We start from the raw sequence: 144179 nt of genomic DNA on the forward strand, positions 1-144179 counted from the left end.
TTTGGAGAGCAATTTGAAACTATGCCAAAGGACTACAAATCTGTGCATACCCTTTGATCCATACATTAGTAAGTCTGTATCCCAAAGATATTTTTTTTTAAAGAAAAAGGACATATATGGACTAAATATAGCATCTCTTTTTGTGATGGCAACAAGTGAAAAATTGAGGGGATACCCATCAACCGGGAAATGGCTGAACAAGCTGTGATTGTGAGGGAATACTGTTGTGCTATAAAAAATGATGACCAGGATGCTTTGAAAAAACCTAGAAAGACATGAACCGATGCAGAGTGAAGTGAACAGAACCAGAATATCATAGATAGTAACAGCAATATTGTATGATGATCAGCTGTGAATGAATTATTCTCAGCAATACAAAGATCCAAGACAATTCCAAAGGACCTATAATGAAAAATGCTATCCACCAACAGAGAAAGAACTAATAAAGTCTGAATGAAGATCAAAGCATACTATATTTTACTTTTTGGGGGGCTGTTTTTTTTGTCTGTTTTCTTTTACAACATGATTAGTATAGATACATGTTTTGCATGACTGCACATGTATAAGCTATATCAAATTGCTTGTCATCTCAGGGAATGGGGAGGGGAGGGAGGAAGACAGAGAGAGAGAACTTGGGACTCAAAATAAAAAAAATGTTAATTGTTTTTACATGGAATTGGAAAAATATTTTTAAATTTTTTTTCAAATGCTTTATTCACTTCTTATTTATATCATTAATTTCCACCAGATTTTGAGTTACAAATTTTCTCCCTGTTTTTCCCCTACCCACCACCCCCAGAATAGGAGACCTACAAGCTATCCCCTCCTCCAATCTGTTATCTCCCATATCTTCTCCCATACCCCCTTAGACTTTTCCAGTAGGGCATGGTGGATCTCTATGCCCCAGTGCCTGTATATCTTCTTTCCCAATTACATGTAAGATAGTATTGCTAATAGTATATATATATATATATATGTGTGTGTGTGTGTGTGTGTGTGTGTGTGTGTGTGTGTGTGTGTGTGTTTGTATCTCTAATTTTAAACATTTGATTTTAAATCTTTGAATTCCAGATTCATTCCCTTCCTTGTCACCCACCCTTACTGGGAAGATAAGCAGTTCAGTATAGGTTGTACATGTATAGCTAATGCAAAACATTAACATAGTAGATATATTGTAAAAGATTGACTATATCTCCCTCTCTCTCTCCTATCCCACCTCCCACTTGTTCTATTCTCTACTTTGATCAAGTCCCTTTTCAAAAGTGAGTGCTTCCAACTTCTCTCCCCCTCAGCCTGCCCTCCCTTCTATCATCCCCCCTCTTATCCCCTTCCCCCTACAATTGGAAAAATATTAAAAATAAAATTTAAAAATGGGATAGGTAATTCCTGCCCCCCCCCCCCAAAGCCAAGGGGAGCTAGGTAGTACAGTGGATAGAGTGCTGGGCCTGTAGTCAAAAAGACCTGAGTTCAAATTTGGCCACAAACACTATGTGACCCTGGCCAAGTCACTTAACCTTGTTTGCCTCAATTTCCTCTTCTCTAAAATAAGCTGGAGAAGGAAATGGCAAACCACTCCAGTATCTTTAGCAAGAAAAACCCCAAATTGGGTCACATAGGAGTCTGATATGTCTGAAAATGACTGAACAAAATGATTTGATATTTGATCCTGGAAGTAATATGGAGCCATCTGTGTTTATTGACTAGAGAGATAATATCGTCAGAGACGTTTTTAGGGAGAGCACTTTTTAAAAATTATTTTTATTTATTTCATAAGATATTTCCCAATAACATAAAGATTAACATTTTAAAAAAAATTTTGAGTTTTAAATTCTTTTCTTCCCTCTCTCCCCTCCTTGAGAAGGCAAACAATTTCATTCTGATTATACACGTGAGGTCACGTAAAACATATTTTCATATTAGCCATGTTGCAAAAGAAAAAACAAACAAAACAATAAAAAATAAAGATAGCAAAAAAGAGGTATGTTTCGATTTGTATTGAGAGTGCACAGATTCTCTTTATGGAGCTGAAGGAACATCACTTTGGCGGCTGAATAAAGACGGTCTGAAGTTCTGATAAGGCAACTAACTAGTAGATCGGGAGAGTGCTGTCAGCGCGATATACTTGGATTTCAGCAGAGCCCATGACAAAATCTCATCCTATCATTGGTGATGAGATGAAGGGATACAGGTTTTGTGACAGTAAAGTTGGATGGATTCAGAGCCAGCTGAATGGCCTTGGAGGAAGGTCTTTAGAGGGCATAAATAGGGGATGTATTTTTATTCCTGTGTAGTTCACATTAAAAAAAAAAAGCTAAAGGTTTTAGTAGTTTTCAAGCTCAATACAAACATTATGACAGAGCACAAAAAATATGTACTATGATCTTAGGCTACTATAATAGAAGCACCAAAGGTTAAGGAGGCAGTGTGGTAGAGTGGATTTATCACTGGACTTGAGCTGGTTTCAAATTCTGCCTCAAACACTTACGTGGGCAAGTTTGATCTTGAACAAGTCATTTAACCTCTCTAAGCCTCAGTTTCATTTCATCCACAAATCTGTAATACAATGTTTAGTGCAGCAACAAAGTTGATGAGGGGACTTGAAAATAAAAGATTTTTATGTGAAAGAAAGATGAGCCTTATGTTTTTCTTTTTTCCTTGGTTCAGAAAGCAAAATTAGGGGAAATGAGTTGAAGTTACAGAGAGGAAAATTTTGGCTTGATCTAAAATTTTTTTTTTACAATTCCTAAAAGTTGTTCAGCTGTTTTTCAGTTCTGTTCAAATCTTCGTGATCCTATTTTGGGGTTTTCTTGGCAAAGATTCTGTGGTTTGGCAATTTCTTCTCCAGTTCATTTTACAGATGAGGAAACCGAGGTCAACAGGATGAAGTGACTTGCCCAGGATCACACAGCTAGGAAGTGTCTGAGGCAGGATTTGAACTGGAGATCAGTCTTCCTGACTCCAGGCCCAGCACCCTTTCCACTGTGTCACCTGGCAATGGGTTCCCTATTGCCTTAGAATCTAAGACAAATTCTTCTCTTTGGTTTTTAAAGCCTCTCACATCCTGGCCCCATCCTTCTTTTCCAGCATCAATGGACATTACTCTTCTCCTTGTGTGTTTTGTTCCATATAGTGATATAAAGCTCCATCTCTGGACCTTTGCACTGACTCCCCGTGCCTGGAATGCCTTCCTTTCACAACTCTGCCTTACAGAATCACTCCCTTCCTGTAAGATGCAGCTGAAATATCACCTTGTTTTTAAAAAAAAACAAAAACATTTACTTATTTTAAGGATTGCTTTTTAAAAACTTTTTTGAGTTTTGAATTCTTTTTCCTTGTTACCCCTCCCCTCCACTGAAAAGGAAAGCAATAAAATGTCCCCTTGTGCACGAAGAAGACGTAGCTGATTCTGCCCAACTGCTTAGTACCTTCTATCTGCTTATATTTAACTGTTTATGTAACTGCTCGTATGCACTTATACTGACTGTTGTATTAAATCTATCTGTACTTACTGATATCTAGCTACCATATGAAATTGAACTATTTGTATCTACTTATATTTAACTATTACATTAAGTTTGACTATTTGTATTTATATTCATTATTACATTAACTTTATTTGTATTTACTCATAATTATTCTCTTTATTCTGTATACACTTACATACACGTATGTATATGTATATGTATATGTATGTGTACATATATTTATTTCCTTCATGTCCCCCCATTAGAATGCATGCTTCTCGTGAGTACATATATCATGCTCCCATTGCTTGTATTTGTGTTCCCAGCCCCAACCACAGCTCCTGGCACTTAGTCAAGATTTACTGACTATCTGCTGGTTGACTGATTGATTGACTGGATCTCAGAGTCAGGGAAAATTGATAGAAAAGGATGAGAAGGTACACATGAGGGTGACCAGTAGGCTGACAATGCCCTCAACAGAAACAGGGAGTTTGGAGAGGGATTTGTGGGGACAACAGCATGAGATGGGGATGGTGCATCCAGGTGGCAATGTCTTGCTCACAGATGGAGATGTAAGGCTTGTCTGGGAGACGGATTAGGGTCTCATATTTCAATTTGTGAGTCATTTGCATAGAAATAAAATTGAACCCATAGGATCGGATGAAGTCACCAAAGTTAAAAGTATGGAAAGTGATGAGAAGAGGATACGTTCAGAATGTCAGGAAACAGCCACCCTTAGGCAGTGGGTGCCTGGAAGCTGATCAGCAAAAGAAATGGAGACGATGTAGTCAGAGAGAGAGGCTATGAATCAGGAGAGAGAGCCAAGGGAGGAGAAAGTAAACAGTATGAGATCACATGTGTAAAGGACTCTGCAAACCTTAAAGTGTTCTATAAATTCTACTATTCACATAGCTGCAGTGGACATGGTCAACATTATAACATAACTTCCTCTTGTACTCCCGCTGCTCAGGAGTAGGGTGGGCGTGGTAGAATTAGGTGGTGGGGATAACTAATGGTTGTGGGGTGGCAGGGAGTTTGGCAGGAAGATAAAGGAACAAGGGATTAAGTGGATAGAGGATGGTGAATAGTTTAGCACATCTTGGTAGGGCCAAATCAGTGAAGGAAGAAAATGAGTCAGGAATAGACTATAGAACTAAGAAAACCAGTAGGGATGGAGGGGTTGAAGGTCCTAGTTAAGGATAAAGAATGGGTTTCGGAGTAGCAAGGCAAAGGGAGACAAATGCACCTGAACTTCAGGAAATTGCCCTAGCCTAGTGGCAAAAATCCTGAACTGGAAATCCAGGGGGATCACGTCTGAGTCCCGTCTCAGCCACCAATTTTCTGTGAAACCTTGAGAAAGTCTCATCTCCCTGAGCCTGAGTTTCTTCATCTGTTAAAAAGAAACTTTGAAAGCCTGAAGAACTCAGATCGAGTCAATAACAAGCCACTATTCTAGAGGACTGATGATGAAGCATGTTACACCCCATCTCTTGACAGAGATGATGGACAGAGGTACAGTACTACATGAGATAAGAGTTTTGGGACATGGTCAGTGCAGGAATTTGTTTTGTTTGTGCATGATTGCTATGAGGGTTTTGTTTTTCTTCTCTTTTTCAGTGGTGGGGTGGCAGGGAGAGAAAATTGATTTCTGTTCATTGAAAAACATTTAACTTAAAAATATTTTATAAATTAACTTAAATTCTAAATTGGTGTTGCCCTTGGCTTCCATAACTAACTGTTTGTCAAAGAGATTAGGCTGAAGTAGTTTCCAGGTTCTTTGTCCTCATTGACACAGTTGATTGACAATGGAAAAACTTCCTTAGAAAATTCTAAGTGTCATCATATGTTCTTAATCTATTTCTCATTTTTCAGTGTTAACAACTTGTTTAACTAGGCCAGGTTTAAAAATGCGATTATCTTCTCATAATTTTTCTTTCATTTTAATACTGATATTAGTTTTTATTCTAATAACTCAGTGGTCTGATTTTACAAAAAATTGCTTTTCTGAAATGATTCCCACATCAGTAACAAGTCAATACTTTCTGCTTCTGCTAAAATATACTGTTTCACATTTTTTTTTTGGTGAAGTTACTTGGTATTTGTCATTCTAGATACTTTATAGTTCTCTTCTTGAAGGAAGTATTCACAGGAGTCTGTAGGTATTTGATCTCTTTTGTTTCTTAATCCTGAACGATGTTTTCCAACATATTTTGTCATCCTCCCTGTGCCTACATTTTCATTAAAGTCTTTGAGTATTAATGTTAATTGGCTTTGGAGAATCTTTTAGAGCTCATTGCATAATTTCTCTATTTCTTCATCCCCTGCAACAAACGTTGGCATAAAGCTGCTATTATTTTCATGTTGGTCTTTTGGCAAATGCTTATCATGAGCTTTTCTGCAATCCAAGATAACTAAATGTCCTATGGAATGAGGTTTCATGTTGCCCTTGAACACACTAGCAAACCAATTTCCTTGTTTGCCTTTCCAAAGAGCACCAGGGAGCCATTTTTCCATTTAGCCTTTTTTCAGGATGGCTGAATACAGAGTTTATTGAGTAAGGGAATCACGTGGTCAGATATTCACTTAAAGAAGATAGCATTGACAACAGCGTGTAGAATGGATTGGAGCGGTGGGAGACAAAGCAGGGGAACCAATTAGGAGGCTGTAATAACATAGGCAGGAGGTGATGAGGGGACGCAACTAAGGTGGGAGTTATATAAGTAGGGAGGAAGGGTCAGATGTTGGAGCAATGAAATATAGCAAGATTTGGCAAACACCCAGGTTACCAACCTGGGAGACTAGAAGAGTGGTGTCTTGGACAGAAACAGGGAAGTTTGGAATAGGGGAATGAGCTTGGTTCTGGATGTGTTGAGTTATGAGGATATTGGATCCAGTTTGGAATGTCCAATAGACAACTGGTGATACAGGACTGGAATCTGGAGGAGAACAGATGCTAGATAAAAAGATCTGTAAATCACCTTTACTATTTGATTCAATGGACATTTATTAAGTACTTACTATTGCCAGACACTGTGCTGAGTGCTTTACAAATATCTTCTCTGATCTTCACAACAACCCTCTCAGCCTCAGTCTGCTCAACTGTAAAATGGGGATGATATTAGCAACTACCTCCCAGGATTGTTGTGAGGATCACATAAGATAACATATGTAAAGTAAACATATGTAAAGCTCTGCAAACCTTACAACTATATGTAAATGTTAGTTGCTATTTATTTATTTATTTTTTGCTTTTTGGAGAGGTGAAGGTAGGGCAATTGGGGTTAAGTGACTTACCCAAGGTCACACAGCTAGTTTTTTTTTTTGTTTGTTTTTTATGGTGTTAAGTGTCTGAGGCCGGATTTGAACTCAGGTCCTCCTGACTCCAGGGCCAGTGCTCTATTCACTGTGCCACCTAACTGCCCCTACTTACTATTATTATTAAGGGCAGGCCTGACCCATCACCTCCCTTTTATTTAATAAACATAACCTCCAGAATCAAATATAAAATCTCCTGTAATGGCTTTTAAAGTCCTTATAACTGGTCTCTCCACACCTTTCCAGTTTTCTTATACCTTACCCTCTTCTCCCGTCTCCACCGTCCTCCTATTCTGTCTCCTTGCTGTTCCTTGCACAAGAAAACATTATTACTCAGGGCTTTTCTTTTCTTTTTTTTTAAGCAATCGGGGTTAAGTAACTTGCTCAAGGTTACACGGCCAGGTGTTTCTGGGTGGGTGCTAAGTGTCTGAGCCCGGGATTCGATCTCCAGGTCTTCTCAACACTGGAGCTGGTGCTCTTACTCGCTGTGCTACCTGGCCGCCCCACTCAGGGAGTTTTCACGATCTCCCTTTGCCTGCCAGGCCAGTGCCAGGTGGTTTGACTTATGTCTTGCCTCTAGACTCCGTTGGCTCTGGAGGAGAAAGTGAAGCCTAAGACTTGGCACATCTCTGCCTCACTTCATCCCAATTCACCTGCAAGTCGACATCAGGCTCCTGACGTGATAGATCCTCTCTGAGAACGAAAACAATCCCTTTGCCTGGAACTCTCACCCTCTGTCTCTGCCTCCTGGCATCCCTCAAATCCCACATTGTACAAGGCAGCCTTTCCCAGTTCTCCTTGATGGTAGTGCCTTCCCTCTTAGCTCCCTAATTCACATATATGTGTACGTATATGTATGTATGTATTATTATTATCTATTATCTCCCTAATTCATAAGTGTATGCATGTATATATACATACATGTATTGCAGACACATATATACATATATAATTTGCACCAAGTTGGCTCCTCCCACTATTAGACTGAGTTCCTTGACAGCAAGGGTTGTCTTTGCCTTTCTTTGCTCCTGGGACCCTGCTTCTGGTCATTCTTGTTTTTATTGTTAATCCAGCGATGGGTTGTTATTGTATCACTGTTGTAGTTGTTCAGACAGGGATGGGCTGTTATTGTATCACTGTTGTAGTTGTTCAGACAGGGATGGGTTGTTATTGTATCACTGTTGTAGTTGTTCAGACAGGGATGGGCTGTTATTGTATCACTGTCGTTGGTTGCTGTATCACTGTTGTAGTTGTTCAGACAGGGATGGGTTGTTGTTAATTGTTGCCATTGTTATTTATTGTCATTATCTGTTGTATTATTATCGATGCTATTGGTGGTTATATTAATTGTTGCGTGGTTAATCATATTGTTAGTTGCATTTATTGTTATTCGTTGTAGTAGTATTGCCATTATAAACTGATATTTTTTCTGTTACTCCCAGGTGCTGGAGCTCCCTCCTTTCTAAGGACAGCATATACCCCAGGATTCCCATTCGGCACGCGCGAGGAGGCCTTGGGGAGGTTAGGGCAGAGCCTCTCAGCGGGAGGCCCAGTAAACATGCCGTCACGTTACGTCACGTCACGTCACGTCATGGGGGCAGGAGGGGGAGCGCTCGGTGGGCCCCCACCCCCACTAGAGCGCTGGGGCCCTCGCCCTTTTAAGAGCGGAGGCGGCGAGGGTCACGTGGTACAGAGGGGTGGGGCCGAGGCACCAGGAAGCGGCCTCCTGCTCCGGAGCCGTAGCCGGGGCTGCCGCTGCCGCCGCCGCTGCCTCCCCTGCCGCCCCTCACGCACCGGCCCGAGTGTTCCGCTGCGCTCGAGGTCCGGCTCCGGGTCCCCCGGGGGCTCCGAGCGGAGCTGCCGCCCGCCGAGATGAGTGAGGAGGAGGACTATTACCTGGAGCTGTGCGAGCGGCCGGTACACTTCGAAAAGGCGAACCCCGTCAACTGCGTCTTTTTCGATGAGGCCAACAAGCAGGTCCGGGCGGGGCGAGGGGGGAGGGGTGCGGCGGGGCGGGGCGGGGGGCGGGAGGGGGCGGAGCCGGGCGGCGGGGCGTCCGGGCACGGGGGGGGGGAGGGGGGGGGGGGAGAGGGGGGGGGGGGGGGAGGCCGGGGGGGGGCCGGGGGGGGGGGGGGGGGGCGGGGAGCCCCGCGCCAGTGGTCATCACCAGCTGTGGACGGAATTGAATAATCCGGGGCTTTCCTTGCATGCTCTCCACCCGGACCCCTCGAGGGCAGGAGGGGGACTTCAGGTGGGGAAACTGAGGCTCAGAGAGGCTAGGCGATTGGCCCTGCCCACACAGCCGAGACAGACGGACCTCGGAGTCGCTCACGTCCCTCCGTGACCTGGACCGGAGCCCCCGAGGGAGCGTGAACTCTGTGCCGCATCTTCTTTGAAGACTCCGAGGGACGGGGAGCTCAGCACCTCCCGAGGCAGATAGCTCAAGTGTTTCCTCCCTGCAGCTTTCCACTTGTTTGGGGTCAAGAGGATCGAGTCTCGCCTGTTTTCCAAGCGGTCGCCCTTCAGAGACTTGAAACCTAAAGCAAAAGCGACGTTAGAAGAGATCGCATCCCGGCCACTGCCATTTTACAAATGAGCAAACTGAGGCTGAGGGCGGTTAAATGATTTGCCTAGGGTCACGCAACTACCAAGTGTCCAAGGCAGGATTTGAACCCAGTTCTTCTCCAGTTACTTCTGTCCACTCTGCTACCTGTCTTCCAAAATAAAGGCAATCTGGCCCCATCTCCACTAGGGCAAATATTCCGTTTTTTCATCTGGTCCATATAGGATATAAACTCTCTGCTAGACACTCTAGCTTCTCACCGCCCTTCCTAAAATGAGGTAACTGGAGCTGAACACACTACTTCAGATATTTTCTGACTAGGTGTGACTAAATGGGATGATTATCCCTTCCATAGATAGTCCTGTACACTGTGATGCTTCTAATGGAAGTTTCGAATTGCCTTGTCTGAATGCCGTATCAAAATGTTGATTCATTTTGGACTTAAAACTACAAAACTCTCATTTTTTCCCCCAAACTTTCCCAAAGTGTACTTGTAAGGTGGATTATTTGAATACAATCATAAGATTTTATCACTTTTAGATTTTTATCTTACTAGATTTATGGTTCAGTATTCTAACTGCTATTTTAGAATCTTGACTTTCTTTCCCTGTGTGAAACCCCATCCTTTCTAGTGCTATGGTGTCAGCAAAACTGATAGTATATAATTTTCTGCTTTGTCTAAGTCACTAATGAAAATATCAAACATTGAAGGAAGAAGCAGAGATTCTTAGAGTGCTTCGTTGGATTCTTCCTTTCAGGATGTCTACTACTACTACTCTTTGGTTTTGGCCATTTAGCCAGTTCTGAATCCACCTAAATATACTATTATCTTTCCCACATCTCCATTTTCCCCCACAAGAATAGCATGAAAGACTTTATTAAATGATTTGCCCAAATTTAGATGAACTCTATATTATTTTCCTTGTCTGTCAGATTGCTGGCCCTGTCAAAAGGAAATGAGTCTAAAGATGGACAGTGGCTTAACAATCCTATCTGCCAGTTCTCTTGATTCCACAGGACATAGTTGATCTAGGCCTGGGGTAGCTAAGTACTCTTACTATCTTCTTGCTTAGATTGGGCATCATTTCTCTATTGGCCATTTTGTGTATACTTTGTGCCCTACTTCACTCTGGAATCTTACATTCTTTGGGAGAAAACAATATGTACATAGAAAGTTAAATAATTTCGCTGGATTTGATTTTGTGTATTTGGAATTTTATTCTTGAGAGCTTCCCAACCCTGTAAGCTGACATCCCCTGTAGGGTTTCAGTCAGTGGGATCCTACCAATTTTTTTTGAGCCCTTGAAATCTGCTTTCCTGAAATCTAGGGTGCATATAAGACTATTCCTAATTTCATCTTATCTCTTACAAACTATTAAGATGGAGTACTTACCTCCTCTCAATGGTCCCATTCTTTTCATCCTTGCAATGAAATGCAGGTCTCTTGACGGGTTGTTTTTACTCTCAGATTTGCAGAGTAGTTGTATGGGTTGTGACTGTGGAGATCAGTGGCTTTATTCACCTGAATTTGGGAGTAGGTTGAGGAACCTGGGAAGCTGTGAAAATGTGTACCTGGATTGAGAAGGAAGACCAGGGATCTGGCCCATGCCAGCTCCATACTTTCCAGAGCCTAATATCAATTTGTTTCTTCTAATAAACAACTGGGGAAAATGGTTTTCTGTGCTAAGGGATCTAATTTCACCACTGTCCAAACTGAGCCAGTATCACAGACAACTCACTTTTCCTTTTTTGTGAAGGTGCTGCTTTTATAGAAGTTAGGGGATTCATCGGTCATTTTTAGTCGTGTTTTGTTAGTAATGATGATTTTTATTAGTTAAGTCCTGCTTTGGTGTCTCTAAATGATGTTGATGTGACCCTGGTCTCAGAGGATATCCCAACAGAGCAAATTCTGACAGATCCTTTCAGACTTGGAAGACTTTTGAGTACTGCTCCCATGATGGCCAAGGACAATAAAGCTAAAGTTCAGAAAGGCTCATCCCCAAGTTGATCCTGGAGCAATGAATTTTTTCAACCACAACAACTTTTGAAGACCAGCAATTGTAGCATCAGAGGGTTTCAACAAACATCCATATACCCATGGAACCATGGGCATCTGAAGTACAGAATGAATGGCTTTTGGTTAAACTTTCAATTCAGGGTTTTAAAATACAAACTTGTTCTACTATCTGTTTTACAAATGGAAACAAAAGTCTAGGGAAATGCTATGCTGTGTTCAGGTCCGCAGGAGAAACCAATGGTTTCATCTTGTGTCATATGAGAAATTAACATTATGGTTGTGATATTTTGAGCTGATGTACTCATTTCCAAAAACTCATTTGAAATCTCCCACCTATGAATATGTGCAGTTTGGTTAGAAGCATTTAAGATTATCTATGTCAGAAGTCTCAAACTGGGTAAAGATAGAGACCTAAGACTATGGAAATATGAAATAAAACAGAAATAGCACTTTTGACTATGGAATAGCCTTTGGAAGGTCAGATACTAAAATGAACTTCAAACCTTTTTCCAGGTTTTTGCTGTCCGATCTGGTGGGGCTACTGGAGTGGTTGTTAAAGGACCAGAGGATAGGAATCCCATCTCATTTAGGTAACAGTGCCAACTGCATTATGGGCCTTTTGAGATTAATTAATTTGAAATTAATTTTGAAATTGAATTTGAAATTTGAAAAACACTTAAGTAAAATGTGATCATTCTTCCCACCCCCCCATTCAGTAATATAGTTGAGAATTTCTGTCTCTATCTGCCTTTTCTTCCCCTCCTCGACTGGGATGACCTGTTAGGACTGCAGCAGTCATTGGGACAAGGGAGCAGGATGGGGAATTTGGGACCAATATACTACCATTCAGGTCATAATGCTGGAAGTTAGTGTCCATGGGGACACCCGTTGGTGGGTTTGTTGACCTGCAAAGACCTCTTATCTCTGCTTCCTTATCTGGCTTAGGTCTTCCCACAGTATTTGGTCTGTGAAGAATATTGGCTGACATTTATATAGCAATTTAAATTTCATAAAGGGCTTTACATACATTACCTTCTCTGATTCTCACAGCAGCCCTGTGAGGTAGGTATGACAATTGTTACTCCAGTTTTATGGATTAAACTGTGAAGGAGGTGTCTATGCCAGTGTTTCTCCTGTGATAGTATAGTAAGAGGAAAGTGTTTCTTCCCTACAACATGAAGAAAACATGACTGTGATTATTGTGGAAAAAAATTATTCTCACTCTACCCACTGTGGCGCCTCAGTCTGCCTCCTTGGGATGGAGATGGGAGGCTTGGATCTAGGAGGGTGTTGTGTAGATTAAAAACTTAAAGGCAGGAATCTTGTTTTATTCATCTGTTTGACATACTGTATTCTATAATATTGGTCAGGATATAGGACATCCTTGAATATGGGTTGTATCTCTTTCAGTGGAGACACTACCTTTTAGTTAGATATTCAAGCAACTATTCAGAAGCACTTATTAAGCACCTGTTGTGTACCAGGCACTGTGCTGACTGCTGAGGACACAGATAAAAAGAATGAAGCAATCCCTACTTGCAGGGGCTTATGTTTTAAGCATGATCTTGACCACAGGCTTGACTTGGTGTTTCTACAAATTAAAGCGGTTCCTTAAAAAGTCTTATGTTATGTATCTGTTAATAGTAGACAACTTTTGAATTAGAAAAGTTAACTTTCCTTTCTGTTACTTAGGTTCTGCTAATAATGGCACAAAGATGTTTGGCTAGCAGAAAAATACACTGTCAAATGTAATTTGGTAGAGTTAGTTTGAGTTATATTGATGCTTTTTGTTTTTCATAACTTAGTCTTTCTGATAATCACCTTCTACCTCAATAGAAGCTTCTCTTGTTAACCTCAGCAAGAATCAGTTTAGCAAAACCAACTAATGTAGCAGCCATATTTGACAGGATGTGGAACATTTCCTCCCCTTAATCCCTAATTTCTCAGGGGAGTATGTTCTGTTATCCACCCTCTAGAGCCAAGATTGGTTATTCCATTTTATCTGAGTGCATTTGCATTTTAGTGTTATTTTTATTTGAATTAGTAAAGTCATTGTGGGTATTGTTCTCATGACCCTTTTCCCCCTGTGTAATGACTTATTTAAGTTTTCCACCATTTCTCTGAGTTTCTCATTTCTTATGGTATGATAATAAGACATTACAATTATATGCTGCATGTGCTCAGCCATTCCCTAATTGATGGACATCCACCTTGTTATGGTTTTTTGAAAGTACTGCTACAAAAAAATTTAATGTATGTGCTACCCTTCTTTCTGTCTTTGCTTTCGATCCCTGGGCCACAAGGAGTCAACAGTTTGCTTTCTTTTCTTGCATAATTCCAAATTGTTTTCCAGAACAGTTAGACCAGTTCATAGGTCCATCAGTAGTGTGTTAGTATGCCAACCTTCCCATAATCTCTCTGATATTGACTATTTCCATTTTTGTCTCCTTGGTCAGTTTGAGGAACATGCAATAAAACCTCAAAGTCATTTTAATTTACATTTACTTGAAGCATTTCTTCTCATAGTTATTGATAATTTTCATTTATTTTGAAAATTCTGTATTCATATCCTTTGAGCACTTATCTATTGGGGAATTGCTTTTAACTTAATAGTCTTGTGACAGTTCCCTATATTTACATGGAATAGTAAATTTATATTAGAGATAGTTGTTGCAAAGATTTGCCTCCACTAAGCAGCTCCGTTTCCATCTTAGCTGCAGTAATTTTGTTAACACACAAGTTCTAATTTTATTTTTGCTTTTTTGGAGGGGCATTTGGGGTTAAGTGACTTGCCCAAGGTCACACTGCTAGTTTTTGTGTTAAGTGTCTGAGGCCGGATTTGAACTCAGGTCCTCTTGACTCCAGGGCTGGTGCTCTATTCACTGTTTTACCTAGCCATTTCTGATTTTATATAATCAAAATTGTTTTATTCTTTGTGATTTCTTCTGTCCTCTGCTTATGAATTCTCCACCTAACTGTAGTTTTGAAAAGTACCACATTAATTTCTCCTCTAATTTTTATAATGACACGACCTTATGTTTAGGTTGCTTATCAGTTTGGACCTTACTTATTGTGGATGTGTTGTAAAAGCTGGTTCAACCTTTATATCTTTGAAGTTGTTTTTCAGTTTTCTCATCAGTTTTTGTAGTATGCAAGTTTATATACAATTTTACAAGCTGCTAAGAGTTTGTATTTTGGGGTTTATTAAATACTGGGCTAAAGGGACCTTTTGCTTTTAGGTATTATTTGTCTGATCTATTGCATTGGTCTACTTTTCTATACCTTTATTTACTTGTATTCTATAATTGAATCTATTTTCACATTATTGCCAATTACTTTGTTTGAAAAATGATTCTACTGTGAATCTGGTGGTTATCCTAAATATAATTTTAATTTTAAATTAAAGCACTATTTTTCCTGAATATCTCTCATGTCTTCTGGAACAATGATAATCTCAAGAATTCTCTGCTTCTACTGAAGTCTTCCTGTACTGTTTCCTTCCAAAGGATGGAAGACAAAGGGGAAGTGAAATGTATCAAGTTTTCCTTGGGAAATAAGATATTGGCTGTTCAAAGAACCTCAAAGACTGTGGTAAGAATACTTCTTAAATCCTAAAATACATTAGTAAAATTTTGGAAGAGGATGAGTTGTAAAAAAGAGAATGTTGAGGGAACCTTTACCTTTTTGGTGAAAATATATGTTTTATGTTGCATGATTTTGGATCCTTTGAATCTTCTGGAGATAAGAGAGGCATTTGGTAAAACAAAAGTCTGTGGATTAAATAATTTGTCAGTTTGTGATTTCTAGGCATTATTTTTTATTAATCTAGACTCCCTGCATGTTATATTGCTAGCTAATGACCAGGACAAATGTCAGATGTTGGTTGGTTTACATGTGTGAGTTATTCGAACGTTCTCTCTCTGATCAGAAGTTGCCTTTAACCAAGACAGGAGATTAGAGTTAAGGGTACCTAATGGCACACCCTTAATGGGGTAAAAAATAATAAATTAGAATAATAAGAATAACTTTCCACTGATTCATAAATATCAGTTTTTTAACTTTGTTTCCAGTGGCCACATTACTATGGTAAAAATCAACTGGAAGAAACTACTTTTCAGAATTAGGTTATTCCAAGTTTCAATGAGATTATTGTATGAACACTATTTTCTTGAATTGGATATTTGGGGATGTAATTTTCCATAATTTTTTTTTTTTGACTTTTTGGAGTGGGGAAGGCAGGGCAATTGGGGTTAAGTGACGTGCCCAAAGTCACATGGCTAGGTTAAGTGTCTGAGGTCATATTTGAACTCAGGTCCCGCTGACTCCAGGGCTGGTGCTCTATTCACTGTGTCACCTAGCCTCCCCTCAGATTTTCTTTTTCATATATGAATCATCTGAATTGAATAGGGTCCATATAGTAATTAATAAATCTGTGTGGTAGTTTTTTCAAAGTGAAAATACAGGTAAATTCTAGCCCTAGAAGAGCTGAGGATAGTAATTTATTAAGCAATTTCCATTAATACAAGTGCTTTCAAATACTAAAGAGTAAATATGATTTAGAACTTATTTTCTCTTAAATTTTACCTGGAAAAAATGGATTTTTACTTTTTTCAAAATTGTATAGTAATCTTAAACCATAATTCACTTCAGCAGACATTTAAAAGCCAAACTGCACTGTACAGTGAGAAGATCACTCACCCTGTCAGACATCAGAGGGCTTGGGTTCATGTGCTTCGTCTGTCACTGCTTTTGTGACCTTGGGCATATCGCTTAATCGCTCCTGGCCTTAGTTTCCACATCTGTAAAATGAGAGGGTTGGCCTAGATGAGTTCTAGAGGTCCTTTTCAACCCTGTATCTGTGGTTCTCTGAAATGAACCCACTCTGAAAAGTCTAATAATGAGGGAAACCCAAACATAAATAAGACACCCTCCCCGTCATCACAGAGCTTTGCATACTTAGGGAAAGGAGACTGTTTATCTCTCAGATTTTTGTTTTGTTTGCATTTTCTTGAACATCATACTTGTTCAGTTGCCGAGTGAGTATTGTCAGATTTTTTATGAATCTGAATTTATCAGTGTTGTCATCGTGCCTTTTTTTGCAGTAATACAGTAAGAACACTTCTGACCTTGGTCTTACTGCTGCTATTCCCAGGACCTTGCTTTAGAGAATTAACTGTGCATTTTTTCTCTTTCAGGATTTTTTGAACTTTATTCCTGATTGTCCTCAGCTGGAATATACACAAGAATGCAAGGTACATGCATGTGTTTTCAATTTGGTAGCCTTGGGCATGACAGTTTCTTGAGTCTGCTTTTTTAGAGTGATCTGTGGTAAAATGTTCTTTGTAACATAATCAGCTATTTTTAGAAGTTATTTTTCATCTGTGTCTGTAGTCCTACATTCTAGTTAGAACCCCCTAAATTTGACTTTTACTTTGCTTTCTTCCTCTAGTTTTTGTTACCCGATTCAGTTTCACTACCTGGTCGTTGGTTTTAATGATAGAAGAATTGTAGGGTCTTTAGCCAGCAGGGGTAGTGTGGCATGTGCCTAGAATGTGGTTGTGTTTTTTTTTGAGGGGAGGGGATGAGTGGGGGTTACCTCTAGTAAAACTCAGAGGAGGATAGGAATTCCCCCTTCAGAGTCAGACAGAGTAGGCTTCCTCCTAAGCAGGGAGCATTTACTTAGTGAGTGAATCCCCTCCATCTAGATCCTCTATAGAGAACCAAGTGTTTTTTTTTAAAAGAATAGAACCATTTAACCATATTGTTCCTATGGCCGCTTTCTATACCCTGATCTGATTCTGACTGACTATTAACTTAATTTCCTTTTTTTTTTTAAATGAGTTGTTAAGACTAGTAGATTAAGGAAATGTCATTGAAAGAATGAATTTTTGCTTTAATAAAACATTTGACAAAATCTCAAGATCCTATTAACAAGACGGAGAAATGTGTTTAAATGGTCATACATTTAGGAAAAATTCATAACTGGTTGAGTACATTCCCAAGAAACATGGGTTATTATTTCTAATATTGTGTCACAGGGCTTTGTCATCAGCCCTGGCCTACTCAGCATTTTCTTTTGCTTTTTTTAAATCAGTTTGGATGAAGAATTAAGACAGTTTATCTAATTTATGGTTGATAACACAATTAGAAGGGATAGTTTCTGCATATATATGTATAATAAGGGTATAGAACAGGATTTCTTAACTTTATTTGTGTTGTGGACTTCTGTGACCTTCTGGGAAGTCCTATGACCCCCTTTTCAGAATAATGTTTTTTAAATGTATGAAGAAATACAAAGGAAAATAAAACTATGTTGAAATACAGTTATCAAAATATTTTTAAAAATAAAGATCCCTGGTTAAGAACCTTTATTTGGAAAGACCTTCAAAGAATAGACGAGAAGGCCCAATCTAACAAGATGAAATTTAATCAGAAAATGTGAAATCTTATACTTCAGAATTTTAGTTGTCCAGTCATTTGAAAAGCATTTATTAAGCACCTGCTGTCTGCTTCAGGGAGTGTGACATTTAATCTGCTGTAGAGAATATGAAGGGAAATGGTGCAATAAAAACTTAAGGAGGTAGGTTAAAGCAGGACCATAGAGTGACCCTATGTGTCATACTAAGGGCTTGGAATTTATTCTCTTGGCATCAAGGAGTCATGAAAATCTGTCAGCAGCAGATCTGGAGATTCTCATCCAGCGGAGGTGTGTAGGATAGGTTGTTTCGGAGAAAGAGTAGGGGTAGAGACATCATTGTGTGAGCACTTGGCCTAGCCTGGCAGCTGTGGGCATGGATGAGGGAAGAGGCAGTAGGAAGGAAAGAATCAGGGATGAAACCTAGGATTTGAGCTGGAGTAACTTGGACAGTAGTGGTGTAGTTAAGAGAAACAAGGAAGTCAGAAGAAGCTGCAGATTTTAAGGGAAAAGATTAGTTAAAATAGAAGCTTCTTGAGGGTAGAAACTTTTGTGTCTTTGTATTCCCAGTGTTTAGCAGAGTACCTTGTACATAGGAAGTTTTTAATAAGTGTTTGTTGAAATATTGAGTTCCATTATGACCACAAATAGGGTAAGAGGAGTCTTTTTTGTTGTGCTTTAGCAATGGACATATAAGGCAGAAGTGTCAAATACAGGGCCCTCCACACTTCTGAGTGTGGCCTGAACCAGATGAAAATGTAATTGGGAAATGTTTAACAAAATAAGTAAAAACCCAATAGAGCATAGATAATTTTATATTTTACAACTAAGATTATATGTGGCCTGTGGGGATCCCCATTTAGTGGTCCCCTTTTCTATTTCAGTTTGCCACCACTGCTCTGAAGCTTAGTAGATTTAGCAGCGGTGATATCTCTAGTAGAAGTCAGGGTTATTTCACTCTGCTCAGTCATATGAAGAGAAGCTTAGATCTGTCCATAGTTATCATCAAAGAATCCAAGATTCCTATTTTGGATGAGGTGTTTTGAATGAAAGAAAATATTTTATTACAAATAATGTAGTATGATAATTAGTAATTAAATTTAAGATATTTTCATGACATAGTTCTGCTTCACTAAAGGGTCAATGATAAACTATATAGTGTTTTGAGCTTTGATAAAAATTGTAAGTTAATTTCTAGGCTTAATAGCTGCATTTTATGGGAAGCTTTAAAGTAAAATGTATTTACATTTTTAAAATTGTTTTAATTATTTAAATTTTAAATATGTAATTTTATTAAGACGAAGAATGCCAACATACTAGGATTCTGCTGGACCAGTTCCACTGAAATAGTCTTCATAACAGATCAAGGAATTGAATTTTATCAGGTAATAATGACTATTTGGCAGCTTTGTAAAATGGATAATGCATATGTTAAAATTCAAAGGTTACAATATTAGCAGTAAGTCTGTTGCTTAATTTTCAATTCAGATTGAATATCTTAAACCTTCCTGATGCTGGGCATTCTAATCGTTTTTTAAAATGAGTTTTTATTGGTGTTTTTTGTTTTTTTTTACATCATATAATTCCCCCCAGTGTCCTTCCCCTTCTTTTTCCTAGAAAGCCATCCCATATAACAAATACTATTTTTTAATAACAAAAAAGGGGGGAAATAACAGCATAGCTAATCAGTACTTTGAAAAAAAATCTGCAGATGTGCATTGTATTTAGCACTTGTGGACCTTTTAGGCCTTCTCGTGTGTCTTCTTTGGAGACATACTTGTTCTTTATAATTTTGCTGGTTTTGATTTTTTTGCAGTTCTTTCTAATCCTTTTCAGAGTCTTATTTTGGATAGTACTGACTGTATCAAATGGAGAGGAGGGAATAACCATTTCCATAGCATCTGCTACGTGCCAGGCACCATGCTGAATTCTTTTCACAAATATTATCTCATTTGACCTCCACAGTAACCCTGAGAGGCAGGTACTGTAGCATTCCCATTTTACAGTTGAAGAAACTGAGACAGACAGCTGGTAAATGCGAGATCAGATTAAAACTCAGGTCTTCTTGACCCCACTGTACCACCAGCTGCTTCAGGAAGGAAGAGATGTGTGTATTGTGGTGTAGCTTTAGGAGGAATGGATTAGAAATCAGAAGCTCTAGGTTTGAATCCTCGCTTAACACTTTCTACTGACCATGAGGAAGTCATTTAACCTCCTAAATCAGAACTTCCCCCTATGTCTGTGTTGGGAATAATCAATTTATGTTATATGCCTCACAAATTGTCGTGAGGATACAGTAAGATATATGAAAATATGTATGTGTGTGTAAGCATTTTATAACTATATGGATAAGCTTCTATTATATAACCTATATATTTAACTTCCTGTTCTTTATCAATCTGTTAAACCAATCTTCTAATATTTAATGTTTCTTTAAAGACAACTTTAATCCTTGATTCTTGTTTCAGGTCTTACCAGAGAAACGAAGCTTGAAACTCCTGAAAAGTCAGAATATCAATGTAAATTGGTACATGTCTTGTCCTGAGAGTTCAGTCATTTTGCTGTCTACCACTGTCCTTGGAAATGTTCTCCAGCCATTTTATTTCCGAGTAAGCATGACACTGTGTTTTAGTTTGAAAAAAAAAAAAGGTTACGAATTCTTCCCATCTCCAAATCATGTTTTCATAATACTGAAGCACTTTGTTTCAAAGGGTGTTTGTAATCCAATAGCAGTATGACTTTTTGCCTCTAGGGGGCATTATTCCAGCTGTGGTTTCCAGGAAAGCTTTATTGAATAAGTTATTTACTTTCTTCTGTGAGCACACACAGTAGCAGATGCCATAGGGAGTTGCGAAGTAAGTGGAAGACACAATTAGTTATCTGTCCTTGAGAATCTTAAAATAAGAGTGTTAAGATATAGGAGGTTAAAAAAACTTTTCTAAAAATTATTTGTGTTTTTCTAAAATAGGCTGGAACTATGTCGAAGCTATCCAAGTTTGAAATTGAATTGCCAGCAGCACCTAAGTCAACTAAACTCAGCCTTTCTGAAAGAGATATTGCAATGGCTACAATGTATGTCTGTCTGATGAGAATTCCTTTTTATAATTGTTTCTGGTGATTTAAATTATGGAAGAAGTATACCAGGGTGCAGAGCACTCAAGTGATTTTCAGATTCCAGCCCTGCCACTTAGCTAGTTTCTGAGGGTAGCATGGTCAGGAAGACACTTGCCAGCTGTGTGATCTTAACTGTCACTTAACCTCTTGGAGTCTCAGCTTCCTTATCTCTAAAATGGGGATATTTTGCTGTCACTACCTACCTCACAGGGTTGTTGTGAGGAGCAGTTGAAAAGATGTCTACAAAGTGCTTTTCAGGCTTCAGAGTGCTATGTACAACGTCACCTGTGCTGTGACATTGTGTTGTAGTAGAAAGAGCACAGGACTTGAGAATTCACTGGGCTTGGAGTACATAAGTAATGGGCTTTAAAAAGATGTGAGCTCCTCCAAAGTCTGATTCTGTTGCCTTGTTGTGTCATGAAAGCAACCTGGTGTTCTTGAAGGCCATGACAGGGCCTGTCAAACTGGAAGAATTGAGTATGGACCCAGGGGCAGATGTCTGAGGATTGATCTCTAAATGCAGAATCTCCTCACCAGGTTAGCTGCAAGATGATCATTTTTGGGGCCGCACTCTTAAAGATAATCTTTTGAGTTGAAGAGGGGCACAGATGCTCCCACATTGAGGGAATCACAGGTCTTTGACATTTTATGATGATTAGCAATAATCATCTTAATCATCATAATCATCTTGTGATTCCCTTGTTCCCTTATAAATATCATTTGTTCTTTATAAATACGAAAAATGCTATTGTCTCTTCAAAACCACTTGCTAGTCTCAGAAATGTTTTTAAGATGTCTGAGGAGATAGGATAATTGTTCTTTTCATCATAAAAATAAGTGTATCCATTACTCTTTTGAGTCTAAATGCCATGCTTAATTTTCATAAATAAGAAAGTAAACTAAGTTCTGTAATCTGTCATGGAAGAAAACCATTCTCTATTTTTAAAAAGTCCCTACTTCCATTTGGAAAACCATGTATCACTTGATTTCTGGTTTTTCTCTAAGTCCTTATTGTACCAAACACTCAATAATCTCAAGAAAAGTTTGTGAAATGGTGGATTCCTAAATCGTGAGGTGTGACTGACAGTCGTCTCGTTCTTCCCTGACCAGCTACGGGCAGCTCCATGTGCTCTTCCTGAGGCATCACTCCCGGACCTCGAACAGTGCTGGGGCAGAGGTTGTGCTCTACCACCTGCCACGGTGAGGCCTGCCGCCTTCTCTGCTTTGGTCATCTAAACCGTGGGGTAGAAAGAGAGGGTCTGTTAATCTAATTAGTCATCGTTCTCTTCATTCCATAGAGAAGGTGTCTGTAAGAAGACCCACATATTGAAGCTGAACAGAACGGGGAAGTTTGCGTTGAATGTGGTGGATAACCTGGTGGTGGTTCATCATCAGGATACTGAGGTATGTGGGCACCTTGGAGACTCGAATTGAACTTGGGCTCCTCATAGCCAGTGGTGCATTTTTTTGTTCTGGAAAAGGCTTTGAACATCTGTGGTAGGGAAATAGCCCATTAAAAAAAAATGTTCTTTTGCTTAAGTGCTCTAAAACTATATTTGTGTTAAAAATGTTACCCTTACAAATGTGAATTTGGGATGAGTGTGGTTTGATTTCCCTCTCCATGGAGCAGAAAGAAATAATAATGATTTCATAAAATTATGTGCTTGAGCTTTAATATATAAGATATAATACAGCTATTCAGTTTGGGTTGCTAATCAGCATAGGTGGTCATATGAGTGGCCGAGGGGCATCGTGGATGGAGTTGCTGAACTTGGAATCAGGAAGACCTGAATTTAAATTCTGGCTCAGATGCTTGACCACTGTATGACTCTGGGCAAAGCACTTAACTGTTATGTGCCTCATTTTCCTTCTCTGAAAATCTTCATTTCACATAATCATAGTCCCTGTCTCCCTGAGGGTGGGGGGTTCTGGGGATCAAATAAGGTAATATTGGTAAAATGCCTTCCAAACTTAAAGTGCCACATAAATGCTAGCTACTGTTGGTGCTTGTCTTTCATTCTCAAAGAGGGCCATGACATCAGGAAGATGATGTCATGACTTGGAAGTGAATTGGATTTAAGTAAGAGAGGGCTGCGCAAAGTCACCAGTCTCATTTTCTCCTCTGGAGCCTTCTGGGTCCATTGGCAAAATATAGATCAGGACTGGAGAAGGCCCTGTAAATGTTAGCTACTGTTAAAATGATGAAGGCCATATAATCTCATGGTTGCACTATATTTCTAAAATGTTAAATTGTCATTATGAAGCAGCCTCTTCAGACTGAATACACATCTGTAGGTAATAATGATTTAGGAAGCAGTACTAAGCAGACTTAGCATGTTACTCATGAGTGCTAAGTCCTATTTGGTCATTGACTAATTTGGGGGCTTTAAGCAAACCTTTTATTCTTTATTCCCTGTTTTTCTCATTTTTATGATAATACTTCTTTCTTGCCAAGGATGCTGTAAATGATACACATGAGAATGCATTCAGGTCTTCAGAAGAGGATATGTATAAATGAAAGATAGATTATTTATGAGAACAGTGAATAATTAAAATGAAGACTTTGAATTCTAGAAAGACAATTATATTCCTGTATTGTAGCTAATTCTTAAATCAGAAAATGTCTGCTTAATTTGAGGGTATGGTTATTGTACTCATATCAGTAGTCTTTAAGCCTAATTGTAGTAGTATGCATTGAAGTGTGTGTAGGTGCTATATATACAGGCAGCTTTCAGCTACGTCTGTTTTGGTGTCAACAATCTTCTTTTTTTTCCCCTTCCCACTTTAGACATCTGTAATATTTGATATCAAGTTAAGAGGAGAATTTGATGGCACAATTACCCTCCATCACCCTGTACTTCCAGCTCGATCAATACAACCTTATCAGATTCCTATGGCAGGTAGAATTATTTAAATTCTATAGAGAAGCATTTTATATTTCATTTAAGGTTGTGTATAGTTGTTTTATAGCAGATGTTATATGTTTACCCTGACCCTTTGGGAAACTTATTCAAGGTAATAATGAATAGATATGTATATGATGTTACCCTTCTTGTTAGATTTATATAAAAGATTTTTTTTCCTTCTTTAAAAACAGTAATTCTGTATTTACCAAAGTATAGTGTCTAGAATGAAGCAGGTATCACAGCCCTATTGCAGGTATACTTTATACTCTAATATACTCTAATACCCAGGTGTCAGTCCTATGTAGGTATACTTTATACTCGAATACACTCTAATACTTTGTTCATTTCTTAGTGCTGTGTTTTAAGAGGAAGATTGTCAAAGCCTAGAGGGTGAGGGGACCTGAAACCATTTTACTTGAAGAACAATGTGGGGGAGAAAGTTGGGTTTTTTTATCTGGTGAAGAGAGGACTGAAGAAGCTTTCTTTTTTTCAAAAATATATTTTAATTTATTTCCTAATTACACATAAAAACTTTTTTAACATTCATTTTTAAACATTTTGAGTTCCAGATTCTCTCCCTCTCTCTCTCTTGACGCCTCCCCCATCCACTGAAAAAGCTAGCAATATAGTGATCATACATATGAAATCATGCAAAGATTCCATATTAACCTTGTTGAAAAAGAAAACATACCCACACCAAAGCCTAGCTCCGTAAGGAAAGTCAAAAAAAGCAACCTCAGTGTGCCTCAGAGTTCATCAGTTCTCCCCAGAGGTGGGTAGCATTTTTCATCCTGGTCCTTTTGAATTAGAAGCAGGAAAACTTTCTTCAGATATTCAAAGGACTGATGTGTAGAAGGATTAAGCTTATTATTCTTTTCTTTCTGTAAATGCTACCCTTTGGAGTTGTACATCTCCCTTCTGCGAGCAGATTAAATCTTAGGATGAGAAATAACTTCCTAGTAACTAGAGGTGTCCACAAGTTGAACAGAATACCTCACTGGACAGAGTCCTCATTGCTGGAGGTACGCATGCTGAGTTTGTTGTCAGAGATGCCTGAGTCCACAGGGGATTCCTGCATCAGGAAGGGCATTAGACCTGGTGGATCTTGAAGGTCCCTTTTCCTGTCTCTGAGATCTCACAGTTCTCCACTTGTGGAGTGGCCGACCTTCATGAGGCCTACCTCTCCTCTGTCTTCAGTGCAGCTGATTTGGCTCCACACCATTTACCCTGCTAGTTGATTGCGTCTTTGGGGAACACCAAAGAGCTTTAGTGTCTGCACAATTGGACCAGAAAAGGACAGGTGGGGGTGGGGGGAGAGGAGAATTCTACTTTCAGAAATTGTCTTTCCTGCTTCACAGAGATTTGTGTTAATACCGTATGAGCAGGAAAACTGGTGCTTTGGATTCTTTGGCACATGACTTGGCTGTGGACAAAGAGGGCATCATGAGTGAAGGCAGCCTAGCTTTTTGGCATAGTCCTCTTTAACTCAAAGTCGTGAGCATGTAATAGGGAGACAGCTCACTAAAGTGAAGAATGGGGCAGTTCTTCAGACAGTTCAGTCTTTAGAACTCTGCTTTTGATGTCCAGATCACTTAGAATATCGAAACTTGGTTTAGCTGGTTCATTTTCTCAGTCCGCTGTGTGTGTTTTGTGGGATATGGAAGAGCTGATTTCTGTATCTTCATTTTTGTAAACACACCACAGCAGGTTTGAGTTGTTTTTCTGATGGTAGGGATAGATGTGCCTTAATCCATACTCCTTCTGCTCTGTTTTGCTCATGTGCTTTAATTTTAAGTAGGTGGAATTGTGTATTAAAGAAGCATGTTTTCAGCTTTTCTGTACTTTTTGTTTCAAAAATACAGGTCCTGCTTCTGTGACCAGCCAATCTCCTGTTCCCTGTAAACTCTGTATCCTTTGAAAAGAACAGTTGGCAAAGTGACCATGGAAGTGAAGTATCTCTCTCTTTTCCTCTCTCTGCCTTATCTCCCTGCTTAAATTAGCCCACATGTAACCTCCCCACATGATATGAATCTTTGTAAAACACAATTTTAAAAAGTAGCATTTTCTGAAAGCTGTCATTAAGGAATCCTCTTAGCTCTCTCAGGCATTTGGGTGGGGGTCTCTTTTTAAATATACACAAGGCATAGATATTTGATAGCTGTTAAAAGACTAAAAAAGCATGGACATAGATAGAAAATCAGAACAGTCACTGTCCTCAAGGAGCTCCCATTCTAAATGGGAGAGAGAACATATATGGGAGGGTTCTCCTTCAGGACAGGTACCACTGGAGAGGGAGGGGGGTAAAAATAAGCATTTATTCCTTCACTTTCTGGAACTTCCCTTGACATTCAGATTCCTCATCCTGGATCGTCTTTCAGCCTGACATCATCATCAGTGCAAGTCAGGGTAGGTCAGAAGGCACCATCATCCTTATAATGTATGTAGATTTCAGAGGGTAGTAAGGCAATGTCGAATGAATTATGTCCAGATAAAATTTTCAGAAGTGTCTAGATCAATCTGTTTACTTTATTGTGAAATATTAATGAAGTTTTTATGGAGCTACAATTGTTATTTTGAGGATTTGTCACAAGAATTTAGTGAGATCTGGTCATGTGTTGTATGAGTTCTAGTTCAGATCAAATTGTTAAACTTACTGCTTCTTAAATCTAGGTTACCTCTGGACTCTTCAGGTAAAACTTCAGCCTGTAGTAAATCTCTTGCTAGATAAAGGAAGACTGATGGACTTTCTTCTCCAGAGAAAAGACTGCAAGATGGTCATTTTGTCTGTGTGTTCACAGAGTAAGTCTGTATTTACTGATTTCCTTAAAGGCTTTAAATTTAAGAACATATTACTTCCTACGGTGTGCAAGGAACTGTATTATATAACACAGCTGCTGTCCTCGAGAATTTCTAATTGTGTGCCTATGACATCGGTACAAATAATTATAATAGAAATTAATATTACTAAGAACATTGGGGACTAAGATAGGTTGGCATAAGATCTTTGATGATAGAAAAATAACTTGTCTTAGAGATCAGGGAAGACTTACCTGACTGGGACCTGGAATAGAAAGAGCTTCCGAAGCCAGGGATGAGGAGGGCAGACCGCTTTGTGCAGGGAGAAGAAACAGCGTGAGTGAATGCCAGGGGCGGGAGGCCGAGGTGAGGGTGGGGACAGTAGCAAAAAACCCAGCTTGCAGAGAGCGCTGAGGGGAGTCTTAACACAAAAAGACTTTCCAGGAAAGTTAGAGCCAGGATGTGGAAGGGCCTACAGGCAATGGAAAATCCTTATCGTGGAGTAGAAAATTTGGGAAAGAGGATGAATTGAGATTTGGATATGGACTATGTGAGATGATGGTAGGACATCCATAGGTATCCTCTTCCCAGTACTGAGATTGCCACCTGTATTTGGGGGCTGGGCACATTTTTGTGCCTTATCACAACTTGGCAGTAAAGGTACAGAAGAAGCTCCAAGAAGGCACTAACCAGGATGGTTCCAAACTCAGAAGAGTAAGGGAAACCTCAATCTGGTCACGTCTGCCTAAAGTGAATACTGTCTGCTGCTCAGCTCTAAAGCAGAGACTTTTTAAGATATTCTGGGTGAAGATGATTGCATGGATGTTACTGAGGAATCTTCTTTGGATTATATTTCAGCTGTTCACTCTATTTACCATGAGGGGATTAGAGAATTTTAAAATATATCATGAGTATGGCTAGTCTTTAAGATTAGATTTTTATTTGTTTAGTTTATAGTACTATAATATAGTACTACATATCTGAGTATGACTGTTGCATCTCTTCTAGTGTTAAGTGAATCAGACAGAGGAACATTGCCTGTGATTGCCACTGTTTTTGATAAACTCAATCATGAGTATAAAAAGTACTTAGAAGCTGAGCAGAGTTATACAATGGTAAGTTATTTATACCAAGGTGAAGAGATTTCCCCTTTTAAATATGGCCATGTCTAATTTAAATAAGATTCACATGAGTTAATACTTTTAAAATATAATAATAAAATTTAAATTAATGAAATGCATACATACATCTAATATTGACTTTTCTGATTCAAATCTTGCAGTTAAGGTGTTGGACTAGATGCCATCTTACTTTATATAAAAATATGTGATTCTGTAAAGTAATTCCTGTATCGAAACCAAAGGAGAAAGCTATCATTGATAATAATAGTCTGGGGAGACTGAAACACTCAAGTATTTAATTGATTCAATTTATTTTGTTTCAAATATATTCATGGTTTTATGCATATGATCTTCCACCAAATAAAAGTTGTAACAGGAAACTAAACTATTATCCTTGTCCACCCAACTGGAGAGCTATGAGCCTGACATATCATAGATCATTGCAATGTTGAAGTAGATGTCATTTTATTTCATATCCTCTCCATCTAGATCCAGATCTATCCACCAAAATCCAGAGATTTTTTTATATAGTCATATATTATTCTGATTTATAGATCATTAAGCTGAGATTTTGATTCTTTTATTATAGTATGCCTCTATCTTCCAAGGCCAAAATGGATCAACGTTTGATTAATTAGAAAATAAATTATCGTGTTTCCCCTTACTCCTATTTTCAGTTGATTGTCTACTAAAATAAAGGATCTGTGTCATAGAATTTAATATCCTGTTGTGATCAATAATAGCTAGAGGGCTGTCTCTTTCTCATTACTTGTTAATTTGAGAAAAGTGTCCTAACAAATTTACTTTAATAACACATTTATGTAGTGTATTTTTTTATACCAACTTTCAGTGACGCCTGCCCTCAAAACCCTGGTGTTCTTTCTTTTGTAGAAATTGTAGTGATGTGTATTCTCTTTTAAAAATGTTTTTATTTTTACCTAAGGCAAATATTTTCTTCTGATTATTTAACCCATTTTATAATTTTGAAGAAGTTTACCTTCTGTGTAGATGGAATTGTTCGCTACTACTCACTTATAAAGCGCTTCAAGGGTTACAAAGTGCTTTCCTCACAACAACCCTTTGGGATAAATAATCCAGGTGTAGCATCCGCATTTTACAGATGAGGTCCAGTGAGGTTACATAGCCTGCTTATGGGCCTTACTGTGAGCCTGCAGGTGGCGCCAGATGGCCACTACAGTGTCCCTTCCTCCCCACTCCCCAGTAGAACTATGACCCCAGTGCATGGTGAAGTCTCTGTGGCCCAGAGAAGGTAGCCAAGGGATTGAGGGGCGCCCTCCTGTATTGTGGCTTCACAGGATCGTCTTTGTTTGAGTTTCCTGGACATTAAAGACAGAAACACTTGATGTTAAAGAAATCCCTGTAAAGGAGAGACCAGGAAGAGTGTTCACAGTGAGGCTCCAGAGCGCCTTTCTCAGAGGTTTTCTTCCAGGCCTCACCATAAAGTAACCAGACAACTCTCCCTTTTCCCCCCGGGGAATTTGAATGCCCTCTCCCCACCTCCTCCTTCTGGGCTGTCTGGGCCATGCCTCAGCAACTTCTTTTCCTAAGACAGAGAGTTTTAAAGCTCTATTAGGGTATTAACACATGAATTGACCCTCATCTCTTTTTCTGGGCCTGCAAGCTAGTTCTAGATAAAATTGGTTTTTCTCTTAAGTGAAATTAGGCCTATTCTACATGATCTTAAATGGTTGCCCCAGTTTCTTCTTTTTAAAAAAAATTCAGTTTTTTTCTTTACAAAAAGATAATTTTCTTTCTCCCACCATCCTCATGTCCATTGAAAAAGAAAAAACCCTATAGTGGTAGTAGTCAAGCAAAGCAAATTCTTGTATTTGCCATGTCCAAAAAATATCTCTCTTCTGCACCAGGTCCATCACCTCTCTCAGGAGGGGGGTGGCTTGTTTCACCATGAATCCTCTGGAATTGTGGTTTGTTACTGCATTGATCAAAGTTCTTGAGTCTTATTTTCAAGTCCTGAGGTGTGTACCCTTTGGGGCAAGGACTGTCTTTTTTCTTTCTTTGAGCCCCATTGCTTAGCAGAGTGTCTAGCACATAATAGGTATGATAAATGTTTATTGACAGAACCTTTGTAATTAGTTATCTGTCTGGCCTCAGGGATAAGCTTTCTTTTCTGGTTTCAGAGTTAGCTTGTATCTTCTGACAACTTTCAGCTTCCTGTGGCCATTAAGACAAAGTCTACACAGCGAAAAAGACCCAGTGGGTCAAATTAACTGTTGGCGGGGAAAGAACAGTGGACTAGAGAATTGGGGTAGACCTTGGTACTCTTTTGTGATGTTGCTCAAATATCTCCCTGGCCTTTGTTTGCTTATCTGCAAGATAAGTGGATTGAAATAGATAATCTTAAGATCTCTTCTTTCTCTAGCAGTTTATGATGGCCCTTTTTATTATCCAGCTCCCAGGTCAACCCACTTCCTTCCATTGACAGACTGATGAGTCAGTTTACTCAAGGCAGCTGAATCTCCAAAGTCCCATCGTCTGTTACAGGCAGTCAGCAAACATTTAACTGAGCACCTACTGTGTGCCAGACACTGGTGCCTCAGAGACAAGAATGAGATGGAGCTGGCCCTCAAGGACCTTACCTTCCACTGGGGAAACATGCACAACCCGAGGGGGAAATCTGGGAAGATCTCACAGAGGTCATGCTGCAGGAGCTTGAAGGAAGTGAGAGGGACGGCCAGTGCTGAGGCAGGACATGGTGTCATGTGAGAAGCAGCCAGGCCAGTGTGACTAGACTAGAATAGAGGAAGGGGGTAGTGATGGGTATCATACGATTAAAAGTGTCAGTTGGGTAGAGATTGTGAAGAGCTCTAAAGGCCAAACAAATCTTAGGGGTGATTGGGAAACATTGGAATTTATTGTATAGGAAATTGACAGAGATGCATTTTCAGAAAATCACTTCGGCAGCTGTGTGGCTCGGACAGGGTGGGTGAGAGTCTGGGGGCTGGGAGGCCATGGAAGAGGGTGTTACATTAGACCATGTGAGAGGTGCTGAAGAAGTAGGGTCATGGCTGTGCAAGCAGAAGGGGACAGATGTGAGACCCATCATGGAGACAAATGACAAGGGGTGGCAGCGGATCAGGATATGTGGGTTGAAGGAGAGGGACAAGGTAATGCTAGGATTGCAAACCTGGACAGAAATAGGGGGATTTGGAATTGTGGTTGGGGGTGGGGTTGAGTTCTGTTTTGGACATGTATGTACCTATGGGGCATCCTTTCTGAAATCTCTAGTAGGTAGTGGGAGATGGACAATTGGAGCTCAGGATAGGTCTGAGAAATATATAGATGGAGATGATTGCACTCATGGGGAGCTGATGAGGTCACTGAGCAAGAGAAGAGGGCCCAAGGTAGGGTGGGCCCACAGCTTTAAGGGGCCTAGAGTGGAGGATGAACTAGCAAAGCAGTCGTGAGGGTGAGAGAAGAGAGCAGATGTTAGCACAGATCACTCCCCAATAAGGTTTTTTTTTCAATGGTTTCATTAGAATTCCTAGTCCCACAATCTTTTCAGGGAGAACATGTAATAGCAGAATGCACCAGATTTTCTAGTACTAGCTGAAAAAATAAGATGAGCATCAGAATCAGACGATGGCCACCTAAAAGAAGGGCCTCAGGTCAAATTGGGAAGTGGTTGGTCAGAACGTCACTGGTGACCACTGTGCTGGAGGAATGCTGTAGAGTCAGGGTCAGATCCAAGCTCGTAAGGCCACATGGCTTCGGTGAGGGGTCTGAGGCGGTTAGCGTAATCTGATCCTGGTTTTGGAAAGACCTGTGCCCCCCCGGACATGGGGTCGGTAGGAGGGAAGGAGACCACCGGAGACATGGTGAGGTAGCACCAGCATCCCGGACAGCGTCAGAATGGGAATGGTTTACTCCCCATTTATAATTAGAAGTGGAGCCCACAGTGAAGTCTTCAGGTTCATAGATGTCTGTCACTGAGGCAGTAATTCAGATTATGGAGTGTGGTTGTGAAACAACCCACACTTGAGAATCCACCTCCCTACTTAATGTCTTCACATTCTTCCTCTGCAGTTTCTCACATTCGTTCCCACCTATTCTCACTGCCTAGAACAAACACGCCCTCTTTACTTCTCACCTGACTCTCCTAGTAGCCCCCTAAAGTAGGTCTTCCCACACCCTGCCTCCTAATTATCCTTCCCACTTCCACCAAATTTACCTTTTTAATTTTACTGGTTCAGGGTACTCTCAGGACAAGGAGACTCCTACCAATGGAGGTTGGCACTTCTCTGCTCTGAGTTGCCTGGAGTAATGAGGGGTTAAAGTAATTAGGCGGGATCATTGAGCATCAAAAGCAAAGCCTGGAAGTCTGGTCTGCCTGGCTTCCAGGCCAGCTGTCTCCTGTCTTGCTACTTACATCTAAGGGTGTGCCTGGTATTCCAGGCCCTCCCTCCACTCCAGCTCTGACCTACATGTTCCCAGCCTTACCTCGTATCCTTACTGTGTGTTGTGTGTTCCAGCAAAGCTTGATGGCTGTCCTCCGCAAAACTTCCAATTACACAGTCAATAGTGAATGACCTTGCCCTCGGGACCTGCCACTTTTCCTAAGTATTTTTATGGTAGTTCTCTACCATACTATGAGTGACCTTATTGAGGGTAGGAAAGCTTACCTACACTTTGGGCCTAAGGCTTGATTTCAGGAGATGCAGCTAGTGTTGCTTTCTGAAATCTTTACCTGGCCACACAGATCTGGAGCTGGAAGGGCCCCGAGAGGTCATGTAGTTCAACTCTCATAATGAAGAAAGTGTCAGGAAAGCTCAGTGACTTAAGAGTCCCACAGCCTGGAAGGATGGAAGCTGGGCAGGCAGATCCTCCTGGGTCTGACTCTAGCCTTCTTCCCTTCCACCAGGTTGCCTGGTCACAGGCCTCCCAGCATATTCTCTTGTCTCTGCATCTTGAGTTTATTGTGGGTAGGGTCTCTTACTTTGAATTAGCAGACTGGTTATCAACTGTCCTTTTCTTTTATTTTAGGTAGTAGAAACAGGGCAGAGCCGCAGCAATCCCCCTCTAAAAAGACCTGTTCGGACTCAAGCTGTTATTGATCAGTCTGATATGTACACTCATGTTCTTTCAGTATTCACAGAAAAGAAGGTTGGTAAATAAATTCTTCATTTAGTTTATCCTTTGCTCAGGAAATAGTATTTCCAGAAATAAAAGAATTAAGGAAGCAGGTTAAGTTGGTAGTATAACTCACGTTTCCAGTACCTTGAGTTAATTTGAGAGAATCTGGAATGGTTACCTGTACAGGGTGATTTAGCAGAAGTGGTCCCTAACAAAATGGTCATGTGTTATCCACTCTTTGAGGAGTGAGGGGATTGGAGGCAGAGGGTCACAATCCAGATCCATGAACCAGATTTGAATTGATAGAGCCCAATGAACAAGAAGATACTATTAACTTCCTCCCTTACTTTACTGTGATCCAGACCTATGATGTTATAGCATTCCCTTAGTTCTGTTAACCTGAATTTCACTCTTGTAAAATTTTGTTCTTTTTTCTTTGCAGGAGATACCTCATAAGTTCGTGATAGCAGTTCTAATGGAATATATTCGCTCTCTTAACCAGTTTCAGATCCCCGTTCAGGTATTTTTTAAAGCAATATTTATTGCCAAATTAAAAAAAAATTATTAATTTGAAGTGCCACATTTATAGTCTCTTTCTCTTTTAATCTCTCTTCTGGATGCACTAAAGGAGCTTCAAACATGCCTCAAGAAAGCTAAGAGCATGTCCCTAGACAGAGCAGGGAGGGTCCGTCCCTGTCCCCCCCCCCCCGGCCTCAGGCCGCTCTTCTGTAGCCCTTGTCCCCAGCAAGGGCAGCCGCAGCAGCCCTACCCCCTTTCTCTCCCTCAGCATTACCTGCACGAACTGGTCATCAAGACACTGGTTCAGCACAACCTCTTTTACATGCTCCATCAGTTCCTGCAGTACCATGTCCTCAGTGACTCAAAGCCTTTGGTAGGTGGCATATGACCTAACGACTTTATTATTAACTTTGGATTTCAACCATTTCTTACTCATATTTGTGTTTTATCTGGAAAACTTTCTTTCAGGCCTGTCTGTTGTTGTCCCTGGAGAGTATTTATCCCCCTGCTCATCAGCTGTCCCTGGACATGCTGAAGGTAAGGGCGAGGGCTAGCCAGTGGTGTTGGAGCTTCTGGCCAGGAATACGATCTGCCTGCCTTTCTACCACCTCCTCTTTCTCCTTTCAGAGGCTTTCCACGGCCAACGATGAAATAGTAGAAGTTCTTCTTTCTAAGCACCAGGTGTTAGCCGCCCTGAGGTTTATCCGAGGCATTGGGGGGCATGACAACATCTCTGCTCGAAAGTTTCTGGATGCTGCAAAACAGACTGAAGATAACATGCTTTTCTATACCATATTTCGCTTTTTTGAACAACGAAATCAGCGTTTACGAGGGAGCCCCAATTTCACTCCAGGTAAGAATAATGAAGAGCAACAGAATCTGGTAACTGGGTTTTTTTTACTTGTTTCTAAATAGCTTTTGATAAGTTACATAGGGATGGCTAAGTGGTACCATGAGTAGAGTACCAGCCCTGAAGTCAGGAAGACCTGACCTCAGACACTTGATACTAGCTCTGTGACCTTGGGCAAGTCACTTAATTCCAATTGCCTTGCCTTTCCCCCTCCAAAAAAAAACAAACAAAAGAGAAGTTACATATACATCATACTTCTTAAAAGAAAAAAGGCCTCCTTGGAAATTAGTTTCTATCTAACAAATCTGTCTAAGGCCTAGCCAATGATTCATTAAAAAAAAAAAAGATTCTACTCTAATAAAGGAAGAGCTTATAAGGAGAATTGAATAATGGATTTTTTTTTAATGAGCCCAAGAAATTCAGCTAGACTGAGATTACCAGTCATGGCAATTGGAGCAAAACACCTAGATATAAAGACCTTCAAGAAGATAGAGTGTCTATTTCGTTAGCTATAATTTAATGCTCAAACTTCATCCCACTTCCTTTAGTTCCCTACTCGGTGGTGAACGGTTTCTCAGTGCACTTACACCAGACAGAAGCTTTCTTTTCTCTAGCTCCTTAATATTTCGAACTCTTAGCTTTTGCCTTAGTTCACAAGCCTGTGAACTTTTGATCGGCAACAGCATTCTAGGTTAACTTCTGAAAATTAACTGTGTAGGCCTTCACTGTTCTCTCATATGGAAAAAGCAGTTGAAGGCTTTACTCCACTTTTACTTTCAAGTCGAGGCAGAAAGTTATCCTTGTCCCTCTTTACCGGAAGGTTTTTATATTAAGTAACTGTGAAATTACATTAAACATATTCATGTCTTATAGAGAAAAGGAAGATCAGAGCCTAAGAAAAACATAGCATTTTATTAAGGAAAATAAGTTAAAACCCCGCAGACATGACATATATGCACCAACTTCCAAGTATCCATTCTAGGCTCATCCCCCATCTATTTTTAATCGGCAGTTCCTCTAAATAGTGACCTAACAGTTTTTATTTATTTTCCTTTACAGGAGAACACTGTGATGAACATGTCGCTTTTTTCAAACAGGTTTTTGGAGACCAGGCTCTAATGAAGCCTACAACTTTTTGAAGTTATTTGCTAGTTTTTACAAAAATTGTACAAAGTTAATTTATTGCATTAATAAAGCTCTTTGAACTACAAAATGTTATAAAGTATATATATATAATATATGTACAATATATATATATACAGTGTTCTGGAAGGCTACTAAAAATATGGTACAGAACTTGTATGAATGGCTTTTTCCCTAAAAGTAGAGGGAGAAAAAATTGCATTGATTTGTTTTTTCTTAAAAAAAAAAAAAGTGGCAGTGAGCAATCTATTCTCACCAATATTGGCCCTCACTTTTGGCTTGCTGAGAAGTTAGATATTTCTCCTGGCTTCTCCAAAGTGTCGCAGTGTTCTATTGATGCATTCAGATTTCATGATGCTGCCTCACATCCAGGTTGAGCATTCCTGAGTTTAAAAACCATATTTGAAGCTGTTGTTATTAAATAGTGGGGGTGTTCAGTGACACCCAGTGCACAAACTAGTAACACCAACACCACGGTTCCCAGAACATCATGACTGCCCCACGCTAAACCATGTGGCCTTTCAGCCACCCAGAGGACTAGAAGTTGAGGAGCCGTTCTCGTTCAGTGCCTCTGTTTCGCTCTTGTGCAGCATGACTTTTAGCTTTATTTACTGATGGCCCTAGAGGGGGAAGAAAAAAAGTTAAGTTACCATTTTTCCCCACAATACTGTCAACTGAGTATGTTTCTTCTTAGCAGAACCATTTTCATAATAGGAGATATGTTCTATTATTATCCCCATTTTACAGATGAGGGAAATGAAGCAAAAAGAGGTGAAGTGACTTGCTCAGGGTCACTAGTAACTGTCTTGAGGCCAAATTTTAACTTGGGTCTCCCTGACTCCAGGATGGGTGCTCTCTCTGCAATACTAACTACTGAATGCTAAAGCTGTAGGGCTCTGAGTTGACCAATTTCATCGCTTGTTCTCCCTGGTCCCTGGGCAGTTAAAAATAACCTCACCCAGAAGGTGAAGAATAACACATCAGTACAAGGAAATTTCCCAAAAGCCATTTTAGTCTTTGGGAAAATGCTATCAAGTAAAACTAGTCATCTTTCCTCTGATCCTCTTCACTCACGCTCTGCTCAGGCTGGTTCACAGAGGGCACTGGCACGAACTCACAGCTGACTCTCACTAAACATACTCATGTCATCCGGAAACTGACTCAGTTTAAGCCCCGACACCTGAAAACAGTTAAAAGGTAGAGAGGCCTCTACTTCAGTGTTCTTATTCTCATCCTAGGGGAAAAACGGCTACCATTTCAGCATTTGTTAATACCACAAAGGATGTCGCTGCATAGTCTTCACTAGTCATTTACTCAGTAACATTAAATGCTAGTAGAGACCAACTAGTATTGAGTCACGTTTAACCAGAATCTGGGGTGCCTTCCACTTTTCAGAGGACCAGCCAGAGTAGGGGAATTAATAGAAATTTTTGCTTTAAGATCATGTATAATTACCGGGATTGGCATTGTTAACAAGTAACCATTGTGGCAACAAATCCTTCATGTAAAAATGGAGAATTCCTTAAAGTGAATACTGAAAATCAAAAGCCAATGGTAAAAACTTTGAATGTATTTTTAAATGCTTCTGCAGCACCAAGTTCTTCCCATTTTATACCCATAAAAACAATTTAAGAACCCTTACCTATGTAACTAAGTAAGACTGGAAGGAATATTAAGCCATGGGTAGCTCCCAACAAGACCATAGCTAAATACATCCGAAAGTAAAATATCTGGAAAATTTGAGATTTGGCAAAGGCCAACACCACAATCCCTCCAAATTTTGTTAGTGTAATTCCACTGAACACCTAAGAGGAAATATGGAAACATTAGAAGCAATTTATATTATGTATCAGTGTAAACAACTCAGTACCCCTTCTCCAGCCCCAAATTCACATCCCTTAGGAGTAATAATTTAAGGGTGAGAGTTCAATTTAATATATCCTACTCAGTGATCAAAGGCAATGGGACAAGAATGGCATGGTCAGTTACAAGTCACTGATAATCCTAACTAATGTGTTACCCCCCCCCGCCCCGTTAAAACTACCAAAGTAATGTCATAGATTGATTTCTTATTTATTATGCGTCTGGCTTTGGTACATAATGAACCCTTGAATAGATAAACTGTGACAGAGCTGAAAATCAGGAGAAACATGAAGCATCAATGATGCACAGCTGCATAAGCAATCTTCGTAAACAGTCCTTAGTAACTAGAATCTGATGCTGTGTACTCAGGGGTGTAGGAGAGGAGACTAGCAAGCGATAGAAACAATCCAAGTCATCATAAAGTAAGTGCCTTAGGAGGGTTAGAAACAGTGGTACCAAAGAATCATGAAGCGGAAGGTCACTTAGAGCTGGAAGAGTTTAGGGACTCCTGGGAAGTGTTACAAATGTCACTGTGTTCAATGACTTTTTTTTCTGTCCTTACCCTCTTTGTACTCTGTTGCATTTGACCTCGTAGACGTTACTTTGCTTACTTTTGAGACACAGGAGCCTTATACTTTGACCACACCTCCTCTTTCCTCCTCTTTTCCACTTTCTTAAACGTGGACATTCCAAGGTTCTGACTAGGCCCCTCTTTGCTCTACATTTTCCCCTTGGTGATCACATGATCCCATGGTTTCAATGATCACTTTTATGTGATTGACTTCCAAATCAAAGGGAGTAATGACCTTTTTCCTGTTTGAAAATTTCCACTTTATCCCCAAATCAATTATGTTCCCATTTTATCCAGACCCTAGATAGAAAAGAATTGATCTATCAACCAAGCATCTATTGGGCACTTAAAAGGCTTAGTCCCATCACCTGAAAATAACTTGTAACTTATGTTTTCTAGTCATAGGATGAATTCCAAAGTTCTGTTTGAATATCAAATTACAAATCATGTTCTTTCGGCCAAGCTGTGGTGTTCTGTTAGACAAAATGAAGCATGTACTGTTGAGTTTGCACTGAAATTTTTTTCAATCAACAACTACTTATTAAATATATAGTAAAGTATAAGGTGTCAGGACTTGTGCTATGTGTTGTGGATATAAACCTCAAGGAGCTCAATTCTAACATGGAACACAACATGAAACAGCTACAGAAGGTGATCTGGGAAGGGAAGGCACTAGCAGGTGCTGTAGTCAGCAGCAGATACACAGAGAAGGGCACTGCATCCCCTGCCCTGCTCTGTGGGCGTTTCAGCCAGCTGTCCTAAGGGCCGGTCAGAATACTTACACAACTGCCCATGTGAGACAGTGCCTCCTCGGCACGGGCTACCCGACTCCTTTTCCTGCTCACAGTAAAGGCTCTGGTTATATGACTACAGAACTCCACGGAGATACCACAACTCTGAAATGAAAAACAGGTTCAATGAGGAGTAGCCTGAAAATGGCTGCTCTCACGCACACACTACTCTGTTCCTTAATGCGGAGCTTGAATGAGGTTTCCAGAGCACTGAGGGGGCAAATTTGCCCTAAGTGTCCCACTTAGCGCTTCTTTTCTATCTTCATCATCTTCATCATCATCATCATCATCATCTGTCACACATACACCACCACAACCAAAAATCACATCATTATTCTGAGAAAATCACAAAGCCCAGTTTGGCTGGTCTGCCTTTGCTAAGAGGCCAGTGCAAACCCTATAAGAAAACCACTGAGAGCCAGCACAGAAGTGGCCTTAAGAAAAGGTGCAAGCCTGTTTCTATATGCTTTATTACCAACTTCTGGAAGCAGCAAAGATATCTAAGTGCTTTCACGTTCTTCATTCGATCCATTTACGAATGATGATGTATTCACAATATCTCAATCTTATTCTGAGATGGGCCAAACAAGTGTGGGATGAGTCCTTTCCTAAGTTTTATGTTCGGATGTGGGATCTCAAATCTCTCCCCTAGAGTGCAGCCTCTTTTTCTAAAGAGCTGGAACAAGCAAGAACGACTACATTTATGCTGTATGCTGAAAGGTTTGACAATGTTAAGAATGATTTACAAACGTAGCTAAATAACAGACTGGATGGGTATATGTATTCATCCATTTACTATGGCTACACATTAATACTTCACCAGCATCTTTACAGGGAGGAATAAATAGGGAAAAGAAAATAAAAAGAAGTCACACTTCCAGCTCTTTTCAATGATTTCTCTGTTGCTCTACTCCAATGTCCTAATTAATTTTCTCTACAGTTACCAAGACCATGTAGCAGTTTTCTTCTCTTACCTATTTTAAGACTTATAAGGCATCCTTAAACTATGTACCTTAAACTGTAGCAAGCTACAGGAGGTCACAAAACTCACCATTACCAAGTTGACCAAGGAAACAGCATTCAGACTGATGCCCCAAAGCCACATAACTCCAAACATGTTGATCAAAATCATAGCAATTGTAACACACATGATCACTGCAGACCAGAGATCACAGCCTAGGAGGACTGTAGTCACCAGGAATATTGCCCCTAGGGATACTCCAAGGTTAAAGATGGTGTCTTCCACGATGGTCAGATATTGCTCATAGAAGACGTAAAATACACTGTGTGGAGAAGACATGGAACTGTAATGGAGTCATTGCTAAATTTACTTTCTTCAGTCATTCCTGATTGGCTATCTTGAACACTACAAAAGAAGTATAATGGGGGTAACAAGGTGGCTCAGTGGATAGAGCACTGGTCCTGGAATCAGAAAAACCTGAGTTCAAATCTGGCCTCAGACACATGACACTAGCTGTGTGACCCTGGGCAAGTCACTTAACCCCCAACTGCCTTGCAAAAAAAAAGTATAAGAAAGAAAAACTAATCATTTATATTTTTTGGCTTATTTTGATTTACTGTTTTGACATAACTTCCTAATTCCTCTACAAAGTACATTTCAGAGGAAGTAAGCAAAACAGGTAATGACAGATAAGCCAGGGCATTTTCCAATTTTGTAGTTTACTGACTGTTACCAGAAAGACAGACTATTCTTATTTCATTTTTTTTTTTTTTGCTTTTTGGAGGGGGGAAGGTAGGGTAATTTGGGCTAGGTGACTTGTGAAAGGTCACACAGCTAGTTTTTGTGTTAAGCCGGATTTGAACTCAGTTCCTCCAGACTCCAGGGCTGGTACTCTATTCACTGCACTACCTAGCCGCCCCTATTCTTACTTCAAATAAAAAGGTTTGAAGTGTTTCTCTAAGGCAGTTAAGTTGAAACTGTAATCTTTAGGAGTTATCTAGAATGTGTTTGTTTTAAAGTGGCACAGCAGCAGGAAGTCAGCTGGCCTTGGGATCAGCAAGGTCTGGAATGGATCCTGCCACTGACTCAATCATTATGTGATCCCGGGCAGCCCCTCTGCACCCTAGATAGCTCTAAAAAGTTACCCATTTGTACGGGGGGAGGGATTTTCACTCTGGGGGTTCTCCTTGTTAATAAAATTACAGGTTTGGAAATTCCCCCACACCTCTAAAAAAAAAGCCCCAAATTAACCCACACTATTCTTGAAAAAGGGTATCCCTAAGGTGATTCTCCTGATATGTTACAGTCTATTTTGTAGGACACCTAAAGTGTTCTGGTCAGTAATGAGTTGTAGCAACCAAAGTTGCCAAGAATACTACCTTTTCTTCCGAGTCACCTGCCAGCAATGAATAATTTTAAGGACCAGCCAAAGAAGGCTAGTCTGTTGCTCAGAAAGCAACCCAAGCCAATAAACATGAGCTTAATGTGGCATATGTGTCACCGAAGGGGGGAAGGTCTATGGCCCATGGGCCGATGAACTGAGGACCTGAAGAGAGAGGCCAGGGTTTTAGTTATTTCTCTGCTATGAACTCCCTGGGTGTCTCACTTCCTCAGGCCTTAGTGTCTTTGGTTAATTTGCGACTTCATGGGGCTGTTGTAACAAAAATACTTTGTCAATCTTCGAGCACCTTCCATATACACGTGAACTACTTGGGCTGGTGTGTGAGGGGTTTGGGTCACTCCTAATACCACCTCTCAGGGCTATAAGATCACAGAGGGACTTAAGGGACCATCCATTCTAGGCCAGTCCCCTTTATCTGCACAGGAGGCAAATGAGGCTCCGAGGGGCTCCGCGATTTGCCCGTGGTCACGCAGCATGAGATCTGAACACAGGCCCTCTCACGCTGAGAAGCTTGGCCAGAGAAATGCAGTCTGTTTTCCTCACTCAGAAAGGCCAGGATGCCCTACCCCCTCGAAGGAGGTTATAAACAAATCAAAACTGAACAAAACCCAGCCCCTCACATCTGTATAACACTTCATACTTTTTCAAATATGCACATATCATTTAATTAGATTCTTGCAATAACCTAAGCCAGGTGGATAAGGTGAATATTAATATACACTCTCCATTTGCCAAGAAACTCGCCTATCACCCAAAAGCTGCTGAGTGGCAGAACTCCTCCCATTCATTTGCACTTCGCGGGCCTGTCATTCAAACCAAGCAAAACAGCAATAGTCCAAAGGTAGGATACCCTGCATTTAGATCTGGAAGAAGCTTTGGAGACCAACAAGCCCAACCCGGCTCCTTCCTCCTTTACAAAAGGGAAAACCGAGGCCCAGAGAGGTGGAAGGACTTGACAGTCAAGGCCTAAGGGCAGCAGAACTAGGAATCAAAGCCAGGTCCTGGGATGAGCTCCTTCCACACCATACTGTCTCCTGACACCCCAAGACACAGCACCCATCTCTGACAGAATATGATTTAAGAAATGCATAGACTGTGGCTTGTGGAGTGACAGACGGCCAGCCTTACCTGTATGGGTACACCCGGTAGTTTCTGTCCTGGAGGCCCATAGTTTCAGTGATATTAGCAGCCACTATCCTTGCTTTTCTCATGGCATCGATATAGTCAGAGGACGTATGAAGCACAGTATGATAAGTCATGAAGTACGTGGCTCCAACCTCTGTGTAATTGTTTTTGATGTGAACGGCAGAACTGTAAGATGCATGCCCCCTGGGAGGGAAAGAGCACAGACGACCATCACTCACTGCATCCGGCATGGAGAATTATTCTCAGTGCTGAACAAGCCACTAAGCGTCAACAGGCCATGCTGGGGTTCTAAGGGTTGGAAATCCTACTGATAGAGAAGCAAATGAATGTTTGAGCACATATTCCTTCTGCTACCTAGCTCTACTCTGTTGTTTTGGGGTTTCAGACAAGTATGTAGGCAAACAGATAAGAGTATTAAAATACTGCCTTGGAAACTGGGGCAGCTCATGACAATGCTTTCTTTACCTCCAAAAACATGGGAGAGCAAGGCTGGTCCCATAAGAGGCCTGTCTTTCCTAATGATAGCTTATAACATGCAAATATATGCTGCTGGGATATAGAATGTGTTTGTGCACACACACACACATATGTATACACATATACATACACACACATATACTTCAAAGACCATCATGTAAAAATGGTTTTAGCAAGGGCTCTCAAACCAAGCCCTTGTTAAACTTCCAATATGAATAATAATAATAATAGTATTATTATGCTATTATTATTCCAAGAGGCAGCTCTGTGCAGCAGATAAGAATACCAAGCCTAGAACCAGCAAGACTTGAGTTCAAATCCAGCATCAGCCACATACTAGCTAGGTGGCCCTGAACAAGTCACTTAAGCTCTGTCTGCCTGTTTTCTCCTCTATAAAATGGGATAATAATAGCACAGCCTTCCCTGGGTTGTTGTGAGGATAAAATGTGACAATATTTATGATGCCCTTTGCAAACCTTAAAGCAATAAATAATAAATGTTGGTGATTATTATGTTTTTTCCCAGACAAGCGGCTTTACTTTTGCTTTTCCACCCCTTACCTACACTCATTTTCATAGGGAACAGGCACAGGAGAGTCTGAGGGTGAGAAGGAAGACGACTGCCACAAAGCTGTCCAGATGGAAACCCTAATATTCCAAGTTTTCTATTAAAACTGGAGCAGGGACAGGCCAGTAGGGGTTCCCAAGACCCTTTTCCAAGGGATCCATGAGGTCAAGCCTATTTTTATCGTCATACTTAGACATTTAAATTTCTGAGATGGTAAATAATGGTAGCTACAGCCCACAAAAACAAAAAAAGATCTATAGTTTTTAAGTGCAAAGGAATTCTGAAACCAAACAATTTAAGACTCACTGAAAGAGACCAACGGCACTCACCCTTTGCCACATTTGGGATTAGGGTTATCAGAAAGAAACATGGGCAGGAATTTCATGAAGTCTTCGCCCTGAGGCCTCCTTCTGCCCTCTGGAGTCAAAGGCCGACAACGGACACAGGAAGGGTCAACGACTAGAAGCAACATTTAATAAAGCGAGGTTAAGGAGCAAAGTCTGGAAGCTTTTATAGTGAAGCAAATTCATAAACCACAGAATGCTGATTTCACACACACACGTATGTTTGTACACATGTAGAACACACACACAGCATTTTGTGGTCGTTCTTTAGTCACTTACAGTTGTATCTGGCTCTTCACGACCCACCTGGGATTTTCTTGGCACAGATACTGGAGTGGTTGGCCACTGCCTTCTCCAGCTCATTTTACACATAAGGAAACTGAGGCAAACAAGGTTAAGTGACTTGCCCAGGGTCACACAGGTAGTGTTTCATTTGAACTCAAGTCTTCCTTACTCCAGGTCAGTAACTCTACCCACTGTGCCACCTAGTTGCCCTATGTACACAGCATACACATATATTCATGTACACACAAGATACATGTGTGTGTGTATATATATATATATACACACATATACACACACACATATACATATATATATATATATGTATATGTATAGCAGGGCCAATAAAGAAGCTCAAAGAAAATTCTTTCTTCCTCCATCTATGACGTGTGATATTTTTCACTCCTATGTTCTAAATTAATTTGAGGGGAGTCATTAGTAACAGCCAGTGAAACCGTTTGTTGGGAGAACACCAAAACAAGCAGACAAGAGAACTGCCTTCTACTCCTGCACACAAGCTAGATGCTGCAGCAGGTAAAGCACTGGACTTCCTGCCTGAGACACTCACTAGTTGTGTGACCCTGGACAAGTCACTTGACTTCTCTCAATCCATTTCTTCATCAAAAAAATGTAGGTCATAATACTACCTCCCAGGGTTGTTGTGGGGATCAAAAGAGATAACACACAAAGTGCTTTGCAAACCTTAAGGCACTATATAAATGCTTATTAATTTTCTCATCAATCCTTTAGCCTGTTTAAGTTTCAATGGCCTCGTCTATGACATTGAGAGGATGGGGTAAACGAGCTCTTTCTATCTCTAACATGTGCGTGGACTTCTCTCCTTCAAAGTATGCCTTTCTACCCTGCTACTGGAAAGGACCTCAAATGCCAGTTATCTGAAACTAATCTCTAGGTGTATTTTAAAATTATGGGTGCCTACAGTAACGGCTCAATTAATTCTTAAAACAAACATAAAGGAAACAGTGAAAAGAGAGCTGGAAAGCAACCCAAAGAGGGACTCACCTGGGCCCTCAGCCCTGCCACTCACTATTCCTCTGGACCGGACACTACCCCATAAAGCTTGCCCATTTCAGTTCTGGAACTGGCTGGTAACTGTGTGCTTCGGTGGCTCCCATCACGGTCTGTGTTACTCCCTGCTCATGCTCTTGCCACCTGTGCTGGTGCCACAGGCAGCCCTTTACCCCCGCCTCCTTCCCCTTCCCTGCCCATTCCAGCTCTAAACAGCAACAGGAACTGGGCCTGTGATCCCCACGGGCGATGCAGGTCAGTGCCGGGCCACTACTGGAGAGGTTAAGTTACTTGCCAAGGGTCATAAAAGCTCCATCTCTGAAACAATCCTCCACTCTGATTAGTGCCATCCCATCCTGGAGAGAGCGTGCCAATTTACTCACAGCTTTACTCGCTAGGCCCGTGACTTTCCAAACCAAAATACCTCTCCTCTGGCCACCATTTCCCTCCATGTGCTGTGTCTTCCATTAGAATGCAAGCTCCTTCATGTCCAGCCCCAAGGGATTCACTAAGCACTTATCATAGTGTACATAGTGGCACTTCATAAATGCTTTTTCAATCATTCATTCATTCATAGGGTCAAAGATTTAGAGCTAAAAGGATCTTCAAAGTATTTTAGACTACATACAGCTAAGGAAACCGAGGTCGAGAAGTTAAATGACTTACCCAAAAATCACACAAAGAGTAAAAGTGGCAGAGCAGGCCCTGAATCCACACTATGGAACCTCTTATTACCATAACATAATGTCTCCCAGTAAACTAAGCTATGCTCTAAGGAATAAGGAATTTACTCTTCTTATTTCAAAACAATGCGATCAATCAGTAGTTTTGTTTGTTTGGTTTTTTTTTTGGGGGGGGGCTTTTTTTGCTTTTTTGGAGGGGGGAAGGCAGGGCAATTGGGGTTTAGTGACTTGCCCAAGGTCACATGGCTAATGAGTGTTAAGTGTCTGAAGCCGCCTTTGAACTCAGCTCCTTCTGACTCTAGGGCCAGTGCTCTATTCACTGAGCCACCTAGCCACCCCGAGAATCAGTAGTTTTTAAAGGGTCTATCTGGACTATGATCCACTGAAGACAGATTTTTGGGATGGCAGTTGAGAAATAAGCCATAACTGTCTGATTTTAGCCTATTAAATATTTATATGGAAATATTAATATAATGGAAATATTAAAATGTTTCCAAAGAAATGATATAGAAAATTATAAACTAGTTGAAAGCTGTCACTCTAAGCCAGTTCAATTTCAACAGGTTAAACAAAACTTCTCATTTAATAAAAATAGTAAAATTTACAAGTCTTAAAATGCTCAAAGAAAAGGGAATACTTTGAGACGTTCTTACCTGAAGCATTACAAAACTTGTGTGTCATATTATAAATCCGGCAGCAGGAAGACTGGGGTTTAATCCAATCAAAATAATCATCAATCCAGGAAGAGGGGGCAAAGCCTATCTTTGTACTATGGGACACAAGACAAAGCCAAATTAACATGGCTAGGCTGACTAAACATCAACTCTTCCACAATACTCTATAACTTACTTAAAATAAAAATCAATTTAGGGTTAAATTAACTTGTGAAAGTTCTGGTCCATGACAAGTGAAACTGAGCACACATTTTGCCTTCTAATTCCCCAGGCAAATGCAGAAAGTTTCAAGTTTACTCTACTGCAGTGATGGAGAAGAATGTAGTACTTACTAATTCTCTATTTCTGCAGCATTAAAAATTTGCTGCACAAGTGAGTTGTTGTTACATCCCATTCCACCACACACCATGTTCTGCCCTTCTAGAGAGGTATAGTCATGTCCTTCTTCTAACACAAAATACACAGGGGGACCTGCATGCAGGTACTGCTTTATGGAATTGAAATAATCCAGTACATATGAGTCCTTAAAAAAACCAAAAAAACAAAACCACACAACAGATTAAAGTAGAGAAACAGCAAGGTAAAACTCAGGTAAGAAAAACTATTAAGAGATCATACAAATGCTGCAAAACCACAGTGATCAAACTTGGTGCCAAAGAAGAGATGAGAAGTAACCAGACTCTTCTGCAGGGGTGGCAGACTATGGACGTAGGGAACACTGCATATATTATACTTTTTTTAATATGTTGGTTAGTTTTGCTGAACTGTTTTCCTATTTTTTATTCTGTATGACAAAGAATGACTGAGAAGGGAACGGGGAAGGATACACTGAGAAATGTAGGTGACGTGAAATCATCTAGAAACTTTTTGATACCAAGAAGCATTAATAAAAATGCATATTTACAAAAAGAAAATTTTTTACTTAAAAAAAGTTATCAGGAAGTTGTTGAATGAAGACTCCTCTGGCAAAGATGCTTGAGAAAGAACATCTTATCTACATTCAAGTTATCGCTTCCTCCTTTAAACCCTGCTACAACCCAACAATCTGGTTGTTCATACTATGGCTCTGGGTCTAAAGGAGATGGCATAGTGAACAATGGGAGTACCCCAGGTTTGCTGGTCTTTAGAGTGACACCCTTCCCATCAATGAAGGCTGCCTGTAATTGTATTTATCAGTTGACATTTTCCCTGAACACCTCTATATAAATGTTCGTGGTTAACCAATCAAATCAAGTCAAAATAAAACAAATCTTACATCTGGCATTGAAAGAGATTGATCCAAGCCAATTTCCACTTTGTTGAGAACTGCTATACTGAATGACAGAATACCCACAAACACAGAGATCTGCAAGAGAGAAAAGGAGTGCATGAGGTTTCTGCACAGCATCTCCACAATTACAAAAACAAACATTTGTAGAAGGCCGCATACCACAATGGGCCGCATCCAGTCCTTCAGCAGAAATGGAGAGAAGGCATTTTTGAAAAACTGAAACAAATAGCTGTCGGATGGCTGGGGGCCAGTTCTGTCTTCGGCAATTCTGACGCAACAAAGAACGTCCAATTTATTTTTCTGATTGGTGAAAAGAAAAATGTCATCTTAAGAACATTATCTGTCCACTGTCATTTAAAGAGACACAGATGGGGATCATTCACCACTATTAGATACCTCACCTCTTGACGCTTCATGTCTAGTCCCAAGAGACTCACAAAACACGTAATTTGAAGGAGGAAGTCAATGAAAACAGCCATTCCAGCAAACAGAGAAAAAGTTCGAACAGCGGGCATGGTTGACAAAGCCCCTAGGGGACAACAGGAAAGGAGACTGGTCATTCTTATCCCACGTGTTACTTGACATTTCTGACACGTGTGTGGCAAAGGAAGCTAACATGTCAACAAGAATGTTCCCCCAAGAAGTGAACAAAGATGGCAAGATTAAGAAAGGGGTGTTTGGAGGCATGAGGTGCACACATTTTAATCTCTCACTGTGCCTATATTTCAATTAAAAAAGAGGGCAACTCTTTACCATCTTGTACTAGGTTCAATTGTACTCCAGTATAGTCACAGCAAGAAGTACTTTTCAAATCTCGGATTCTATTTGGGCGTTCCTGCACTAAGAATCTTGACTGGGGAAGTTTCACTTGCGCTCAGGGAGTCAGATAGAAAGCTGGAGACCAAACACAGATAAAGCTCTCCTATTGCTAGAGAGTCAGGAAACGTTACGACACAAGTTTGTCCTGCTTGTTTTTTCTTAAACACCCTCAGTAGCAATGGACTGAGAAAAGTGTTTTTTCCAATGGGGAAAAAAGTGTAGCATAAATACAAGCATGTGATCACCGGACTACTTCCCCTATTTAACTCAGTCCAATAGGTAGCTGAATGACCTTGAGCAAGTCACTCCCAAAGGCCCTGAAATGTCTGCATAATGAGGCTCAGTGGGGAACACATTTTGTAAATATCAAAATGCCACAGAAATAAAAGACATGTATTACAAGTGGGAGAAGGGCATGCCTTATATATGGCAGCCCTCTAGTCCCAAAACTGATGCTCATGTGTTGATTAACTGTAAGGAAAAGTAGACAAGTAGTTTTTTTTGTTGTTGCTTTTTGGAGGGAAGAAGGCAGGGCAGTTGGGGTTAAGTGACTTGCCCAAGGTCACACGGCTAGTAAGTGTTAAGTGTCTGAGGCAGGATTTGAACTCACGTCCTCCTAACTCCAGGGCTAGTGCTCCATTCACTATGCCACCTAGCCGCCCCTGACAAGTAGTTCTTTTGAACCCCCTACCTCACTCCCCAAAAATATTCTGATCACACGATGAATTGTTAAAAGGAGGCAAAAAGAAGGGCATACAGATGCCCCTTGAAACCTCTTGTTCCATACCACCCAGGCTCAATGAAAGTAAGGGAAGAGCTGTATGAGGAGTAATTACCTAAGAAAAAGGCGACAGTCTCTGAAAATGATGACAAGAACATGCTCGGAGCCACTTCCCCCAGGACCCTGCCCAGCTGTTTATCCAGTGTTTCCCCTTGAAGGCGGTCACCTCTCTGAAAGATGAAAGAAGATCTTTTCCACCCAAATGCCAATTTCTCTCTCCACAACCCCCTAAAGAGACATGGACAACTTTTAAAAGTATGAAAAAAATCCTTAATTTTAATTTACAATGAGGATTTAAAAATCTAAATTTCCTATTCCCCCCTCCAAAGTAGAACATTAATAGTAATTCAACCCAAGAGATTCCTGGTGACCCTTCCCCTTTACTACACAGATGAGAAATACAAGAAGGAGGTGACAGGCTTACCAAAGTAAAACAGAAAGGCCCTCACAAGTCAATTAGTTCAACTCCTTCATATGACACACAAAACCAAGGCCCAGAGAGAAGTGAAATGACCAGAGGTCACATGGGTGACCCACAATGGCACTTATGGGATCTTGATACATTCAGGATCTCAACAGAAGAAAGGAAATAGCACCAAAGTCTCCAGCCCCTAGAGCAAGCACACCTCTCTATTCTCTCTCCTGCCCCCATGCTAATAATGACTTTTTTTTTTGCTTTTTGGAGGGCAATTGGGGTTAAGCAACTTGCCCAAGGTCACATGGCTAGTTTTTGTGTTAAGTGTCTGAGATGGGATTTGAACTCAGGTCCTTCTGACTCCAGGGCCGGTACTCTATTCACTGCGCCACCTAGCCGCACCAAGTAATGGCTTTCTTTCTGCAGATCTCAAGTAGCTAACATCTCTCAGACACTTATGTATTAATTTTATTTCACAATCATCTGGGTGTATGTAATATGCTCTGTGAATTTCAAGAGGACAAAGGCTTCTTAACTAAACGTTTACCTTCCACAGTGCTCTGCACACTGAGTGCTTAAAAAACATTTGCTAAATCAAACCTGCGATGATGTATCATCATAGAGCATTTCTACCTCAAGCTTCTTTAACTCGGCTACCTCAAGAGATTTAGGGCAAAGGGAACTTGTGGCATATTTGCCACTGGGCAGACAACAATCTTTGTAATAAAGGCTTAAGTTATATTAAGGCAGAGGCAGTATGATAAACTGGACAGACTAACAACCTGAAGTCAGGAAGGCCTAGTTTCAAATCCTGCCTCTGATACTTATGATCTGAGTGACCAAGGGCAATTTATAATTCACATGTGAGCCCTGGGCTCCTGATCTGTAAAATGGGACTAACGCTTACATCTCACATTATATGGCTCAAATGAAGTAATGTGTAAAATCCTTGCAAACTTTAAAATGTATTGTTATTACTGATCCCTTTCCTGGTGCTAACAAACCCACACTAGTAGCCACTGAAGTGTCCAGATAGATAGAATTTATAGATATATCATGAGAATGCACTAAGTTTCAACTAAGGCATTTTTCCTCTTTTCAATGTGCTTTCAAATAATTTCAAAAATGGAACCAAATGGCAAGATTGGTATGTAGGCATATACCTGAAAGGTCTGAACTAGGATAAAGATGTTGTCTACTCCAACTGCAAGCACCAGGAATGGTGTGACTTCAATGACAATCAGGGTGAGAGGAATTCCAATATAGCTGAAGAAACCTAGAGAACACACTACCGAACTAAGCACCATCAGGATACCTGCAATGCCCAGGGATATTTTAGAATCTACCTGAAAACATTAATAAAAGACAAACAGTTAATTTAGATTTTGCTACAGCATATTGGACAAACCCAAATAAAGAAGATTTCAGTGAATAAACTAGTCCTCTGCCAGTGGTAGACATATGGGAACTATACTTGTAACAAATATGTTTTAACAATTACATTTTATAACAGTACAAGCTGGGGTGGTAAAGAGACACATATCTAAGTTTCCTTATTTATAAACACACTATTTACACTTATCCCAATTTTTAAAAAAATTACCAAAACGAAGATAGAGAAGTGATGTGCCTAAGAACTTTGTTCTTTTTAACATGTAACTGGGAAAGAAGATATACAGGCACTGGAGCATAGAGATCCACCATGCCCTACTGGAAAGTTGAAGGGGGTATGGGAGAAGATATGGGAGAGAGCAGACTGGAGGAGGGGATAACCTGTGGGATTGCTATTTTGGGGTGGTGGGTAGGGGGAAAAAAATAAATAAAAAAAATAACTTTGTTCTTTACAAATATGAAACTAACTTTATCTGCTTTAAATATAAAGATTAATGCATAAGAAATACCTTAGGGATATTTTTTAAAAGTCTCAATTATACTAATAACTATATGAAAACTCAAGGATATCACATACCAGGAACCTATGACAGCTTTTGATGTGTCCTAAGGCGATGGAAATATATAAAAACATGACAGCGTAGCTAATTAGAATAGTGACAACATCGCCATTACTTTCACGATTGATCTCATCTTCAATACTTCGTTCAGCAGAGAAAGAAATAGTCAGATTTGGATTTTTGTAGTTTTTTATAAAGCTGATAAATCTAAACAGTAAATAAAATGCATGTCAGAGAAAAACCCCAGCAAAATTGAAGATTCTAAAAGTAAAATAAAAGTAAAGATTCTCAGGATTACTGATTTAGTTCTAGAAAAGCACCCCCCCCCCATGGGTGGTCGTCTAATCTAACCCCTTCATTTGACAGATCAGGAATCTGAGAACAGATTCAACCTAAGATCTTACTATCTTACAGGCAGCATTAAGTGACAGAGCTAAGATTTAAATAACAGATTCTAGGGATTACCAATCTAGTCCTTTTCTTATTATACCAACACAATGTCTAAACTTTCTTCTATACTGAGTTGTGGATTAAATGATGGCTACTTTCAACTCGGTCAACTTCTGGTCACTTAAAAAATATTAAAAACAAGTTCAATTGGATTTTTTTTTTTTTTTTGCTTTTTGGAGGGCAATTGGGGTTAAGTGACTTGCCCAAGGTCAGACGGCTACTAAGTGTTAAGTGTCTGACGCTGGATCTGAATTTAGGTCCTCCTAACTTCAGGGCCAGTGCTCTATTCACTGTGCCACCTAGCTACCCCCCAATTGGATTTCTTAAAAAGGGAAAAAAAGCTCTCTCTCCCTCCTATCAGGTAAAAGATGGAATTTTAAAGTCTGCCATGTTGAAAAATAAAAAACAAACTGTGATTTTGAAATGGGTCACCATTTTCAACAAGAATTTAGGACTTCCAAGTATTGATTTTTTCCCCAGTCTACCTAAGAGCACCAAATAAAGGGGGGAAAAAAGAGGACTTAATGTTATCTGTTCACTGACTAAGAAATTCTAAGTGGAATAGCAAACTCTCTCTCCCGAGAGACAAGGAACTTATCCAGACAGTGAGAAACTTACTCCTTCTCCCAGGCCTGGGCTCTCTGCAGCTTTTCAGTGTTATTGTTGTAATTATTGACAGGAAGAGTGATCACAAGGGCAGTAGCATTATTATAGTTTTGATCTATAAAGGAAAAATGCAGTGACACAAAGATTACAAGCTTGAAGCCAAGGAGACTCCTGACCTAATGACATAACTGGGGCAGCTTACTCACAGTAAAACCCATGTACCAAGAATTGGACAATGTACTAGACAGGTCTGGAGTGCAGCTTATGGATTTAGATTCATCTACCGAAAAGCAGCCAAGGTCTCATTTAGCAGATATGTATTTAAATCTGTGGATAAATTTTTCTTCATGCACAGAGGAAATGCCCAAGAACACTCATTGGCTGCCTCCTTCTGCAGAGGAAAACCTTGTCAAACCTCTTGTAATTAAACCTCAGGCACCAAAGACGCTATGACCTTCACTGCACACTAGGCAATCTGCCATGATGTGCTATAGGAACTAGTGAAGAGAAATTAAAGCTGTAATTTCTGTATTTAAAAGCCTTGAGTGGCATACACATATGGTTGAATTTCTTTTTTTCCCCTTTTGTTGGCTCAATTTCTTAATCAGCGATTCAGAAAAAGATAAAATAACCTTACTGCTTCAGGGCTGAACCATTGAGGCTAAAGACTAAAATCTCACTCTATCTGGTCTTATAAACCTGTGAAGTTTTAAAAGAATCTAATTCATAAGAGAAAAAGAGAAAGGCGAGGAATGGACAGAGATTATAAAACTATGATGAAATTTTATGCGCTGATATTCATTTAAACATAAGCAACTATAAAACAAGTTGGTTGTGATGGTGTAATACTAAGGTCTGTTAATAATAATTCATTAACATGTAAAACGAAAAAAAAAGAAACCCACATTTTCAAGTTAAAGAAAAAATAAAACACCTATGCCTTGAATTCATGAGACAAGAAACGAAGCTTTGATATCTGAGGCCCTAAGCTAATAGCTGCCTTTGGGATCAACCCTAGGTGATTTCAAACCCCTCCAGAGAAAAGGACTTACCATCATAGCCTCCTAAGACAAGCCAAGGGAAAACAGGTCCGCCAAATGTTCCCAAACAAGAATCATGGAGCTTGCTTGTATCATTCAGAGAGGCAGGAGACCTACCAAAAAATCCAAAACCAATTGTTATGCATTTGAACAAAAAATGTTTTAGAGACCCAATGGCGTGACAGTAAAGACAGAGAGAAACCAGGGTAACATCAAAGGAAACACATGTGGAGCTACAAATAAAATGAGCCCAAGTAAGACAGATACATCCTCAATTTTGTAACTATAATAGATTCTGCAAACAAGTATGTAAATGCTAGAGAAATGTTAAGTCTTTGCTGTAGCAGACTGGCCTCTACTTAAATATTTGGAAAATAGGGGTGGCCAGGGAGCACAATGAGTAAAGGCACCGGGCCCCAGAGTCGGGATGACCTGGGGATTGAATCCGGGATCAGACACTCAGCACCCACCCAGAAACACCTGGCCGTGTAACCTTGAGCAAGTTACTTAACCCCAATTGCTTAGGGCAGCCAGGTGGCTCAGCGAGTAAGAGCATCGGCTCCAGTGTCGGGATGACCTGGGGATCGAATCCGGGCTCAGATACTCAGCACCACACCCAGAAATAACTGGCCGTGTAACCTTGAGCAAGTTACTTAACCCTGATTGCTTCAAAAAATTTTTTTTGGAAAATACTAGTGACATGATCTTCAGAGCTTGCTTTGAGAGAGCTTCCTAAATTCCATATTCACCCTCTCAGCTCGTGCTAGTGGAGGCTCTCAGTTGCCAAGGAATCTGAAGCAAGCCTTGAGATGGCCAAGGGACCTCAAAGGGCAACAAGAACTGGCAGTGACAGAACGTCACACACCAGTGCCCACTGGATCTTCAAACCCGTCTCACAGAGGCAGGAAGGAGAAAACACCCTAGGGATTCACTGGTTTGCCCAAGGCCTTGCATGGCCAGCACTAGGCGTGGGATGCAGACTTTGGGCTCGCCTACCCACACAATGTCACATATCTGTGCCACTTCATTGTATCTGACAAAGGACTCTGAAAATCCACAGCAGTGAGGCAGCTCGGTGGCACAGTGAATGGAGCACCGGCCCTGGAGTCGGGAGGACCTGAGCTCAAATCCAGCCTCAGACACTTAACACTTACTGGCTGTGTTACCTTGGGCAAGTCACTTACCCCCAACTCCCCTGCCTTCCCCCACTCCAAAAAGCCAAAAAAAAGAAAGAAAAGAAAATACACAGCAGTAGTGCACATGTTAGCAGGCACAAACCCAAGCTTAGAGAATAAAGGTGTAGGAAGATGTATGCTTGCATTACCATTATCTTTTTAAGCTAAACACTTCCTTGAAAAACAGGGGAATAAAGTTGGAATTCACGGAGAAACCCAAGGTGTATGTATACACACACACACACAAATAAAGAATCTATGCTTCAGCAAAATGGGTCTAAATCTTATAACTAAGTTCTTGGGAGACTAATTTCTATGTCGCAACATATACAGAGATGACCATGTATTTGTTTGTCTTCATCCTGAAAACCTAATAACTATGACTCAAGAAGCAGTTTTCAGAGCCAGCAGGTAAATTCAATGCTATCTCTTCCCTTCACCCTATTGAAGTTCAAATACAAGTTTATCCTACAGGTCACCAGGCAATTGTCTAGCATCTCTCTGGAATGTTCCAGATATGGAAATCTCATTGAAAAGTTGACCCAACACATACTTATGTATTCATTCAATACCACTAGCCATCCCTTTTCACTTGAAAGTGCCTTAAAAGCAGATACTTCTTTAAAGTAGTTCTTTTTCAGAGCTAATTCATTTTCCTCCTTTAAAAACTGATTCAACAATTCTCTATACTTATAGATTCACCTGACACCAACTAGACATTCCTCTTACTTAAAAGGGTTTGAAAAGTATTTGCTTCCTAAAAACAGTCATTTTCTTATGTTAATTCACCTGAAAATCTGACTCAACAATTCTAGGTATTTATGGACTCACTTGACACTACTAGGCCTTCTTCTTACTTCAAAGGGTCTGAAGAGCTGTCATTTTGGGGTTGTTTTTTTTTTGGAGACTGATTCTCCCTATCTTTTTTTTCTCTCTCTCTTTTTTTAAAGCAATCGGGCTTAAGTAACTTGCTCAAGGTTACACAGCCAGGTGTTTCTGGGTGGGTGCTAAGTGTCTGAGCCCAGATTGATTCTCCCTATCTTAGCGCCCAGGTTAGAAGCGCAGCAACTACTGGCCCAATCCCAATCCCAACTGTCACAGAAACTGTATCCTGCTGTTTCTCTGTCCTGGCCTGGTTCACGCCTCCTGAGTTTGGTGGTCCCTCTGCTCCAGGGGCTGCACCATATTAGTTTCAGACTTAGTGTGAACACTCAATTGGCTTTATCCTTACAGCATCTCAGAACTCTTGAGCCCAAGAAAACCATCATTCTCAGCCTCCCTAGAGGCAGAGACTATAGGCCACCATGCCCAGGGTTATTTTATCAAGCCAATTCACCCACTCTTGCTTACCGTGTGCAGTACAGGAAGTGGGTGTGATAATCTGCAATGACAAAGAAATCATCTGTTTTTTCGTGGTCCAAGACAGAATGGCTGTTTTGGAAGTAATTTAGGACACTCAGAATGGTGCAGTTGTTGTTATAAGGAGATAAAGGGGCCAAACAGATATCCTGAAGAGTCACAGTTTCATTGTTATAAGAAGCAGTAATGTTCTCGATGGCTGTCTGTAAGTCTAGCACCTGGAAGAACAGAACCACATTTACATTGTTAACTAACAGCTGACTAACATCTTTACAATGTGTTAGGGTTAGAAGATGGGAGGCTTAAGTTCCCTTAATCTAGGGGGTCTTTTTTTTATAATGGATATCTTTGGCAGATTGGTGAAAACTATGCACCTTTTTCCTCACAAAATTTTTGTTTGTTTGTTCTTTTTTGGAGGAAGGAAGGCAAGATAATTGGGGTTAAGTGACTTGCCCAAGGTCACACAGCTAGTCAGTGTGTCAAGTGTCTGAGGCTGGATTTGAACTCAGGTCCTCCTGACTCCAGGGCAGGTGCTCTATTCACTGTGCCACCTAGCTGCCCCATCACAAAATGTTTTTAAATGCATACAATGAAATATATAGGATTACAAAGTAAAATAATTATAGTGAAATACTGTGATCAAAATGTCAGAAAACCCAAAAAAGTTCACAGAACCCCTGCCCCAATCTATAAGAGAAGGATTTTAGTTGAAGCAGAATTTTCCACCAAAGCCCAGAGAGATCCTTAAAATAAGGACAATTAGGCTGCCTTACTAGACTTCGCACTTTAGGGAACCATGAGTGGCTATTAGAAAGACCAAATGGCTAAAGGTACACTTTCTCAGAGCAGCAAAAAGTTAAAGACAGCATCAGTAAAAATAAGGTGAAACCCCTAGCTGCCCTTAAAAAAACCTCTTCTGTTAACTTCAAACCTTCCAAAACCACCTGGGGCAAGGAAGTGTGGAGCTGTTATCAATCCCTGATTCTTCCAGGTCTTGGATCTTGCTAATGCAGCTAGGAGAAGCATGCACATAAACAATTTGTATTCAACAAGGTATGGTAAGGGAGATGTGGAAAACATCATACATTCTGAAATAAGGCTTTAGACTTTTTTGCCGCCATCTCCCTGAAGCTTTATAAAACCTTTCCCAAGGGATCAGACTTGCTAGTACCTTCTCTCCCCCAACCCCGCTCAAATACTTTGTATTTACTTTATGTTCAAATCTACTTCTGTATATAAATGTTTTGTCCAGTTCCCTTGAGGAGGGAGGAGAGACACAACTTTTATCTCTATATCCCCAGTCCCTAAAACAGTGCCTGGCACACAGTATTATGCTTTAAAAAGGCTCGTTTAATCTGATGGAATTTACAATCAAGAATCATGTTTGAGAAGATTAAAAAAATATGGAACTGAATAAAAGGGAGTCGGATGATTTATCCACAGGCACAGTGTAGTACAGGACAGTATGGGATGGTCTTAAAAACCCTCCTGAGAAGCTAGGCGGCATTTCTGATTAAATATGATGGAAGCCAAACTACGAGGATTTCAGGATAATTACTGCCAACATGATCAATATGAAATAAGTTTCCTTCCCAATCAGCCAAGTATTAAGTCTTAGAAGGCTCACCACTCTTGAGAAGCCATTTAATGAATAAAAAAAATCTGTAATTTTGAAAAGATCCACACTGTCAAGTTTTATTAAATGAGTTCTTGATGAGGAATTACTGGTAAAGTCTCCCTTTTTCAGACACACCTTCCCATCCAACCTCAATAAAAAAGCAGGTTTTACCACAAGAAGTACTTAACAATGAGAGTCACCATAAAACTCTATTGGTTTTTTAAATCCTCTAGGAGAAAGGATATATGTTTACTCAAGAATCTTGAAACGCAATAATGTCTTTGCTAACATCTGGTCTGAATGAGTAGGACTGGCCTGCCATGCTCTCAAGTAAAGGACAGAGAGCAAGGAAGAACCTGGGTTCAAGTCCTACCCTGGGCAAGTCCCTTAACTTTTTAATGCTCCGAGCAACTCTTTATTTGCAGAGAAGTTGCCGTGGGAATTCTTTACTGGGAGCTGATGAAATGACAAGTCCCACAAATATAGTATGTACCTCCTGGACTGACATTAGCAAACAGCAGATTACCTGGTGCAGGATGCCTTTGTCCAGAGGGGGCCCAAAGGGAACGTCTGCTCCGGAAGGATATGGCTCGTAAATGTGCCGATCAGTGTGTGGAGCCTGGATTATAAGCTGTTCAGTACGGAAGAAAGGTCCAAAGTGGGTATCAAAATATTCTTTCTCTAGGTGAGCTTGGCTGTTGGGGGCAGACCAAAGATCCACTGGATTGGTACTGAGTCTCATAAACACCAGACCCGAACAGCACACTGCGATGAAGACCAGGGAGCAGAAGATGACGGGTGCTGGGTTCCTGACGCAGAAAGACCCCCACTGTGTAAACCCTTTTGTCAAGTAGCCCTCAAATGTTGCACCAAGTTGATCACAACAGGAGGCCTCCCCTGGAAGAGCATGAGAGGAAGGGAGGTTGGAGGTTAAGAGCCAAGCCATTCCTGAAATTTGTAACAGGGAATAAGTTAACAAACTTCATACAGCAGCGACTGGATTAAGTGCTTACAGGAAGATAGGGAAAACCTTTGACTAGCCTAAGGTCAGTGATAATGGAGGATGGATACAAAATCCATGTTCTCCCTCCCAGAGGTGGGTGATTCATACTCTCATCCAGGAGGGGAATGAACCTTGCATGTCAGGGGTCTCTCTCCCCATACTAAAAATTATTTTTTCATAGCTGTGATACACATTTACCTCTACAGCTTCAAACCCCCTTTATTTTTCAAATCACAAATATGCATACCTCGATCACTGGCGTTAACAGAAAAGGCTATATTGCCATCAATTGGTGTGTACTCAGAGACAAAATACCGTTTTCTGGGGGGGGAAAAGAGTATAAGCAGTATTAATAAACTTTTCATTATGCTGTGATTCTGAAAAGATTACTCTGAAATCACTATAATCCTACAGAAAGCTTTTTCCCTATTTCTCCTTTTTTGTTCAAGAGTATTCATCTTTCCTCCATACTCATCCTGAAAAATGAATCTGTTTTTTTGGCATGTGTTCTTTGAACAGTTAACAAAATAAGAGTTTCTGAAGTCTTCATTTTAAAGTCTGTATCTTACAAATTTTAGGCTCTCAAAAAGTATTATTTCAGACTAATAACAAAGTAAACACTTATTTAGAAACTCAGGGGGAACAAAAAAGGAATTTGAATTGATTTAATTGTGATGATGTGATAATTTTTGCAAAGAGCCAGTAAGAAAAGAGAGATTCCTATGAATTATACATAATTCAGAAAAAATTGGCTTAGTGCTTCAACAGGCCTCAGAATGCTTGTTTGCTTAAAAAAATTCATTTTCTGTATTAATAACTCAGAAAACTGTTTCCTAAACTAGTTACTATACTTGGCAAACATCACATACACGTTTGCTCTTTGCTCCTCCTCTAAGGAGATAAAAACACGTAAGTCCTTACCTGTAGCACCACACTATAAAAAACATTCCAAAAAACACCAGCAAGAATCCCATGTAGAAGATCCACATAATGACATACATGGCATCCAAGCCAAGTATCAGCCAAGGAACAGGAGGAGGTGGGGGCTGGGGTTTGGGCCCACAAGTAATAGAACAATCCTGACAGCTACAAGGTCCAGTCACATCATCCACGGATTCGTTACAGCCTTTGGTGGCATTGTTCATTGGTTTTGTTCCATTAATGGAGATATCTAAGAGGTTGAATGTTGAGTTAATACATTTTAACAAATTAACAACACATCTTAAAAGAATGAGAACATGATTTTATCTAATAAGTTGGGTTTAAATGACAACACACAGTAAAGAACCATTTGTAATAGTCACACATATGTATGTACGTATTTTAAAACCACCACCAAAAGAATACTTTAAGAAACCAAAGGAATAGTCATGTCGCAAAAAATAAGTCTCCCTCTTTCTCTTCAACTTGATTTACCTTTCACCATCTCTTCCCTGTCTCCCCTCCCCCACCCATAACTTCTGATCTCACAAGTACAGGCAATTCCCAGTGAGGAGATTCCCTTCTGCTAAGGACCAGCAATGGATTCATTTCCCATCTTGGACACATACTAGCTATAAGGACTCCGGGCAAGTTCCTTAACTTTCTTTTTTCTTTTGGAGGCGAAAAGGCAGGGCAATCGGGGTTAAGTGACTTGCCCAAGGTCACACAGCTAGTAAGTATCAAGTGTCTGAGGCTGAATTTAAACTCAGGTCCTCCTGACTCCAGGGCTGGTGCTCTATTCACTGTGCCACCTGTTGCATACTCTCCATGTCTTGTCAGAGTGATAGACTCAAGCACAGAATGAAACATTTCTTGGATGTGGTCAATATGAACATTTTCATATGTTACAGAAGTCTTGTTTATCCCCTCCCCTGCCAAGGCGGGGTTGGGGGAGGCAATGGGAGGGAGAAAACGGATTTTTGTTCATTGAAACAATTTCTCACTTAATCTGTACTACCCGGCTTCATTACTATCCTATCCGCCTGGGCAGGCGGACACAGGTGGAAGCAACGGTTTCCTAGCAGGTATTACTGCTCTACTATTCTCTGTAATCCAATTCATCTGCTGCTAGACGAGTCTGCCTAAAGCATGCATCTGTTTGTGTCATTCCTCTGCTCAAGCAGTGGTTCCTCACTGTCTCCAAGCTTTAACTCCTCTGTGTGATATGGAAGGCCCACCACGATCTGGCATGCCTCTATCTGCCCACACAGCCCTCTCTCAAATTCTTGTCTAGGACATATGATAGTCTAATTAGATGATGGTCACCAAAAATACCTTCTGCTTTTATTCGCCTGTCCCTTATGCGAGGAGAGTTCTTTATCCCTCTTTGAATCATTTATTTCTTACCCATTTTAAAAAATCCAATTTAAATGCCAGATCTTCTAGGCCCTATTTATCACTAACAACTTTACCTCAGGACCTCACAAGTGACCTCGCTTCTCTTTCATGCAATGACATTATTATATTAATTTATGTTAATATCTTATCTCCCTACTACCATATGAATTCTATGAAGGCAGGGGCTGCTCCCTGGCTAAAGTGTGTCCTCTATAAAGCTGGGAATGATCTTCAATGGCCACACCTAACGGCTTTTCTCAGTCGTCATCCTTCTTACCCTCTCTGCTGTCTCTGACACTGCTGATCACTCTCCTCTTGATACTCTGTTCCTTCACAGGTTTTCCTAACACTGCTTTCTCCTGGTTCTCCTCCCACCTCTCTGACCACCCTTTCTCAGTCTCCTTTGCAGGGCCTCTTCCAGGTCACACCCTTGACCCATGAGTGCCCGCACAAGGTTCTGTCCTGGGCATGCTTCTCCTCTCCCTGCACACGAGTTTATGTGGTAATTTCATCAGCTCCCATGAATTTAATTATTCTTTCTATGCTAATGATTCTCATACCTATTTATCCAGCCCTAACTTCTCTGCTGAGTCTCATACCTCAAAATGTATGTCCTGTCGCCATCTTAAACTCAACATATTCAAAAGTGAACTTGTTATCTTTCCCCCACGCCACCCGCCAAATCCTCCTCCACTCCCCAAATTCCCTATTACTATCAAGGCCACCACCCTCCTCCCAGCCCCCCAGGATTGCAACCTAAATGTCACCCTCAACTTCTCACCCTTGATATCCAATCTATTGCCAAAGTCTATTGATTTTACCTTCTCTCCTCTAACACTGTCACTACCCGGATGGAGGCCCTCATCACCTCATATCTGGACTACCACAACAGCCTACTGGCTGGTCTCCAGGACAAGCTCCAGTCCATTCTTGACTAAGCTGTCAGTGATCTTTCTAATGGGTCTGATCATATCATCTCTACTAATTAACAAACTCTAATGGCTCCCTATTACCTCCATAATCAAATAGAAAAACCTCTGTTTGGTTTTGAAAAAGCCCTTCATAATCTGCCCTCACCCCTTTCTAGTCTTCTTATACCTTTAAAACTATTCCTTGTACTCTTCAACCCGGTAATGCTGGCCTCCTTGCTGTCCCTTGAACAAGACATTCAACCGAGCTCCCAAACTGGGGCATTTTCTCTAGGTGTTCACGGTGCCTGGAATCCTTCCCCTCCTCATCTCCACCTCCTGGCTTCTCTGGCTCTTCAAGTCCCAGATAAAATCCCACCTCCTCCAGGAAGCCTCCCCTGATTCCCCCTAATTCTAGCACCTTCCCTCTGTTGATCATTTCACACTTATCCTGTATCGAGCTTGTCTGTACATAGTTGACTGCATGTTTCCCCCATAAGACTGAAAACTCACTGAGAGCTAGAACATCTTTTGCCTTTCTTTGAATTCCCAGCACTTAGCACAGTGCCTAAGACAGAGCAGGCACTTGAGAAATGTTTGACTGAGAATGAACAGTACTCTCAAGACTTTTTTGTACACAGCTGATTTTAAAAAAATGTTTTCTGAATTTTAGTTCTCTGAAGAATAAACTAATGCTATCCTACTTTACTTCTAAGGAGTCAGCCAACTACAGCAGTGCTACAAGCAGAGAGCCCCTCTCTTGTTTATTAGTAGCAAACTATTTTTAGTTGTAGTCTTCGATTTCATTTTACTTATGTGCCTTTTGTTCCCAAATCAGAAGCAAGACATTTGTTTTGGAAATCACTTTAGAGTTCATACCATCACAGGGCCCTTCAAGGCACTTAGTGTAACCTCCTCTTTTAGAGGCTAAAGGTCTGGCCCAACACCACGCAGCATATCTGAGATCCAAACACTGAGCACCAGACCTCAAAACCAGCCTTCCTTTCACTACACCACTAAGGGCAGAATTTGAGAGGCCTCACACTACAGAATATAGGTATGAGGAGCTGAATTAATATAATGTCAATCCTCCCCGCCCCTGAATCCATTCTGTTTGTTTTTTAGCCATTAAAACAACAGATTTTGGGGATGGCTAGGTGGTGCAGTGAATAGAGCACTGGCCCTGGAGTCAGGAGGACCTGAGTTCAAATGTGACCTCAGACACTTAACACTTACTAGCCGTGTGACTTTGGGCAAATCACTTAACCCCAACTGCCCTGCCTTCCCCCTCAAAAAAAAACCAAAAACAAAACAAAAACCAACAACAGATTCTGAACATAATTGACAAAGAACAACTTTCCCCTACCTGAAAAAATAGGTGTGATGGTGAAAGGCGCTTGTCCATTATCTTTATTAAACATGTACTCAATCCAGTTGGTAGCATTGCAGTCTTTAGCATCTTTTCCACAGAGAAGCCCCAGGGCTTTATCATTACTTGAGGGGGCCTCAACATCCCGGCAGGCATTATACATGGCTAAGAAACAATGGGGAAAACGGGTGAAATGGAACATGCCTGCTTCAGTCCATCTACCTCTTCTTGTAAAGAGGTACTCAAAAGTACCCAGATCCTAGAACTCTAGAGCCTGTGCGAGCAGGACAGAAGACACAGAAGTGAGCACACAGCATACGGGGACTTGCCGTCAACAGCTCACACACGCACACACAACTCATCCCCGGCAGAGCCAAAGTACATCAAAAGAAAGGGAGACACCAGGTGGGGATGTCTGTGTTTTCTCTTCTCTGGGCAGAATGTGCAAACTCTTCCCTTGACTCGTTTTGTGCCTCCAAATAACAAGAGTCAAAAAAAAGTAGAGCTCACGGTGTACCAGAGGTGGAGGAGAAATAACCAGACCAGCAGGGTCTGTCTGGTCTCAGAGGTGCTGCAGGCTCAGAACGTGCACACAAAGGACCCCAGCTCAGCTCCAACGGAGAGTTTTCCAAGCACACAAGCCTGACGGTGCCATATAAATGCCAATCATGACTTCTACACTGCTGGCTTATTTCCAGCCTGTCATTTTCTTTGAGAGGCAGCTAGGCAGTATTGTGGATGGAGACTTCAGTTTGAACGCTGCCTCAGGTACTTACTAGTTGGGGGACCCTCTCTGTGCCTCAGTGTCTTCCTCTATAAAATGGGGATAATAACAGTCCCTGCCTTACTAGGCTGTTCTAAGGATCAAATGAGATAACACATGCAAACTCTGAAGCATTAAATGAATGACAGCTGTTATTATTGTGGTGGTGGCTGTTACCCTGTGATAATCCTGTAACTCAAAGGCCTAAAGTAATATGAGATCCAGAAGGCAGTGAAGTAGAGGTCTTCCAGTTCACCAGGCACTCCTTTCCCTCACCACACTGTCTCTTCTATATTAACTCACCATCTGCAAAGCTCTGTCCAATGTAGTAATCCAGTCCTTCTACACTTGTTCTGGTCTCATTTGTGGTGGGATCAACACACGTTCCGGTTTCTGTAACATTCAGAAACCAGCTTTGTCGAGGGCTGCAGGTGAGTTCACAAAACAGGGTCATCAGGTTGTAAAAACAGGATGGACACCTGAAGAAGAAACCCAGAGGAGGCCTTGTTAGCCAAAACCCCTTTTCTTTGAACAGAAAGTTTCATGGAAAGAAAAACAGTTTTCGGTACTTATCAATTCATCTAGAGAGGCAGTCTGTCTTAAAACCAGAGGAGCTAGAATCATCTTACTGGTAAATGTCAAACAAAGAATAAAAGAGGAAAAAGAGGTTTTGTCCTATAGCCACCTAATGGCACTAATAATTTTGGTTTCCCCATGTCCCACCTCACCTAAGCCTCCCTCAAAAGTGTGGGAGGACTTTCAGTTTAAAAAAAATACTTTGGTTTCTCTTCAGATCATATAAATCTTTCACTTTTTACTATAGATTTTCATGGAGAGGATCAAAGAGTTTTTAACTAATTTTTTGAGGCCTAGTTTATGTGAGAGTCCCCTCTCCCCTCCACTCTTAAATAGTAAAACCAGCCTTTCTTTACTTCTTTCAATTTATTAGTCACTAGGTTTTTAGGAAACTGCTTTCTTTTCTGTTGAAGAATAAAGTCGGGGGCAGCTACGTGGTACAGTGAATAGAGTACTGGCCCTGGAGTCAGAAGGACCTGAGTTCAAATCTGGCCTCAGATACTTAACACTTTACTAGCTGTGTGACCTTAGGCAAGTCACCTAACCCCAATTGCCCTGCCTTCCCCCCTCCAAAAAGCAAAAAAAAAAAAAAAAATTATAAAACTGTAGCTGTCTGTGTGCACATAAAAAACACATACGGCAAAGAAGTTTTTCTACACTGTGCATGTGACAGTCCTTCAGTCTGCTGCTACTGCAACCACAGATACTGATGTGTTGAGTCAGCTGTAATTACCTCCACTCAAGGTTTGCTTTGCAGGATTCTGGAGTTCACCTCATACTCTAAATGCATTCGTCTCCAGGACTTAAAAAACTATTTCTTTTTAACACCCTGTCCCCACCATCCCCCCCAGGACCTTTTAAAAAATATTTCAAGATTTATCAAATGCTTTTAGGGTACAGAACACTCAGGCAGATAAAAATTCTATACCGAACTCAATTCTGTGGTGGAGATGAGGTAGGTGAGGTGGGGGAAGGAAGCAGAAAGTCCTGTAATGACTGGGAAGATGAAGAAAGGCTTCATGTTGAAGCAGGCATCTGAACTGTGCTTTAAAAAGATGAGCAGGAACTGAACAAGTAGAGAGGGAGGGCATCCTAACCAGAGGAAGCAGCCAGTCAACAAGCATCTTTTTTTCATGCTTATTTAATGCCAGGCACTGTACTGGAAACACAAAGATAAGCAGAAAATGGTCTATGCCCAGCGGAGGGGAGTGGTGTGAATTGTTATAGGATGTGTCAAGGGGAAGATAACAAGTACCCACCAAGGCACAGCCTATGTGTTTATGGGTACATACATGAATGCACATGATGCATGTAGGTATGTACACATATACACATGTGAATACAAACACACAGAGGAAGAAATCTAAAGGGGAAGACAACACCAAGGGCAACGAAGAAAGGACGGCTTCAGCTAAATCTGGAAAGAAGTCACCAATTCTAAGAGGCGAGGAGGGAAGGATTTCAGACACGGGGGACAAGCCGTGTGAGTAAACAGCCAGGAAACAGAGAGTCCTCTGTGATGAACAGCAAGTAGGCTGGTGTAGCTGACCACGAGGGGTGTTTGCTGCAGGGCTCTGAAAGAATCCTCCAGATGGGCTGCAGTGTCTTATATGTGGAAGAGAGTAATAGAGGATATGGCTGAATAAGTGTGAAGGGGGGTGCCAGATTATAGAGGGCCTTGAAAATCACACAAAGGGGTTGTGACTTAATTCAGCAGGCCGGAGGGAACAACCATTGAAAACCTTTAACAGAGGCCTGATGGGACCAGATCAATGTACAAGGAAGATTAGGCCAAAAGTGATAGGAAGGGTAGAAGAGGCTGCAGCGGGTAAAAGAGAATGGGGAGACGCCATTTTACTAGAAAGGTGACAATGAAGGCCCACAGCAGAGTGGAAGCAGTGACAAGATAGAGAAAAGTACAGGCACAAGGAGTTACAGGGATCAGGCAACCTACTAGACAACAGAGAGGGAGAAAAACAGTCTAAGACAACTTTAAGATTTTATAACACCAACAATGACAAACCATAAAGTGAAAAAGCAAAACAGATCTGGGGTGGGGTAAAGAATAAGTTCACCTGAAAATTTATTTTTAAGAACAACAATCTTTTTTTTTGTCTTTTTGGAGGGGGGAGGAGGGGCAATGGGGGTTAAGTGACTTGCCCAAGGTAACGCAGCTAGTAAGTATTAAGTGTCTGAGGCTGGATTTGAACTCAGGTCCTCCTGACTTCAGGGCCGGTGCTCTAGTCACTGTACCATCTAGCTTCCCCTAAAAACAATATTTTTAAGACAAACAACTCTGAAAGACTTAAGAACTCTGGTCAAACCAATGACCAACAATTTCAGAAGATTCATAATGAAACGTTACACACTTTCTGACAGTGGTGATGAGCTCAAGGAGAAAAAACCTTCTTTTGGATATGGTTAACATAGGGATCTGTTGTGCTTGGCTTTACATATTTGTTACCCAGGGTTTTGTTTTTTTTCTCTTTCAATGAAGGAGGAAAAGGGTGGGAGAGACAAGATGATTTTCATTAATTAAAGAAATTTTACTTAAAAATACATCCATGACCCTTAAAAAAAAAAAAGAATGTACTCTTACCAAACAAACTACTAAAAAATTATTTATAGGGCTAGAAAAAATAATAACAAAATTCATCTGGAAAAAGAAAACATCCAGAATATCAAGGGAATTAGTGAAAAGAAATGCCAAGGAAGGTGGCCTAGCCATACCAGACTTTAAAATGCATTATAAAGCATCAATCATCAAAACTACTTGGTACTGGCTAAGAAATAAAGTGCTGGATCAGTGGAATAGGTTAGGTACACAAGACACAGTAGTTGATGATTACAGTAATCTACTGTTTGATAAACCCCAAAATTCCAGCTTCTGGGATAAGAACTTGCTACCTGACAAAAACTGCTGGGAAAAATGGAAAACAGTATGGTAGAAACTAGGCATAGACCAAAACACTATATACCAAAATAAAGTCCAATTAGATATAATGACTCATACTATAAGCAAACTGTAAGAACAAGGAATAGTTTACCTATCAGATTTATGGAGAACAGAAAAATTTACGACCAAACAAGAGATAGAGAACATTATGAAGTGCAAATTTGATAATTGATTACATTAAATTGAAAAGTTTTTGTACAAGCAAAAAAATGGAGCCAAGATTAGGAGGGAAGCAGAGAACTGGAAAAGAATTTTTACAACCAGCATCTCCGATAAAGGCCTCATTTCTATCTTCTTTTTTTAAAAAAATTATTTACTATTAGTTTACAACTTTCAGTTTCACAAGTTTTTGAGTTCCAAATTCCCACCCCCCCCGCCCATGGCACCATGCAATTTGATATAGATTCTACATACCTTCATATTAAACATCAGTCCAGTTGTAAATAAGATTTATAACCAACGGAGTGAACGAGAAGAAGAAACAAAACAAGAGGGAGAGTAAGCAGTTTGCTTCCATCTCCATTCAGACTCTGCAGCTTCCTCCGGATGTGGAGAGCCCTCTCCCTCCTGAGTCCTTTGGGGTTGTCTCATAACCTCGCATGGCTGAGGGGAGCCCAGTCTATCAAGATTAGTTGTCACATATACAATGTGTCTGTAATTGTGCGCAATGTTCTCCTGGTTCTGCTCCTCTCACTTAGCATGTCCAGGTTATTATAAAGTCCATCTGCTCCTCATTTCTTGTAGCACAATAGTATTCCATTATATTCATATACTACAACTTGTTTAGCCATTCCCCAACTGATGGGTTTCCCCTGATTTCCAATTCTTTGCCACCACAAAAAGAGCTGCTATAAATATTTTTGTGCACATGTGTCTTTTTCCCACTTATCTGATGTCTTTGGGATACAGCCCTACAAGTGGTATTGCTGGGTCAAAGGGTATGCACATTTTTATAGCCCTTTGGGCATAGTTCCAGATTGCTCTCCAGAATGGTTGGATCAGTTCACAACTCCATCAACAACGAATCCAGTGTTCCAATTTTTGCACATCTTCTCCAGCATTTATCATCAGAGAGATGCAAATTGAAACAACTCTTAGGTACCACATCACACCTATCAGATTGGCTAACATGACAAAACAGGAAGATGATAAATGCTGGAGAAGATGTGAGAAAGTTGGAATACTAATTCATTGTTGGTAGTGTTGTGAGCTGATCCCAACCATTCTGGAGAGCAAAGTGGAACTCTGCCCAAAGGGCTATAAAAATGTGCGTACCCTTTGACCCAGCACTACTATTTCTAGGGCTGAACAACTCGTGGTATACGAATGTAATGGAATACTATTATGCTATAAAAAATGATGAGCAGGCAGACTTCAGAAAAACCTGGAAAGACAAAATGACCTGATGCTGAGTGAGGGGAGCAGAAGCAGGAGAACACTGTACACAGTAACAGCCACATCACGTGATGACTGCCTTTGACAGACTCAGTTCTTCTGAGCAATGCAAGGTTCTAAGCCCACTCCAAAAGTCATCGATGATCTCTTAGCTGCCAAATGGAAACTGCTATGGAAAATGCATGATGGAAGGCTATCCACATCCAGAGAAAGAATGACAAAGTCTAAGTGCAGATTGAGGCATACTATTTGCTTTCTCCTTTTTGTTTTGTTTCTTCTTTCTTGTGATTCATTCCATTGGTTATAATTCTTCTTTACAACATAACTAATGTTATAATATGTTTAATACGAATGTATATGTAGAGCCTATCAGATTGCACACTGTCTTGGGGAGGGGAGGGAGAAAATTTAAAACTCAAGAGCTTATGGAACGGAAAGTTCTAAACTAAAAATTAATTAATTAAAATTTCTAAAAAAGAATATACTCAATTTGGGAGATATCCTGATTTTTAACTGCTCCCCTGTCCCTACCCCCATGATTTCAGGAAGGCATCTGAAGCAGCTAGGTGACTTAGTTGTTAGAGTGCTGGCCTGGAATCAGGAAGACCCGAGTTCAAATATAGCCTCAGACACTTACTAGATGTGTAACACTACTGCACAAGTCATCTAACTTCTGGTTGCTTGAGTTTCTTCATGTCTAAAATGGGGATAATAACAGCACCTGCTGAGTAAAACACTTAGTACAGTACCAGACAGAGAGTAAGCACTATATAAACCTTACCTTAGTTATTATTACTGTTTATTCACCAGCTGCCTTGCTGCACATCCGCTCATACTAGCTGTCTGATTCCCTTCACCCCCAGTTCTAGAATCATGATTAAACAACCCTGCCAACGCTGTGGAGAGGGGTGTATCAATCTACCCTCCCATCACCTCACTCACTCTTCCTATAACTCTCTCCTAGCCCCTATTCCTCTGTCTGAGAAGTCTCCCACTGTTAGGAGCTAAGTTTCTTGAGGACAGGAACTGCTTTTTTATTTATATTACCAGAATGCAGCTCAGTCTTGACACATAGGAAGCACTTAATAAATGCTTTTTCAGTCATTCACTTTGAGTCTGAGCTATCCAAAGGAGATCTGAGGTATAAAAGAGGGATCAAACTCAGCCTGTGCTGCAGGACAGAACCTTGAGGGGCATGATCAGGAGGATACGGCAAACAAAAAAGAAAAAGATAGGAGGAAAACCAGGAGAGAGAGAGGTGTGCTGAAAATCCAGAGAGAAGAGAGTGTCGAGGAGGAGAGCATCATCAACAGTGTCAAAGGCTGCAGAGAGGTCCAGGAGAATCCTTGGATTTGGCAATTAAGAGATCATCAGTAACTTTAGAGGGCGCAGTTTCAGTGGAATGATTAAGGTCAGAAGCCAGACTGTAAGGGGTTAAGAAGAGAGGAAGAGGAGAGGAAGTGCAAGCACCTATAGTAGATGACCTTTTTGAGGAGTTTAGCTACAAAGTAGAGAAGAGATATGATGATAGCAGAGATAGAAGGATCAAGTAAGTGAGGGGTTTTTTGAGGACGGGAGAGACATAGGCATCTTTGTGGGCAGCAGGGAATGATAATCATTTAATATCATTTTTTGGCCCTCAAAAAAATCCAGGGCTTTGCTTTAAAAGTGCCCTTTCCTGTGTCTGTAACTTGAAAGACCAGATAAGGTCGGCAATGAGTATTCTCCCCTTTTGTGACAGGATGCTTGGAAATTCAGAACAATGGAATTTCTCATCTTGGGGGCATACTCCAGATGGGGGAAAGCAGAGACAGCCGGAGATGGTAAATTCCACTGACACAATCTTTTCAATTGTCTTGTATTTACAGCTAAGAAACTCCTTTTTTCATGGTATGGATAGAAAACATATGGAGACCACAAATCTGAGGCACACAAACATCCTGGGACTGTCCAAAAACATATAAAACTTTGTCAATCTTGTATCAGGCAGAACTTAGGTTTTGGCTCCTTGTACATAGAAGCTCACTAGCTTGTCTAGCTTTAAGGGAATAAACAATATGGATTTACATACCACCTAGCCAATTTGTCTCCTTTAACCAAACTTTCAGGTTAACAGGAATGAGTCAGTAGTCAGAGACAGACTAAAAATATGTGATAGAATGGGGATGACAGCATGGGGAATCTGCTGGTGGCGGGGGGAATAGAATGGGATTGCCTGAACAAATAGAGGGGTTAGCTTTGGTAAGGAATAAGGCAACTTTCATGTGAGACTGGGGTGAAGGTGCAGATTGTGGCAGAAGGTATGTGAGTGGTAAGAGATGGGGAAGTGGGGAGAAGAGGAAGATCACATGAATGGTCTCAATATTTTCATAAAATATGAAGCAAAGGTCTCAGCTGAGAGAGGGGGGGGAAGGGAGGTTTGAGGAGGGATGAGGTTTGGAAGAGTTGCAGTGGAGAATGGGAGCGAGTTGATAAGGGAAGAACAATAGGAAGACTGCTTAAATCAATTCAGATAAACATTAAGTGCCCACATGTGCTGTGTGCTGGAGATTCAAAGACTAAAATAGCCCTGCCTTCAAGGAGTTTGGCTGATAAAAAGGTGAGAGTTGAAGCCCTTAAAAGCAGACATAGAGAGGCAGGAAGAGGGCACTGAGTCAAACGGAATGAAAGGAAAAGAAATGTACAAGGAAAACCAGGCTAGTATGACCTCTGAAGCCAAGGGAGAAAGGGCATACTTAGGAATGTGGGTGGTGGTGGTGTCCAGTGTCCAATGCTGCCGAGATTGTCAAAAAGAAGAGATCTTAACCAAGGCCACTGGATTTAGCAATGAGGAGATTACTGGTGACCTTGGAGATAGTAGTTTCAATAGAATGGTAAAGACAGAAATAAGATTAAAAGGGATTACGAAAGAGTGAATGGTGAAAAAGCAGCCTCCCACATCAACCTTTTCAATTTATTCTAAGTTTGATAGTGACTGGGGTACAGAAATGGGAGGGTAGGAAAATGGGGCAGAAGGGTCAAGTGAAGGGCTCTTTCTGGACTAGGAAGACCCTGTTTGTACCAGGCAGATGGGAAGGACAGAGAGACTGAAGACTGGCTATGCAGAGGGAATGATTGCTGAAAGAAAGTCTTAGGAGAGACAGCAGGAGAGTCTGCAACACTAGCCTACTTGCAGATCATCAAACGTGGAACTGTTCTCCTTCTTGTCAAAAAGAGATTCTGTGTCTTTGCTCTGGGTGAGCCCCATGCCAGGAATGCCCTGCCCCCCTCAAATCCGCCTCTTGGATTTTCCCTTCCTTCAAGATTCTGGTCCAAATCCCACTTTTCTACAGACCTTTCTAGATCCCTCAAATTGCTTAGGCTTTCTTTCAGATTACCTTCCATTTACTCTGTATATCCTGTATGTACCTAGACATGTTTTCCCCCCATTTCCATATATGAGGGACTATCTTTTTGAGCTTCTTTGTATTTCTAGAGCTCAGCATAGTGCATCTAATAAATGTTTGCAAAATGATTTGGTATTAGCCTTATCTCAGAGCAGGAATTCCTCCTCTTCTCAGGTTGGGGGATTAATGAAGTTTGGACAGAAAGGATGAGAACAGAGGGAGCCACTTAGAATGGCCTCAATCTCAGGAAAGAAGTCATCCCTTTAACTGAGAAGCATAAAGATATGGTGGAAGACCTCGGCAAAAAAGAAATTTTAAATAGTTGCTATTATTGGGAAATGATACAGGGAGTCAAGAAGAAGAATAAGATTGCTGAACAGGGGTGAGGACAGAACTAAATTAAAGTACCATAAATTAATAGTCCTTTCTTGACATTCTCAAAGCAACTAAGAAGATTTTAAGCAAATCAATTAGTCACCATTTATTGAGTAACTACTTACTATGTGCCTTACATATTGGGCACTAGTGACAAAAGTACAAAGAGCAAAACAATTCTTATAATGAGCTCACGTTCTAATGGGAAAAACAAATATATACGAAATATATACAGCATACATACAAATATATGTATATAGAATCTATACAGTATACACACACAAATATGTAAAGCTAATAAATAAAAATATATTAAAAAGTAGTTAAATACAAGGTAGTTTGAGAGGGAAGCTATTAGCAGTTGGGGGTTAAGGGAGAAGATCAGGAAAGGCTTCATGCAGAACACATGTTAAAAGAAAAGAAAGAGAAGGAAGGAAGGAATACATTCCAAGAACAGGGGATGGTCAGGGAGAGGAGGATAGTTTGGCTGGATCTCAGAGCATACTAATGTCCAATAAGCCTGAAAGGTAGGTTAGGGCCAGGATATATAAGGCTTTAAAAGCTAAACTGAGGAGTTTGTATTTGATCACAGAAGCAACAGGAAGCCAAAGAAATTGGATGAATAGGGGAATCATATGGCACTTAAAGAAATTACTTTGGTAGCAATATGTGGGAAGGATTCCCATATGTGTGGGGGACTGTTGCAGTTAGCAAGGTGATAAAGAAGTTGTATGAGTAAAGGAATTCTGTGCAAAGAAGATGTGAAGATATTAAGGAGTCCAGAATGAGGCAAAGATCATGAACCTGAGAAACTGGAAGGCTGGTGGTGTCCTTGACAAGAACAGGGAAGTTTAAAAAAGGGGAGGTTTTGGGGGAAAGATGCTAAATTCAGTTTTATATATATATATATATATATATATATATATACTGAGTTGAAGATGTCTCCGGGACATCCAGTTTTAAATGTCCAACAGGTAGTTAATGAGTGGGGACTAAAGGTGGGTAGGAGGATGACAGGAGACTTGAGACTAAATTCATACATCTGAGAGTCACCTGCATGGAGATATTAGTTAAACCCACTGGAGCCAATGAGATTAAGGCCTAATCTACAAAACTGAGGAAAAACTCCCATAGTTAGGAGGTGCAGTGTGGATGAAAAGACAGCAAAAGATTGCCAGTAAGGAGTAGTCAAGTAGGTAGGAAAAGAGCCAGGAGAGAGTCGTACGGGTATCATGAAAACTCAGAGGAGACTATCTAGGAAAAGAAGGTGGTGGACAGTGTCGAATGCAGCAGAGGCTAAGAAGCATTAGAACTGAGAAAAGATAAGCTCCTTTGGTAGCTCTGGAAAGAGCAGTTTTGGCTGAGTGAGGTCAAAAGTCAGATGACAAAAAGGAGAAGAGTGAGAAAAGCGGAGGCATACCACTTAGGCAGGGAGAAGAGATATAGGGAAACATGAAGATCCAAGTTCGAATCTCAGATCAGACACTTACTTGGCTGTGCAACAATTAACTTCTCTCTGCTTATTTTTTCATTTATAAAAGGGAATAATAGCACCTACCTCCCAAAGTTGCTACCATGAGGATCAAATGGGATAACGTGTACAGCAAACCTTCATAAATCTTAACTATATAAACACTAGCTATGTTGACACTGATGATGACGACAATGATAGCTTGAGGGGATAGTAGGGTCTAGCAAAATAAACTTTATTTCAGAAACATGGAAGAAGTGCATCTATTTCATACTGCAGAAAACTATATTCAGACACAGAAGTTAAAGTATGCAATAGTACAGACATTAGGAACAGGAGGGTGACGCCCAAAGAGAAAAAAAATGGTGGCCAAAGGGGGTGGGAAGACATGTAAGAAGTCAGACCTTGCCACTGTATTAGTGGAATTTGCATAATTATTTTTCTTGTGTTATAAAGGAAAGATTATGGGGTAGGTTGGGGGAGGGGGAAAGGGGCAAGGTGGGCAGAGAGACAAAGGGAAGTAATTGCAGTACAAAATAAAACAAAAAAACAAAAAAAAATCAGTAAAATATTTTAAAAGTCAGTTAAATATTTTTAAAAAGTGAGTTTACCCTCTTTATTGTTTTTCTCTCCTTGTGGGCACTGACCCCTTTATTATCTCCCATAAACTTTGTACATCACTTTGCTTGACCCTGGCACTCTACAGTCTCATGAGTATATGAGAGGTCTGTCAACCTCTGATTGATCTGTTGATAGAGATCTGTAAATAGTGAAAAAGCTAGTGAAATGAGCACTGGATATTGATTCCAAGGACCTGGACTCAATTACTGGCTCTGGTAATTGCTACGTGTTTGACTATGAACCAGTCACTTCTGTGTCCCAGTGGCTAGACTACATGACCTCACAGGTCTCTTCAAGGGCTGAGATGATCCTACAACTGAATTTTAGAATGCTAATTAAGAACTCTGACAAGAACTCAGGCTTCCCTGATGCAGTAGCACAATTAACCTGGTTTTTCATCTTCAAATGACCCATGATCTTGGGAAGAAATTATTAATTGCTTGAATACAATTATACCAATATACAGAAGCCACTCTATGACAGGGATCTGAGGACATTCATTTCACTGGTAGCTTGCTGGAAAGAATGACATCAGTTGGCGCATACTTTATTGGAACTTTATTAGTGAAAAAAGACTGAACTCTGAAACCCTACTTTTGACACTGGGTCAAAGGAACAAGTCAATCAGGAACCTTTAGCTTTCACATGACCAAACAACCACATATCAGCATCATCATCTTTGGGATCTTAGCAAAAATTCCAAGACAAAATTGCTTACAACTGTCAAAGTTCAACTTTACCTAAGGATTAAGAACACAGAATAGAGATTCAAATCTAAACAGAGTGAGGGAGAACAATGAGTTCTTAAGGAAAGAAAAGCAGTGGAGCACAAAAGGAAAAGAGTCATGGATATAAGGAGAAAGGATCTAATGTGGCTGTTAAAGGTTCAAGGACTATCTGGAAGCTCTCTCTCTTCCCCTCAAGCAGGTACAATCACTAGTTTGAAATCCAACAATCCCTAAATTGTCAAAAGCAAAATATAGCTAATACTATTCAACAAGCATTTGGAAAATGCCTACTCTGTATACAGTACTGTGCCCTGCCTTCAAGAAGCTCGTGTTCTCCTATGGACAGCTAGATGGCACAATAGAGTCAGGAAGACCTGAGTCCAGACATTTACTAGTTGGGTGATCTGAACAAGCCACTTAAATTGCTTCCTGCCTCAGTTTTCTCATCTGCAAAAAAATAAAAACAAAAAATGAGGATAATAATAGCACCTGCCTCCCAGCACTGTTGGAAGGATTGAATGAGTTTCTATTTGTAAGATGCTTCACAAACCTTAAAGCACTATACAAATGCTAGCTACTATAAAGAAATTAAAAATAAAGACAAAAAGTAAAATAAAAAATATATTCAAAGCAGATACATAGTCATTTCGGAGAGGGGGGTTCTAAAAACTGATAGAGCTCAGAAAAAGACTTATAGAGGAGGTGGCAACTGACCTGAGCTTTGAAGGAAGAAAGGGATTCCAAAAGGCAGAGGTGAGGAAAGAGAATAAGCCAAGGTGGCTGAAATACAGGGCACACTGGGAAAGTAATCTAAAATATACCTTGAAAGTCAAGCTGTAGACAGCTCATAATACAGGGTTTTAAATGTCACAGGGAACAGTTTATGTTTTATCTTAAAGGCAATAAGAAGCCATTGAAAATCCTTGAGCAGGGGAGTGACACTATTAGTCATGGGTTTATGGAATATTGAAATTATCAGCCATGTGAAGGATGGATTGGGAAGACAAATGACTAAGAGAAAGGAGAGTAATTAAGAGGCTATTTCAACAGTACAGGTGCAATGTAATGTTGGTTGTCTCCTGAGTGGAAAAAAAGGGAAAGGTTACAACAGTTGAGTAATCAGATATGGGGGAAGAGGAAGAGTAAATAGAATGAATGAAGCAAATAAGTGGAAGGAGAATGAGGATGCCCTTAAGAGAAATGGGAAAATCTGGAGGGAAAGCTTTTAGCCACAATGAGTTCAAGAAACCTATGGGACATTCAAGTGGGGATGTCTAACAGGCAGTTAGCAATACAAAACCAGAACTCAGGGATGGGATTAAGGCTAGAAAGATTTAGCAGTCATCTGTACAGAGGTGATAACTGAATGCATGGGAACTGATGAAAAAAAAAAACAAAGTAAAAAATGTAGAGAAAGTAAGACAAAACAAAAAAACCTAAAGCAAATTGGAAAACTCAAAATTTAAATTCTGTCAAAAAAAAAATCCAAAATCTGACGATGACTAGTTAATCCTCCTTTCTTATTAGTCACAACAAAAACTGCTTTCCCAAATGCTCTCTGCTCAACCTTCTCAAGTGGATCCAAATGACAGTTTAACGGTTCATAAGGACACTCTTGGAGGAGTCTGTCTTCCCTGCTTGCCAGGGTCATCCACTTACCTGGACAGAAACTGTAGAGGCAGCTGCAAATTATTTTTCAGTGTCTCAAGCTGCTGTATGTCACAACAAAGACTGACATTATCAAAGAAGAAGCCTGGACAGAGTTCCTTTTAAAGGAGAAAAAGCAAACAAAGGCATACAGGTCAGTACAGTTAAAACAAGAAGCACCAAATGATGGTTCTAGAAAAGGCTATTTCATAAATGATTCTCCATACAGTAAAAACATGCATCAATAAAACATTTTTAAAAGCTTCCTAATAGCTTAAAAAATGAGCCAGAATGTGTTAGAAGAGTCCCAGGGAAAGAGCCTATTATAAAGCAGAGGACCCTGGACCTGGAGTCAGCAGATCTGGCCGTCAAATCCTGGCTGTGCTACTCTGTATGAACTTGGGCACTTAATCTCTCTTGACCTCAGATTCCTATCTTATGAAAATTATTCCCATCTTCCATTAAAATATTCATTGGTACCACACATGATATAGTATAGTGTGACCTATGCTTTAAATATCCATAACAAAAATAATGATGATGACGACAACTATCATTGACAGAGCACTTTAAAGTCTGCCGAGTGTTTTATAAATATGTCTTTTTATCCTCACAACAACTCTGGAAGGTTGGAGCTATTATTACCCCATTTTACAGATGAGGAAACTGAAGAAGACAGACATTTAGTAACTTGTGCAGTTCACAGAGCTTGTGAGTATCTGAGCCTGGATTTGAACTCAGCTTTTCCTGACTCCATCTACTGCATCACCTCGCTTCCTTTTCACAATATAAACCTAATAAACTCACCTGCACTAAGTCATATCCATCCTCTGGCAATGGTTTTGGCGGCCCTGAATATTTACAGTTGTATATTTTACCTTCAGATGTTACAGGACACTCTCCATACCAAACACAGGACTGTGAAAATACCTAAACAAAGAACCCAAAATTTTGTAACCAAAACAAATATAAACAACCTTAACGTCAAAACACATTTCAACAATAAGAACCTGAAGTCTCTCTATAGGTACTATGATCTAAAGTTCTTAACCCAGGTTTTGTGAACTTGTTTTTAAAAATGTTTCAATCACTATATTTCATTGGTTTCCTCTGTAAGCCTATGTATTCAGTTTTGTGCACTTGTAAACATCATTCTGAGAGGGGGCCCATGACATAAAAAGATTAAGAATCCCTGACCTAAAGGTTGCCTATGCTCTAAGCATGACATTTCCCTCCCCCAAAGCCAAGGATTAGAGGGATCAATACCCTTAAAAAGGAAGTGTTCTGGGGTTTTTATTTAAGTACTTGGGCAAACATTTATTGAAGTACTCAGAATCAGAATTCTGCTTTCCCACATCTAGTAGTGGCACACACAAATGGAAAGCTATTTTAAGGAAGTGATATTTACCGACTTTTCTATTTAGGGATTTCTTAAGTACTGATGGGGGAATAGGTAGTTTCAGGTGTGAAGAGGGAAGATTTGCTAGCAGGAGCAAACCAGCCAGGTATGGGAAGATGGGGATGAGGGATTAATCTCTTGTGCACAGGCTCAGGACATAATGCTACCCAATCCTTCAATCCCTCCTCACACAAGGAACGAAAGGATAGTTTTAGATGTATTTTGGGTTAGCTAGAATAAACCCAGAATAGGAAGAATGCAGAATGCCCAGGTCTAGACACTTAAGATCATAGAAAACAAAGATTATGTTAATGTCAGCAGCCTCAAGGGTATCTTTAATCATTCAAGGCAACAAATCTCTTACTTAAAAGTTTCTCAAGAGCCACTCACATTCCTCATGTGACAGTCACAAGGTTATTAAAATATATATATATATATATATCAGAAGGAAGAGGGTTTGTTTGAAACAGTGCAGTAAGTTTCAATTCTAGGTTATGGTGGCAGCATCCAGAAATCAGTTACTGAAAGTAACCTCGGTGGCAAGACGGACAGTGAGGATTAACCACAAAAGTTCTTCAACCTTATGTCAGAGAAAAGAGAAGTACTCTTAAAGCCCATCTGACCAGTTTTTGACGATAATTAAAGAAAAACTTTAACAATCTGTTTGAAGCAACCTCAGGGAAGTACACTCAATTTACTAGTTTCTTCACTCTACAGATATTAAAGGCAGAGGACTGTGCTCAATGGTAGGGGTTTAAACAAAGGTCCCTGTCCTCATTATGCTCACAATGAAGGGAATATAATATATGCAAATTCACTATAGTATGAAACAATACATAAGTGATGCACAAAAAGACTAATTTAGAAATGTTTTACAGGATTATACACATATAACCTATATCAGATTGTTTACTTGGGTGGGGATGAGAGGGAAAGAGAATTTGGAACTCAAAACTTAAAAACAAAACAACACATGTTAAAAACTGTTTTTACATGTAATTGGGGGAAAACCAAAATATTATTTTAAAAGTATACAAAAATAATGCATAAGTGAATTACAGTAACATTTGGAGATTTTTAAAAATGTATTGGTCAGTTTTGCTGATTTCGTTTCTTCTATCCCATATATTGGAAGGAAATATTGATGATGTATAAAAATGAAAGACATCTACAAAAATTTATTTTAAAAGGTGTTTGTATGTAGCTACATACATATGTATTTATGTGTGTGAGTTTATATTTGATCTTAGAGGTGATAGGGAGTCGCTGGGGTTTGGAAGCAAATAGTGTGAGTTTAGGAAACTTAATTTCTCCCGTTAGCCTGGAAAACGGACCTGACAAACTGTCTTCAAATATCCAAAAGGCTGCCATGGGGAAGAGAGACTAGAACTTACACTGCAGGGCTCCACAAAGGACAAAAAAGATCACTGGGTAAAAATTACATAAAGGAAAATGAATTCTTGATGTAAAGAGCTTTCTAAAAATAAGAATGGTCTAAAAATAGAATGGTGGTCCCTCATGAAGCAGTGAATTCCCTTCTGCTAGAAGGACTCAAGGGCCATGCACCACCTTACATAACAAAAGGCCAGGTGACTGCCGTCAGGGACACTACAAAGAAGACTCCTGTTTTGTTTGTTTGGGTTTTTTTTTTTTTGGCTTTTTGGAGGGCAGTTGGGGTTAAGTGACTTGCCCAAGGTCACATGGCTAGTTTTTGTGTTAAATGTCCGAGGCTGGACTTGAACTCAGGTCCTCCTGACTCCAGGAGCAGTGCTCCTAGCTGCCCCAAGACTCTTGTTTAATGGAAAGACTTGCCTGAACCAATGCTGAATGAAGTTAGCAGAACTAGAACACTGTGCACAGTAACTTTACTGTGGGATGACCAACTCGAATAGACCTAGCTCTTTTCAGCAATAATCCAAAACGATTCCAAAAGACTTGCGGCTAATAACGCTATCCTCATCCAGAGAGAGAACTACGGCATCTCAACGCAGATCCAAGCAGGCTATTTTCTCTTTTTTCCCTCTTTCTCATGGTTTCTCCCTTTTGTTCTGATGTGACTAATGTGGAAATATATTTAACATATACATAACCTCTATTAGATCGCATACTATCTTGTGGAGGAGAGGAGAAAAAAATTGGAACTTAAAAAAATGATGTAAAAAGTGAATATGGAAAACTAAAAAAATTTTTAAAATTGGAAGATTAAAAAAAAGACTCCTGTTTAAAACAAGAGGTTAAATCAGACCACGGGATTCTCTTTCTACTCTAAGACATCAGGTGCTCAAAGTATAACTTTCCTTCTCTCACTGACATTTTAAATTCAGAGCTACCCTTTCTGTGGTTCAAATGACAACTAAATTCACCCTTCTGCACATTCCACACCCCTGATGTCCCACCCCCAAGCTCAAGTCCAGGAAACACCTGTGGTATATAACAGACTTCCTGAGATGCTCTGACCTTGGCTTTAGAAGAAAAGCACTCTCTGGAAGTGCTTTCAAGGTATCATACATACATAAGTTAAGGAGAGTAAGATCCTAGAGCTTACATTCCAACAAGACAGACAGAACCCAGGAGCTATGATATTTCAGAAGAAGATTCTATTTTTTTTTTTAAAGCAATCGGGGTTAAGTAACTTGCTCAAGGTTACACGGCCAGTTATTTCTGGGTGTGGTGCTGAGTGTCTGAGCCCAGATTCGATCCCAGGTCATCCCGACTCTGGGGCCAGTGCTCTTACAAACTGCGCCACCTGGCCGCCCCTAAGCAATTGGGGCCCGCTCCAGGAAAGATTATTTCTAAATCTGTTCTTGATTAAGCCTTTGTAGTTGTTGTTGTTTTAAATAGGAAGGAGGCGAGCTATCCACATGGAGCCAGTATTTGCTGGGCAAAAAATCCTTATTTCTATAAAGGGCACATTATTCAGTTACTCAGATCCTTTTTATTTAAAAGCAATTGGGGTTAAGTAACTTGCTCAAGGTTACACGGCCAGGTGTTTCTGGGTGGGTGCTAAGTGTCTGAGCCCAGATTCAATCCCCCAGGTCATCCTGACACTGGGGCCGGTGCTCTTACTCACTGTGCTACCTGGCCACCCCAGGATCCTTCCTTTCTTGAAACTTTAAACCCAGTTCACTCTGAAACTCGTAGACTGGACCACAACAGGTCCTTGCCCATACTCCACTTAATGGTTATATTTTGGACCCTCTAGCCTTAGAGCAAATGTCAATGGTAACTGTTTCTCTTTGGAACAGCAACCTAGAGGGTCTTCCCCTCCCAGCTTAATTTTTTTTTCCTTTTTCTAATTAAAAGGGGCCATCTCTTGACCCAATTCTTAAAGAGGCCTATTCCCTGAATGGATGTTACCTCATGCTAAGTGAGTACATGAAAAGGCCTTAGCTTGGGGTCTCCCACTGCATCCTGATGAGTATCTGATCACTGGATCCAGATGGCTCTGGAGGAGAAAGTGAGGCTGGTGACCTTGCACAGTCCTGCCTCACTCAAATCCAAGTCAACTGCAGTCAGGTCATTATTTCCCTAATGCCATGGTCCTCTTCAAAAATGAAGGGCAAACACAACCACACTCAGTTCATAACCTCTATCCCTCCCCCAACCCGTAGCCCTCATATCCAATCAACTGTCAAACTGTATGATTCTGCCTCCATAATAGCTCTCACATTCACCTCTCAACACATGTATCCAGTTCAGGCTTTAGTTACCTCTTGCCTAGACTTTTTTTTTAAGGATGCAGTTACTGATACCCCAATCTCCAATCTATCCTTGGATTTGAGAATCTGTCATCTATACAGCCGCCAAACTGACATTCCTAAGGTGCAGCTCTGACTATAGCACTTCCTGTTCAAGTCTTTCAGGCAATAAGCATTTATTAAGCATCTACTATGTGCCAGGAACTAAGCCTGGGGGACACACGGAAAGGCAAAAGGTAGCCCCTGCTCTCAAGAGCTCGTGTCAAATGGAGGAGACAAATAAGATGTACAGGATGTATGCAGCATAGATCAGATACAACAGAAGCTCCTTACCTCTCTAGGACACAATATGCATATTCCTTCCTTTGGAATTTAAAACCCATGGCCATGTGGTCTAGGCTCTGTTTCCTGACTGACTGCACATCATTCGCCCTTACACATTGTATGTTCCAGGCACAACGGCCCACTTACCTGCACACAGCGTTCAACAGGCAGCCTCCAAGCGTTCGCACACACACTCTCCTTTGCAGAAGGTAAGCCCTCCTCACCTCTGCCTCCTGGGATTTCTTCAAAGCCCTGCTCAAGAGCCACCTTCTACAAAAGGCCTATTCTCGATGTCTCCGTTCTCAGTGCTCCACCCCACCTACGTCCTGTATATGTCTTGTACTGAGTAGTCTATTTTTTGTTTATCCCCAGCAGGATTAAGCTCCTTGAAGGCAGGGACCATTTCACTTTTCTGAGTATCAGCAGCATCCATAACAGTGCCTCGCCTTCCCTAGGAGGTGCTCAGAAAAATGCCTGTTTAATGAATTAATATGCGAGAATGGGGAAAAGTCACCTTAAAAAGTCTCATGAACAGCAATGTCTCCAAGAATTATTGGGGAACCATCATTCTCAGATACTGTTTTCTAAGCAATGTTAGAAGTTATTTTCGGTATTCAATAATACTAATGTCTACTAAGTAAAAGATCATACAGCTCTTGTACTTTCAAGGAGTACATTAATAATGGCAATGGTTCTCAAACTTTTCAGTGGAACTCCACTTTAAATAAAAACTTGGTGGGATTAGATCAGTAAAGTCTTTTAAGGTAATCTGTTCAAATGTCTACTATATTAAGGGTACCAGATAAACTAAAGTTGACTAAAAAACAAAAACTCCTAATTTTTTTTTTTTTTTTTGCTTTTTGGAGGGCAACTGGGGTTAAGTGACTTGCCCAAGGTCACATGGCTAGTTTTTGTGTTAAGTGTCTGAGGCCGCATTTGAACTCAAGTCCTCCAGACTCAGGGGCCAGTGCTCTATTCACTGCACCACCTAGCCGCCCCTAAAAACTCTTAAAAATTCTTAAAGCAAAAATATGATTAACTGAGGACCTGGCATCAAATCCTAACCATGATACTCTTTACATGTATTTCGAAAAGTCACTTAACCTCTCTTAACTCAGTTTCTTCATCATCCTCATCACTGCTAATATTTACTCTATAGCACTTACTATGTGCCAGACACTGCCCTAAGCACTTTTCAATTATCATCTCATTTAAGCCTCACAACAATCCTGGGTTGTAGCTGTTATTATTCTCCCCATTTTACAGATAAGGATAAACAGGCAAACAGGAGTTAAGTGATTTGTCCAGGGTCACACAGCTAGTATAATCTGAGGGTAGATTTGAACTCAGGTCTTCCTGACTCCAGACCTGTGCTCTATACACTGTTCCACCTAATTGTCCCATCTGTAAAATAAGAGGGTTGGATGATGTGGCTCTAAATCTTGAGATCTCCTTGAAGTTTCAAATTTATGATCCTTCAATTGCCATCAAATGCTGGCTTACGAAAGTAAATGGAAAGAAGAGAACTGCTCTGAAGCACCTTACAAAATCAAAGCTGACAGCTTCTAATTATTAAGCATGTAATGATAATGGACTACTACATCACACCAAGTCATCTGTAATGTTCCTGCACCTAAATTAAAATGGATCTTTAAAAAATGAGGGTTTAATTTTTGTTAATTCCAAATGCCACATTAGTTTTTTCGTCAATACCATGAAACTATTATTAAAAAATTTTGTTTTGTAACAAAACAACCTTGTTCTACTACTAAAATTAAAATCCTTGCAGGTAGAGACTTTGTGCCTTGATTAATCCCCAGTAGGCCTGATAATACAATGCTCTCAATATGTAAGGTAAGGTACCTGAGAAATGGAATAAAAAACTAGATTAAGTGAGTACAAGGTCAACAACAGAGGATTGTGGGACTTTAAGACTTCTCAGATTTAATACTTATAAGATTATGGTGGCATTGGTTTTAAGGTTATGTCAAGAATATTTTATAAACATATCTAGAATATTTTAAGCACAGAGGCATACGAACCAAAAGAATAACAGGTTTATTACTAAATAATGTTAATTATTAAAATTAATTAAGATTTAAAGGCAACATAGTTTTCCTGATGTGACTTTAACCATCTTTAGATCAAGCTTTACAAAATAGGTCTTTTTTGAGAATATTTTTTTTCCTGAGAGTTCAAGTGAGAAAGTATCCCAAATTAGCAAAAAGAATTATATTACCTCAGTCTACCACTAAATCAACAATCCTCAGTCTTTACCAGTTTCACCTACTCCAATTAAAAAGAAAGTTATTAAGTACCTATTACAAGGTAGGCACCATGCAGAGTACTAGAGAGGCAATGAAGAAAAAAATTTTCTGCCCTTTAAATGCTTGCAATATAGAAGGAACAATATAGAAAGATATGCAAATACACAATTCAAGGCAGAACATAGCTGAAAAAAAGTTTATCCAGGTCAAGCACCAAAAGAAAATTTGAGGAAGGTGAGATCACTTTGAGCTGGAAGAGATGGCAGTAATACAGAATAAGTTGAATATTAGAATGTTTCTAGAGTGACATCCTTTCATCTCACCCTAGACTTTGGGAGTGGGGCTGATACACATCCCAAAATAAACTATCCATGCACTGGGGTGCACATTGCACTATATACTGCCTTTTATGAGTTTTTAAATATTTACAAACTCCCATTCTGATGAGACACAGTAGGCTAGTGAATAAGTCACAAAAATTGAGCAATGACTCCAGTCCCACCTCCAACCAAGAGGCCTCTGGGTCAATCATTTTAACCTATGCCTCAGTTATCCTTCTCAAAAATTGCTATAATTCATATCACTTATCTTTTATCCAGGATATAATGGGATTCACATGGGGTTGGTCAAAAGAAAGCCACTAAAATAAACCTTAAATTTATAAACTGCATAGAGATTTGGACTTTTTAAACAGATACATCTCAATCAATAAAATTTTAAGTGCCTACTATAAGCAAAGTATTATGCTAGACACTGTGAAATAAGGAAAATCTGTAAGACAAGCCCCTACCCTCACAGAGCTTACACTCTAATATGGGAGATAAGTTACATAAATAACTACTTAGAACAGCATGTGGTAAGTTTCCTAGAGTGGTACAACCAAAATGTTATTACACAGGAACTCAGAAGAGAAAGATCACTTCTGTACTTGGGAGTCAGAAGACCTGAGTTCAAAACTAATCTCAGACACTTACTAGCTTTGTAACCTTAGGCAAGTCACTTAACCTGTTTCCCTCAGTTTCCTCATCTGGAAAACGGAGATATCCATGTAGCTACCTCCAAAGATTCTTGGCAGGATCAAATGAGATAATAATTATAGAATGCTTGTAACAGTGCACATAGCAGCAACTACATAAATGCTAGTTACTGTTAGCATTATTATTAAATTCTACTTACTAGTTGTGTGAATATGGACAAATCATTTAATTTCTCTGAGCTTTGGCTTATCTGAAATAAGGGTCATATATAGTTTAAAGGAGACTGTAAATAAAGAGCTTTGCTATTAAAATTTAAATCACTATAGAAATGTTAATTATTACTATGACTGGGGCAGGTGAAGAAAAATCCACGCAGAAATCCTATCATTAATCTGAGCTCCACTTGTCTTGAAGAATAGTGAGGATTTTAAAAGAGGATCAATCAGGGATAGGCAGGGAGGAGGCGCACTCTAGGGATGATGTGGGAGTAAAGAGACAGAATGGACCAGGAGTTCAAGAAATAAGAACCAGGTAGTACAGCTGGAATATAAGAAAGTTGGGGGAAATAAGGTTGGAAAAGTAGGCTGGAGACACATCAAGGACATACTATGAATGTCCAGCTAAAGCCTAAATCAGTATGTAGAGATTTTCTTGAAGATGACACACATCCTATTTTTACAAATAACAAAACAAAAATTCTGACAAATATTCTTAAAATTTACTAAATGGGGCAAGGCCTCAGAAACAGAGATTATGTTGTTTGGATTATAATGAGGGATTCTTTGTTCTGTGTAATACAACAGCGGAATATCACAAAGACCCATTCAGCCTGTCTCTAACCATCTGCATCTAAGAAAAAGGTCATTTTAAAAAATTACTAATATATGATATTCAGGATGAAATTTAACTTCCTCCCCTCCCCACAAAAAAGGAAATAAGGTACAATCTATCAAAGTATCAACTATGAAAAAAATGTTACTGTTTCAGTGTTTTTCCCCCTTCCAAAGTCAAAAGGCTAACTAGTCTAACTTTCTGCCTAATACCTATCGAGGTGGCTCATCTTTCAACTTTCCTAAAGCCCATTTTCCTAAAGAAAGAGCCCATGAAAGCAATTTGGAACTATGTCCAAAGTTATTAAATTGTGAATACCCTTTGACCCTTCAATACCATTAGTAGGCTTATAACCCCAAAGTCATTAAACAGGAAAATCACTCAAGTAAACAAAAATATTTTTTGGCAGTTCCTTCTTTGGCAGCTAGGTGATAAGATGATAGAGTGCTTGGCCTTGGCCATTATACCTTTGTTCAAATTCTCTCTTAAACACTTATTAGCTGTGTGATCCTAGACAAGTTACTCAAACCATTTGCCTCAATGTTTTCCCACTGGAAAATGTGGGTAATAATAAGACTTATCTCCCAGCATTGTTGTAAGGATCAAATGAGATATTTGGCACATAGTAGGAGCCACATAAATGTTAGTTATTGTCTTTGTAGTAGCAAAGAACTGAAAACCTAGGGAGTGCCCATCAACTTGGGGAATAACTGAACAAACTAAGGTACATGGAATATTACTGTACCATAGAAAATTATGAAAGAGGCAGTTTCCATGAAACCTGAGGAGATATGTATTGTATAAACTTATAAGAATAAAAAGAGCCGAGAGCAATGTATAATAATAACAACACTGCAAAAATAATAATTCTGAAAAACTTATAATCATCATGAACAACCTGTGATGAAGCATACTATTCATGTCTTGTCAGAGTGACAGACTCAAGCACAGAATGAAACATTTCTTGGATGTGGTCAATATGAAAATCTTCATATGTTACAAAGGTCTTGTTTCCCCCCTCCCCTGCACTGGGGATGGGGGGTGGGGGGTAAGGGGGAGAGGCAATGGAAGGGAGAGAAAATTGATTTTTGTTCACTGAAATAATTTTTCATAAAAAAAGGGGAGCTCATAATCATTTACAGACAGGAAAACAGGGATTCCTCAACTAAGGATGTTTTCCAAAATGTTATAAAATTATTTTGGTCCACTACAAGCCTTAGAAATGGTTCCATGCACCAATGCATTACTGGAGTCCTGGAGGGATCCAACCATTCAAGAGAGCAATCTGGAATTATCCCAAAAGGGCTAAAAAAAACTGCATACCCTTTAACCCAGTAATACCACTACTAGGTCTGTATCCCCAAGAGATCAAAGAAAAAGGAAAAGGACCTATACGCACAAAAAAATGTTTATAGCAGCTCTTTTTGTGGTGGCAAAGAAATGGAAATGAAGGGTATGCCCATCAATTGGGGAATGCCTGAACAAGTTGTGGTATATGACTATGATGGAATACTATTGTGCAAAAAGAAATGACAAGCAGGATGGTTTCAGAAAAACCCGAGATTTATATGAGCTGATGCAAAGTGAAGTGAGAAGAACAAGAACACTGTACACAGTGAAAGATGATCAACTGTAAATTGATTGCTATTCTGATTAACACAATGATCCAAGACAATTCTGAAGGACTTAAGATGAAAAATGCTCTGTCTCCAGAGAAAGAACTGATGGAGCCTGAATGCAGGCTGAAGCATAATTCTTTCACTTTCTTAATTTTCCTTTTTTTTTTTGTAACATGGAAATATGCTTTGCATAATAATTTCACATGTATAACTAATATCACATTTCTTGCCTTCACAATGGGTGGAGAAAGGGTGGGAGGGAAAGAATACAGAACCCAACTTTTAAAAAAAAAATGAATGTTAAAATGGCTCCAAGCCAAATGTTATCATTTTGTTTGACTTATCGGCTGTTTAAAAAAAAATTAAAAGTTGAGCAAGAGCAGCCTCTTCCCCTCTTTCCCCCTCCCACCTTCCAAAGTCAAGGTCAGATTTATTGCCAGGGAAATTAACCTGACACTCCTAAAACTGTCATATACCACTCCTAAACAGAAGTGAGGCTTTGTTTGTGAAGATTTTACTGACAAATGCTACTGAACCTTAATTTAATTAGCAAGCCATTCCACTGGACAAAAAAAGCCATCAAAGCAATAGCCAAGTTATTTCACAACAAAAAGAATGTTGTATGGACTATCATTACGTTGGGATTTAAAGACCTTGGGATAAGCTTCAAGGCATTTTGCAATACCTAGTTTTAATCAATGACCTTCCTCTCTGAATGTTTTAGAGGGCTAACTACCCAGGGTTCGGAAAGCACTGGCACAGGATTATCCAGAATAAAGACAGATCAACTTTTAAAAAAATTATCATAGTAGTAGCACAGCTGGTGAATATAATGCCACCCAGTGAGAAGGATAATAGGCAAACTTCTCTCTCCTCCCTCCTTGATCTTTATCAGGGTATTTGTCCCGTTGGAGATTTCAAGGGGAGAAAAGTCCCCAAAAACCTTCTTCACTTTTCTTGAGTTAACATAGTATGAGTGTTAAAAACCTGATTAAAAAAAAATGACCAAAATACAGTTTGTTTTTTATGGTATACAAATCCTGCCAACCAGGTGTAGTAGCAAATGGATAAGGGTTGGAGTGTCCTAAATCTGGATGCACTCTTTTGTTGAAATGTACCAGCATATATACCCTTCTTGAGAAATGGCAAACCACAACACTCAGAAGTTACACATACACCTGCTATGAGGAAGTTCCCACTTGACTCTCCAGTTTTTCAGCTTTGGTGGAGGCTAGTATCAACCCCAATCTTCAGAATTGCCCCCTTTCCCCTTTAAAAAGTCAACACAATGAGGGTACTTTAATAAATTTTCATCTAATACTTTAGCTGTCTTCAACTGCGACCACATCAATGGCATTTTTATTAAAAAGTGTGCACTTGGTTTCAATTTGTCACCTTGAACATAATGGCTGGGTGATTCTAAAAGCTGCTCTAGGCAACTCTCAAATTAATGCACAGAAGGTGCAAACGTGCATTGCTAAAGGGAGTTAAGGTTCAAATACCAATAAAATCACAGGTCCAATAGCTGTGGGTGGGGTGGGGATGTTCTTATGGTAGTTATTAAAAAGGGCCAAGAACAGAGAAATTTTATCTGTCTGCTTTGGGATACTCCTCCATTTCTCTGGGTTCAGAGGTGCATACTCTTCGGGAGCTGTGATTCAAGAGCCACTCCCCACCCTATAAGAGGACAGAAAAGTCCCTATGAAGCTTTCACAGCAAGCCACTGGTATGACGTTACATTTGACAAATATGAAGGCAATATCTCAGGTTAACTGCATTGTTACACTAGAAAGAGCAGTGGGTGGCCTGGGAATTGAAAGAATAAAGTTCTGGATCAGCTCTCCAATTCATTACCCCCATGTCTTGGCAAGTCACTTCTCCTGAAACCTTAATTTTCAGACTTGTAAAACTGAAGAGCAGGACTAGATCAAGGGTTGTTAACCCGTTGGGAAGGGGGATGGGGCAGTGTCTATGGGCAGATTTCAAGGGATAGGGAACTTGAAGGGTCAAAAAAATTACACTATTTTCACTTTCTACCTGAAATTTAGCATTTTCTTCAATTACTTAAAAACATTCTGACAAGGGGTTCACAGTCTTTACCAGACAGCAGTAGGGGTCCATGACACACACACCACATCACATCACCCCCCCCAAAGTGAAGGATTAAGTGGGAGGTGTGCGTTACAAGCTTGTCCCCACCCCGCGGTCAACAAGCTTACTCATTCCTTCCGAAACTAACCCATTTGTCTCTGCGCGATGGAGAATCAACTACATAAAAAGCAAACTGGCTGTCAAGCCAGACAAAGACCCAGTAAGGACCCACGGGGCAGGAGACACTTTCTTCCTTTCCAACCTCCTCTCCCCATTCTCTTCCCCTGGGCCTTTCAGACAACTCTAACTCCAAATCGGTGGAGAAAATTAGCTGAGGCAGCCCGACAGCCCTCAAGCCCTGTGGGCATGACTCGGGTCACCACAAACACCCACAGTAACTCCCATCTCTTTCGCAGGGGAAGAGAGAAGGGGGGGGGGAGAGGAAACTGGGGGAGAGGGAGAAGGACAGGAGATGGAGGGAGGGGAGTAAAGGGGGTGCAGAGCGAGGTGAAGGCGGCGGGAGAGGGACGGAGATGAACGCCTCCCAGGGCCCCTGCCAACTGCTACCCGGGTGAAGAGGCCAAGGTTGGGGGGCGGGGGGCGGGGGGAGCAGAGCACCCTCAGCCCAGAGGGTGATCCGGGGTGGAAGGCCGAGTAGGGATTAAGAGTACGGCACACCTCGGGTGCGGGCAACAGAAACGTCCGTCCCGGGTGCACAGAGCCGCGGTCGGGGGCCGGTGGCTCCGGGCCCCCGCCCCGAGTGGGTGCCAGGTCGCGGGAAGGAGTGCTCACCTGCACGGGACAAAGCAGCGCCAGGCCGACGGCCAGCAGCAGCCGGGGGCAGGGGCCGAGCGCCCTCATGGTCTCGCCGTCGCCGCAGTCGGCCCGCGGGTGGGAGGGGGCGCAGGGGCGCGCGCCGGGAGGAGCGGGGCTGTGACGAAAGGCACCGGAGCCTGCCCTTCCAGGTCCGCGCGACGCCGCCTCACTCGCACCGGCGTTTTGGGAGCCGGGGCAGGATCGAGCTGAACGCGCAAGTCAGGAAGGAGGGAGAGGAGGGGGGCAGGACGAGGGCGTCGTGGCTCCTCCTCCCTCCGAGGGGGCGGAGCCTCGTGCCGCTAGTGTAGCGGCTCGCTCACGCCCCGCCTTCTCTTCCTCCTCCCTCCGAGGGGGCGGAGCCTCGTGCCGCCAGGCGCCGCTCGGCTCCTTGCTCCTCCCCCACCCCTGCGGACCACTCTGCCAGGAGCCGGCCCGCAGCTGCGGCAGCTTTGCTTCCCTGTGCTCAACTGGTGCGCCATCCGCTACAAGAAGCTCAAAATGACCTCTGCCATTGCTCCTACACCACCTTAGCCGTCTCCTCGGCCGCCATCACTCTCTCTCCTTGCATTATTACAGTTCTCTGTGCAGGCAGGTGGGGTTGCATTTTCGTGTCACTTTCACGCTAGACTACTTCCAACTTGCTGGCTCCTTGCTCTTTTTAGTTGCCTGCAATACTAGCAATGCCCCTCCCCCCCATTCTTCTCCTTGAGTCTTGTGGTTCCAGAGAAACTTAGGGACCTCCACCTAGCCCCCTCCCCTTTTTCTGCGATGATTTAGGGGAGGAGAATGTTCTCAGGGACTTCAATCATTTTTCCTTGTCTATAGTGACAGTTCATCTACCCTGGGGAGACCGAGACCAGCTATTCCGGGGGGACCAAGGGTTCTAAAAAGTCGTTTTACTTCTAGAATTGGAGGGTGGATGGTGTTGAGTCTCTTCCGAATGATATCTCGCAGCCATTGTTTTGAAAACAAAAACCTCAGCAACCCAAGGGAAATTAAGTTGTCGGGGTTTAGGAGCAGTGTGGTTATAAAGGAAAGACCACAGATGTCAGCCACGAGACCTGGAGTCAAAATTCTGGCTCAGAGTGACTTTTAACGAATCATTTTCACTTTCCTTCAAGTCAATCAACATCTATTCTGCACCTAGTAGGTGGCCAGGGGCCGTGCTAGGGATGCAAAAAAAGAAGCAAAACGTCAGTCCCTGCCCCAAGGACTTTACAGTCTACGGTAGGGGTGACAATGTGCAAGCAAAATAGGAAATAATTAACAGAAGGCGCCAGAATTAAGAGGGGCTGGAGAAGGCTTCCTGTAGGTGATGGGATTTAAGTTGGGACTTAAAGGACCCAGGGAGATCCGTAGTCTCAGTGGAGGAGGGAGAACATTCTAGGCATGGGGGGGCAATAATCATAGGAGGGGGAGAGGAAAAGGAGGGGAGAGGAGGGAAGAGGGAGAGGATGCACTCTTAGTTTTCTCATTAAAATAAGGAGTTTTAACTGGATGATCTCTAATGGGCTGTCCAGCTAGGGACGCTCTGATACTGACCGCACCTCGCAGTTTTATTTGCTAACATAGCAACCCAAACACAGCTCCAGGCAGGATAGCCAGTCCAGTGGGATCACTCCCAGAGAGCTTGACGCGTGATGGCCTGACCCGTGATGTGAGGTTATCAGACAAACCCAAAGCCAGAGAGGAGTTAGTCATTGGCTGAAGAGAGGGGAAGGGAGGGGCGGTGTGGAGAGACCGTGACTCTCCCTGGGAATGACTAAATGCCTGATAGCTAATCGTCTCCGAACCTGTCTGTGTTTACGTCTAGCTCCGACAAAACTCCCTGAGAGCTTGAAAACACACACCATCTTTCGGTAAAAATTTGCATTGCTGTTTCCAAGTACCTACAGCTAACTGGGGAGCTTGAAAACAGAGCTGCAGAATTTTGTCTTGTTGACTCTTCTGGTTTGGGGGTCAAGCAGATTGTCCTCTGCCACTGAATCATTGTGTTAGAGAGTAAAGAACCTTTGAGGCCATCTAGTCCAATCCTTTTCTTTTTTTTTTAATTTAAAATTTTGATTTAAAAAATCAAATTTTCAATAAACACTAAATAAAATGGACATTTATATAAAAAGAACAAAAAAAGGATTGCATATGAAACTATGAATCTCTATTTTGTACAGAGAGTTGTAAGATATATTAAAAATTCAACATGTAACTTTGAAAGCTGTTCTACTTTATGACTTTTTCTGGCCTTTCTATACTCTTATGAATTTTTAAAAAATGCTTCTGATGAGGGATGGCTCACAATAGGTTCAGCAGGAACTCTGATCTTTATCTTAAGACCAGAAAACCTGTGATTCAGTCTGGAAAGAATTCAGTAGGCCCAAGCAGACTTGGAGTCAGAGTTGTAAAAGTTTATTGTATGGTACAGCCAGCAAGAATCCTTAAGGGACATGCAAGTTTATTGAAGACACAGGCATAGCTTTTAAAGAGTTAAGGCTATTCATTAGATGTCAATTATGCTGATCAGGTGAGAAGAGGGTGGGATTAGGGAGGAGTTAAGGTGGGGCCAATGTTTAAAGGAACATGCATTTTTAATGTAACTGCGCAGGCATATTGCCCATGATTCACTGGGAAAAAGCCCAAGGGGGTGCTACCTGGAGGTGTGGTTTTAGACTTGAAACGTTACTAAGTGAGCTAGCAGTCAAGCGCTGACTGAGAAGTGCCCAGTCTGCCACCCATCAATGTCATGTTTGACAAGATTGATGTCTGGGAACTGAGGCTAACAGAAACTCAGTGGGTGGATAATAGGCTAAGGAATTAACCCAGAGATAGGGTCCTGAAGGATTCATTGAGGCAGCCAAGGAGTCAACCTAAAGATAGGGTACCAAAGGATTCATGGGGGCAGTGGGACACTGTACACGGGGGAGATAATAGTTGCCTAAGCTGGAATGTTTATAGATACTTTTGTGAAGGATTTCTAGGAATAGCTTGTTATTGTTCTAAGCTGAGATGAACAATTCATGAGTTGTTGCTGGGCAGAGTTAATGCTCTGAAGCTGGGGGATGGGGGTGAGGGGTTGGGGGAGGTACTGGTTTTACAGACTGATGCGTTTGTATTTTTTTTTGTTAAATTTTTAAATTTGTATTTACAGACTGATGCAATTGGTATTACAAATTGATGTACAAATAGAGATCCCAAGCACCCCATCATCACTGATGATTACAAATTGATGTACAAATATAGATCCCAAGCACCCCATCATCACTGATGATTACAAATTCATGTACAAATATAGACCCCAAGCACCCCATCATCACTGATGATTACAAATTCATGTACAAATAGAGACCCCAAGCACCCCATCACTTTGATGGCTTTTTTTCCTTTTTTGCTATCCTACACTTCTCTCTTTGTCCCTTAGCCTACCGTTCTCCCCACCAGAGGAGAAGAAAAACAAAAATAAACTAAACCTCTGGGACAAAAATTCAAATTCAAGCAAATCGAATTCATATTGGCTACACCTATCACCTCTATTTCAGGAAGAATCAATCCACTCATTTTATAGTTAAGGAAATAGTTCCAGAGAGCTAAAACTACTTAACCAAGGTAAAAAAAAGTTAGCATTTCTTTACAAAGTAGAGGTTAATTGATTTGTCCAGAGTCCCACATCGGATAACTATCAGAATCTGGACTTGAATTCCCCTTCTTGGATCCAAGTCCAGCATTCCCCTTGCCAAAACCAAGATTTGCATTTGTGTTACACTGACACCAATGTAAAAACATTCTAACCTATATTTTGCATCCTTGTGGTGACAGTTTCTTCCCCTTCCCCAAGATTTCTTTTTTTTTTTTTTAAAGCAATCAGGGTTAAGTAACTTGCTCAAGGTTACACGGCCAGGTGTTTCTGGGTGGGTGCTAAGTGTCTGAGCCCAGGATTTGATCTCCAGGTCTTCTCAACACTGGAGCCGGTGCTCTTACTGGCTGTGCTACCTGGCTGCCCCTCCCCCAAGATTTCTAACAAATTTGTTTCTTGCAGCAATCAAAATTATTAGTGATTTGCTTTCTGTAGTTAAGGACATTGAGGCAAAGTTGACTTTTCCCAACAATGGAAAGTCAAAGTAGAATGGGGTCAGGTTATACTACTATTAGCACTCACTCTGGGTTCAATATGACACCTCCGAAGAAACTTTAGCCTGTAGTCCTCAGAGGAGAATGACTACTTTTCAGGGTTCTTAGGTTAACCCTAAATGGTTGTGACTTCCAGCACTTTCACTCCTAAACTTCATTTGATTGTTTCCCATTACCAATCAGCCTGGTGAACCATGGTAGCTTTTAGAAAAGGTATTTACTAAGAAGATAATGGCAAGAACAGTTAATACATTGTGTCCCTTATATTACCATTACTCTTTAAGTTTGAATTCACTCTCCCTAGGAACCTTGCACTGGTGAATTCTCCCCTTGTACATGTAATGTCCCTGGGGAAAGTGTGTTCAGACTTGAAGATGGTAATGACACACATGTATAAAGGACACATTTGGCCAAGGAGTACCTCTCAACTTATCTCCCTGTGTGGAGTCCTCATGAAGTTCCCGTTAGATGCACCTCTCTGCTGGGCTCTAAAAATCAGTGCCTTTCTCAAGTCCATAGCCAACACTTCTCTCTATCATGAGTCACTATCCTTGAAGCTGCCACCAACTTCAGATGATCATTTTCCATCTATCTGCAGGTGCATCCTTTGTCATCAGGCTTTACCATTCCAGTAGCCACTGGTATTGACTCCAATCACTGGTGGAAATTCTGCTGGAACCTCAATACGCCCTAAATGTCCAAGTTCACCTAGTAACTCTCCTCTTGAAATTCTTTTTTTTTTTTAACCTAAGATCAGAAAACAAAACAAAAATGAAAGTGAGATCTCTGATAGCTAGATGAGAGATAGGCCTTCTTCTACCCCAGCAGCTCAGAGTAATCCTTGCTTCACACACCATCACACATCACTGGAAACAGCCTTCTAAATCTATATATTAGACTGGAACCAAGTAAGGAATATTTGACAATTCTCTGTATAAGCAGGAATACAGTAGAGTCAGGCACTTAGGTGGTGCAGTGAATAGAATGCAAGGCCTGGAGTTAGGAAGACTCATCTTCCTGAGTTCAAATCTGGCCTTAGACACTTATTAGCTGTGTGACCCTGGGCAAGTTATTTAACTCTGTTTTCATCAGTTCCTTATCTGTAAAATGAGCTGGAGAAGGAAATGGCAAACTACTCCAGAATCTTTGTCAAGAGAACCCCAAATAGTGTCACAAAGAGTCTGAAATGACTAAGCAACATCAAGCAGTAGAATTGGCTTCACTTGGCTCAAGCTAATTGTTAAATTTTTAGTGTAAATATTTACATCTCAGAAGCTGGAAAATGGTACAGACTGGCTTGATTATTCATTTTGTTGATTGTCTAGACTTAAGATAGTGACAGAGAAAATATTAGTAATGCAAATTAAACTTAAAAGTGTGTTGGGCGTACATTTATTTTATTTATTTATATATCTATACATCTATTTGTTTATTTATTTTGGGAAAGTAAAATAACCCTATATAAAGGAAAACCTTTGCTTGCTTCCCAGATGAAGAAAACAATAAATACTTATGCCCTCCTAAAATAATAAAAACGACTAATTGTATTTAATTTATTCATTCTGTATATTTCTCACACCAGCAATATTACACACACACAAAGAGAAATATAGATATAGATGTAAAATCTCATTCTCATCTTTTTTTTATGAGGTTTAAGTTGAAACAGTCCAAGAATGTCAATATCATGCAATTGTTTTTTTCCCCTTTCTCTTTTTTATTGTGCTATGGTTCTTTTTTTGTTTTTTTCTCTCCTTTTTATTTTTTAGTTTACATCATTCATTTCCACAAGATTTTGACTTACAAATTTTCTCCCCATTTTTCCCTACTCATCACCCCAAAACAGTGATCCCACTGAATATCCCCTCCCCCAATCTGCTCTCTCCCATATCTTCCCCCATCCCCTCTCCTACTTTCCAATAGGGCAGGGTGGATCTCTATGCCCCAGTGCCTGTATATCTCATTTCCCAGTTACATGTAAAATAATAATAATGATATGTATATATATTTTTAAACATTTGATTTTTAAACTTTGAATTCCAGATTCTTTCCCTTCCTCCCTCATCACCAACACTCACTGGGAAGATAAGCAATTCAATATAGATTGTACATGTGTAGCTATGCAAAACATTTCCATAGTGGATATATTGAAAGAAAGACTGACTATATTTCCCTCCATCCTATCCCACCCCCACTTGTTCTATTCTCTACTTTGATCCTGTTCCTTTTCAAAAGTGGGTGCTTCCAACTTCCCTCTCCCCCAGCCTGCTCTCCCTTCTCTCTTCCCCTTCCCGTTATCTCTCCTGTAGGGTGAGATACCCTATTTAGTGAGTATGTCATTCCCTCCCTAAGCCATATTCAATGAGAATAAGGTTGACTCATTCCTTTTTGCCTTGCTGTTCTTCCCCTCCATTGTAACAGTTTTCCTTTGCCTCTTCTATATGAGATAATTTACCCCATTCTGTCTCTCCCCATCTCCTCTCATTATATTCCTCTCTCACCTCTTAATTTCACCTTTTAAGTATCATCCCTTCCTATTCAATTGGTCCTATGCCCTCTATCTATGTATACATGTACACGTATATACACACACTCATATATGTATTCATATGCCCATATAGACATATATATGTATATATATATACACACATTTCTATTCTCTTCAACTATTCTCATACTGAGAAAAGTTTCATAAGTTACAATTATCATTTTTCCATGTAGGAATGTTAATAGTTCAACTTTGATAAGTTCCTTATGATTTCTTTTCCCTGTTTACCTTCTCATGCTTCTCTTGCTTCTTGTATCTGAATGTCAAATTTTCTATTCAACTCTGGTTTTTTTCATCAAGAATGCTTGAAAGTCCTCTTTTCCACTGAATGACCATATTTTCCCCTGAAACATGATACTCAGTTTTACTGGGTAGGTGATTCTTGGTTTTAATCCCAGTTCCTTTGCCCTCTGGAATATCATATTCCAAGCCCTTCCATCCCAGTGGAAGCTGCCAGATCCTGAGTTATCCTGATTGTGTTTTCACAATATTCAAATTGTTTCTTCCTGGCTGCTTGTAATATTTTCTCCTTGATCTGGGAATTCCAGAACCTGGCTATAATATTCTTAGGAGTTTTCTTTTTTTGGGAATCTTTTTCAGGAGGTGATTGGTGGATTCTTTCAACCTCTATTTTGCACTCTGGTTCTAAAACATCAAGGCAATTTTCCTTGATAATTTCTTGAAGGATGATTTCTAAGTTCTTTTTTTGATCATGGCTTTCAGGTAGTCCAATAATTTTAAAATTATCTCTCCTAGATCTATTTTCCAGGTCAGTGGTTTTTCCCAGTGAGATATTTCACATTGCCTTCCATTTTTTTTCATTTGTTTGCATATGTTTAATAGTATCTTGATTTCTCATACAATCACTAGCTTCCATTTGCTCCAATCTAATTCTGAAGGAATGATTCTCTTCTCAATGAGCTTTTGAGATTCTTTTTCCATCTGACAAATTCTGCTTTTTAAGGCATTCTTCTCCTTATTGCCTTTTTGAGCCTCTTTTGACATCTGAATTAGTCTATTTTTAAGGTGTTATTTTCTTCAGTCAAGTTGTTGACTCTCATTTCATAATTTTCTTGCATCGTTCTCATTTCTCTTCCCAATTTTTCCTCCACTTCTCTTATTTGATTTTCAAAATCCTTTTTAAGGTCCTCTATGGCCTGTAACCAGCTCATATTTTTCTTGGGAAGCTTTTGGTGCAGGAGTTCTGACTTCACTGTCTTCCTCCTGTTCCCTACTTTGATCCTTTTTGTTCCCAAAATAGGAATCTAATGCTGGAATGCTCTGTTTGCTTTGCTTGCTCATGTTGCCACTCAATTACTTGACTTTTGAGCCCTTTGCCACAGTAGAACTCTGCTTCCAGAGAGGGGAGTTTTATCCCAAATGCTGGGGTTTTCATAGCTGCTGGAGCTATTAGTTGGGTGTCCTCTTTGAAGCCTCGGCACACTCTGGTAGATTGTTCATGCACCCCAGGACCTCCACCCTAGACAGCAATCCAGATCCAAGCATGTTAAAACAAGGGTGATTACCCCTCAGACTGGTCACTTGGTCCCCCTACAATCTGCAGACCAGGAGCTCTGAAGCAGCCACGAGGGGGGTGGCTCCATGGCTGTGGAGCCTCAGCTGCTTCTTGCCCTGGGGGCAAAGGCTGGACCACACTCCCGATTTCCCAGGTCCCAAAGTCCACACTGTACTGACCTCTCACTTTGTCCTTAGCATCTATGGGTTGATACTTCTGGAAACTGCCACAGCTGCTGGTAATCTGAAGTCCCTTCAGCCAGAAACTGGTTGTGGCCACCCTGAGGCTAAAACCTTGGGCTCATAAGGGGCTTGGCTTGGCTAAAAGAACACTGTGTTGGCCACTCCCTGCCGGCCTGCTGGGCTGTCCTCCATGGGAGGTTAGCTTCTCTCTGTCATTTTGTGGGTTCTATAGCTCCAAAGTTTTTCTAGAGTCATTTTTTACATGAATTGGAGGAGGTAGAAGCTGGAGAGGTGCGAAAGTCCTGTTTCTACTCCACCATCTTGACCTATTGGTTTTTTTATGACATATTCTACAGACTCTTGCACAAATGGATCAAATAATTGCTTTTTATAATTGGATAAAAGTAATAGGATATAAGACCACCTTCTGTTGGCTCACTGAAATCTTCTTCAGGGTAACTGTCATAGCAGTCAGGATAATGAAAATGTGGATAAGTACCAAATCTACTGTTTCATGTGATTTTAATTTCTTCTTCTTGGTTTCTATTTTGAAAGCTTTTTATTCCACAAAGCTTTAGGATTATGTGTATTTTGGAATGGAGCTGTTTAGTAAGGGATAGTCTTTAAATTTTTATGGATCAAGGTTATGTCTGGGCATACAACAGTTTAGTCTGTGATAATGCTCCATTTCCCACACAGTTTGCTAAATTCCCAAGGATTTTTTGATGTCTGTATTATAGCATGGTATTTATTTTCTATCAGTCTATAAAATCTGGTGAACTTTTGATGTCTAATTCTAGCCTCTGAGTCATTCTTCTAGGTATTTGTTAGGAACACAAGTTTTACAACTGGAAGTGACTTTTATGGTTTCTATTATTTCCTTGTATAATCTTCATTGATCACTGAGTTCCTTAAGTATAAACTGTCTATAATTTTCAGTTTCAATGACCTGGCCCTGAATTACCACCATAAAATCTTCTATTACCATAAACAAATGCTTATGACTCAACTATTGTTCAACCCTTCCTTGCTGACATATTTTTGGTCAAGTTCAATATACCATGGGTGACAGAAACTCAAGGTTTTGATTCATCTAGGATCTTGGCAGTTTCATGGGTTCCACCCTAGAATAATTACTTTGGGTCACAGATGATGATGATGATATTTTTCTTTTTCTCAAAGGTGTTCAGATAGAAATGGTCCTGGAACAAGTGTTACTGTTCTTTAATACTTAATATTCTATGGATTTGGTACAGATGATAAAAATAACTGCTTTTTGTAGTTGAATCAGCTACTCTATTGATCAATTTAAAAATTTTTTTAAACTTTTCATGTTTTCCCAATTGGAGCATTTTGCTTGGTTCTCTCCCCTACCTCTTTCAATTTCTCCCCTTTCTCTCAGCATAAACATATATGCTGTCAACCTACCCATCTCTGTGTGTGTATTCCCCTTCCCCTCAATAGAATGGAAAGTGCTTGAAGGCAGAAACCATGTATTTTTTTCCTGTATATTCTCAGAATTTAACATAGTGCTTTACAAATAGAAGATTCTTCATAAATATTTGCTTATTTGAATTCAGTGATTACCTGAGACAACTATGTATTAAGCAACAGCTATATACAAGGAACTGTATGCTAGGTACTGGAGATATTAAAAAAAAAAAGGCAATCTCTGCTCTCAAGGACCCTACATTCGACTGGAGATGAAGGTAGGGGTAATGTATTGTGAGTTAAACTTACAGATTTACTGGACTATAACTTCCAAGAGGGTAGGAACCATGGGATCATAGATTCAGAGCAGGAAAAGACCTTGATGAAACTGGACACACAGGGCCCCTTTCCAATACTATATTAAACTTAGAGCATAGTCAAAAAGGTCACTAAAGATCTTTTTATTTTTATTTTTAAAATTTTATTTTATTTATTATATTATTAAAATTTTAATTTTTTTTCAAAAAGAGAATAGTTACTTTATAAGCCAAACAGAAGATTTTATATTTGATTCTAGAGGCAATAGGGAACCATTGGATTGAATTGGGGGCTGTCCTCTTTAATCTTGGTGCCTTTTCTCTGAGATTATCTCCAGTTTGTCTTGCATACCTCTTCTCTTGCATGTAGTTGTTTGAATATTGTCTGCTGGGTTAGACTATGAATTCCTTGAGCATAGGAACTAGGTTGGGTTTTGTTTGTTTGTTTTTGCTTTTTTTTTTATATCACCAAAGCCTAGCAGAGTTCTTGGAATTCTTCATAGCCATGTGGACCATTCTATCCATGGGATTTTCTTGATGATTCACGGACCAGTATGAAGGAAATGGCGATTTATCTATTTGCTGCACAACCTCTAAGTAATTAAGTGTGTTCAGACATTTTTCAGTCATGTCCAACTCTTTAGGACCCCATTTGTGGTTTTCTTGGCAAAGATACTGGAATAGTTTGTCATTTCCTTCCCCAGCTCATTTTACAAAAGAGGAAACTGAGGTAAACAAGGTCAAGTGACTTACCCAGGGTCACACAGCTAGTAAGTGTGTCTGAGGCCAAATTTGAACTCAGGAAGATGAGTCTTTCTGACTCTAAGACACTGTACCCACTGTGCCACCTAGCTGCCCCAAAGCAAAAATAGACTTAATAAAAAGAAATAAACAGAGAAACTACATTTTGATAAAAAGTTATCATAGACCACGGGTGGGAGACTATACCCAAAGACCTAGAAGACCACATGTGGAATTGAGACTACAGATTCCCCACCCCGTCATAGACAATGAATTAATACAAATACTAAAATTGTATGCACTATGTAGCATATCATCTGAATTCTTTTTTATTTTTGAGGGGGGAAGGCAGGGCAATTGGGGTTAAGTGACTTGCCCAAGGCCACACAGCTAGTAAGTGTTATATGTCTGAGGATTTGAACTCAGGTTCTCCTGACTCCAGGGCCAGTGCTCTATTCAGTGCACCACCTAGCCACCCCTGTATCATCTAAATTCTTAAAGGAAAAGTTAAATGAATTACAGTGAGAAATAAATAGTGAAACCATAGTAGTATGGAACCCCGATTTATTCCTCTTAGATCTAGATAACTCTAACTAGAAAATACACAAAAAAGAAATAAATGAAGGGCCTGAATAGAATTTTAGAAAAGTTAGAGATGATAGGCCTCTGGAAAATATTGCATGAGAAGAGAAAGGAGTATAACTACTTAACTGTGCATGGGACCTTCACAAAAATTGACCATGTACAAGGGCACAAAAACCACACAAACATATGCAGAAAATCAGAACAATTGAATGTATCTTTTACTGATCCTAATGCATTTAAAACAGAATTCAATAAAGGATCTTTGAAGCAAAGATTAAAAATTAATTGAAAAATAAATAATTTATTTGTAAAGAATAGGTGGGTCCAAGAACAAATCACAGAAACAATCAATAATTTCATTAAGTAAAATGACAATAATAAGACAACATATCAAAATTTTGGGAATGTAGCCAAAGAAATGCTTAGGGGAAAATTAATATCTCTAAACAATTTTCTTCAATAAAACAGAAAGAGTAAATCAATAAATTATGCATGAAACTAAAAAAACTAGAAAACCAATAAATTAACCACCCCATTAAATACCAAAATAGAAATTTTGAAAATCAAAGGAGAGATTAAAAAGTGCATTAGCGTACACATTTTTCCACAGTTCCTCTAACATTTGTCATTTTCTTGTTATCTTCTTTGCCAGTGTGATAGGTATGTGATGGAAACTCAAAGTTACTTTAATGTGAGTTTCTCTAATTGTTAGTGATTTAGAGAACTTTTTCAAGCATCTGCTGATAGCCGGAATTTCTTCCTTTGAAAATCTCCTATTCATGTCTTTTCACAATGTATTGTGGAATGACTCTTAGTCTTATAAATTTGAATCTATTCTTTATATATTTTGGTTATGAGATTTTTATCAGGAAAACTTGTTGCAAAGATTCCCCAACCCCCCAGTTACTGGTTTTCCTTCTGATTTTTTGTTATATTAGATTTATTTGTGCAAAAACTTTATGTAATCAGTATTGTCCATTTTATCCTGTGTGATACTCTCTATCATTTGTTTAGTCACGAACCCTTCCTCATTCATAAATCCAAAAGATAATTTCTTCTTTGTTCCTCTAATTTGTTTGCAATGTGATATGTTACATCTAGGTCATTTATCCATTTGGAGTTTACATTGGTGTTTTGTGTGAAGTGTTGATCTAAAGTCTACACTCAATTTCTGCCAGACTACTCTATAGTTTTCTTAGCAGTTTTTTTTTTTGTCAAAGATGAGTAATTCCTCCAGTAACTAGATTCTTGGGTTTCTCAAACACTATGCTACTGTGTTTGTTTCTGTATGCTGTGTACTTAATCTATTCCTATGATCGATTTTTTTAAAACCAGTACCAAATAATTTTTAAAGATTGCTGCTTTAGAGTATGGGTTATTATTTATCACTTATTAATTTTGTTTGGACCTCATTTTATATGGACAGAGATTGTTTGAACTCAGAATGTCATTCTGACCTCAGTTATTCTCCAGGAATGGCAGAAATGACTACAAGGAATTTTCAGTACCCTCTAGGTTTCATTTGGGGTCCACCAAGGCTTGTGTTTTGACTTTACCCAAATTTTACTTATTGTTTATATTTACTGATATCCATCTCTATCTTGCTTTCAAGTTGCCTTCTTAGCAAAATTGCTTAATTATGAACGTGTGGGATACCCTTGTCTAAATCCTACATAACGTAAACCTCCCAGAACCTAGAGAAGATGGAAGCATACCTGCTTTCTAGATTTCTCTCCTCTATGGAATGACCCAATAAATTTCTGTCTAAAACTATTTCAGATTTTGCTCTCACAAACAACAGTATTATGGTTTTTGATCTGTTAAATATATATTCCTTTCCTTTTTATTTTAAGAGAAATTATTACCCTTGAGACTCATGATCTTTTGTTCCTATGAATTTTGTTATTATTTTTTTCTAGGTCCATAAAATATTTGATATTTTGATTATGATATTCATCACTGAATAAGAAAATTAATTTAGGTAGCATTGTCATTTTTGTTATATTGGCTTACTATGAGCAATGAATATTTCTACAATTATATAGGCCAGTCTCTAATTCTTCAAAGTATTTTATAGTTAGATTTGTATAATCCCTGGATGAATCTTGGTATATACGCTTATACATATTTTAGCTTCTGCAATTATTTTATCATATTTTTTACCTTTTTTGGAGAGGGGAAGGCTGGGTAATTGGAGTTAAGTGATTTGCCCAAGGTCACACAGCTAGTAAGTGTTAAGTGTCTGAGGCTGGATTTGAACTCAGATCCTCTTCACTCCCAGGGACGGTGCTCTATTCACTGTGCACCTAGTTGCCCCCTTTTGCAGTTATTTTGAATGGAATTTTTTTTAAACTTTTCCTTCGGGTTTTATTGATTTGTTTATAGGAATTCTGTTGATTTCTTTGAATTTATTTTATATCCTGCAACTTTACTAAAGTTAACAGTTTTTCACTTTCTTTGTGTTGCCAGTGCTTAACACAATGCCCAACACATAGTAACACATAATAAATGCTTGTTGACTGACTGACCTTTGCTACTTAGGATTCTAGCTTGCTTCAAGACTGAGCTCATATACCACTTTCCTCATCCTGGTAGCTGTTAGTCTCTACCTCTTTTTTTTTTTTTTTTTTGCTTTTTGGAGGGCAGTTGGGGTTACATGACTTGCCCAAAGTCACATGGCTAGTAAGTGTGTCAAGTGTCTGAGGCTGGATTTGAACTCAGGTCCTCCTGACTCCAGGGCTGGTGCTCTATTCACTGCGACACCTAGCCGCCCCTAGTCTCTCCTTCTTTCTCAAATTATCTCGTATACATCTGTTTCCCTTTAGTAGAATTTAAGTTTTTGAACTCCTTCCTTCTTCAATTTGTTTGGTGCTGCCTCACAGTCTTCCCCTCCTCATACTAGGAAACTTCAATATACATATAGTTGTTCTCTAAAATACTCTAAATTCCCAGTTCCCTCATCAATCTATAACCAATGATCTACTCCTCTCCCTCTTATCTACACATAGTAATGGTCATATTCTTGATCTTGTTATCACCATAAGTGTTCCATTTCCATGTTCATATACTCTGAAAGCCCATAATCTTTTATCATTGTCCCTTTCTCTATGTCTTATGACACCTGCCAATTTTTCTTCTCACTGTAAGCCCCAATTCCTCCATTCCTCAATGCTTTTCTATACTGTCACCCCTACACCTAATACACTCTCCCCTTTTCCCAGTCTCTACCCTTTGGTGGACCAGTTCAACTCTATACTATTCTCTACTCTCAGATCCCTTTCTCTCTTATCTTGTCATCAATCGTACCTCATCAAATCAAAGCTCTGTATTACTCCCACCATCTAGCTCCTTCAGTCCTATTCATATAGTGGTTAATGGGGCTAGAGGAAATCAAGACACCATGATAACTGAGTCAACTCCAAATTTTTTCAATTTAATCTCTTTTAAAAAATTTTCCCCCATATCCCTTCCAATATTGCTCATTTTCCTTTTCTTTCCAGTCTAATAGATCTGCTAATAATTCAGGAGGAGGTGATCAATAGTGTCAAATGTTGCAGAATTGTTTTAATTTGCATTTCTCCATTCAATAGTGACTTAGATATGCTATTTAATCTCAATTAGGCCCTCATTCTGCAGAAACCCTTCTACTCCTTCCCAACCAGTTCTCTAAGCCATTCCCCACAGTATCTATTCTAAATATTTCTCTGGCCTAAAAAGTCCTTTACAAAATCTTTGGAAAACCCACTTGGAAAGAGGCTTTTCTTAGGATAATGGATTAAAGGTGGTACTCAAACATTTTCTATAAAGAATAACTCTTATCTTGTTCATATCATTTCATCCCTGCCCACCTGAACTGATTTTTCTGGTGCTCATACTTCTCCAATGATAAAGGATTAAGATATTAATGAAAGGAAGGTTACAACCAATGTCTCTGATAAAGGCCTCATTTCTCAAATATTTAGAGAATTGAGTCAAATTTATAAGAATACAAGTCATTCCCCAACTGATAAATGGTCAAAGGATATGAACAGGCAGTTTTCAAATGAAGAAATGAAAGCTATCTATAGTCATATGGAAAAATGTTCAAAGTCACTGTTGGTTAGAGAAATGCAAATAGAAACAACTTTGAGGTACCACCTCACACTTTTCAGATTGGCTAATATGACAGAAAAGGAAAATGGTAAATATTGGAGAACGTGTGGGAAAATTGGTACACATGCATTTTTTTTTTGATGGAGTTGTGAACTGATCCAACCAGTCTGGAGAAAATTTGGAACTATGCCCAAAGGGCAACTAGACAGTGCATATCTTTGATCCAGTAATATCACTACTAGATCTCTATCCTAAAGAGATTATTAAAAAGGGAAAAAGACCTATTTATACAAAAAATGTTTACAGCAGCTCTTTTTGTGATGGCAAAGAATTGGAAATTGAGGGAATGTCCATCAATGTGGGAACGACTGAAAAAGTTGTGGTATATGTTTGTGGTGGAATACTACTCTGCTATAAGAAATGATGAGCAAGATGGTTTCAGGAAAAACCTGGAAAGACTTACATGAACTGATGTAAAGTGAAGTGAGCAGATCAGGAGAACATTGTACACGGTAACAACAATATTGTATGATGATCAGTTTTGAATGACTTAGCTATTCTCAGCAAGTCAATGAACCAAGAAAATGTCAAAAGACCCATGATGAAAAATGAAAGAACTGATGGAATCTGAATGCAGATAGAAGCAAATTTGTTTTTACTTTCTTTATTTTTCTTGAGTTTTTTTGGTCTGTTTTCTTTCATAACACGACTAATGTGGAAATATGTTTTGTATGATTACATATGTATAATCTATATCAGATTGCTTGCCATCTTGGGGAGGGGGAAGGGAAGAGAGGGAGAAAAAATTTGGAGCTCAAAATCTTATAAAAAATGAATGTTGGGGGTAGCTAGGTGACACAGTGAATAGAGCACTGGCCCTGGAGTCAGGAGGACCTGAGTTCAAATTTGGCCTCAGACTCTTAACACTTACTAGTCATGTGACCTTGGGCAAGTCACTTAACCCCAATTGCCCTGTTTTCCCCCCTCCAAAAAAAAAAAGCAAAAAAAAAAAAGAATGAAAGAAAGAAAGAAAGCAAGAAAGAAAAAAAAAAGAAATTATCTTTATATGTAATTGGAAAAAATAAAATACTATTTACATTTAAAAAATTAATGGAAGAGAAGAAGTCTCTTTGTTTACTCCAGGCTCAGGAGGAGTAGACAGAATGAGATGGATGTACAAATGTACATTTTATTCAACTTCCTTTGATTATTTGATTATTCAACTGTTCTTGAATATTTACTCAAACTGTATTTTCACATTATTATGATCTTTTCTTTGTTCAATGTGTCTGTAAATGTTACTTTAAGTCATCTTGAGGTCAAAATCATGTTAGAGAGCATGCAGTACAATGTTATCTCTTCCTCCAAGCTAGAAATGCTTGGATATTAATGTTAAATAAAATTGTTTCTTGACGACTTGAGCCTAAAAACACACAACACAGTATTTTTTTTAAGCAATTGGGGTTAAATAACTTGCTCAAGGTTACACGGCCAGTTATTTTGTGTGGGTGCCAAGTATCTGAGGCTGGAACCAATCCTGGGTCTCCTGATGCCAGGGCCGGTGCTCTTACTCACTGCGCCACCTGGTCGCCTCTATACAATACAATATATATATATATATATATATATATATATATATATATATATAATATTTTCTTAAAGAAGCCCTTTTCTTTACCAAAGGCCATCCCCTCTATATGCATTCTTTTAAAAAAAATTTTTTTTTTAAGCAATCGGGGTTAAGTAACCTGCTCAAGGTTACACGGCCAGCTATTTCTGGGTGTGGTGCTGAGTGTCTGAGCCCGGATTTGATCCAGGTCATCCCGACACTGGAACTGGTGCTCTTATTCGCTGTGCTACCTGGCTGCTCCTTCTATATGCATTCTTGATGGAAATATGTCCATTATTTAACTATCCTTGAAAATCCCTCATTTGATCCTACCATCTCTGCCAACTATGTTCTTCCCTTTTTAGATAACTACCATGGAAAAAGCTGTCTTTACTGGCTAATGCCACCACTTGCCTTACTCTTCTAGACATTGTGTAATACAACTTCTGACTCATAATTCAACTGAAACTGCCCTCTCCAAAGTCTTCAAAGATCTCTTTGCCAATTTTTCTCAGTCCTGCTTGTTCTTGACCTCTCTGCAACGTTTGACACTATTGATCACCTCCTCTCCTTTCTAAGGTTTTTGTGACACTGCTGTCTTGGTTCTGTTCCTACCTATTATCTGATTGCTCCTTCTCAATCACCTTTGCTAAATCTTTATCCATGTCATACCCACTTACAGTGGGTGTTCCCCTAGGCTCTGTCTTGGTCCTTCAGTTTTCTCTATGCACTCACTATCTCACTAGGTGATCTCAATAGCTCCTATGGACTCAATTATCATCTCTGTGCTAATGATTTCCAGTTCTGTCTGTCAATTGATCAACAAGTATTCATTAAGGACTTGCCACATGCTAGGCATTGTACTGAACACTAGGAATAAAAAAAGAAAGCAAAAAGAATCCCTGCCCTCAAGTAGCTCATTCAAAAAGATTATCTACATATGTGTGTGTGTTGATTCTGAAATTGCTCCTATCAGGCTAGGGCCTGCTGCAGGTTCTTACCTTGGAACGCCATCCCTGGACACATGGCCCCTTCTGTAGTTCATTCTGGACTGCAGTCCTGTGACCCAGACTTGAGCAGTGAGCAACCAAACTGTCAGTTGGCACCCATTTCCTTCATGGGAACTCAGTATGGGTCTGGGGATGCCCTATGTGTGTTTTGGACCCTTTGTGTGCTAGTGCCATTCATGGTGTTTTCCTAGCCAGACCTCTTTCCCAGTGTCCACAGATCTCCCTGTTTGGCTCTCTCTGCTGACTTGCTCTGGGAAAATGATTTATTGTGTCTTCTTTGAATTCCTCATCCAGATTTGATCTGGTGCATTTTCTACATCTTTTTGGAAGAGCTGATTAAAAAATTTTTTTGGGGGGGAGAGGGTGTTGGCTACTCTGTTTACTGCTATTCCATCATCTTTGCTCTGCCCTGTCATGCTTACTTTTCAATTGTGGAGATGACATGTACATAAATAGGTGCATACAAGATAAATTAAGGGTAGAGGGACTTTGGAGGTGAAGGCACCAACATCTGGGAAGGCCTCCTATGAAAGAGAGTGCTTGGGTTGAGTTTTGAAGGAGTGCAGAGATCCCTAGAAGCAGAGATGAGGAGGGAGAGCATTCCAGGTATGAAGGGGAAGTGAGTGCAAAACATAGAAGTCACAGTGTTTTCCTATTTGTTCCCTATCACCACCAGAATAAATTGTTTGGGTAAATAATGAGGTTATTACCAGACCCCTCAGGAAGCTGTAGTGTGAAACATTTTGAGAACCATTGTTCTGTAATAATCTTCTTAAAATTTCACATGTCCAGAGAGCTGAACCTTACAGAGATCTCATTTAAACTGACTTTGACCAGTCATGGCTTTAGTGCCACTAGTTAAGAATGAGTCAGAAATGAAACTCCTTGTATAGACTTACAGTAATGTATCATTCATCCTGCTGAAAACGTTCAAGTCAGTGACTAATTCGGTCACGAGTTGTGGTGATTTCAATACCACATGTGATGCTTCTGGTGTAGTAAGAATTCATTTCAGGACATGGGTATTTTAATCAATGGACCAGGTTGCCAAGCAAAGCTGTGGAATTCCCTTTTCCAGAGACTTCAATGACAGAGAAAATTCTCATGTGTTTGGCATGGTTTTAATGTGATTAATGTGATTCTGCGTGAAATTGGGGAATGAAGGAGGGAAACAAGCATTAAAAAAAATTAATTAATTTATTTTTAGTTTTCAACATTAACTTCCATAAGTTTTAAATCTTCTCCCCCTCCCTCCCCTTCTCCCTCCCCAAGATGGCATGCAATAGCATATAGGCTCTACATATACATTCCTATTAAACATATTTTCACATTAATCATGTTGTATAGAAGAATTAGAATGAATGGAAGGAAACAAGCATTTCTTGAGCACCTACTGTGTGTCATTCATTGTGCTAAGCATTCTACACATATCATCTCATTTTATCCTCACAACAAGCCTATGAGGTAGGTGCTATTATTATCCCCATTTTACAGTTGAAGAAACTGAGGCAGACAGAAGTTATGTGACCCAGGGCCACACAGTTAATAAGTGTTTAAGGCTAGATTTGAACATAGGTCTTCCTGACTCCAGGCTCTATGCACTGTGCCACCTAGTCACTTTTATAATCCTATTTCTGTCACAGGATGGAATAAATCAGATCCTGCTGAAACTGGAGCTAGGCTTCTGTGGTATCCAGCAATTTCACTGTGGTATCCTTCTGGGGGTGCAGTATTATCTGGGACTATAGTTCTTTCTACACATAGGCATCCAAGTTTTACTATTGAAATGGAAATGTAGCTCCAGTAAACACTGTTGATGTGGTGTTGGGGCATGTGGGAGGTTTCCATGCCTACTCTACATGGCCCTAAGAAATATGCTAGTCAAACCTGTTCAGTTTCTTCTTTGAGTCTTCTCTGAGGGCCTTAGTCCCTAAATTAGGGCAACTCATTGAAGCAATTAGAACAAGGGTGCTTGAGTTCAAGGAGTTTAACAATGAGGAGGAAACTTGATTAATTTCTCTTAACATTTTCCATTCCTTTACTTGGCCTCTTCAAATGAGTGGTTATGTGGTAATCCAGCATCCACATGAGGTAAGGAAAAAAAGGAGGAAAACATGTAAAGGGTGTCCCTAAAATATGGACACATAGGAAATCTCATTATAACTATGCATATTTTCAAGAAATGAAATGAATGAAATTTCAACAACATTTTATTTAATTAGCATAAATGAGATTTCATAGGAAGACATAGAAGACACATAGGAAAGCTTGTTAATTAATTAAATTAATTTCATTAATATGGAAAATAGACCCCAATAGCTAATGAAAGCTTTTATTCCATATGAAATTGTCATGGTTAAAATGTATGATAATTAAATGAAATGTTGTTGAAAATTTCATTCATTTCATTTCTTGAAAATATGCATAGTTAATGAGATGTCTTGTGTGTCCAAACTTCTGAGACACCCTGTACAAGAATTACATGTCCAGAAGAAATTTATTAAAGGGTTTGCTTTATAGCTGCCTGGAGGAAGGGGTAAGGGAAAAAAGAGAGAGGGCCAGGAGGCGATACAGTTATTCCAAATCTGTGTACAGATTGGGGTAATGTTGTTCACTCATTTTTCAGTCATGTCCAACTCTTCATGATGCCGTCTGAGGTTTTCTTGGCAGAGATTCCAGAGTGGTTTGCCATTTCCTTCTGCAGCTCATTTTATAGGTGAGGAAACTGAGGCAAACAGGGTTAAGTGACTTGCCCAGGGTCACACAACTAGTATGTCTTTGAGACCAAATTTGTACTCAGGAAGATGAGTCTTCTACTCTAGGCCTGGAACTCTCTCCACTCTGTCCACTGTACCATCTAGCTAACTGTGCCAGCTAGATTGGGGTAATATAATAATAGTTCCTGATACAGCATGATAGGTTTCCCTTTTTTTGTATAGGAAAAGTCTCGGTTCTTATTGATGATAAAGGTACTCTTGTCTTTTCAGGGATACTAAGATGGTGATTGGGGGAGAGGAGGTGGTAAGGTATTATCTACTTCTTCAACTTCCACATCTATGCTTTGGGGTCTCTGAGCTCAGGCATAGGTTGAGGGCAATGAGAATATGAGATTTGAATGTTTCCTGATTTAGGTTAGCTAACAAGGGGAATGTTGAAGGTCTTATCCATGATGCCAAGTACTATAGAGAAGTTTGAGTCACTTATCCAAGAAATTATAATTGTGGAAAGAGGGATAGACTATCTTGGCTGGTTTTGGGAGCAAAAGCAAAAGAAAGGATGCAACATGTATCAGATACTAGCCAATAGATATGGGCACGAATCTTCCCAGAAAATTCTGTCTCTTAAGTTGCCTGGTTGGCACCAGAAGAATCACTTTGGATTATTCTTTCAGAGTAAGGAGACTTTTCCCTCAGGATTACACATGTGAATGACTATCTCAGAATGCAGAGGGAAGGAGGAACCTTTCACAAGGATTCTTATATTAGGAAGAAAAAGACTTCAGAATATTGATACAGGCTACCTATGCATGCATATGTTATTCAGAAAGCACTATTGATTCTTTTAAGTTTGTAGAATAAGATTGGCACTGGCATTTGCAAAAAAAAAAAATCCCAAATAGCAAACATCCTTATATGTCTTCTTCTTCTTCTTCTTTTTGCTTTTTGGAGGGCAATTGGGGTTAAGTGACTTGCCCAAAGTCACATGACTAGTAAGTGTGTCAAGTGTCTTTGAACTCAGGTCCTCCTGACTCCAGGGCTGGTGCTTTATTCACTGCACCACCTAGCCACCCCACTTATATACGTTCTTGACAGCGATATAGAGAATAAACTACAGAGACTAAACATCATTGTAGCATTTAAAATTTTGTTAGTTTTTCTGCAGACTCCTAATCTGCAACAAGCTGCTTCTAAAAAAGTTATTCCTCTTGTTTTTCTTTTCTTAAGAGACAGGTGCTCAGTGGATAGAACACTGGGCCTGGAGTCAGGAAGACCTGAATTCAAATCTGGCCTCAGACACTAGCAGTATGACCCTGGGCAAGTCACTTAACTTCTGGAGGAAGAAATGACAAACCACCCCAGTATCTTTGTCAAGAAGATCCCATGGACAATATGGTTCATGGGTCACAAAGAGTCAGACATGACTGAATAAGGAGAGGCAGGTAAGTGGCAGAGTCAATACTATTGGACTTGGAGGCAGGAAGATTTGAATTTGAATCACATCTCAGACACTTACTAGATTTGTGCCACTGCCCAAGTCATTCACTCTCATTCTCAGTTTCCTCATTTCCAAATAGTGATAATTTTCTCCCTCACTGGCTTACTGTGAAGACCAAAAGAGATAACTAACCGAAAGTGATTTGTAAACCTAAAGCACTATGTAAATGCTAGCAATTAATGGTGACAACAAAAACAATAGCTGAAACATTCATCTCATTTTAAAAATTATCTGGTCTTAGATCTAAAGTCCATTTGTTGAATCCTGGATTCCATGACCCCTTGTTCTATGATTCATTCCATCATTCTGTCACCTTGAAGGTCCAGGACAGAGCATTCCTAGACCTGCTTCCCAACTGTTCCCTTCAAAAACCCACACACCTTTCTAACTCCCTTGCATCTGCTGAGGGCACCATCTTCTTCCTAATTTTACAACCTTGGCATCATCCTCAACTCTTCATTCTCCTTCATCACCCACATTCAGTAACTTGCCAAGTCTTGTCAATTCCATTCCATTCATATCTCCCCTCTTTTCTTAATTCAAAGCCACCATCCCTGTCCAGGCCCTCATCATCCCTCTATTGCGCTATTGCAATGGCTTCCAAACTGGTGATCCTGTCTCAAGTCTTTCTCCTTTCTAACCTATCCTCCATACAACTGCCAAAACAATATTTCTAAAGCATACATCCGACCATGTCCTTCCCTGCTGAAAAATCTCCAGTGCTCCCATTACTTCTAGTCTAAAATAAACACCCTTTCTGTTTGGCAAACTCCTTAAGGGAAAGGTTTTTTTTTTTAATCTTTGTCTTTGTACCCTCAGTGTCTAGGACAGTGCTTGGGATTTAGAAAAATAATGATGTTTGAAGATTGTTTGATTAAAACTCAACTAAAAGCCTGCCTCTTCCATGAAGCCTTCCCTTCTTGATCCCCAGTTAGGAATGACCTTCCTCCTTAGACATCAGGAAGCACTCGATTTAATAACTCTAATGCACTTAGTGTTTAACATGCTCTTTCCTCTCCCTTTTTTCTCTCCTCTCTTTCCTCTCTCCTTTCTCTCTCTCCCCTCTCTCTTTCCCTCTCCCTTCCTTCCTTCCTTTATTTCTTTCTTTCCTTCTTCCTTTCTTTTTCTTCCTTTATCTCTCCCTCTCTCTTTCCTCTTTCTTTTCTCTTCTCTTTCTTTATCCACTCTTTCCTCTCTCCTCTTTCTCCTCTATTCTTTCTCCTCTCTCCCTTTCTCTCTCCTCTTTCTTTTTCCTCTCTCTAGCCTTCTCTCCTTTCCTCTCCTTCTCTTCTCTCTTTGTCTCTCTCTCTCCTCTCTGTCTTTCTCTGTCTCCTCTCTCTGTCTCTTCTCTCATCACTCTCTGTCTCTGTCTCTCTCTCTCTCCCCTCTCTCTGTCTCTATCTTTCTGTCTCTCTCTGTCTCTGTCTCTCTCTCCCTTCTCTCTCACCAGATCCCCTCCCCTTCTACATCTCCTATACACACCTGTAAGGTGAGGGGTTGGATTTGGTGACCTCTAAGGTTCCTTTTAGCTCTTAATCTATGATTCTATGATCTTATGAATGGGGTAATTTGTGGCAAGATTAGTTATCTCAAGGAACCATGGACACTTTGTCATTTTAAGCCAGAACAATTGTTTCTTTCATTTTTCTTTGTGAAGATATAGCCACATACAAGTTAGGGGCTTTCCATTTTCATATACGTTTGTGGAAGATATCTCTTGAGGAAAAATAGTTAAGCTCTAATGATCTGTTTTTAATATGTGCTCTCTTTTATTTCCACACAAATGCTACTATTCCTAAAACACCAGTCTGAACATGACAGCCTCCAACTCAACAGTCCTCAATGGCTCCCTCTTCCCTCGAGATGATAGATACAAAATCTCCAGCATGATATAGAAAGCTCTCTGATATCTGCTTCCCACCTACCTTTCATTTATTCTCCCATTTCATCAGAAGTCTGCCAATGGTTCCCTCCTCACACTGCTCCATCTTCCATCCCTTTGTACAATTAGCCCTCTAATTTTGAAATGCACTGCCTCCTCACCTTTGCCTCACAGAATCCCTGACTTCCTTCAAAGCACGACTCAGATGAGACCTTTCCTGACTTCCCAGGCGTCAACTGTCTTTCCCTGCTGCAATTACTTTGATTTTCATTGTATTTACTTTTAGGAGAATGAAATTTCCCCGAGGACAGGACTTGTTTTATTTTTTTTCTTTGTATCTCCTGTGTCTGGCAGATTTTTTTCCCCCAACCAGACTTGTGATTTCAGTGTTGCAGGGAACTTCCTTTATCAATGCAGATTGCAGCTACTGGGCAACTTTTAGTCTTAGAGAATGGCCTAGGGCCCTGATGTGAAATATAGAGGGTCCCAGCCAGGATGTATCAGAAGTAGGGCTTACACCTTCTTGATTCCAAAGCCAGCACTCTATTTACTTTGCAAAGCTACTCAGCACATGTCTCTTTCAGTTGTTTCAGTCATGTCTGACTGCTCATGACCCCATTTGGGGTTTTCTTGGCAGAGATACTGGACTGGTTTGCCACTTCCTTTTCCAGCTCATTTTACAGATGAGGAAACTGAAACAAGCAAGGTTAAGTGACTTGCCCAGGGTCACACAGCTAGTAAGTGTCTGAGGCTAGATTTGAACTCAGGAAGATAAATCTTCCTGACTTCAGGCCTGGCATTCTACCCACTTTGCCATTTAGCTGCCCCCTCCCCTCTCCTCCCTCCCCAGCACATAGTAGGTGCTTAATAAATATTTGATCAATTGAACTGAAGTCTCCAACCATGCCCTCATTAGCATCATAGTCTAACCAAGCCTGTGACAACTGAAGGGTTCCTATACAAATAAATATGAGTCCTAGCTGGGCATTGACTGGTTTCAGGCTAGTCTTGGAAGAGAGTTTTTCTACATCAGATTCTGAGTTCATTTTTGCTGGTTTAGAGATGGTTGTTAAAACTTATTCTTGTATGTTGGCTATTTAGTGACTCTCGTGAATGTGGGGTCATTCCTTCTGGATTGCTGACCAAATTAAAAATTAATACAGTTGACTAGTATTGCTAGCATTTTCTGCACAATTAAAAATGCAAGAGTGGGTGAATTTTAGTGAGATCAGGACTCTCTTGCTTGCTGGCAGCATGGATTGTGAGCATTCCGTACACAGGTCCATTGGATAGCCTAGGACGTGGGCTCCTCATGGTGACACGTGGGTGTCCTGGAATCATTTGGGGGAAGGGAGGGAGCTACAGTGACTGCACTTTCCAGATTCTTGGGGAACCATACAGTTTATAACTCTGCTGTTTGACAAACAGGAAGTTCTGGCAAAGCACTGGTTTATTTCACAATGGAGAGCTACTGAAAAGGCCAAATATAATTAAAAGGCAGTCAGCAGTTCTGCTTCTCGTGTCTTTTTGGGAGGTGGGGATGGAAGGCCAGGAGAGGCTGAAGCTTAGAGGTGGGGAAAAGGTTACGCTTAAATTCAGAACTGCTTAGGAGGAATAGAAAGGTTAACCACAGTGGAAATAATGAATTACCAGGCACATTCAAATCTAAGAATGATAATAATGCTCAGAAAGTTGACAGTAATAACCAACACTAATACAGATCTAAGGTATTTTACACATGGTATCCTCGCAGCAAACCCATGAGGTAGGTGATATTATTATGTCCAGTTTATAGATGAGGAAACTGAAGCTAAGAAACTTATCCAGACTCACAAAACTGGTTCAGTATTCAAACTCAGTTTTTTTTCTGACTTCAAGCTCACTTTGCCACCTACTTGACTCCTCATGATCTAGTAGTGACCTAAAACAATTTCTATATTTAATACCAGGGTTAGATTAGGCACACAAATTGTATGCTGCTGAAACAAAAAAAAACAGCTTCTAATTTAAAAAAAAGTAAATACAAACTATGTAGTATATTCATTTTAATTTTAATTGTAACATTGAAAATAGATAAAAAGATATGTTATTCAATTGTTGTCTGACTCTCCATGGCACCATTTGGGGCTTTCTTGGCAAAGATAGTGGAGTGGTTTGCAATTCCTTCTCCAGCTTAATTTACATATGAGGAAACCGAGGCAAATAAGATTGAGTGAATTTCACAGGATTATACAGTTAGTAAATGTCTGAGGTCAAATTTGAACTGAGGTCCTCCTGCCTCCAGGCCCAGCACTCTGTCTACTATGCCACTTACCTGCCTATCTGTTTGTCTGTCTGTCTTTCTTTGTCTCTGTCTCTGTCTCTCTGTCTCTGTCTCTCTCTCTCCCACCACGTACAGGACTTATTCTTACAAGTTCTCAGGATAAAGAGCTAACTCAATTGTTACATAAATCAATACCTAAAATATGAGGGTTTTTTTGGCCGGTTTCTGAAAGAATAGCAGTCTCCAACATTCAAGAACAAACTTTGGTAAGGTGATTTATGTGGGCATCTTGCCTGGTACAGTCAATATCAAATAGAAATCCCTCTAAGCTAAACATAATACCCTTTTTCAAACTGCAGCTAAGAGAGATTCCAGTTAAATTATGTTTGAAGTTACCATGTTCTCTTTTAAGCCTTTACATCTGTTCTAGATTTTTATCCACTTGATCAATTAAACACACCAAGGACAGCGAATATGAATAACTATAGTTAGATTTATGATTCTTCTTTTCTTTATCTTTTGGTCCTTCCTAGTAAGGATTCACATCTCTAGTGATGCTATTGTGGTCTCCGCGGGACATAGGACCACACGATTTCAAGCTGGAAGGAACTCAGAGATCATTTAGTACAACCTTGCCATTTTATAGCCTAGGAAACTGAGGCCCAGAGAGGTGATGTATTTTGCTAAGGTTCTTGAAGCTGGTCAGTGACAGAGAAAAGACTAGAAACCTGCATCCTATTACTTCCAGGGCAAAATTGGTTCTGCTCTTGGAGCTAATAAGGACAATTTGTTGTTAGTACTAATCAATATTAATTTTAGGGATCAATTTCTAGCTTCAAAAGTTGAAATGAATCAATTAATTACTGGGCAGGTAGGTGACACAGTGGATAGAGTACCAAGGCCTGGAGTCAGGAAGACTTATTCTTCCTGAGTTCAAATCTGGCTTCAGACACTTACTGTGTGACGTTGGACAAGTCACTTAACCTCACTTGTTTCAGTTTCCTCATCTGTAAAATGAGCTGGAGAAGGAAATGGCAAACTACTCCAGTATTTCTGCTGAGAAAACCCCAAATGGGGTCACAAAGAGTCATACACGACTGAAAAGCATCTGAACACACACTTAATTACTTAGAGGTTGTACAGCAAATAGATAAATCACCATTTCCTTCATACAGGTTCATGAGCAGGGAACCAAAGGATGACACATTAACAAGAAAGCTAAGGACATTTTTAAAGTACAGAAAGATCCTCTATATATTTTATGTTCAAATGATGGAAAACCTGGTTGTGTGTGTGTGTGCGTGTGTGTGTGAAATTAGGCACTGATTTTGAGGCAATTAGACACCGTTGATAATTAAGTGCATTTAATATAAGTCATGATTCCCCCAAAGAAACAACTTTAAAATAAGACCACACAAAACTCAATTCCTTTCTTGGAATCAATCAGCATGTCCCATACATGAGTAGATATTTACTAAATAAATAACATTTAGGCATAACTTATATAACTGTAGTAGTAACAACACATCTTACCTTTTATTCTATGTTCTCAAAATCTATTGCATAAAGCAAAGTGACATTAGAAATTCTATATTCCTCAATAGATACAGAAAGCCTCTTTCTGTCCTTGGAAAGTTTTTCCAAAGGGTAGAGCTCAAATTAAAGTTCAAGGGGACAAACCCAAATTTTGGATAGTTTTGTAATTTCCCTGAATCAGAATCAAAGTGGGTTTTCATAGGATAATAAATTCAGAACTGGAAGGGGCTTTAGGGAACCTTAGAGTTCAACCAGTCCCAACTCCCTCATGAGGAAATGAGGCCCAGAGGGTTTGTTACCTATCCAAGGTCACACAAGTAACAAGTGGCAGAGTTGAGATTTGAACCCAGTTTCTCTGACTCCATATTTGGTCTTCTTTCCTCTATTCTACACTGTCTCTTTCCAAAATATTCATTTTGCCTTCTCCCGTATCTTAATCAAAGATGTTATTTTAATGTGAGGAATCAGGAGAGGACTGACTCACAAAACACCAGTTGTTCTTTAGAGTCGAATACCTCCTCCTTGAGAAGCATGTGCATTCTTGACAAATAGCATGGATACTCTTCAACAAGAATGCATTTGGGTTTGTCATTTACCTGGTTCCTAATCATTATGGCTATGATCCTTAAGTAGAAGAAAACATATTGCAATGAAATAAAAGAAACTCCCTACCTAGATGAATATATGGATATATGTTTCTATTAAGAGAGCTATATGTGACACAAAAAAGAAAGTGAACCCTCTAAAGGAGGCAGAAGTGCTTACGGCCTTGATTAGGGCTGGCAGCCCTGCTACCCTTAGAATTTGTTAACTGAATGGTGTAAGGGGGTTTCTTTCCACTCCATGAAGGTGCTGAAACACAGTGGAGTCTAGTTAACAGGCCAGTGTGTAAACCTTGTTGTAAGGGACAGTGAAGGCGTCTGGGAGCCGCCTCATACTTCGAAGCTAGGGCACAGTGTGGAGACCCTAAGATTGTCCAGAGAGCAGCAGTGCAGGCATTGTGAGCCAGTTAAACAAAATACTTTCAAAAACCAAAGTTCAAAACTGTTTGTAGAACAAATTTACTTTCTTACTGATGTGGACGGGATTTAGCCACCATGAAATAGGAGCTGAATTAACTCTTCCTGTGTGTTTCTTTACTTCGGAGGAGCCGTAAAATGCGTTCATTTTTGGTTAGTTCTGCTGGTAGTTCATTTGCCTGAAAGAAGAAATACAGCAGTAAGGAAACCCCAACTCAGGTGCCATGTTGTACGTCTTGATACACCAGTCCCCAGTAATCTCCCTTCCATTGATCTAAAATCCCCAGATTATTTACCTATGGCACTGTGTCTTCCTAACTCCAGTGCTGCCCAAATTGTAAACCACAGTGACTTATGCTGCAAGTGATCTGTGGTCTACAATTCAATAGCACAGATTGATTTGCTAGTGTTATTGGGAGACAGTGTGGTTTGGTGGAAGGCTCCTGTATAAACACTTGAGAGACCTGGGTTTCAATTGTGGTTGTGCCAACTTACCAGTTACTTTACCTCAGGCAAATGACCAAACATCTCTAAATAATTGTTTTCTCTTCTCTTTATTAACTTCAGGGTTGTATGGGGATCATAGGAGTTTATGAGCAAGCATAATCTAATATTGTCAAAAAGTAACAATAGGAAAGAAAGCAAAATATTAAGCAGAATGATGTTCTGGGGTAGTTAGTTCCACAGATCAATGTTACAAATGGATAATTAGTGGAAAAAGTTACAATGGGATTATGGGATTCTATAGCAGGGACCAATTATGATGTATTGATAACATTCTTGCAAAGTACATTGGTTGGGACAATCTCACAGAGGTATCTTGTTCCACAAAAATGCTTTGAAAAATGCAAAGCATCATATATTTGCAAGGTATCATTTCACATGACATTTAAATTATAGTTTTCTATGAATCAGGTCATTGAGTCAACAGCATTATCACTTACTATGTGCAAGACAATGTGCTAAGCTCTGGAAAAGCAAAGATGAGTAATAGATAATCCCTGCTGTCGAGGAACTCAGTTTAATGAAGGAAATAGCATGCAAACAACTGTACACCTAGGATATTATATGCATATATACATATATGTACACACAAATAATATAGGTGTACACAATGCATATATGTATGTATACAGCACGTGCAAGCATGTTTCTGTACAAACATGTACAACAATCTATATGTGTATTATACATGTATATATGCAAATATGTGTGTATTATATGTACACATTTTATTTCCTTTTATTATTTGGGACTCAGCCATTCATCCTGCAAATTTTGGTTGACTAAAAGTCTAGATTCTGTTAACATTAGCCTCGCCTGACCAAAATCTGTCCCAAGAGATAATGAAAATTAACTTAGAGCCTTAAACATTCCTTAGATAAGAAGCCAGAGGAAGAATCTCAACGGTCCCTGACTCCTGACATGTAAATATTCCTTAATCAGCCTCTCTGTGAATCTTCTAAATGTAGTTTAATCTTCCTATACATTAGTTTATCTATAGAGTTTGTTTGATGAGGTTTGTTTTTTCCTTAGGGGATGAATGAGATTATGGCTGTTTGTTCAACCTTGATGACAGGGAAAGGAAGGGAAGGAAAGGGAAGAAAAAGGAAAAATTGAAGGGATTTTGGATCTATCTTCTTTTCAACTTTTATGGCCTAAGAGGAATGTACAAGACTGCCATGTGTAAAAGAATTCTCTGTTATTCTGTAATTTTGCCAATAAGATGCCTTGTTAGAACCCTTGTGATTGAGGTTTTCTCTGAGGCCTGAAACTATGCCTTTGCCTAGTAATATCACCACCATGATTTCTACATTGTAGTAAATATATATTTGGTAGCAGTTACCCACCACATGAACTCAGAGAGAAGATATTTCTCCCATAGCAACTATATTCAAAATAGAGCTCCATAATATACCTTGAACTTGTTAGATGACTAAATAGAAGGTATTGGATGCAATCAACATGGGGAGAAAGAATTAAGCTTTTGTCCTGTAGGGGAACAGTGTAGAGGAGGAGCATGGGTTCCTCCAAATACCCGTCATTTTAAACTGTTTCTGTGGGTTTCCCCAGGAAATACAGGGAGCCAGGATTCATCTCTCCACCTCATTTCACTAGTCTCTCTTAGTTCTCCCCTACTTCTCTGAGCTTCAGAAATAAACCAAAATCAAAGCCCCCAAACTCCAAACAAATAATGTTCTTAAATTTTTTTTTCCTCCGTACTCCCTACCTATTTGGCCACTTCTCATTCATTCATTTCCTTTGCTGGATACTCACTCATTGTGAGTATCCCCCAAGGATCTGTCTTGGATCTTTTTCTCTTTTCTTTCTTTTTTTTTTGGGGGGGGGGAAGGCTGGGCAGTTGGGGTTAAGGTCACACAGCTAGTAAGTGTTAAGTGTCTGAGGTCAAATTTTAATTCAGGTCCTCCTGACTCCAGGGCTGGTGCTCTATTCACTGTGCCACCTAGCTGCCCCTTCTCTTTTCTTCTGTGGGGCAGCTAAATGGGGCAGTGGATAAAGTATTGGCTATAGAGTCAGAAAGATCCGAGTTCACATCTATCTCAAGACACTTACTAGCTGTGTAACTCTGGGCAAGTCATTTAACCTCTGTCTGCCTCAGTTTTCCCAATTGTAAAATGGTGATTCTAATAGCACCTCTCTCCCAGGATTTTTATGAAGATCAAATGAAATAATATTTGTAGTGCATTTAGCTCAGTGCTTGGTACATGGTAGTTAATTAATAAATGCTTATTTCCTTCCTTTCTTCTATACTTTCTCATTTGGTGACTTAGTCAGCCCCCATGGGTTCAATGGTCAGCTAAGCAGATGCTTCCCAAATCTGTGTTCTAGCTCTAGTTTCTATCCTGAGTTCCAGTCCAGGATCACCAACTGCCTGCTAAACACACAGAAATGAATGTCTGTAGGAATTTTTAACTCAGCATGCTCAAAACCAAACTCATTATATCATTATATCCATATATTGCGCCACTCCCCCAATCCATCCTCTCTCCAACCTTCCCTCCTATGGTTAAGGGCACCACCATCCTTCTAATCACTCACGTTTGTTCTCACTCTCAGTCTCCACACATATCTAATCAATTGCCAGATCTTGTTTCTATCTTTATTATTTTCATATATCCTCTCTCTACTCACAGGGCTACTACTTTAACTCAGACCCTCATCATCTATTCCCCAAACTATTTCAGCAGCCTCCTATTTCTTAATTATGTGACCCTGGGCAACTAGATGGCTCAGTGGATAAAGTACTGGGCTTGGAATTAGGAAGACTCATCTCTGTGAGTTCAAATCCAGCCTTAGATGAGTCTTCATGATTCCAAGTACAGTATTCTATCTACTATGTGGATATAGCATCAAGAATACATCCCTTGCTTCCCAGATCTCACGCATTGGCTGGAACCATGACCTGAGCCAAGCTTTCTGACTCCTTTTCAATATGGAAGTGGTTTACCATAAAGAGAAGTAAATTAGCCACCTTCCCCTCCCTTAAACTCCTAGGGAGCAGGGAGAGAAATGAGATTCTTACTTAACTCTCTTCTCAGGTCACTCAGGGACAGGGACTATATATAGCATAAGGGTCCTTGAGCAGGGCACAGTCCAAGCTCACAAATATTATGACTGTTTGTACTGGAAGAGTGAGCAGATGTAGAGTCATATTAGGGTCTCTCTTGGGCTGATGGGTTGAAGGAAGCCTTAGAGAAAGGCATCCTTATATCCTGATGTAACAGCATTGAGCATAAATGAAAAATTATTTCTTATCAATTTTATTATTTTTCTATTTCATTTAGTTCTTGATAATCCAAAAAATTAATAGTTCTTCTTAGTAAAAAAAAACACCTTTTTAAAAAAAAATTAGAAATGTATTAGAGCTCCAGTGATGGGCCTTCCTGAGGCAGTCCCCATTACGAAATAAATAAGCTTCAGAAAGGAACCTGATTTCCATTTATAATTCGGTTTCCTATGGGGGTGGGGAATGCATCCTCAGTTCAAAACAAATAAATAAACTTTTGGAACACAGCTAGTTTCTAAGTTGGAAACTCCTTGAATGTCCAGATATTACTTGATGGAATTTGTCTCAAAAGAATGGTACTAGGCAGTAGAATTTTAAAACATTTCTACAGCATATCTTTGAGCATAGGTATGCCACTTTACCCCAAGGGCTCAGAAGTCATTCCAAGATGAAAACTATTGGTGGATGGTTTTAGTCCAATATGGGCCTCTGCTTGACCACTGCAAGGAATTAGACACAGTAAAATGGGTTACCTTGTTTCTCAGGGCAGGGTCTGCACCAGCTTCCAGGAGCAAGGTGACTGCTCTGATGTTCCCGCTGAGCACTGCAGCGTGGAGAGCTGTCGTTCCATTCTAGAAGAAACATTTCTGGTGTTAGTAGCAACCACAGAAGGGATGAAACCATTCACATAGTTTAGGCATTGATTATAAAGCCAGAGCTCGAAGAACGAGATTGTCAGGACACAAACAGCAGTCTTATTTCCCCTATACTTCCCCCTCTTCCTTTCAGAACCCTTCTAATGCCTAGGATCTCCTTCCTTGCCTTCTACATGAGAACTGTTCAGTAAATGCTGACAGGTCGATGGCAAAGACAGAGATAGAAAAACTATAAAAAGCAGACAGAAGAAATGAAAAACACAGACATCTGGAGACATTTAGTTTAGGGGGAAATAGTCCTTCATCACTTTGTAGCCCCTGAGGGGAGTACGATTCAGTATCCCAAGTAACTGGTATTTATAATGATGATACCAACCCATCAAGAAAAGGTTTCATTACATTTAATGTGTGTTAATAAGACAAGGGAAGTATATGGTAATTTTAGAAAAACTTCCACCAAAATGTATCTAATCTTTAGTGAAGTCCTTAGCATACAACATGGCTCATTTAGAGGGACAATTTTAACAATAACAACAATAATAATAGCTTGTCATTTCAGTTGTGTCTGATTCTTTGTGGGTTTTTGTTTTTGTAGGGGGGAAGGCAGGGCAGTTGGGGTTAAGTGACTTGCCCAAGGTCACAAGCTAGTAAGTGTTCCGTGTCTGAGGCTGGATTTGAACTCAGGTCCTCCCAACTCTAGGGCTGGTGCTGTATTTATTCACTGCGCCACCTAGCCGCCCCATGGGTATTTTTTTTCAAGGGTACTAGAATGGTTTGGCATTTCCTTCTCCAGCTCATTTTACAGATGAGAAAACTGAGGCAGACAGGGTTAGATGACTTGCCCAGGGTCGGAGAGCTAGTAAGTTTCTGAGGTTGGATTTGAACTCAGGAAGATGAGTCTTCTTGATTCTAATCCCAGTGCCACATGCCTGACATATAATAATAGCTTTTGGAATTCATATAGTGCTCTAAGGTTTGCAAGGCACTTTCTATATATTATCTCATTTGATCCTCTTAAAAATCCTGTGAGGTAGGTGCCCCATTGTACAGATGAGGAAACTGAGGCTGAGAGAGGTTAAGTGACTTGCTCAGGGTTACACAGTCAATGTCTGAGGCAGGATTTGAACTGAGGTCTTCCTGATTCCAAGGCCAGCTCTCTCTATCCACCGCCCCACTTAGACATTTTACTGTTCTGTATGCCACCTTTGACTCTGGAGGACAATCCTAGATACTGCCCTTTAACTTCAGATGATGAAAAAGATGGAGAAGAAAATGCTTATAAGAGTATAACTACCCTTCTGGAGAAGATTCATAAGCAATTGGGATTATCAGCAATATGACTGGTTTCTTATTGAAACCATTTAATTTCTAATGCTTAATAATTTGGGTTTTGTCTTTTAGGAGATTTTTGGGAGATTTGGGTGGTTGCTTTGTCTTTTTCTGGAAAATATGGTATTAGAACTCCTTGGTCAATTTCTTCTCCCTGCCCCTTCTCCCTCCTCTTCTTTATGTTTATGCTGTCTTTATGCCTCCCCAGGTCCAAAAAAGGTGTTTGTATGTGTGAGAGAGGTAAAAAAAATTTCTACTAATATGTAGTTATACAAAAGCTTTTACGTGTAGACTTCTTCCTTTCTAAGTTCCTTTCATTGCAGATGACTTAACTTCCTTTTTAGACCATACCTTTAAAAGGCCAAGGGTGGGAGAGAACTTCAGCAGTTCCTCAATGACATCATTGTACCCTTTATTGGCAGCTTTCAATAATGCTGTTGTACCATCCTTAAGGGAGGGAGAGAGGTAGACAAAAGTCGGTTATGAAAGGAGTAATGCATTAACTCATAGTGGATGACAGGAGAATACAGAATGTGCTGGTACTGTATTAGCAATCAGGGAACAATTTTTGGTAGGCAAGTTGTGTAGACTTAAAATGCTGATCTTAGATGATCTCCCAATAGATAACTACCATTAAGCACATTAAATGCTGTTGATCTCTGACAAAACTATAGGCGAACCAAACAGATTCCTCCATCATACATCTAGCTTTGGGAAATTTATTCAGCTCCAGTTTCAGGATAGAGAGACCAGGAGGGCAAGGAGGCCCCCAAGTGACCTTCTTTCCAATTAGTAACTTAGTAATGTTAAATGAACCCTGTTGAATTTCATACTAACGCTGAAACATTTCTGAATCTATGGTATTCTTTTTCATTATGTATTTGGCAAAATTTTCAAGAAATACAAATAGATAATTAAGATGTGGAATAAATTTCCAGGTAAAACTTCAAATTTCTATTTGCATTTTGACTGGAAAAACATAATATGATCTGCATTTTAGCAAATAACATTTGTTCTGTGTCCCCTTCCAAATTGATCTGTGTATTGATAAAATGTTATCTTTGTTTATAATAATATGATTATAGTCATTAGTATATTATTTTTATTCTGTCAGTCTTGCCTGACACCACTTCATGGAAATCCTTCCATATTTCCTTATCTTCTTCATATTTATTTCATTACATTATTTTATTTGTATTACATTCATTTCATTACATTATTAAATTATATGAATATGCTATAGGCATTCCTTAATCATGAAGGCTGTTTCCAGTTTGTTTGGTTTTTTTTTGTGACAGAATCACTGAATCTCAGAGGTGCAAGAGACCTCACTTAGTCCAATACCTGAATAAAAATCTCTTATCACATCCTTAATTTGTGTGAATTGCCTGTCATTGCCTGTCTCTTATTATTTCCCCCGACATCCTATTCTACTTTGGAATAACTAAGGTTAAAATTTGTTCCTCTGCAACTTTCATCCTTTGCTTATAGTTCTCCCTTCTTGAACCAAAGTAAAAAAATTACTTTTTTGTGTGACAGTCCTCAAAATACCTGAAGATAACTATTTCCCTGAATTCAACAAAATATCAAAATAATAATAGCTTTATATAATAATTTATAGTATATATTAATATATTATGCCAGTATATTTATGTTATATATTATATGTATTATATATAGCACTTGAAGATGGGCAGAGTACATTGCATATGCCATCTCATTTAATAAGCAACATGTATATATGTGGCAATGTTTGGGGCTTTGGTAATACAAAGACAAAATAGAAAAACAGACCCTGTCTTCAAGGAGCATACATTCTTCTTTTTTTTAAAAATTTACTTATTTACTTTTAGTTTACAACATTCAGTTCTACAATCCCTCGAGTTTCAAATTTTCTCCCCCTCCCTCTGCCTCCTCCCCCCATGGCAGCATGCAATCAAATACAGGATCTACAAGTACCTTCACATTAAACATTAGTCAGGTTGTAAAGAAGGATTATAACCAATGGGGTGAACAATGAGAAAGAGGAAATAAAACAAAACAAGAAGAAAAGAGAGAACAGGTAATTTGCTTCAATCTGCATTCAGACTCTATAGTTCTTTCTCTCGGTGAAGGAGCATACATTCTATTAGAAGGACACAACACATGTATTCACATGTAACCTCCTCTTGGCTGAGTTTTTTTCTTTCTTGTCTTTCTGCATTTTCCTACCATTTCTAGGCACCGGATGAAAGAAGGGAACATGGAGGTGAATTGCTTAGGATATTTATCATAATTCTGTTGTTACAGTATAAAGTGAATATTTTAAAAGTGCCGTAGTGTTTTACAGAAAGGACCAGAGGAGGAAACTTGAGAAACACTCTGGAGATCTGTTGGAAAAGATGTCAAGATGTCACAGGCTCTCTGGTGAACAGCCTGGGAGGTTTTGTTAAACTGACAACTGAAATACCTTCAAGAGTCCATGAAGGCAGCGAGTGACAGTCGAGAGGTAGTAAGGGTAAGTCTTTACAATCCCAATAAGACAGTGGGAAATAGGTGTGATAGCCTTTACTTTGGGGACCAGAACGCCCAGAGGGGTGATCCCTCACCACCACGGTCTGTGGGTGTGTCTGGGAAACACCAGGTGAAGATAGGTGGGTTGGAGGCAGCTGAGATTTCAAACATCAACCAGAGCAACAGACTGCCAATCAGTGGGAACTTGTAAAGGTGGGACTATTAGGTTTCTTTTCTCTGTACTAGGATTTTGTACATATTTGTTCACATGTTGTCTCCCTCAGTAAACTCCTTGAGGGCTAGGACTGTCTTCTCACTTTTATATATATTTTGCTTTTTGGAGGGGGAAGGGTAGGGCATTTGGGGTTAAGTAACTTGCCCAAGGTCACACGGCTAGTTTTTTTTTTTTAATGTATGTGTCAAGTGTCAGAGGCTGGATCTGAACCCAGGTCCTCCTGACTCTAGGGCTGGTGCTCTATTCACTGTGCCACCTTTTTAATATTTTCAATCACTTAGCACAATGTCTGGCTGGCACATAGTAGGTGCTTAATAAATGTTGACTTATTGATGACAAGAAATAATCCTTTCGGGTCACTGAAGCTGAGAAAGAGATTAGAATCTCGATGTAAATGATACTGGCCACAAGCCAAGGCATTATGGATTATGATATGGCTAAATTATATTCTTAGAGAAGAGTTCCAGAAAAGCAGAAAAATGGGTTTTTACTTGTGGCAAAAGTAAGCTTTGAGGGCCATCTAGTGACCTGATCTGATAGAGCAATTTACTAGATGCTGATAGTGTGCTGAGCTGGGGTAGTTTGACCCCAGATCACCACCTAGTGGCCCACCCAGAAATGAGAAAGCTATCTCTGGTCTTCCTCCCAGATCACCACCACCTAGGTGAAAGTCAGTCAGTAAACATTTATTAAGCACCTACCATATATGTGCCCGGTAATGTGTTGAGGATACAAGGACAGTCTCTGCTCTTGTGTAAAGCACAGATAAAGAGAATTTGAGAAGGGACAGTTGGACCAGGAGTGACATTTGAGGTGAGTTTTGTCCAGAGATAGAATTCTAAGAGGAGGGAGGGACAGTCTATGCAAAGGCAGGCAGCTCAAAGATGGAATGGCAGATTCTATGTCACCCAGATTGGCTGGAATGTGGTATGAATCAAAGGGAATAAGTGGGATAAGTCTGGAAACACAGGCTACCTCTAGATTGTGGAAAGCTTTAAACACCCAATGGGGGACTTTGTATTTTATCATAGAGGCAACAGGTAGCCACTGGAGCTTTTTGATCACACTTGTGCTTTAGAAAGGTATGGGAGCTGTGTGGAGGATAGATCAGAGGATGGATGTGCTAGAAGCAGGGAGACCCAAAAGGGGGCTATTTATTGCTTTAGTACAGACAGGCAATGAGGGACTGAATTAGGCTGGTAGCTATGTCTCTGCAGAAGAAGGATGGATGTGAGAGACATTATGGAGGGGAAATGACAACATTTGCTAACTTATTAGATATGGGGGAATGAGGGAGAGGAAGGAGCCTTGGTTTCCTCCAATCTTTTTACTCTTGGTGACTATAAAGATGATGGTCCTCCCGACAGAAATATAATATTTAGAAGAGGGATGGGGCTTACGGGAAAGATAATGAATTCTGCTTTGGACATGTTGAGTTTGAGATGCCAACAGATCTGGAGACAGAGATGCCCAGAAGGCATTTGGTGATGTGGGACTGAAGTCGGGAGAGAGATTAGGATTGGATGTATGGATTTTTGTAGTCATCTCATTGCAGCAGACATGTACCGTTCATTCTGGGTAGCTCCTAGAGATAAGATTTTATGATTTAAATTTCTCCTTAAAGTGTCTTTCATAATGTTACTCTGAGGGATAAGACAACAATAAAAGTCCGGTTTAGGCCATTACTGGTGTTTTTCCATTCTCATCTCCTGAAGGGTACAGAAACCTTTAGCAAATGAGAAGCATGGGTTCCTCTGAGTCTGAGACTTATGTCTTATATCTTGTTTCCTCTTTGGCTGCTCAGGACCCAGAATAGCCTCATAAAAAACAGGCTTTGAGTGATTATACTCAAAAGGACCGCTGACAAGGGCTTCTTCCCATGTCTTCGGGGGAGCTACAGAATGCCTGAACTACCCTGCATAGCTACACAATAAATTTTGCCTACCGCTAGCACTCATGAGTTGGGTTTTCCTAGTGGAGAACCCTCAAACTCATTAATGCTGATACAGCAAGTCTGAATGTTAAAGACAGTATGATCTTAAGTGCAAGGCAGATACACTTGGAGTTAAGGTATGATTTTGCTCTATGGAGTCAAAAGCTTTCTTGTCTATTGGTAGATGATGCACTAGATAAAGGCATAAAACAAAGATTGTCCATTTCATTGGGTTCCTTAAGAATTCTATTAAATACATAGACAGCCTAAACTTGTGTAGCACCCAGATATCACAAAAGACACAGAAATAAACAAGTTTGCCTTGTACCTTTACAAAGACATTACCTGCTTGTGAAATTAGAGAGGAGAGGTAAATTTTGGGAATCTGAGGTAAGGCTTATATAAGCTATCATTACACAGGAAATCAGGAGGAATATTTAAAAAGTATGGTTCCCCAATATTTTAAGGTTTATTTCACTGTTCAAAAACCCCCCAACATTTTTTATGTTATGCTATATACATAGAAATGTGGTTTTTTTGGTCTTATGTATTTAAGTTCAAAATGAATTTTTTAAAAAATGGTTTGTCCTGCATTTATAGACAACATTACTTGTATGTTGAGATGACAAGAGTTGGCGTTACTTACGTTCCTTGCAGCATCCCGATCTGCCCCCCGAAGCAACATTACTCTGACTACCTCACTGTGTCCCATCTGAGATGCTATCCACAATGGAGCTGTTCCATCCTTTAGGGGGAAAAAGGTCAACAAAGGTGTAAGTGTGTAGCACTATGTGCTCTGGCTCCTGGCTTCAAGGGATATCAAAACCATTTAAACTTCTAAGGATGGAAGATACCAGCAAGGTACTCTCTGGGGAACAAATAATGATAATTTGAGAAGGAACAGTTGGGCCAGGGGTGGCATTTGAGGTAGGATTCAATTCAGACCAATAGCTATTCTGTAACTTTTCTAGTCTTGGAGAGTTGTCTGGTATACTGAAAGGGTAAGAGACTTGTCCAGGGTCATACAGCCAGAAAGTGGCAAAACTGGAATCTGAACCTGGGCTATTCTTGCTCTGAAATCAACTTTCTATCCACTTATACCAGAGGTATCAGACATGGACCCACAGGCCCTGCCTGCATTACTCCCAGTGTCCTGAATCAGATCAGAAAATATAATTGGGAAATAGTTAAGATAATAAGTAAAAATATAATCCATAAACCACTCAAGAAGTTCAGGCCTCAAACACCCTAAGAATAAAGAAGCATCTTGACCCGAATTATCCTGACTCTTGGACTTTCACTACCATGCCCTCACCTTCACCCCTGCTCCACTTTTATTTGTTGGCCTTCGCCTATTAGAATATAGGATTCTTTAGGGCAAGTGTTTCTTAGCGTTTTTGTTTGTTTTTTAATTTCTTGGGCTTAGCACAGCACTCACATGTAGTAATTGCTTAATAAATGCTTGTTGATTTAGCTTGACTTGACTATAAATCTGCCCCTCAATGCCTTAGGTCATGGGATCTCAGAGGTCACCTATCGGTTCTCTCACTGTTCAAATAACAACATGGAAGCTGATTTTCCCCAGGTCACAGGGGTAGCATGATAAGGTGTTTGAACCCAAATTCTACCATCCCAGAGCCAGGGTTCTTTCCATTTGATCGTGTAATTTGCTTAATCTGTAGAATTTACCTATGAAAGTTCTACCATAGGCTGGGTTTTCATAGAGCAGGGAAATATGTTTGCACCCCCCGCCCCCGCCCCACTCTGCCAATTCTAAGGCAGAAGAAGGGATTTCCTTTTTCACAGATAAATCAGGTTTGCCCATTGGTGTTAGGGAATGTGCCTCTTGTTATGTCTTAAAGGTCTCTCTCCAGCAGAGGGTGCCAGGGACTAGTTTTTATGATAGATAGACATGGCCTGACCCAGCTTGGTAAAAAAAATTTCACCTAGCATAGAGAGAGTTACTTGGATAATGTGTGGGCATTTGCCCTGTGGCCATCCTAATGCTGTTCCAGAGGGACAAGGCAACTTCTGGCTGAGGCAAACTTCATAGTCCTAAGAAGTCATTAGTAAGGAGCAGAAGCCTCTGATTGGAAACACAGGCTGGTTGAAGGTCAGCTGTCATAATATATAACAGCTTTAGTTGGGTTCATGCCTGGGCGTGAGCGCGCACACGCACGCGCACACACACACACACACACACACACACACACACACACAAACACACGTCGTTATTCAGTCATTTCAGTTGTGGCCAATGCTTCGTGATCCCATTTGGGGTTTTCTTGGCAAAGATACTGGAGTGATTTGCCATCTCCTTCTCCAGCTCATCTTACAGATGAGGAAACTGAGGCAAACAGGGTTAAGTGACTTGTCCAGGGTCACATAGTTAGTGACTGTCTGAGGCCAGATTTGAGCTCAGGAAGATGAATCTTCTTAATTCAAGAAGCCTAGTGTTTCAAACACTGTGCCACCTAATTGTTCTTTTTACTCACATATTTTAGTTTTTAACCATCAACTTCTGATCCTAATGGGAGATTTTGCTATAGCCAACACTCAGTAATATGCCCATAGTTTAGAGTTTAGGGAATTCCTGGTAAGGAAAATCCCTCTACTAGATGCTAGGTGACCACTGAGAGAGCCCTGGGCCTAGAGTCAGTTGGATCTGAGTTCGAATCTAGCCAGTTACTAGCGGTGTATCCCAGGCAAGTTGCTTAACCACCATCTGTCTTAATAACCATAAAATAGGGACAATAATAGCACCTACCTTCCCTGGTTGTGAGGAACAAATGAGCTAATATGGCACTTAGCAGAGTGCCTGGCAGACAATATTGCTTAATAAATGCTTGTTCCTTTCCTCCTCCTCTATCAATTCAGACCAGTAGCTGTTCTGCAATGTTTTTAGTCTTGGAGAATTGTCTGGTATACTGAGAGAGTAAGAGACTGGCCCAGAGCCACACAGCCAGAAAGTGGCAAGGGTGGAATCTGAACCTGGGCCATCCTTGCTCTGAAATCAACTTTCTATCCACTTGCACCAGAATTATGAGACACGGACACACAAGTCCTACCTGCAATACTCTCCAGTGCTTTGAACCAGATGAAAACATAATTGGGAAATATTTAATATAATAAATAAAAATATAATAAAACACAGATACCATTTAAAACTAAGTCAATATGCAGCCCGAAGGGATCCTTATGTACAGATTAGTGATCCCCACTTCTAATTTGAGTTTGTGGCCATTGCATTACACCATGCTGACTTCTTCTATATTCTGCCTTCATAAAGTAGTGTCCCCTAGAAAAGCTCCTTGGAATGTCAGCATTGCCCCAGTAACTAAGTTAATGAATTATTATTAATTTTTTTGAGGCAGTTGGGGTTAGGTGACTTGCCCAGGGTCACACAGTTAGTAAGTGTTAGGTGTCTGAGGCTGGATTTTAACTCAGGTTCTCCCGACTCCAGGCTGGTGCTGTATCTACTTTTATACAGTATTGAACATTTGCAAAGGGTTTTCTGCATATCTTCTCATTTGAGGGTCACAATAATCCTGTGAGGTAGGTGGGATTATTATCCCCATTTTACAGATGAGAACACTGAGACCAGGAGAGGTTAAATGACTTCCCCAGGGCACACAGCTTAGAAATGCCTAAGGCTGGATTTGAACTCAGGCCTTCCTGATCCAAGTCCAGTGTTCTATCTACTCTTCCATGTTGCCTCAAATTCTCTTTTTTTTCTTTTTGGAGGGGGGAGAGTAGGGCAATTGGGGTTAAGTGACTTGCCCAAGGTCACATGGCTAGTAAGTGTTAACTGTGTGAAACTGGATTTGAACTGAGGTCCTCCTGACTCCAGGGCCAGTGCTCTATTCACTGCACCACCTAGCCACCCTGCCTCAAGACAACTTGTCATTAATCTTTTTTTGCCCAAGAGAAGTATTTGAAACCAGATAGTTCCAACTGGACTGTGTTTTATTAAATTAGATGGTGAGGTGGGGTGCCATTTAATTATTTGTTTCAGAAGCCCATCAGACTTTTTGATTTATTTGTTCAATTAATTCTGGATGAATTTTACCTGGTGCTAGATGTTTTGTTATTTGGGAGGGATAGTGTATCCAATTAGCTAGCTAAAACATTGGTAGGGATTAGCTAATCTGGTGAACTCACTGCCGCCTAGCGTCACAAAGTTTTAGAATAGTAATCTAAAGGTACAGGACATAGGACAAGTAATTTTGACAGGGGGCAGTAGGTGACTAATTTAGGGACTGAAAGATACCTCAGTGGCAGATCTTGGGCAGATAGAATGAGGTCACTGGGAATTGGCAAAGGAAGTCAAAAGGGTCCTGAAAGGATGGGCAAACATATACCAAAATTGAACTTCATCTATTTCATAATTGTTCCCTCTCAGACCTAAGTTACTACATGAAATCATGTTTGTTTGTTTTTTTTAAAGGGTCACAGCTGCATTAAATATTGCTGACTGCCATTTTTCATGGCCGATTCTCAGTTACCTGGCCTATTATTATCTGCAGGGGTGAGGAACCTGCAGCCTCAAGGCCACATGTGGCCCTCTAAGTCCTTAAGTGTGGCCCTTCGACTGAATCCTTGAGAAAAGGATTTGTTCTGTAAAACTTGCACTCAGTCAAAAGGCCACACCCCAGGACCTAGAAAGCCACACGTGGCCTCAAGGCCGCAGGTTCCCCACCCCTGATAGGGTTCCTCAGTGTCTCATACAGATCCTAAGATTTGCTCTCACCTTTTCTTTAGACATACTGTTCTCTTTGCCTCCAATTTTACTGCTACTGTGCCCACAATATATATCTATTGAAATCCTATCCATTATTTAAGACCCAGTTCAAATGCTATCTACTTCTCGAAGCCTTTCTTGATCCTCGCAGTCATCAATGAGTTTCCCATCCTTGGACCTAGAATGACTTCACGTTTATTGCTTTTAAATTCCCCACTGTTAGCTCAGGCCCAAATCATCTTGAATTAAATCATTATCTTGAATTTTGATTCTGTTGTCCAATGAGTTACCTATCTCTTTGGACTCTGTGACAATAGCAAATAAGTATGCTATTAGCTTCTTGATCTAAGTCATTGATTAACCAATATTAAACAGAGGAGGGCCAGAGAGGAAGACTTCTAGTTGGACACTAGACATATTTTCCACAGTGACATACTATTTAACATTCTTTGGCTAGGATTATTCAACCAGTTCTGAATCCAAATAATTATACTATTATGCAATCTAACTTCATCTTAAACACAAACATGGTATGAAAGACTGTCAAATAGCTTTTTTAAATCTAGATGCACATATATATACACACATACAACCTTTTCTTCATCTACCAGTCTGGGAACACTGTCAAAAAGCAAAGTTATGTTAACCTGCATGATTTAGTCTAGGTGTTCAAATACTATTTTTTAAAAAAGCATTTATTTATTTTTGCAGGGGTAAGGGCAGGGCAGTTGGAGTTAAGTGACTTGCCTAAGGTCACACAGCTAGTGTTAAGTGTCTGAGTTCAGATTTGAACTCAGGTCCTCCAGACTCCAGGGGTGGTGCTTTATTCACTGAGCCTCCTAGCTGCCCCTCAAATACTATTATTTCACAGGAACACAAGACTTAGAGCCAGAAGAGACCTTAGATCATCTTGTCCAGTGGTGTCCAACTCAAATAGAAAGAGATCCTTGAGGATTGCCTATTGACTTAGGAAACCACAAATTAACATTTAGATTGTATTGAGTTTTCATTTATTTTGTCAAACACTTCCCAATTACATTTCACCCAGTTCAAGCCTTAATTTGGGAGTGTTGTGGGAAGCTTTTAGCCTGCAGTTTGGGGAGTTGATAGCTCTGTGTCAGATAAATAATAACTAGATTCTAGTTCAACCTCCTTTACTTTACAGATGAAGAAACTAAGACCTAATGAAGTTAAATAAATTATCACAGGAATGGTAAGGATTAAATAGCAGAGCTGGGATTTAAAACAGGTTGACCTCTAACTCAAAATCCATTGGTCTTTTCATTTTTCTATTCTGTCTGTCTGTCTCTCTTTCTCTTCCTCTTTCCTCCCTCTTCCCTTCTCTCTCTTCCCCCTCTCTCTTCCTCTCTCTTCCTCCTTTTCCTCCCTTCCCTCCTCCTCCCCCTCCTCCCTCTCTCTCTCTCTCTCTCTCTCTCTCTCTCTCTCTCTCTCCATCCCTCCATCCTTCTCTCCTCTTTCTCTGTCTCTCATATAAATAGCAAAGCCAAGGTTAGGACTCAGGTCCCCAATTATAAATCCAGGTTTCTTTCCCTGGCAACATGCTGCTTCTCTAATCATCTGTTCTAGATGTTTTTCAACAAATACTAATTGAATATCGACTATATGCCAGACACTGGGTTTAATTTTGCCTGATATCAATGTCAAGCTTTCTAAACTATAGCTTGTGGCACCTCCCTTCTTTTTCTTTTGGGAAACTGTGACACAATTTGCTCATGTCCAATTCTCCATTCTTCTTCAAAGATTACTGATAGTTTTACAATGGTCCCAGCAGCAAATTATTCTGACACTCTGGGGAGTATCTCTGATACAGGAGAACCTGTAGCCTCAAGACCACATGTGACCTTCTAGGTCCTTGGGTGTGGCATTTTGACTGAGACCAAGTTTTACAGAAAAAATTCTTTTATTAAGGGGATTTGTTTTGTGAAGTTTGAATTCAGGCAAAGGGCTGCATTTGAGGACCTAGAAGGTCACATGTAGCCCCAAGGCTGCAGGTTCCCCACCCCTGTCTGGGATGTAATTCATATAGGCCAAGAACTTTCAACTCATTTGGAGCAGGAGTTCTTAACTTGGGGTCTGGGAATTTGTTTTTTTCTTAAAATTTTTAATAACCTTATTTCATTATAATTGGCTTCCTTTATAATTCTATGTAATTTACTTTTAAACATTTTTATGTGTTTCAAAAACATATTTGGAGAAGGTATCCACAGACTTTTCACCATATTGCTAAGGGGGTCCATGACACTAAAAAGCTTAAGAACTCTTGATTTAGAAGTTCTAGGTGCTTTTTTATCCCTCCCTCCATTCATTTCCCCCTTTTTTTTTGAAGAAAATATTTATTGTAAACTTAATCAAATATCATTACGTTCAATTAAACTTGCTTAGTAACTATTTACATTTAAATAAAATAATTTCTTTCTTTTCTCTCTCATACCTGGAACACTCTTCCCTCTTCGTCTAGGTGTCTTTGCTTCCCTGGCTTCCTTCAGTCTCAGTTAAAATTCTACTTTCTGCAAAGTCTTTCCCTTCCCTCGGAGACGACTCTTAATTTATCCTAGATCTATCTTGCATGTTACCTTCTCCATTAGAAAGTGAATTCCTGGAGAGCAGAGACGGTTTTTTGCCTTTCTTTGTAACCCCAGGGTTTAGCACAGTGTTTGCTCACAGTAGGTGCCTAATAGATGGTGGTTGTCTGACTGCTGTCAACACAAGGAATTTTGATGTATAAAATATTATAGCTTTTTAGTCACTCCCTTTAAGAATTTAAGAGAGTTGGGTCTCTTTAATTTTCCTTTTATGCCATTATAATTATTGTAATTTATGCCATTGCTTCTTTGTCTTTGCATTCTTCTAATGCAAACTTCATTAAGTTTCTTATTTTCATTTCTCATAATTGTTCATCTTAATTGCATCAATGTCCTACAATTTATTTAACCATACTTCTATTCTTGAATGTTTAGGTTGTTTTCATTTCTTTTTTTTTTTTGTCTTTTTCAATTCTAAATACTGATATAAAAATCTTTGAAGAATTCTGCCCCCACCTTTTTGATAACACTTAAGATTTATTCCCAATGATGGAAATCATAGGAATCAAAGGGCATGATTATTTTTTATTACTTCTGTGTAATAATTCTATGTTCAATATTATTTCCCCCCAAAATTCTATTTTTTACTTATACCAACAAAAAATGAATGGGTCTCTTAGCCTACAACCCTTTAGCACCGAATTTCATTGCTTTTCATTATTTTTTGCCAATTTGATGAGTGTGAGTTGCTGCTTCTTAATTTCCTCATAATTATATTTGTTCTACCTTTTCATGTCTGAAGACACCTGGTAGAGAAAGCAGGGTGAGCTTTAGGACCTTAAAACAAGCTGGTGCCAGTGAAAGGGCTGTCTTAGCTGAAGGGTTGGGCTGGGTGAAAGCCACCTGAATAGGCCTGTGTTGACTCAGGTCCATGAGCTAACCTTACCTGAGAGCAGTCTCCATTTATTTGACCAGGAGGTGACAGAGTGAGCACCCCACCTTCAGACTCCAAACACCTGAGCTATTTTAAAATATCGGCCTGTGAAGTTAGCTGGGTTTCAGAGGGCATGTGGTCAGCACAAAGCAAACAGGGAAAGCCAAAGTAGAGTCAACCATTAACTTGAACTCTTAAAGACAGAAAGGCAGACTAGCTACCTTAGGCATGTGCTTTCCCAGCACTGCCCTGGGTTTCCTTACAATACTGCTGAATGCACGTGGCCAATTCAAGAGCTAGAGATGAACATTACCTGCCTTGGCTGGTTGACTTTTGCTCCTGAAGATAACAATAATCGAATCACATCCAAGTAACCCCCTTGGGCTGCGAGGAAGAGTGCGGTGGCTCCATCCTGGAAAACACCAAATGGAGGAAAAAAGGAACTGCCATTCAAATGTATTTTAAAAGAAGCTAGATTTGGAAAAAATGCACAAAGTTAGCAGAATTTTAAAGTGTTTTTTTGTTAGTTTTTTTTTCCGGGATCTCTGGAAAAAATATGAGTAGGGGGCAACAGGTAAAAACTCCTTGTACTAATGCATCTCCACACCCTTCTCTTCTACCTATATTCTTTTTTTTTTTTAATTCCATTGTATTTTATTTTCAGATCTATATTCTCTCCTGTCTACCTCTACCTTCTTTCCCCCCACTGAGAAAGTAAGAAGAAAAAAAAACACAACTCAATACAAAATGCATAGTTAAGCAAAACAAACGACCACATTGGCCACAGTGGGAAAAAACCCAACCCAATCTGTGCCCCAGTTCACACTGAGTCGATCACGGCTCTGCTGAAGGTGAGTAGCTTGCTTCATCACACATCTAATGCAATTGTGCCACTTCTTTTCTTAGGAAGTCACCTGGAGTATTGAGAGATTAAATCACCTATCTAGGGTCACACAGCCGGCATATGTCAGAGGCATGACTTAAACCCAGGTCTCTCTTGACTCTGAGGTCAACTCTTCATTCACTATCCCACGATGCTTCTTGGGATTAAACTTGGATGAACGTGAAGAAAGTATTTCATGCAACCCAGCAGCCCTGTCATTTCTATTTCTTAGACCCTCGTTGTTGTCCAGTTGTGTTCAACTCTTTGTGATGCCATTTGGAATTTTCTTGCAAAGATACTGGAGTGGTTTGTCATTTCCTTCTTCAGCTCATTTAGCAGATGAGGAAAATGAGGCAGTCAGGGTAAAGTGATTTGCCCAGGGTCACACAGCTAGGAAGTGTCTGAGACCACATTTGAACTTGGGTCTTCCTAACTCCAGGCCAGGCAGTGCTCTATCCATTGTCCCCTAGCTGTCCCTATTTCATAATAATAATGTCCAATGGTTGTGTGTGTGTGTATGTGTTTTTTCAGCCTTTTGTAGTTTGGTATGGCTAAATATTTTTTTGTTTGTTTTTGTTTTTTGCTTTTTGGAGGGGAGAAGGTAGGGCAATTGGGGTTGAGTGACTTGCCCAAGGTCACACGGCTAGTTTTGTGTTAAGTGTCTGAGGCCGAATTTGAACTCAGGGCCAGTGCTATATTCACTGTGCCACCTGGACACCCCGGTATGGCTAAATATTGTTACAAATTCATTTTTTTTTGTGGGTTTTAATGAATGGAGCAAGATTTCCAATTAGATTTTTTTTTCCCATTTGTCATCCTACCCCTGGTGCTAAAGGATGAAATGTGATGCCTTTGAAATAATTGCTCTTCTAAGATATGTTTGAAGTCCCTCCTGCATGGAGCATGCCTGTTGCATAGACAGCCACCACTTGTGAACTTAATTAAGCAACATTATCTATCTACAAAAACAGAACATGTGCTTGTTTCTGTTTCCATTTCATTATCATTTGTAATTGGGTGTATGTAGCTTTGGGCCATTTTTTTAATGCTTGATCAAGGCTGGGGAAATGTTCTGTTATAAATCTAGTGGACAGCATGATTCATTTGATTACAGGTACTTTATTTCCTTCTTCTTCAGTCACGTCTGATAGGAGTGAGCTTTGTTATTTTTAGACCACAGTGGAAAACCCTAGCAAAGCCTGGTGGAAAAGCCAGGCCAATTGGGCTAATGATCATGCCTCAGGTTAGGAAAGGAGCCACCAGTGCACACCAATAAGTACCAAGCCCCCTTCTTTGCCAGTCTCAGCCTGGTGCCTCATGCAGAGGGTACTATTGTGTTTCCAAAGGGCGTTGGCTGAGTTGGCAGTCTTTGGGTAATACTCGACAAGGAGTTTAAAAAATTAATTAAACATCGTACAGATTTTTTTTTAAACAGATGCTTCATGTGGGAGCAAAAACTTCAGATGCTGATTTGTGCTTTCCCCCAAGCTGGCTTACATGCCATAAACAGCTGCCAATTCTCTGACAATCTATGAATGCTTTCCAAAGCCCATTGTTTTTGTCCTTTCAGTTCACAGAAACTCTAGGGTCTTCGTGACCTTTCTTTCTCTATGCTTTAACTATTTTGGATTCCTTTACTAGATCATCTGGCCAAGGATCATAGGAGGGGCAGGGCCATAAAGTAGATGGAAGATATGATGGTGCTGATGTCACTATTGGGCATGGAGTTTCTTGAGTTTTTAAAATACTAACTACCTCCTGAGCTATTGTGAAGATCAAGGGAGATAACGAGTGTGAAGCACCTTGGGAATATGAGGTCTGAGCTATCATGGGAGTTTAATACATGCAAATAGGTAAACATCTCTCTTTCTCTAATAATAAGTGACATTATACATACACACATGTGTGTGTGTGTGCGCGCGCATGCTTCGAATTAGGAAAATTCCATCTTCCTAAGTTCAAATCCAGTCTAAGTCATTTATTATCTGGGTGGCCCTGGGCAAGTTTCTTAACCCAGTTTGCCTCAGTTTCCTCATCTATAAAATGGTCTGGAGAAGGAAATGGCAAAGTCCAGTATCTCTGCCAAGAAAACCCCCAAAGGGGTCACAAAGAGTCAAACATGACTGAAACAACTTAACAATAGCAACAACAAAAATATATATGGGTATATGTATATTTCATATACATGTATAGAAACATGTATATGTATATATGTATGTATGTTATTATGAGAACCAGATGAGAAAATGGAGCTAAAATGCTTTGTAAAACATTAAGTGCTATATAAATGAGGGTCATTATTATTATTATTATTCTTAATGTGACACTAATGCCAAAAATTATGATTCATAGGCCTTGCCTGAGAGAGGGCAGAAGCATCACAAATGACCTCTGCCTTTGAAATGTGCCCCACTAACAGGAGCTGCAGAGTCATCAGAATCTTCAGATCCTCGGTCAGCACCTAAGTCATTCCATCTGCATTTATGGAGTGTCCATGACACTGTGATAGGTATATGGGGGTGGATGAGAGTGGGTATGACATATTTTTTTAATTTAAAATTTTTTTTCTTTTGTAATTAATTATTTTTAGTTTTCAACATTCACTTCCATAAGATTTTGAGTTTTAAATTTTCTCCCCCTTCCCCAAGATGGCGTGCAATCTGATATAGGCTCTATTTATACATTCATATTAAACATATTTTCTTATTAGTCATGATGTAAAGAAGAATTAGAACTAATATCAGGAACCACAAGAAAGAAGAAACAAAACTAAACAACAAAAGAAAAGGAGAGCAAATAGTATGCTTCCATCTGCATTCAGACTCCATCTTTCTTTCTCTGGATATGGATAGCATTTTCCAGAGTGAGTCTTTTGGAATTGTCTTAGATCCTTGCATTGCTGAGAAGAGCTAAGCCTATCAAAGTTAGTCACAATGTGGCTGTTACTGTGTACAGTGTTCTCCTGGTTCTGCTCACTTCACTCAGCATCAGTTCATGTAAGTCTTTCCAGGTTTTTCTGAAGTCTGCCCACTCATCATTTCTTATAGCACAATAGTATTCCATTACATTCATATACCACAACTTGTTTAGCCATTCCTCAATTGATGGACATCCCCTCAATTTCCAATTCTTTGCCACCACAAAAAGAGGTGGGGATGATATTAAAGAATAGATATGTATCAATACTTAAGAAGCCTGTAATTTTTAAGGTGCACCATGGGGGTGTAGAATGTGATCAAATGAAAAAAATTCATATCTAATTAGCACATAGCCCACTTTTAATTATTTGCTGTGGTTGGAGGAATCTTTTTCTAACTACTGTAATTAAATTATTAATCTTCTCATGCTACTACCTACAAAATGGAATCATTTTTATAATAGACCCTGTAGGTTGCTACTATGATTAATCATTGAGTAGAGCCCTTGGGTAATGTGCTAATTGCCAAATGGCAGAAAGCTGTTCACCCTAGCAGCAGATGCATTCCAAAGGCAACTTTGGGCTATGCCTTCATCTCAGCTACACTCCTTCCCTGGACTCTATTTTTCTCCCAGATAGCAGCTTAGCTACTCTTCTTGTCTTTTAGATTTTAAGTTCTTTGAAAGCAGGATTTTTAAATTTTAAATTTTTCCTTACTTTCTGTCTCTGGGTCCTCACTGCAGGGCCCTGGACAGAGTAAATGCTTTATGTTTGTTGAAAAGAACTGTCCCATGTGACAGGCATGTAAAAAAAAAATTCAATTTCCTTCTTCATCAGTTCCATATGCTGTGTTGGGTGGGCTGTCATGGAATGAAGATGTATTGCATGGGGGGGTTGTAGGATCTACCATTTTATGCAGAAGAGAAATGACAAGTGTAAATAGGTTCAAAATTAGAACCAGGATCAGTATTATTTTCCTGTAGCAAAAATTACATCTAATTCAATTAGATCTCATCTTCTGACTCTGTAAACATTACCCAGTCTAAAAATTTACAGTTAATTAAAATATGGAATAAAAGCAGATTTGGGTTTTGTGTGTATGTGTTTGTTTTTCAAGAGGCAATTGCTGGCAGTTGAGATAATATTGCTGAGATCATGTGTGGCAAGGGAACTGAAAACTGCACATTTAATGTCTGTTGGGAACAAACTTACATAAAGTTGATCATGAATGTTGGCTCCATACTTCAGCAAGGTCTCTACCACTCGCATGTGGCCATACTGACTCGCTGCCAACAATGCCGTGCCACCATCCTAGAGACGAGAAGAAAGTAAATGCATTGGAGAGGATTCATTATTAATTAATAAAAAATTTAAAACCATGGGCACAAACTTTTGCAAAACATATTTTTCACATGCCCAAGAGGTGTAGAAAAAAATTCCCCAAAAGATAAATGCTTCCACTCTCTTCTCTAATCTATTCTTTTAACTTTATCTTGAAAATAATGACATAATCTATTTATTATTGTTTCGTATGTTTGGAGGCTTTTGTAGAA

The 144179-nt window shown here is 40.0% G+C and overlaps 3 protein-coding genes and 1 non-coding gene across 7 annotated transcripts in view; 2 read left to right on the plus strand and 2 right to left on the minus strand.

The window, feature by feature from the left end:
- Positions 1–8470: 8470 nt before the first annotated feature.
- Positions 8471–35405, plus strand: RMC1 (regulator of MON1-CCZ1). 2 transcript variants are annotated; one of them, XM_069099791.1, is made up of 20 exons: positions 8473–8756; positions 11873–11949; positions 14866–14950; positions 16555–16611; positions 19073–19159; positions 20243–20383; positions 20743–20846; positions 21999–22088; positions 22187–22292; positions 23677–23788; positions 25657–25701; positions 26147–26200; positions 26465–26593; positions 27599–27705; positions 32734–32853; positions 33266–33343; positions 33611–33715; positions 33811–33879; positions 33970–34195; positions 35252–35405. In XM_069099791.1, the coding sequence occupies exons 1-20, from the start codon at positions 8652–8654 to the stop codon at positions 35329–35331; spliced, it is 1977 nt and encodes a 658-aa protein (XP_068955892.1). In that variant the 5' UTR covers positions 8473–8651; the 3' UTR covers positions 35332–35405. The 2 variants fall into 2 exon arrangements, with proteins under 2 accessions (XP_068955893.1, XP_068955892.1); XM_069099792.1 differs by lacking the exon at positions 11873–11949 and having other exon boundaries at positions 8471–8756.
- NPC1 (NPC intracellular cholesterol transporter 1) lies at positions 35083–91348 on the minus strand. 2 transcript variants are annotated; one of them, XM_069099789.1, is made up of 25 exons: positions 91126–91348; positions 77935–78057; positions 77140–77246; positions 64276–64451; positions 63207–63374; positions 59535–59784; positions 58861–58934; positions 58137–58558; positions 55984–56210; positions 53471–53571; positions 52431–52533; positions 51380–51569; positions 50574–50756; positions 49051–49165; positions 47797–47924; positions 47555–47695; positions 47381–47470; positions 46458–46648; positions 46105–46220; positions 43443–43572; positions 42052–42252; positions 39612–39843; positions 38552–38665; positions 36978–37140; positions 35083–35955 (listed from the first exon to the last, which is right to left on the minus strand). In XM_069099789.1, exons 1-25 carry the CDS (start codon positions 91192–91194, stop codon positions 35873–35875), a joined length of 3897 nt encoding a protein of 1298 aa, XP_068955890.1. In that variant the 5' UTR covers positions 91195–91348; the 3' UTR covers positions 35083–35872. The 2 variants fall into 2 exon arrangements, with proteins under 2 accessions (XP_068955890.1, XP_068955891.1); XM_069099790.1 differs by having other exon boundaries at positions 58137–58507; positions 91126–91347.
- On the plus strand, positions 64746–64858 carry LOC138170767 (U5 spliceosomal RNA). The gene has a single exon (XR_011170742.1). It is a non-coding gene; the product is annotated as a U5 spliceosomal RNA (small nuclear RNA).
- A 27637-nt stretch (positions 91349–118985) lies between the features above and the next one.
- Positions 118986–144179, minus strand: part of ANKRD29 (ankyrin repeat domain 29) — a 61680-nt gene continuing 36486 nt past the window's right edge. For both annotated transcript variants that reach the window (XM_069099793.1, XM_069099794.1), the window contains exons 5-10: positions 143839–143937; positions 139140–139238; positions 131255–131353; positions 126299–126394; positions 124496–124594; positions 118986–120393 (exon numbers count right to left, since the gene is read on the minus strand). In XM_069099793.1, coding sequence (XP_068955894.1) covers positions 120310–120393; positions 124496–124594; positions 126299–126394; positions 131255–131353; positions 139140–139238; positions 143839–143937 — 576 coding nt within the window. In that variant the 3' untranslated portion in view covers positions 118986–120309. The remainder of the gene's footprint in view (positions 120394–124495; positions 124595–126298; positions 126395–131254; positions 131354–139139; positions 139239–143838; positions 143938–144179) is intronic.

The sequence above is a fragment of the Petaurus breviceps genome, unplaced genomic scaffold (assembly GCF_028583685.1).
Source record: "Petaurus breviceps papuanus isolate PSGF00001 unplaced genomic scaffold, PetGlider_PUasm1.0 38, whole genome shotgun sequence".
NCBI lineage: Eukaryota > Metazoa > Chordata > Mammalia > Diprotodontia > Petauridae > Petaurus > Petaurus breviceps.

Excerpts from the sequence above, each read along its gene's own strand:
- NPC1 (XM_069099789.1), bottom strand. The coding sequence starts at position 91,194 with ATGAGGGCGCTCGGCCCCTGCCCCCGGCTGCTGCTGGCCGTCGGCCTG. Across the intron at positions 58,559-58,860 it reads TGTTAACGCCAGTGATCGAG|GAATGGCTTGGCTCTTAACC; the intron begins GTATGCATATTT and ends TACAAATTTCAG. Across the intron at positions 47,925-49,050 it reads GACTGTCGCCTTTTTCTTAG|GGGCTTTGTCAACCATGCCC; the intron begins GTAATTACTCCT and ends GTTGTCCCCTAG.
- RMC1 (XM_069099791.1), top strand. The coding sequence starts at position 8,652 with ATGAGTGAGGAGGAGGACTATTACCTGGAGCTGTGCGAGCGGCCGGTA. Across the intron at positions 20,384-20,742 it reads TCCAGCCATTTTATTTCCGA|GCTGGAACTATGTCGAAGCT; the intron begins GTAAGCATGACA and ends TTTCTAAAATAG. Across the intron at positions 27,706-32,733 it reads CTGAGCAGAGTTATACAATG|GTAGTAGAAACAGGGCAGAG; the intron begins GTAAGTTATTTA and ends CTTTTATTTTAG.